At 44.3% G+C, this 142,643-nt stretch overlaps 7 protein-coding genes across 10 annotated transcripts in view; 6 read left to right on the top strand and 1 right to left on the bottom strand.

The window, feature by feature from the left end:
• Positions 1-5,926: 5,926 nt before the first annotated feature.
• polg2 (polymerase (DNA directed), gamma 2, accessory subunit) lies at positions 5,927-11,172 on the top strand. The gene is made up of 8 exons (XM_079731013.1): positions 5,927-6,658; positions 6,906-7,011; positions 7,311-7,416; positions 7,836-8,021; positions 8,631-8,771; positions 8,876-8,956; positions 9,075-9,172; positions 10,892-11,172. The coding sequence occupies exons 1-8, from the start codon at positions 6,169-6,171 to the stop codon at positions 11,055-11,057; spliced, it is 1,374 nt and encodes a 457-aa protein (XP_079587139.1). The 5' UTR covers positions 5,927-6,168; the 3' UTR covers positions 11,058-11,172.
• A 355-nt stretch (positions 11,173-11,527) lies between these two features.
• On the top strand, positions 11,528-27,365 carry srp68 (signal recognition particle 68). The gene is made up of 16 exons (XM_079730966.1): positions 11,528-11,652; positions 12,072-12,138; positions 12,397-12,510; positions 12,609-12,804; positions 13,144-13,226; positions 13,333-13,442; positions 15,299-15,378; positions 15,949-16,089; positions 23,085-23,180; positions 23,356-23,420; positions 23,567-23,720; positions 23,831-23,925; positions 24,223-24,346; positions 25,326-25,401; positions 25,543-25,595; positions 25,764-27,365. Exons 1-16 carry the CDS (start codon positions 11,565-11,567, stop codon positions 25,989-25,991), a joined length of 1,770 nt encoding a protein of 589 aa, XP_079587092.1. The 5' UTR covers positions 11,528-11,564; the 3' UTR covers positions 25,992-27,365.
• A 3,517-nt stretch (positions 27,366-30,882) lies between these two features.
• evpla (envoplakin a) lies at positions 30,883-50,842 on the top strand. Its single transcript, XM_079729971.1, has 22 exons — positions 30,883-31,175; positions 34,400-34,499; positions 35,002-35,156; positions 35,613-35,736; positions 37,850-37,981; positions 38,324-38,365; positions 38,590-38,751; positions 39,426-39,533; positions 39,789-39,884; positions 41,669-41,779; positions 42,670-42,816; positions 43,133-43,287; positions 43,532-43,629; positions 44,328-44,500; positions 44,672-44,847; positions 45,014-45,152; positions 45,324-45,517; positions 45,623-45,773; positions 45,885-45,968; positions 46,059-46,166; positions 46,269-46,361; positions 46,660-50,842. Exons 1-22 carry the CDS (start codon positions 31,126-31,128, stop codon positions 50,059-50,061), a joined length of 6,000 nt encoding a protein of 1,999 aa, XP_079586097.1. The 5' UTR covers positions 30,883-31,125; the 3' UTR covers positions 50,062-50,842.
• Positions 50,843-50,931: 89 nt separating this feature from the next.
• ten1 (TEN1 subunit of CST complex) lies at positions 50,932-52,217 on the bottom strand. Its single transcript, XM_079729972.1, has 3 exons — positions 52,052-52,217; positions 51,259-51,416; positions 50,932-51,076 (listed from the first exon to the last, which is right to left on the bottom strand). The coding sequence occupies exons 1-3, from the start codon at positions 52,138-52,140 to the stop codon at positions 50,955-50,957; spliced, it is 369 nt and encodes a 122-aa protein (XP_079586098.1). The 5' UTR covers positions 52,141-52,217; the 3' UTR covers positions 50,932-50,954.
• A 6,914-nt stretch (positions 52,218-59,131) lies between these two features.
• acox1 (acyl-CoA oxidase 1, palmitoyl) lies at positions 59,132-81,947 on the top strand. Of its 2 annotated transcripts, none has more exons than XM_079730631.1 (14): positions 59,132-59,535; positions 60,117-60,276; positions 64,327-64,487; positions 65,092-65,199; positions 65,371-65,490; positions 66,435-66,550; positions 67,905-68,074; positions 68,475-68,637; positions 69,015-69,205; positions 69,395-69,562; positions 70,651-70,756; positions 78,299-78,442; positions 80,158-80,364; positions 80,760-81,947. In XM_079730631.1, exons 1-14 carry the CDS (start codon positions 59,427-59,429, stop codon positions 80,808-80,810), a joined length of 1,974 nt encoding a protein of 657 aa, XP_079586757.1. In that variant the 5' UTR covers positions 59,132-59,426; the 3' UTR covers positions 80,811-81,947. The 2 variants fall into 2 exon arrangements, with proteins under 2 accessions (XP_079586757.1, XP_079586758.1); XM_079730632.1 differs by lacking the exon at positions 64,327-64,487 and adding an exon at positions 62,380-62,540.
• Positions 81,948-82,454: 507 nt separating this feature from the next.
• LOC307071250 (inactive rhomboid protein 2-like) lies at positions 82,455-112,743 on the top strand. 3 transcript variants are annotated; one of them, XM_079730219.1, is made up of 19 exons: positions 82,455-82,527; positions 86,621-86,777; positions 91,011-91,168; positions 92,033-92,181; positions 97,239-97,422; positions 98,003-98,224; positions 98,450-98,590; positions 99,349-99,458; positions 100,512-100,742; positions 101,549-101,660; positions 102,213-102,287; positions 104,095-104,256; positions 105,434-105,519; positions 105,740-105,803; positions 105,970-106,064; positions 106,440-106,515; positions 106,967-107,067; positions 107,814-107,967; positions 110,516-112,743. In XM_079730219.1, the coding sequence occupies exons 3-19, from the start codon at positions 91,022-91,024 to the stop codon at positions 110,945-110,947; spliced, it is 2,541 nt and encodes an 846-aa protein (XP_079586345.1). In that variant the 5' UTR covers positions 82,455-82,527; positions 86,621-86,777; positions 91,011-91,021; the 3' UTR covers positions 110,948-112,743. The 3 variants fall into 3 exon arrangements, with proteins under 3 accessions (XP_079586345.1, XP_079586346.1, XP_079586347.1); XM_079730220.1 differs by having other exon boundaries at positions 82,464-82,527; positions 86,673-86,777; XM_079730221.1 differs by lacking the exon at positions 86,621-86,777 and having other exon boundaries at positions 82,469-82,527.
• A 2,670-nt stretch (positions 112,744-115,413) lies between these two features.
• The window catches only part of ube2o (ubiquitin-conjugating enzyme E2O), a gene marked incomplete at its 5' end in the record, with an annotated part of 28,350 nt that continues 1,120 nt past the window's right edge, over positions 115,414-142,643 (top strand). Inside the window, 22 exons of the mRNA XM_079731044.1 lie at positions 115,414-115,830; positions 122,199-122,258; positions 123,097-123,207; positions 125,336-125,433; positions 125,545-125,608; positions 126,302-126,445; positions 126,654-126,763; positions 127,073-127,223; positions 127,612-127,669; positions 127,868-128,024; positions 128,247-128,402; positions 128,774-128,928; positions 129,232-129,344; positions 129,789-129,920; positions 133,444-133,533; positions 135,315-135,633; positions 136,202-136,590; positions 136,982-137,147; positions 137,257-137,393; positions 137,663-137,866; positions 138,783-138,840; positions 139,366-142,643. The exon at positions 139,366-142,643 is cut by the window's right edge and continues 1,120 nt beyond it. Coding sequence (XP_079587170.1) covers positions 115,414-115,830; positions 122,199-122,258; positions 123,097-123,207; positions 125,336-125,433; positions 125,545-125,608; positions 126,302-126,445; positions 126,654-126,763; positions 127,073-127,223; positions 127,612-127,669; positions 127,868-128,024; positions 128,247-128,402; positions 128,774-128,928; positions 129,232-129,344; positions 129,789-129,920; positions 133,444-133,533; positions 135,315-135,633; positions 136,202-136,590; positions 136,982-137,147; positions 137,257-137,393; positions 137,663-137,866; positions 138,783-138,840; positions 139,366-140,282 — 4,206 coding nt within the window. The 3' untranslated portion in view covers positions 140,283-142,643. The remainder of the gene's footprint in view (positions 115,831-122,198; positions 122,259-123,096; positions 123,208-125,335; positions 125,434-125,544; positions 125,609-126,301; positions 126,446-126,653; positions 126,764-127,072; positions 127,224-127,611; positions 127,670-127,867; positions 128,025-128,246; positions 128,403-128,773; positions 128,929-129,231; positions 129,345-129,788; positions 129,921-133,443; positions 133,534-135,314; positions 135,634-136,201; positions 136,591-136,981; positions 137,148-137,256; positions 137,394-137,662; positions 137,867-138,782; positions 138,841-139,365) is intronic.

Below are 142,643 nucleotides of genomic sequence, written 5' to 3'. Positions count from 1 at the left end.
GACAAGGCAGAGACAGCTTGCTGGGAGGGGCGTGCCTGGTTGTCAACCCACTGTCCCACCCTGACCAGTGTGGGGTCACTGTCCTGTGCTGCCTGCCACACAAAATTGTCTTTAATCAAATACAGAGCTATTTTTCTTAAAATGGTTTGAATACAGACCTGCAGCATGCATTCAGGGCGGGGTATTCAACATGTACAGCACTTACTTACGCAGACAACAGATGATTGCTTAATTGAAATTGACAACAAAAAACTGGTGGGATCTGTGTTGATAGATTTCAGTGCGGCATTTGATGTTATTGATCACGGACTAATGCTAGAAAAGCTTTCTTGCTACGGTTTATCATCTTCTGCGGTGACCTGGATTAAGAGCTATTTATCCAGAAAATCACAAAGAGTTTTCTTTAATGTTGGTCTTTCTAATACTTAACAAGTTCAGTCTGGAATACCACAAGGGAGCTGCCTTGGGCCGCTACTGTTCACAATCTTTACAAATGACTTACCATTGGTCTTGAACAGGGGCAATGTGTCCATGTATGCTGACAACATAACATTTTATATGTCAGCTACCACTGTGGAAGATTTGTCTGCAATTCTGAATAAAGAGTTGCAACTAGTATCAGACTTGGTCAAGAATAATAGAATGGTCTTAAACATCTCAAAGACAACATGCATCGTATTAGGCTCACAATATATGTTACAATTAAATCCAAAACTCAATTTATCAATGAACGGGATACAAATTGAGAAGGTGGAAGAAACAAAGCTGCTTGGTGTCACATTGGACAGTAATCTGTCATGGTCTACTCACATAAACAACATAACCAAGAACATGGGGAGGGGGCTCGATAATCAGGAGATGTGCAGGGTTATTAACGTCTACCTCTGTAGTCCAGGTTATCCAGGCACTGGTTCTGTCCCATCTTGACTACTGTCCTGCTGTGTGGTCGAGTGCAGCAAAAAAGGACTACAACTAGTCCAAAATAGAGCGGCGCGCCTGGCACTTAAGTGTAGAAATAGGTCTAATATTTTACGTATGCATAAATGCCTATCTGGGCTCATGGTAGAACAAAGACTGCTAGCTAGTCTCATTTTAATTTTTGGAGCATCTGTGTTAGCAAAAAACGTTAATTGTTTGTACAAATTGATTAAATACACCAGTAATAGACATAACTACTCTTCCAGGCAGGTGGTAATGGAACGTTTTACAGTGCCCAGGCCTAAATCTAATGCAATGAAAAAAAAAGTCATGTACAGAGCTAGGTCAATATGGAACGCTTTACCCCACACAATCATAGATTTGAATACACTTCAAAAAACAGCTCAAAATCCATTTTAATAATTCACAATAGTTTATTTAGACTTGTCAATATGCGTAATTGTGTGCAGATTATGTGATGTTATTGGATTAGTGCAATGAAACATCATACTTGCTACTTAACAATTTCACCTATGTATGATGTCTTTCTTTTCCCTCTCTATGATGTCGTACATTGTTTTTGTCTTTTTTGTTCTCTTTTCTTCTTTATCCTGTTTTCATGTATAGTTGATTTATTGTATGTTTGTCTTGTTAAATGTGGACCACAGGAAGAGTAGCTGTTGCCAAGTGCAATGGCTAATGGGGATCCTAATAAACTAAACTAAACTAAACTAAACTCCTGGTCTTCCATTGCAGTCAGCCAACCTTCATCTGGCCCGACCTGTCCTGTGGCAGCTACCTAGAGAGTAGCTCCATCTCGCTCCTCTTGGTGTTCACAATGTCTGCAGTCCTCACAGGGGTGTCGGTACAGGGCATCTGCATTGCTGTGCAGACGCCTAGCTCGGTGTTGGATCTCAAAATTGTAGTCCTACAGGGCCTCGATCCACCTGGCCGTCTGACCCTCAGGCTCCTTGAAGCCGAGCAACCAGGTCAGCGAAGCGTGGTCCGTCCGCAGGAGAAACTGCTGGCCGTAGAGGTAAGGGCGAAAGTGTCTGACCGCCTCAACCACTATCAGGAGCTCACGTCGGGTGATGCAGTTGTGCTCGGGAGGAGGCAGGGAGCGACTGTAGTAAGCCACCACCCTCTCACCCCCTGCTCCCTCCTGCGACAGGAGTGCCCCGTGTCCCACGTCACTGGCATCCGTATCCACTATGAAGCTGCGGCCAGGGTCAGGAAGGGCCAGGATGGGTTCAGTTGTCAGAGCAGCACAGAGCTGGGCAAAGGGGGCTGCACAGTCGTCCTCCCTGCTGAATTCCCTCCCCTTGTCCTTGAGACGGTGTAGAGGGATGGTAATTGATGCGTAGTCATGGACGAATGATGGTTCTCCAGTGCCAGCTCGAAGTCCTTGGCATGGACCAGAAGGTCATCAAGGTAGACCACGCACTGTTTTCTGTGAATGTGAGCCAGAACCCTCTCCATAAGTCTCTCGAACGCGGCGGAAGCATTGCACAGACCAAAGGGCACCACCCTGGACTGCCAGAGCCCTTTGCCGATAGTGAAAGCAGTCTTGGGTCTTGCATCTGGTGCCAGCTCCACCTGCCAGTAGCCACTCCGAAGGTCTAGTGAGCTGAACCACTGTGACCCTGTGACTTTGTCCAAAGCGTCATCTATGCGGGGCAAGGTCTAAGAGCCCTTTCCGGTAACATTGTTCAAGTGACGATAGTCCACACAGAACCTCCAGGTGTCGTCCTCCATCTTTTGACCAGGAGGGCAGGGGCAGCCCAGGGGCTGTTGGATGGCTCTATCACCCCCGCCTCATCAATCTCCCGGATCATCTGCTCTGCTGCTTCTTGTTTGGCAAACCCTAGTCGGCGGGTTCACAGTCTAATGGGAAGGGCCGTGCCAGTGTCAATTGAGTGCTGCACCATGTTAGTTTGGCTGCAGTCCTGATTTCGTGCAGCAAAAATGTCTGCAAACTGCTGGAGCAGGTCTCGCTTTGTTGGCTCTGCAGAGCATCGAGTCCTTCACTGCTCCGCTGGTATTGTTCCTGGATAGTGGTGTCAACATCTGACGATGGGGGCTGGGGAGTCGTAGCCTCCACGGAGGTCGCTGTTCGCTAGACGGACAAGGCAGCGCCGTTGTCACCTCAGGGGATGGCGGCAGTGGCTGCGGAGACGGAGGTGGTGCGGCGCCTGGTGGACACAGGTGGGCTTGTGTACACCTTACCTTCCTGCCTTGACGGCGCTCAAGGGTCAGCGTCTCCGTGCCGAGGTGAATGGCGTTCCTCTACACATCCACCCTAGCCCCCCAACAAGTCAGCAGCTCCAGCCCGATGATGCAGGGGTCTAGAATTTCGGTCAACCAAAAAAACTGTGGGTGATTTCGTTGTTCCCCACGTTCACTGGCAGCGGGAGTTTCGCCAGCATCCCAGTTAGTTCTCCGGTCACTTTTCGGATCTTACAGTCGGTTGGCATCCATCCTGTTTCTGGAAGCACCCCTCGGCGCACAATGGAAATGGTAGAACCCGTGTCCACGAGGGCCCAGCCGGGGTGTCCCTGGATGGAACAGAGGAGGTAGAGGCCGTGTGCGTTGCCCACTCTACCAATCTTGTCATTGTTCTCAATGGGGTCTATGGTTGGTTGGTCGGTGGGCAGTCTCCCCAGGGTGCCTACCCGCACTAGTTTTCCGACTGTGGGTCTCGGTGGTGTTTTGGCGCAGGGGCGGGGGCGGGGCAGTTCGGGGCCCAGTAGCCTGCTACTCCACAGCGCCAGCATGTGCGAGCATGTGCGAGCTCTCTGCGTCGTAGGTCAGCGGTGGCAGTCTCTCTGCGCTGGTCACTCGTCTTGCATGGCGGTGAGGAGCACTGGCACCCTTGGGTCGATCACTCATCTCCGCAGGCAGATCTTCGCCGAAACGCTGAAGAAGTTCTTCAATTTAAAAAGGTTTCTTTGCGATATAGGTTCTTGACATTACCATCTTCGTACAGGGTATTATTTTTATAAAATCCCACTTCTGACACCAATGTGGCGAATATCAAAAGCAGGACAACAGTGGTATAAAACAATACAACGAACATAGCCCTGGCGCTACAATATATATATAAACACACACATATGATACCCCTCCAGGTATAGGCTTGATATGTTCTGACCCTACTCATTTTGGTAGGGTTAACGGGAGTGCAGAATGGGCAGTGGATAAATGTACAACAGGTGGCACATTTTACCTGTGGACACCCCTCTGCTGGACTGTAACGTGTGGACTGAACTTGAGTAGAGTAGATTACAGTACAATGAGTAGCCTACAGTTGAGGAGGGGAGAGATAAGATTTGAAATTGATAAATGTGTTAATTAATCATCAACTGACCCGCAACCCGCAATGTTAAAGGAGACATATTATGGTGTTTTCCCAACAAGTAAACATAGTATTTGAGTTCCAGAAAACATGTTTTTGAAGCTGTTTGCTGGAAATAGCTTTTAAGAAAAAAAATCTCGCCTACCGCTATTCCCCTCTGTTTCAGTCCCTTCAGAATGCGCTGTTTCTGGTGTCTGCAGCTTTAATGCAAATGAGCTGCTGCCCATTGTCCAATGAGCTCTAAGACGGAACCACAGCATGTGGACTCCTGGAGCTCTATATCTATATCATATAATAATAATATTATATATGGTATTTATATAATATTATATCTAATATCATAGCCAAAAGCTATGTGCGCCTCGGATGATATTATGAATCATAAAGACTGCGTCTGACATCTCTGGCACTTCCACAACAAGTAAAGACTCGTAGTGGGGGATATCTCTGCCATGGTTGAGAAGAATTGGGGGATAAAACAAACTTTGGCCTTGACTCTCTGAAGTCCATGAACCGCGACATGGAGGAGAAAGGGATTGTACTCCGGGAGCTGAGTTGCCGGACTGCCGCTGAGCTCCCCGCGCCGGAGCGCCCCCAGACTGCCGCCGGACCTGCCAGCTTCGGCGGCAGTTCAGCTCCAGGAGTACACCGCCGGAGCTGCCGGACTGACGCTTCAACGGCGGCCAGACTGACACCGAAGCTTTGGCGGCTGTCCGGCGGGGGTAGCTCTGCGGCAGTCCGGCAGCTAATCCCCGGGGTACAATCCCTTTCTCTTCCATATCTCCTCCTCCGGACTGCCACCGAAGCTTCAGTCCGGCAATACGGCTGGGGGAGCTCGGCGGCAGTCCGGCAGAGAAAGGGATCGTACTCCCACAGCTGAGTTGCCGGGCTGCAGCCGAGTTCCCCCCGCCGGAGCTGCTCGTCCGCTGGTCCACAAAATCTTAGCTATGCTCTGATTGGAGGGGAGCGGGGAAGTGGGAGGTAATATTCTATTGGGCCCCTTCCTACGTAGGAGGGGGCGCCGAAACTGACTCGCTTGTTTGGTAACTGTAGGCGGGGTACTTTCAGAAATGCACATCTCACTCAAAAAATCATGTACAGACTTTTCTCAAAGTTTTATGCGTGTGGGAGCACCATAGACCCAAAACAACACCCCAAATCCCTGGAAAAGTGTTGTTTTCCTAATATGTCCCCTTTAAACAAGCCCCAGCCATAATTTACAATAATAATAACGTGGTCGATTATCATTGCACGAACATTGCGACATAAGCGTGTCTCGGTGGTGTAGCTACCTTGCAGGTTCCCTGAATATTATTATTTTGTATCAGAGAGCGTGGTCGAATATATAGCTCGTGAGTTTGAAAAAAACGTTAAGCAAGACGATAAATTAATAACATCACGTGTTATAGGCAATAGTAATATTCATGTATATTCAGCCTACTACTCAACTCGACTATTGTAATACGACGCAAACAAATTAAAAGCGAAGAATGCCTAATAGGAAGAGACGGGCTCTGCTAAAAGGTATTGTGGAATTTCGACGAATCTGCTGACGTGATCTCTGCATCTTCTGGGTAAATGTGCTCGTAACACGCCACATGCACGCGATCGGGGAACAGCATTGCTTGGGAACCATTAGCAGTGTGACACCGGTTTTGGGGTCTGATTCAAAGCACACATTCAGTGTTGACAAATGCCAATGGATAGTCGTTATAGTGTGAAATCACAAAGCTTTTGGTTAAGTGTTCCTTACCGACAAAGGTGAATCGGTAAGAATGTATTTCAACGTTAATGAGACTGAGATCAGCCACTCCTCGTTAACGTTCTCAATTTGTAAACAAACCTCTTCATTGAGAGCATTTTAACCGCTGAAGTAACTTACAGGACATTTCGATATGATATTTCATTGTATGAAGCGATTTCGGATATGCTGTGAAACCAGATCAATACGAGTACCATGCAGAGCCTTCGTCGGACAATACATCGCCAATCGTTACAAAACAACTGTTTGTCCAAATGACGAATCCGATCCAACCCGAATGTTACTGGAGCTCTGCGTAGACGGATACTATGTTGCACCTGGCCAGGTGCACACCGACTTATTTCAGCGGGGAATGTGCTGTAACTATGGACCACTGGGGGTGGAACTGAAGAAGAACCTACTCGAGCAGTGGTGGAGTTCTATTAAAATGTCAAGAACGCCAGTGTTTGGCATTAGCACTTTGACCAACGGGGACAATAAGTCTGGAGAGGGCAACCCTAGTTTGGACGTTGAACACCTTAACCAACTTCTTGATGCAGATGAGTTTAACAAAGCCCAACGGACTCAGATGATACTGATGCTTCTTCGGCAGTCAACATCTTTAAGAACGAACCTTCTTCAAGGTAGATCTCAACCAGCATCATGTAAAGCAATTCATTAAACAATTAGTAGAGAGTAGGCCTATGTACATAGCTGAATGGACTCCTGCATTGAACATGAAGGTATTTTTTTTTTTATCTGATATTGATTCAGGATATTACGAACTAGGAGGTACTTAAGTGCACCATCATTACACCTACTCAATACGTTTGTCTGTTAAAAAACATAATTTTGTAGTTGTCAGTTCTTAGTATACGTCCATGGTTCCAGGTGCATTGGAACAGTACAGCTCTTGGTTGGAGCTGGTGAATAGGAGGTTGCCGTTTGGCCTAGCTGAGACTGGCCTGAGTTTCCAACCATTGGATGGATCCGGTAGGTGAGAACTAATCTATTTCCATACTTCTTTTTATGCACTCCTAAACATGAGATTTATTTTAGTCATACAATTTTTCTTTATCAATGGTGTCAATTAAGTTTTGCCTACATGAACCTAAATATATCTTAATAGAATTTTGTATGTGATTAATGGTTTTAGTCAAATGCTTTTCAGTGTTGCCTCCAGTACCATGTGACTAGGCTGCAGCACCCGTAGGCCTATATTGAAATAAAGAATATGCATCCAACTCTGCACGTCTATGTCTTAAAATGACGTGGGACGTGTTGTCGTTCTGCCAGCCGAGCAGAAGCTACCTCCGCGTCCCTGGTGTGGTTCTGCTCTCCGCGGAGTACCTCGCAGTGGCTGGACCACTGGGCACGACTCAGGCTCCAGTGGTGGAGAAAGGTTGGTCTATGTCGATGCTGGAAGAATGTCTGTTATATAATAATTGGTTATTGCTGCTACTAATACTTCAAACACTGTGCGTAAGAAACGGTAATCTATAAGGACTTGGGTCAAAGTTGCTCTCGAAAGTAAGAAAACATTTAAATGCCTATACATTAAATTTATGTATCTGTTTTGGAATGTTGTTTGCTTACGTTCCGAAATGTACTTTGATACATTTAGAGGAAATCCAATTTGCAGTTCTTATAGTTGCATGTATTTACCCTGCTATGCAGGGTTGCTGTAGGAATATCCGTTTTATTATCTCAATTTGCTATGATTGTCCAGTGTAATATGGGACCGAAATGGCTCACAATAAGGGTTCCGCTTCTATTTTTGATATTGCTCGTCTTCTGGGTTTGTTTTTCCCGTCTGTTCAGTTTGCCCTGGCGCCATCAGAATTCAGCAGCCGGGACGCCCAAGTGGACGAGCTCCAGGAGGGGGCCTCTCGTGGCGTGAAGATCGTCTACTCGTTTCCGTGGGGACAGGAGACCCTGGAGAACCTCTGGAGCCTCGGGGACTCTGAATTATTGCAGACAAACGGTGGTGTCCGCGCCAAAATACAGGTCAGCCTGCCGTCCAATTTTTTGCAACCAACTCTCATGGACATGAGTGTAATGCAATTAATGCCTACCGTTTTTATTTTAACACTTGTAGTTACGTTACATTAGTCCTCTTAAGCAGTGCCTTGAAAGTGGAATCAGAAAAGAAGGATACAATTTATTTGTAATTATCAATGGTAATGCAACTGCATTATGGGAGCTGGTGCATGACAACAAAGAAATACATGTTGTAGTTCAAGTTCTAAAACAATTAAGTGCAGATTCTATAGATAGGTACCTCCTTGTTCCAGCTTTTGAGGTACCACACTTGCAGTACCCCAATAGAGGTAGAACGCACACACGCCCACATAGAGGTACCACACACGCCCACATAGAGGTACCACACACGCCTCCATAGAGGTACCACACACGCCTCTATAGAGGAACCACACACGCCTCCATAGGTACCACACACGCCTCCATAGAGGTCCCACACATGCCTCTATAGAGGTGTATTACAAAATGGTAATACACCATGCAAATATATTTCAGTAAAATTTATATGCAGATAAATGAATGGAGCCCAGAGAGGCTGGAATAACCACAACAATGTTTCTATTTTTCGAATGCTAGTGTTTTGATGGGCAGAAGTTGGTAGTACCTCACGTCATCTCGGTCGTGAGCAACATGGACCGCAGTATGATGGCCTACATGCACAACTCCCTGCAGCTAATGAAGAAACACGATGGCAAGCAGAAACTGTACCGGAGGAAGGTGAACATTAGAATGTGTTATGGGGGTAGTTCAGCTATAGGTCTCTGGGTTTTTCATTATTTTACGTCCTGCGCGTTCTGAGTGTTGATTTGTGTTGATGCTAGGTGTTGAAGTTGCATCCGGTGTTGGCCCCGGTCAAAGTGGCCTTGGACATGGGCAGGGGAGCTACGCTGGAGCAGAGACAGGTCACAGCTATTTGCTTTATTGAAATGGATCTTGTATTGTAAGCCAATCGCTGTAAATTGTTTGCTGTGGTCTTCCTGGGATCCTCCTAATTGTCTGTCTTAATTGTTTGATTTCTAGGTGTGTGACGGCTTGTTGCAGGAGTTCCTGGATGCTGGGATCTCTGCATGGCCAGGATCTATAGATATAACATCATCTGTGGAGAAGCTAAACACCAAGTAAGACTATAAAACAGTCAATGAATTGTTTTGCCAAATTACACACTACCAATGCCTAGCAATAGCCACATAATGACCTTGCCCAAATCAGCACAGCCTAATTGATTGTTTATCCATTTACGTATTTTTGTGTAAAATATTTTTAATTTGTGCAATAGAACACCTTTTTGTGTCTTTCCTATTCTAGAAAAATACTTTTCTAGATTACTACTACTATTATGTTGAAGTTACTCTTTTTCCCTTACTTTTGAGTGCTGAGCTAATAAACTTTTCCATCATGAAGTCCTGAACAATTCCCCAAAATAAATTCAACACTTGGGGGGGTATTCCATCAACCAAGCTTAAGGCAAAGCCGGGCTTATTTTGCTTAGCCTCGCTACTTTAAGCTAGAGTTGCGTTGCATCAACGTGAATTAAGGGAATCTCCGCTAAGTAACCATGGCAATTTATCCGACCAAATTAACCTGGTCGGCACCAGGCTAACTGTTAGGCTTACTTGAGCGGTGTTTCAGAGAAGTCCCTTCTGTCGGAAAGTGTAGGCTACCATCAGAAGGTTCCGCCAAGCCTAGTCCTCGCGATTTTGTCATAAATGTACATATATGAAGTACAAACAGCGTATATTTTCACTAAGGGTCTAAGATTAAATGATGCAAAGAAAATAATGAAAAGAATTGCTATCTATTGTTACCGTGGATATTTTCTAAACACATTTTCAGAGAAATGTATGTATTGTATCAAAATTGAGAACCAACAGGAGGGTGAGTAGGCTAGCATCTGCTCTATATTATGGGCGATCCGAGTTCGCGTCCTTGGCACGTCATTGAATTCTTGCCGTTGGCTTATTTTTGTAATTTCCTTTATATCAGAGAAATTAGGCCTAACAATTGACTTTTTATGTAATAAATATGTCTTACAATATCCCTAGAACCCAAATATAACTTGCAAAAACCTATGGCAAAGTTACTGTTAATATTAATGTTACTGATAAGCCTTTGTCGCAATGACAAAGACAATGCTGCATGGGAAATTTACGCCATTCAGGTAAGTTTCACGGCAGGCAGCCAAGACGACTTCTGTTGAGAAAAAAACTATGGTCACTCAATTTAGAATAGGCCTATTCAAAGAAATGGCATGAAAAGTTTTGATTTCTCCAGCAATCCTTCCTAAGTTATTAATTAGCTGGGGATTGAACCCCGGACGACCGGGTGCAAGTCCGACACGTTACCTCAAGACTGTCTCTCTGATCACTAATGTCAATATTACAATAAAATATGTTACGCTTAATACTACTTATTCATTCAAAAGATCTGCGATTTTATTGCCAGGCGCCCCCTCTGTTTTTATTAATGGTAACGGTGTTCCCTTTTTGAGTTATTATATGCTTGTACTCCTCGTAGACCTCCACAAGCAGCTTCTGTTCGCCGCTGGAAAAGATCCCGCTCGGTCCTTTTCGGACATTTGATCCATGATTCAACGTTCATGGTTCTGGGCTGGTTACATATCTCGTGAGCTCGCGATAATCCACGATAACGTAAGCCTGGCTTGAATTAACCTGAGCAAGGCGCGGCTGAACTGGGTTGATGGAACGGCTTTAGCCTCAAGTGGAAGTTGGCGTTAGTTCTAACCGGGCTTAACCAACTAAGCGCCGCTTACGTTAGCGACTTTGATGGAATACCCCCTGGGTCACTACCGTGTGTGTGTTTGTGTGTGTCTTCTTCAGGTATGATGAAATGGGCGTCCTCTTCACCATGGTGATCGATGAGAACACCCTGGAGAGTGGGCTGCTGCAGGTGCGAAGCAGAGACACCACCATCAGGGAGTCCAAACATATCTCGGAGGTCAAGGGGTTTCTGCTCCGCTACATGCGTGCCGCCCATAAAATGTGACCGACCAGACCCTACTGGCCAGAAAAGTTGAGACTAAACAGCAAGTTGGAGTGCCAGTGTGGTTTAGTGGCCTAGCAGTTATATTTTGTTGATGTTTGTCATTGAGGATGTTTTGTGTCAGCTCAGTTTTGCCAACGTTTACTTCAAACTGTATTTTCCATTAAAAAAAAAAAAAAAGTTTCCTAAGAAAATCGTTCGTATTGTTTGTTTACCAATCTGCACCACAAACAGTGAATCTTTTTTTAATTTTAATTTAATTTTAATGATTTACATTTTGTATTTGTATAATTATGAATTAAATCACAAATATAAGGAAAAACAATCAATATTATTAACGCATTTAATTAATAATCGTCTGGTGGCCTCATTATTGGTTTACTAATTAACCGTATAGTTTGCCAAGTCTCGTGAGCTTTGAGTTGTACGAGACGTCACTCCCTCTACCACGATTGGTTGGCCCGTCTTTACCAGTGCATGTGGGTGCTGCTTAGCTACTAACATTTGAGGATGGCGGAAGACAAGCAGAATGAGGCCAAAATTGCCTCAATGGATGAAAATAAAGAAAATGTATCCGACCCAGGAGTTGGATTGGAGAGTATCCTTTATACACTAAACGTCCCGCCATGTGTGGATTGTAATTGTCTTCATGATCATATTTGTCGCCTTGCCTCTATATAGGCTAGCTAGGTTGGAGATAAGCTAACTTGTGCTACGTGTCATTCTGAACCGCCTTGCTCATTGAATGGTAATCGTGTAAATCTACTAAAATTAGTCCAGTATGTTGTGTATTTCATGTTTAAAGGGCATATCACGACATAATTATTACGAATATACTGTCTCCTTTCTATGTAATTTACACAAAGCCCTTGCTATCTACTGTTTTAGAGCTACCAGCTGCATTCAGGTTGAGGACTACCAACTGTTGGATTTCTTAGTTGGGCATTTCTTGATGGCAAATCTTTCGGGTGTGTTACATTTATATGAACGTATGTTTGCCATAACTACAAATTGCAGTTTTGCAAATCATCAAGGATTCTCAGCAGCAGCACGGCCTCAGACATGGAGACTACCAGAGATACAGGTCTGTTACGTCTAAATGTGACCGGATTGTGTGTAATTTATTATGCGTTATATATTTGATCACAGATGGCTACATTTACTATGTGGCTTAAACATACTGTTATTTTTAAGTGTAGTTAAGAATGCTCACTCTTAAAATACTGTCATACATAAAGCATTGTTTATGTTATTGTCTTATCATACAGATACTAATGATTGTTATGGATGATAGCATTTATAATCTTGGTATAATTCTATTAGTTACATGTTCTGTGTCCAGGGGCTACTGTTCGCGGCGGCTGCGGCGGTTGCGCAAAACCCTGGGCTTTAAGATGGGAAACCGCCACAAGTACACTGGCAAGAAGATAACTGAGGAGATGCTCTCTGACAGCAGGTTTGGAAGCTGTCCATAGCAATGTGACATGTACAGCGTGGTTCTCGTTAGGTTTAGGGAATGTGACTCGGCGTCTCTCCCTTGTGGTGCTCTTCTAGGTATCTGCTGCTGGTTCTGATGGAGGCCGAGAGGTCCTGGAGCTACGCCATGCAACTAAAGCAGGAGGCCAACACGGAGCCCCGCAAGCGCTTCCACCTGATGTCGCGACTGCGCAAGGCAGCCAAACATGGCCAGAAGCTGGAGAAGCTGTGCGAGAGCCCCAGCATCGATGCAAAGACCAAGCTTGAGGCCCAGGTACACACATGGGTCCCTGTGCACCAGAGCCTCCGTGCCTCTAGAACTGGCTTGGGTTAGCTTGTTTCACCATTGAGATACCATAATAAAATACAGCCTGCACTGCTGAATGAGTTTTATGTAGTGGAGGAAGTGTACAGTGGATCTGATATAAAGTGATGATTTGTAACACATCATCGTTTAATGCCAAAGATTTCCAGTGATTTGTGTGGGTCGTTTTCGTTCATGAAAATTTGTATGGCCACATAAAAATCACATGCTTCTATGTCAGTTGTTGGCATATGCAATTTGTATGCAATTTGCGACCTTCCCTCAATCAATTGAGATTGTTTTTTGTAGGCCTACACAGCGTACCTGACTGGCATGGTAGAGTTTGAACTGCAGGAGTGGAAGCCAGCCATGGAGGCTTTCAACAAGTGCAAGTAAGAATTTTTCAGAATTAAAAAACGATATATATGGTGGAAGATAAATATGCAGGTAATTAGTGCATGAATGGAAAACATATCAATTAATGTCTGTGTTTGTTAGGACCATCTATGAGAAGCTAGCAAGTGCCTTCACTGAAGAGTTGGCAGTGCTGTATCACCAGCGTGTGGAAGAAATCTCACCCAACATCCGCTACTGTGCTTACAACATTGGTGAGTACACATTTGCTATAAATGACGCCTTTTTGCAAAATGGATATTGTGCTGTATGTGTAGAGTCCCGAATTGTGAGTCAGTGCTCTCTATCACAACAGACAACGCAGCGAATTAAATAATAAATGCCATTGAGAGGCAGCGTTAATTTAATATCATTTTCGTGGAAATAAATGTTTTTTTAGTATAATGCCTTCTAGTGGACAGAACGTTTAATATTGCCATAAGCCTGTCTATACAGAGTTAGGTATAAAAAAATTAAGAAAAAAATTTAAAAAAAGTACCATAATTCCATTAAACTAGGGTTTTTATTTACAAATGTACTTGTCATTTATAATAATCATTATCTTCAAATAAACAGCAAGTTATTTGCTAAATGTCACATCATTTAGTTGAATACGTCAGGTTAAACACATGAGGGCGCCATAGAGTCTTCAACAACTGTGATTACCAATGTAAGCTGTAGGTTTTATGCTTGTTTACATATAAAATGCAGTACCCCAAGCATGTTGTATTTTTTTATGTGGTTCATATTTTGTCACCTTATGTGGTAGCATACTTTAAAGGAGTCATATAATCACCCATTCCTCTTTATTAGTGTGAATGCTCTATCAGCATTCACACTCAAGATATTGCATTCTTTATTAGTGTGTCTTTTTTGGTCTTCTACTTCTGAATACTTTAAAGGAGACATATTATGGTGTTTTCCCAACAAGTAAACATAGTATGAGTTCCAGAAAAATAAGCTTTTTGCTGGAACTAGCTTTTAGGGAAAAAAACTTGCCTACCGCTATTCCCCTCTGTCCATTCAGGATGCGCTGTTTCTGGTGTCTGTAGCTTTAAAGCAAATTAAAAGCTTTGCTTTTTTTTTCTGCTGCCCATTGACCAATGAGCTGTCAGAGTGAACCACAGCATGGAGAAGTGATTGTTGCCATTTGCGGACTCCTGGAGCTTTATATCTAGATAATGATGATGTTGATGATGATAATAATGATGTATAGGTATTTAGATTATATCTAATATCACGGCCAAAAGCTATGTGTGCCTCGGATGATATTATGAATCATAAAGACTGCGTCTGACGTCTCTGGTACTTCCACAACAAGTAAAGACTAGTGGGGGATATCTCGGCCATGGTTGAGAAGAATTGGGGGGAAGGAACTTTGGCTTTGACTTTCTGAAGTCCATGAACCGCGACATGGAGGAGAAAGGGATTGTACTCCTGGAGCTGAGCTGCCAGACTGCCGCCAGAGCTTCGGCGGCAGTCCGGCAGCTCCGCCGGACTCCCAGCCAGGCAGTCACATGGCAAACTGACAAATAAGACATCTATTTTTGTATCGAATATCCCTGCTTCTGAAATGCGCGAACATCCTAGCCCAATAATCGTCTGCTGGTCCACTTACTTTCAGAAATGCCAATGTCATTCAAAAAATCATGTACAGACTTTTCTTCAAATTTTGTTTGCGTGTGGGAGCACCAGAGACCCCAAACTACACCCAAAATCCAAGAAAAAGTGTTGTTTCATAATATCTCCCCTTTAAGCTATAGAGACCATTCAACCATCAAAAAAAAAATGTCTTCGGTCCAATTCACTTTACATTTCTGCATTCTCAGCAATGGTTGCGCTTTTTATTCAGCTGTCGGCATTCACCCGCATTTTTTAATCGTAACACTTTCCTATCAATATATTTAACAAAAATGTAATAAAAGGTGTATGTTTTTAATGTGTATTTTAAGACTTCACAACAAAATTATAAGATCTCAATACATATGGTCAAGTCCTATCTTGATCTCATCTCTCATTGTCTCATTCAGATTAGCTCCCTAATGAAAGTGTAATGGCTTTTGATTGGCAGGTGACCAGAACGCTATTAACGACCTGATGCAGATGAGGCTGATCGGCGGTGGAGGGAACATGATGGCAGAGAAGCTCGAGGTCAGTCCTGTTCTTCTCAAATTGAACACATTCATGGCCAGAGGTGGCAGGAAAGGACATGCGTACATTTGTACCATTGATTCCATTGTTCCAAACTGCACAAATTGCAAACCAGTTTCATGAAACCAATACAACGGTGCCTCTTGGGTCGTGACGTCAGACTACCTCGGGAAAGGAAGTCTGACGTCACTAAAGAACGCCACCTGCGTTCAGTAGAGTGGACCGTTCCACGTAGGGTTTTGGGAATAATGGCAAAAACATAGGATTTTACCACTTTTTCCTCTAAATTTTAGTTATTTCGGTAACAGTGATATAATCGCATAAAATACTATGTTGATGATCATATAAGACGAATAACCATGTTTAAAACAAAAGAAAAGTGGTTTTGGGGTTACTCTTATCCATGTCCTCAATGGGCACCATTGTTGATGGTGGCTTACCCTGAGGAAAAAACATTTTGATGGGTCTCTAAGAGAGTTTGCCAGAGTTGGTAAGATGTCAGGAGGCGTTTTTGTACATGATCTTAACGAAAATGCCCACAGATATTTTACCAGACGAGTTGTTTTCTAGGCACTGATCACTCAGACCCGGGCCAAGCAGGCGGCCACCATGAGCGAGGTGGAGTGGAGAGGACGCACGCTGCCCGTCAAGATCGACAAAGCCCGCATCTTCCTCCTGGGGTTGGCCGACAACGAGGCCGCCATCGCTCAGGTCAGTCCGTCGCTGGAGTCCTGTAGAATTCATTGTTGTTTTTCAACCCTTGTGTCACCCTGTGGTTTCCTGTAGTCGTGTTATGTATACACCAGGATGAGCCCACAATCTGTTTTGTCAACATCATTTTCTGACGTAAACGTACAATAGTTTGCTTGGTAGCAATACGACCAATGTTAATTATCTTAAAGTGCACACAATGCACATTGAGACTCATTTATTTTTATTTAAAGGGCCCCGGTGTTATTGTTGACCGCCTTTTATTTTTTGTAAGATGGATAGATCAACCCAGCATATAGTACCAACTAGGCTTAGGCGTTCTTTAGGTCGATCCAGAGCACCAATCTTTTAATGTATGATCAGCCGATCCGATATGAGCACAGATTTTTTTAAATAATCAAATAGATAATAATTGTATGTTTCTTATGTAACTCACGCTCATCATAGTAAGTGTTTATATGAGAGTAATTGTTAATTTGTTGAGGCAACAGAAATGTCGGACTGAATGTTAACACAACTCACTATTAGTTTTAACTTATTGAGTATAGAGCAGCACGATTTTCTAGACATAAAGCATTGTTGAATAACCTAACATCGCTGACAAAAGAGCAGGAATCATCGAGATTTCTGTTAATTTGAATGAGTCAGGCCGACACACTCATTTGCGCACTAGGCAAAGGATAATACCATGGAGACTTGGAAAACACCCAACACCGATTTATTCCAACAAATCAAATGTAACACTATCATCTTTGCTACAATCTGCACGTATCAACATTAGGAGAAAAAAAATCTCGCCTACCGCTATTCCCTTCTGTTTCAGTCTCTTCAGAATGCGCTGTTTCTGGTGTCTGTAGATTTAATGCAAATGAGCTGCTGCCCATTGACCAATGAGCTGTCAGACTGAACCATAGCATGAAGGATAAGTGATTGTTGCCGTTTGCGGTCTCCTGGAGCTCTATATCTATATCAAATAACATAATAATAATAATAATATTTATAATATATAGGTATTTATATATTATATCTAATATCACGGCCAAAAGCTATGTGCGCCTCGGATGATATTATGATTCATAAAGACTGCGTCTAGTGCTTCGACAACAAGTAAACACTTGAAGTGGGGGATATCTCGGCCATGGTTGAGAAGAATTGGGGGAAGGAACTTTGGCCTTGACTCTCTGAAGTCCAGATTGAACCGCGCTGCCGCAGAGCTCCCCCCGCCGGACTGCCACCGAAGCCTGGGCGGCAGTCCGGCAGCTCAGCTCCGGGAGTACAATCCCTTTCTCCTCCATGTCTCCTCCTCCGGACGGCGGCAGCTCCGCCAGAGAACGGGATTGTACTTCCGGAGCTGAGCTGCCGGGCTGCCGCCGAGCTGCTCGTCCGCTGCTCTACAAAATCGTAGCTATGCTCTGATTGGAGGGGGGTGGGGAAGTGGGAGGCAATATTCAAATGTGCCCCCTTCCTACGTAGGAGGGGGCGCCGAAACTGACTCGCTCGTTTGGTAACTGTAGGAGGGGTACTTTCAGAAATGCATATCTCACTCAAAAAATCATGTACAGACTTCTTTCAACGTTTGTATGCGTTTGGGAGCACCGGAGACCCAAAACAACACCCCAAATACCAGGGAAAGCGTTGTTTTCATAATATGTCCCCTTTTAAGGTCGCTTTAAGGTTTAAATCAGGCACATAATGAATAGAGTACCAAAGAGAATTACTAAGGAGAGCATACTTTTTATAAACTAAGTTAAAATATTGTAGTGGTGGAGGGGTATTGGGATAAGCGGCTGTGCATTCCTTAATATATCCATGCTTCTGAGGCATTTGTTCTTAGGTTGTTTCCCTGTTCGGTAACTAAAGGAGGGTTTTCCTCTTTCGGGGGAAGTTTGTATCCAGAACCAGGCTGTTGAGATACAAGTTCACACTCATGTTCATGTTATTAAAGGACTGCTATCAAGATGAATGATCAATACAGATATTTCTAGAGTGAGGCTGGATGGCATACCTCTAATGCAAATCAATCTACAAGCGTTGTTGGGATTGGGTAGATCTTTTTTCCCGCATCACCATTCATATATATATATATATATATATATATATATATATATATAATATATATATATATATATATATATAAAAATAAATAACATTTCTTTGATGAAATAGGTACTAAAGCACAAAATTGTTCAGAATATTACTCTTAAAGTAAACCAGATTGATGCATTTAACTTAGAAAGTACAACATTTTCTTCCGGGGGAGCATGCCCCCAGACCCTTAGTGGGTCCGATGTCCAACCACCATTGTCTCACAAAATAATTTGGGAAAACACAGAGGGTACATTTTGTAATGGCTAATCAACCCTACATGTGGTGGTCGAATGATCGCCCATTCCTTGAGCTCCCCGACAGGTGGAGCTCAATCTCACTCCTCCCTGAGTCAAGGTCGCGGCGCTGCTTCCTCCTGCACCTGCTGAAGACCTTTCCTCACACCTTTCAATCACACCCATTGACAAGTCAGTGCTGTGGCATGCAGCGCCCTACATTGCTGTGCTGCATTCTGTGCATTCTGGCTCTCATGAACACAGTAGCTACACCCTGGTGCTCGCTGCTGTGGCTACATTACAATCGTCAGTTTCGGAGTCAGCCTTTTGTTTGGTACATGTTAAGCCTTTCAGCCCAGTGTTGGCCCATCTGTATTTTAATGTAGAACTGCTTTTAGATCCTATTTCAGTACAATTTAGGGTTTATATAGCAAATAAAAGACCTGTAGCAGCACCAGCTAGAATCATTGATTGTCCATATTTATTCGCTTGGAGCTTATTGTAAGGCCAGGACGTGTTGGGTGATGTCCAAGTACATCATAAATAAGAGCCACTAGAGATGACCGCAAGGGAAAGCAGTCTACCGCAACCGTACAATCATGGTATGAAGGTGAACGACATATTCCAGTAGCGGATGGCAAGCCTCTTGACAAGAGGGCAGAAAGACACTGGTCAATGTTTCCGTATCGTTCTCCACATCTAGATTGTGCAAACATGATGCAAACTGGCAATGAAACTGTCTGCATTCAGATCTCTGACAGCAGTAAGCATCAATATGTCGTATGAATTGACAACATTCGATTTATATGAGGCTTCCGGTGGCATCAACAAAATCCTCATCCGATTTGTGGGAGCATAGTTGTGACCGGGGGCGTAATCCTGTGTTTTCTCTATGCGCCGGTCCATCAGCAGTCCTACAGAGGTTTGACAGGTTGGGCTGGTTGTCCTGGGCGTTTCTCGGGTGTGGGACCATGACCAACACTCACTGGGCGGATGAGATTTTTGACGCACGATGAAACGTAACTTGAAACTTAACTAATGTTAATCACAGCGCGTACTAATATAAATTCCTGACGTGGTCTTGATGATGTATCGAATCACTGATTTTAAGACTGATTCATTTTAACTATGCAAAAGCCTTAAAGAAAGCCTGACACTACATAATTGTTGACTTCTTGTTTACTTTCAAGTATCAGGTCTACAACTCATAGAAACCAACTGGAATCTCAATCTTTTTTTAGAAAATGTATTAAATAATGATTATAAAAGATACCTTAAATCTTATTAAGCGCGTTTTTTATACCAACTGTGTCAACTTGTTTGCCTTCGGAATAGTTGAGTCATCATTTTGGGAGTATTTGTCGATGAGGATTGTAGTACTGTAAAATCCTAAATCAATGTAAATATACCGTAACCTAGGCTAATGGACATTTTGGTTTGCCGTGTATCACATCAAATACAACCATGTATTCCCATAATGACAAGATTAATAACTTAATGGACCAAAAAAAACATTTCTACTAACATTCCAATGCTCCTATTCTTTTAAAAATGGACGTCATTCCAATGTAATGTTACAATGTACAAGCCCCATAGCGTGCTTCTCTTTGCATCAGTTAATCTCTAACCAGTCTGTTCATTGACAAAATGCCCGTATCGGTTTGCCTGGTTGACTTCACCTCACGCGGCCATCTTTATATCGTTCTAAATTTTTGTGAAAAATCTTTTCTCTCTTTGAGATACGAAGATCTACCCTTGTTGCGCAATGGGAAAGTCAATGTTGTCTAATTATTTTGCGTCGCCGGATTTTGGTAATCACTAATCACAAAAATTGATGAAAAATCGGGGTGATTATGATTCATCTGTGATGCATAGAACATTCCAACCCATATGCCTGGAGTTTGTGTTTCATGACAAGGCAGGAGAGGTTGGTGCTTCTCGTGCAGTACAATTGTCCGATTCAGACAGACTTTAGGCCTGGAAAATCAAGTCTCTGTTGACTGATTGCCAAGTTCTATCTCCCTAGCTGATTGGGCAAAGAGATGGAAACACACACGCTCACCTCACACACACATTCCTTGCATACGTGTGTGACATACTTTTATCAATTAATCATTGTTGCGTTCCAAAAGAACAGTGACAACTGTTTAACATTCTAATGCAAGTCCAAACTTCAGTAGTAAATATGGGTTAGTTATACCATAGTATTGTCAGTTTTGCCCAAACCTTTAAAAATGATCACTAAGATGGGTGTGAGTTATAAGACTGTGATGTTGGTCTGAAATTATAGCGAAATGACAATACATTTGTATTGTAAAGGATTGTCTTTTAAGTCCCTCTATAGCAGAGGTCACTTATAGGCGGACCAAGACTTATAGCGGATAAATTACTGAGAATTATTACATTTTGACGGAGCGGTTCTAGTTTTACTGGAGCAGCTTTTCTCGACCAAATGGCACTGGTTTAGCCGCCCAGAAATCTGATTCAATTTGCATTCATTGTAGATAGGGGTGCAACGGATCATAAAACTCACGGTTTGGTTCGTGTCATGGCTTTTGAGTCACTGGTCGGATCATTTTCGGATCAACAGCAGCAAAAAAGATAACAAGACAAATGTGACTTTAAATAAAATCTTCAAATGTGTAACAAAATAAAGTGAAAAATTAGGTAATAATCCTGCTTCCTTTAAGCATGGTAAATATTAAAAAAAATTGCTTGTGTCCACATAAAATAAAAACTTATAAAAAATATTTAAACAAAATAAAGTGCAATTTGAGGAATTATTCCTTCTTATAACATGGATAGTAAATAAAATTAAAAAAAAAACTGTCCAAAGGAAGCACAGAGAATCGGGCGAAAAGACTACAACCAAACATAAACAGCCCATTTCCGATTCCGGTCAGGTTACCGTTTCAATGGGATTTACGAAACGCCAAACAAAACACGACAAACTGTATTTCTCTACGATACTTGATTAGGAACATCAACGAACACCACTTACCACTCGGTGAGTTGCGCATTTCTAAAAACGAACGTTTAGGGTTGTTTTAAGGACAGGTTTGTGAATGCCCAAAGCCAGCCATTCTGAAGCAGGCAGGGGCAAATCGAAATAAGCCAAATACCTGAGACAGGACCAATAGTCAACATTTCGGTGTGTCAACCACTATATTTCATCCTAGACAAACCAGAAAGGGGGCTCAATGTGCTAAATACCGGAATTGTCCTTTAAACATGCACTGATCACGTGAACGCACAACTTTTTTTCTTTTTTTTTATCAGCCGATCCGCGGATCACTTGCGTCCCGAACCGTGTGAGGGTTGATCCGTACGGATCACGGGTAACCCGTGAACCGTTGCTCCACTAATTGTAGATCATCTCACGTGATGCTACTCAGGCAATATAATCTGTGCATTCCCATAAGCATTTTGACACGAGTTAGTGAGTGAGATACAGAAACAAGCACGGGAGAGATGAAATGAAAAACATTGAATTAAACATGCAATTTAATAGAGTAGAGTATGGACAGACTCTTACAGGTTCCCTCTTCACACGGGTAGCTCAAAAGCTGTGTCATGTTCCGAGACCATGCCAATTGTACGTGTTGACCATGGGCGGCTCCCTCCAAAATAAACTCTTTACCGTTGCATTGTTGTTGCGCTGGAAATAGGTTTGTTCGCCAGCGATTAGTGGTGAACGGGTTTGTATTTACCGTCATATGCCATATTACCCCAGTGAAATGTCAAAAAGGTATGAATGTATGAAAAAAAGTATTGTTGATCAAATTGGTTGAGAATGTTAAGATGTGAAATGGAGTTGACAAAAAAAAACTTGGCCTTTTAACTTCATTAAGATAAAATGTTGTAATCTCTGGCAGTTATCCATTTTATTTTGAATGTTCTTATTTTACTGTCTTTAAGAATTGAACTATCGTCAATTGCTAATCCGCTCCAACTCACAACAAAAAGCCGCAACAATGTATGGTAATTTGTGTCACACAGGTCCCCAGGCAAGTAACAGTGGAGTGAAGAATGTTGCTTAGTTTTCTTAATTCAGAAAGTATCCAGCATACCTGGGAGGGGCTCAGTCTTACACAGTGCGACTTTAAGTCGTGAAGCACTTTGAGTCTGCTTCCTGTATGAAAAGTGCTATATAAATAAAGTTGCCTTACCGAAAACAGACCAAACGTCTCTGGTGTGAAAGCAGGCATCAAAACCATGCATACCTAAGATCTGATTTTCAAAGAAGCCATTGTCTTTGTGTTTCTGTATGAATATGTGTTCCTTCAACTGTAGACTGTACTGTGCTCTTCTGGTTTGGTTGGAATTTCACATTTCTGAACTTTGGATATTTCCGGCACATAGCCACAATCTAGTCCAACATTCCACTTTGTCAGACTAGGAGGTTGTATAGATTTTTTTTGTTAATCTGCCTAATCCTGGTCATTAGATTAGGAGGTAATACAACACAAAGGGGCACACTTGGTATCCATTACTCTAGCATTTGAATGTAAATTGTCTTTTTACATTGTTAATATTGCATTTCTCCAAGGTGCACATTTTTTATTCCCGAATTTGGGGAGTCAACGTTGTCGGATGAATACTGACGACTACTTGAGGAGCTGAAGTAAACGCCAGCCTTCACGACGGTGTGTTTGTCTGGTCCCTGGTGAGCAGGCATCCAATGAGGACACCAAGGAGCACCTGTACGAGACCCTGCTGTCCGAGTGCAGAGACACCATCCAGGCTGTGAGGGAGGAGCTCAAGGCTGAGGTGAGGACGGCCTCGCAGACCACGGCTCCAGGCTGGGCACGCAGTAGGCTAAAAAGACGAAATGGGAACTCGAGGAAAAACTCCCGATCTATGGCCAGTGAAGTGCCAATGAAGAACAATGCACATCTAGTGTTGTCCCGTTACTTTATGCTGGTCTTCCGTCATCCGTCCACAGAAGCAGAGAGAGCGGGGCCCTGATGCAGACACTGGAAAGGTGTCCAACCTGCAGTTCCTGCACAGGTAAAAAAAAAGAACAGTGTCCCCGACAACATAAGCTCTTGCTGCATTTCCATCCCCTGAAGTGCTAGGCTTCCGTACAGTTGAGTGTCTCTGTGCGGCTGTGCTGGGAGGTGAGGTTGAAGTTATTGATTTGGTCCCCGCTCTAGCTACCTGAGCTACATCAAGCTGTGCACGGTGGTGAAGAGGAACGAGAGCATGGCCCACACGCTGCAAGCCAAGCTGAAGGACCCGCACAACGACGAGAACAAGAGGGGGCCCAAGCCCCAGGACCTCATCCGCCTGTATGAGATCATCCTCCAGGTACACGCACTGAGCACACGCATCCTATAGGCTAGAACTGAGTGTGTATTGGGAGCACTTTCTCAATAGTTAGTATCGTCTCTCTGGCGTGCTCTCCTCTCCCCCCACAGAGTCTGGCAGAGTTGTCCACCCTACAGGGATTGGAGGAAGACCACACCTTCCAGAAGGAGATGGCCCTCAAGACTCTTGTCTACAAGGCCTACAGGTAACGCATTCACTCATTCTCATAAACACACAAACATAAAATGACCAGGTTGTATTCGTCACGTACAAAGTCACATATGTACAGCTAGCAGTGAGGTGCTTACTTCAGCGGGTGAGCTATAGGGGTTACCAATTCATAATAATGGGAATCCCTAGAATAACAATGGGTATCCAAAGATACTCTGTGAATACCTAATAATACAAGGAAAGGAAGAAGATAAAATAACCATTCACTTATTATGTTTACAGTTGGCCCATGTTGTCCAAACTAATGAGTGTCCATGGCTCCATCCCCCAGGTGCTTCTTCATCGCCCAGTCCTACGTGCTGGTGAAGAAGTGGAGCGAGGCCCTGGTTCTGTACGAGAGGGTGCTCAAGTACGCCAAGGAGGTCCAATCCAAGGCCAAGAGTATCAGTGACAAGGTCAGCCCAACAGATCTGCATTCTACCTAGGGCTGGGCGATATATCGATTATGCGATCGCATAATCGCGTTTTTCTGGAGGGACTGGCTTATCTCTCTCCCGCTCACTCACACACACGGCCCGGCCCCCATTCCATTCGCGTCACTTTTTTAAATCCCCTACGGCGCGAAACATGGAATCCGCTGGCAAACGCGGCGCAGAGGAGCTTGTATGTTATCAGAAGACAAATGGCTCCATAGTTTGGAAATGTTTTGGGTACAAGGTGTCTGACGAATGACAGAATCAGGTTTTTTGTAGAGAGTGCTTCAAATCTGTCGCAACTAAAGGGTAGAGTAGGCTATGACCAACCTCTTCCATCACTTGCAGCAGCAGTTAATATATGAATTAATTAATATAATATAACATTAATATATAATAAGATTCATAATATTCCGGAGGCGCACACAGCTTTTGGCCGTGATATTATATTGTAATTTTCTCAAATACGAGGCGGAGGCAGTGTCTAGTCCACGGTTTATTCAACCATCAAACTGTATTCATTTCCGAACGGTAGGAATAGTAACGGCAAATCCAAACGGTAGGTAGGTAGGCTATAGTAATAATGGTAGCTCCACGGTAACAAACCCCCCCCCCCCCCCCCCCCCATCAGCAAGGCAGGTTAACGAGCACAGCGACGCAGGTAGGATGGAAATGAGAGCACAGCGGCGCCCCGATGTAGAATGACGAGTTGGAGCGCGACAACGGCAACTATGTTATTGCGTCAACAAATATCGATATTCATCTTATATCGATATTCTGCTTGAAGATATCGAGATATGACTTTTGGTCCATATCGCCCAGCCCTAATTCTACCATTGCTATAGACACACACACGTCTGACTTACGCTTTCATAGGAAGCGTCTTAAACCCTACGTTTTTGTACCTGACTTCAGTCATTTGTGTACTAATTTTTCCTATTTTTGTTTCTGTAAAATGAAGGAACTGCCCGACGTCCAGGAGCTGATCGCTGAGGTGAACGCTGAGAAGTACTCCCTCCAGGCTGCTGCCATCCTAGGTAGGCTCCACCACAGGACGGGTCGCCATGGTGACCGCAGGATATTATGCGTTGTATTATTGTCACGCTGAAACATCTTTCATTTAAATGCATGTATTCCTTTGTTTTTGTTATAATCACCATTTCAATTGGTTGTTTCAGACACGGAGGAGGTGAACGAGTCTCCGGCCGAGCGCCCGGTGAAGGACAACACGGTGAGCCGCCTCTACAGGGACATCACCACCTCCATGGGGAAACCCTTTGGACGCTTTGATTTTGGCTTTTTAAATCAGTTGTATTTATCTTGTTCTCATTCTAATTTATAAGCCATGTATTTATTTATTTTCAATTTTCTGCCATCCATCCTTCACCATTTTCCGCAGCCTCTGTGCGACCGATTGGAGACCTTCCGGCTGGACCCGGCCCTGGTGGGCAAGCAGCCCAACCTGGTGCACTTCCCCCCGGGCTTCCAGCCCATCCCCTGCAAGCCCCTGTTCTTCGACCTGGCCCTCAACCACGTGGCGTTCCCGCCGCTCGACGACAAGGTGGAGCAGAAGGGCAAGGGCGGCCTGACCGGCTACATCAAGGGCATCTTCGGCTTCGGCAGCTAAACCATCTCCAGAGCCACCAGTCCTGCCATCCAATGGCAAGCGGCCAGGCCCCGCTGGCCAGCTGAAATGGTCTTTCCCCCCCTTCTTGTTTGGTTCTCACCTTTTCAGGGGACGTCTTATTCAGGGGTATCGATGGCCTTGAAACCATTTGAAATGAAGTGGCCTACATCGATCCAAGGCCTTCTGCCCCCTGATCCCCAAGGTGCCGGTGGTGATCCGGCTGCTTCTGCACTCACCGCTGGCACCATTAGCAGTATCTCTGTTCAGCCTAACTAAGCCCGTCTGGCAGATTTCATTCATTTAAATGTTTTATGAGGGGTTTTTCATTGAGACTCTCTGATAGTGTAAACCTGGGTACCAGTTCTGACGAGAATACATAATCATGCAAGAGAGAGCCAAGTAAATGGGAGGTGTACGTCCTGGTAGAGACTGTTCTTATCTGCTCTTGTTCTGCCTGCTCTCTCAGAGTAGGAGGATGAGAAGAATGAATGGCATCCTCATTCTCCGTAGTTATCATTCTGACAGTGGAGTGGCCTGCATGTTTTTCTTATAACTTTTTTCAGGCCACCCAACACCATTTTTTGCCAACTAGAAGGACAACTTATTCAACCTTAAAACGCTACAGTGAACACTTTGGTTTGATGTTGGACCAACCTACTTAACACACAGCCTCTGCATGCTGTCTTTGAAGTTTGCTTGGTGGTTATTTTTAAAGCCGCTCGTGCAGCTTAGCCGTCTAAAACTTGTAGTGTGAATATACAGTGTATCCTCAGGGTACACTATACAGTGTACCCTGCCATTATTTTGTGTTCATCATTTGCGTGTGCACTTCATCATTGGCGCTCTTTTCACCTGCGCCTCCAACCCCAGGCCAGCTCTCCTCTTGTAGACACCAAGAGGAGACCAAGTGTATCCTTGGGCGCTGGTTCTAGTGTCTGTAGACACGCAGCATTCTGTACGCCTCTCGCCCTGATCTCCATCTCATCAGTGAACCTCTCACTGTATGCGTTTTGCTTTAATATGGTTATTAGTTACTCTTTATTTTAATTAATGTATTTTATCTTCTTCAGTGGTCGGGCAGAAGTTTGCTAATTATTTGCATTGTACCTTCATAAGTGTGGGATCAGTATTTTTAATTGACTTTTGAGTTTTATTGGAAACTAAGTAGGTGTGTAATGCCCCAAAAAAACAATCAATGAAATGATTGCTAAGAATGTTTAAATTAATTTGATTTTGAAGGCCTCCAATTAAATAAATGGGACATTTGCTCCAAACATGTGTTTTCTGGTGCAGTTGATTGTCTTGATCATCAATTCGGGACAAAAATAGGACAGAGTCATCGGAAGTCATTTCGGATTGGGTTTGGATCCAACGTAATTATTATTTTTTTTTTGGGAATGTCTTGATGCCAACATTGTTGCATTTTGTATCGACTTCTGTTACGCTGGAAGGTCAGGCATTTAGCATATACATGTAGGAGGTACCGGATAACTCCTCAAACGAGGAAGTTGTTTTTGCGTGACTGGGGTGTGGAGGTATAACGGCATGGAATACCACAGCAGGGTGCGCACTGCATACTTAGCTGATAACCCATTTAGTTTAGGAGTAAATAACCCTGCACTTGTTATTGACAAAAGTAGTTAGTTGGTGGCACCCTATAAATAAAGTTTATAAACAATACTGATTTTTTTTTTTTTTAAACCATGATAAGGCACCAGTCCATTCAAGTTCAAGGCAAGCAAAATATCTACTGAACTTCAGTCTGCCTAGTTTCATTGATATATAATTTCTTAGATGCACCCAATAGGTTGGTAAATTACTAAAATATTCATACTAACATAACTTCCCATACTTGTATGAGTGAGTATGAGTCTAGCGGCCTTTTACTTTTCTTGGAAGAGGTAGACCTCTTTCCCCATGTCCATCATTAAGTGCCAAGGACATCATTTAGTTTCTACCCTCAGCCCTGCCGTTCCTTGCAGTAGCTAGCAAACTGCCACATAATAGTGACCAGGTGTTGTTCATATGACGTATTGTATATTCTGTTAACCAGACAAACCCAATTATTGTTTTTAGGTCATTATACTTGTGTCTGTCCCACCCTAGCCCATCATGTTCCTATCCCTTGCTTTGCTTTTCCTATCCACTGAAGACTCAAAACACAAGCAATAAATGCACATGGAGTTAATGAAGGAATTATATCGAATAATGTCAAATTGTATCAGCGTTATGGAAATGACTGACTGAATGGGGATGGGGGGGGGGGGGGGGCGGATGGCCGACACAAGGGGGGTCTGCTTTTGCAGCTGGTGCACTGCAGGTATGATCCTGAAAGAACAATGAATGGAAATACTATTAGCATACCTACAAACAGACGGGAAAACATGAACATATATGTTCCCGAGCAAAACATATTTCTTGAGCAGTTTGACCTTTGACCGTCAAGTGTAGCTGAGAGGACACACACTGGAAATTCAGTCCGACCACAAATTCCATCCGGACAAATATCCATGTGTGGCTCTGACTCCTAGCTCCTTGATTATGAAGGAGTAGTCTGGCCACTTCTAATGCCCAAGGTGTTTGTTTCCACCATTGAAAACAATGTCAATGTTTCAGTTGGCTCTTCATCTGCAACTTTTTAACATTCAACCTACACTCCTCTTTAAAAGTGGCCTTGTGACCGCTGAAGGAAATATAGTTTCAATTGGGGAAGGAGAGGTGGCATATTCTACAGTGAGCTACAGAATGATCAAATATAATCCAAGAATGTAGTATACATATTTGTTCTAATAATTGTTCCTACTCTTAAGAGGACACTGGAATATTACCACAACAAACAACATAAAAATGCTTTTACCCTCTGCACCTGCACAAAAAGACCCATGGATCAGATTCGAACACAACCAAGAATCATTCTGAACTAGCAGCACAATAGGGAACATGGCAATATTTATTTTGCTAGAGCTAGTGCTGTTGCTATGAAAGCTGCCAAACAACATTCCACTCCCTGATCCTCCATTGTTGACGTATCACAGAGACGCCCTCACACTGAGTGACCTGCATGCTCCAGTACCACACTGAGCCATAATACTGTATGGAGCTTATTACAAAATGACTGGACCACATGTATGGTGTCCTGAACCTCTTTGTATTTCATCAATCAAACTAATCTTCTGCATGGCCTAGAAATGTTGATTTGGGAAGTTGTCTTAGGATGAATCTAAATTGACTTATTTGTATGTAATGAAGATTCAGGTGAATGGGGGGTAAGGCTTGCTCACAGCTATGTTGGGAATCCAACAGAAAGTCTCTCAGTATGAGCATTTTTGCTCAATGGACAGCGTAAAAAGTAGCAGTGCATTAGTAAACAATATATAAATCATGTAATTGATTTTATATTTTTACTTCATTTACATTTCATTTAAACCAGTCCCAGATACTATATTCTGATTGAATTGGGCATTGTATCAAAATAAGTATATAGAGTCACTTTCAGGGTTTTGATGCTATGTCATAATGTTAATGCCTTTGGTCTAGGCTGGATTTAAACTGCATAGCTACATTGCAGACTCCAAGATCGACATCTGTGTTTCTCTTCATGTCCATTTTTAAGTATTTCTTAATGAAACCACCAAAGGTTACAGAGTCCTGTCTTTCAGATGAGAAATTGAAACCGAGGTCCTGACTTGAGGTCCATAAAGATCCCGTGACACTCGTCATTAGCATAGGGTGGCTGTCGCCGGTGTCCTGACCACATCCCTGACCTGACTCTATACCAGCATGGCCCCTTAATCACCCCCTGGTCCTAAATCTGATAGAATCATTCCAAACATACCAACATGGCCTCATAATCACCCGCTGGTCTTACATTTGATAGAATCAATCCTAACCTCTCCATTGTGAGCCAGTGTGTGTGGTGGGGTTCCTGGTGTATATTTGCAGCCATGCATCGTCCAGGAAGGCCATCAACTCACCTAGCAAAGTGCTTTTGGTGTCTTGACAAGCGCTAAATGTCAATGCAATGGATTACTGTTCTTATTACCTAACCAGCAGACCACCTAAACCCTGGTTCAAGCATGGCCCCCTATGCCAACAACTGTTGCTGTCACTCAAACGTTTAGTTGACCCCCCCCTGCCGTCCATACTAGCAAAGGGGTTTCACCCTTTTTATGCCGCAAGCTGAAAAGGTTCTTTGTCCCTATCAACTTTAAACGTAACTATTTTTCAACAGCCCCCTCAATGACCCCAAAAATGCCCCTTAGTCCTATTATAGGCAATCATTTGCTACTCGAATGTTCACCTGTCTGACCAACACAACGTCTGATCAAATGATGGCTTCCAAATCCTACTTGAATAAATAAATAAATAAATATAAGGTTGATTCAGTATTAAGCAGTATTAAAAGTGAAATGTTAAAACATTCCTGTTTTTTTTATGGCTGCAGGTAAGGCGTATTGGCCCTGCTCGACTAAGCTTTTTCACATCTTTCTAAAATGAACTCTCAACCAAATGAACAAACCTTTACCCAATCCTTTTCTTTTGTGAGCTGCTGCATGAGTTACAGGACTGTGTGCTGAGCACTTCACACACACACACACACACACACACACACACCTGTATGCAGACGGCGGTATGTCAGTCTCAATGGTGGTGGGTGTGGTGGGCTAGGGCGGGGCTGAGGGAGCAGCCTGCGGCGAGGTGGCCCCGTGGTGAAATGAGAGACTGGGGGCAAGCCACAAACAGGAACGTTTCAGATGGTGGGTTGGATTGTGCGGGGAGAGGCTGAGGAGAACGGGTTATTCCGGTCCTGACCAAACCAGGTAGGTGGCTGGGAGCTCTCCCGTCACCCTGGGCGTGGCAGGTGGAGCCAGATGAGCACGGTGCCCTCCTTTAACTCAGTACTGGCAAGAGCCTACACACGCGCACACCTTAAATACCCCGAGATAAGGTACAAGGAGCAGGGCGTCCTGCGAGTTGTGTTTAGAGTCTCCGAGGCAGCGAGGAGAGGTGAAGGAAGAGAAACAAGACCAGAGGACTCCAACGGAGGAAGAGAAGGAACCACTCAGAGACAAAGGGAAAGGGAGAGAGAGATTGTGTTGGTGGTTCACCAGGGACCTAACCTAGGACCCTCAGGATGTTGAAGAAAAAGGGGAACACAGTGAAGGTCGCCGGGAAGATCAGCAAGTGAGTTCAATCTGTCCACCGTGTGTGTTTATTCCATGGTCATGTTCGTCCCTTACTCCTCACTTCTGTCCCAGACTTAGAGCTGTGTCACTCATGTGGAGTACCTAGATGTGAAAGTCACTGCTGCAGCCATCCCTGTGCACCTATTACTGTATTCTCCATCCTTCCCTGTCATGCATGTATCAGTGGGCAAAGACTCATTTAGGTGTAAGATGTTAACAGAGTGATAGAGTGTCACGTTCTTGTATCTATTTGAGGTGAAAAAATATAAATATCTGAGGAAGAGGGTCCTTTATTGCTCTTCCCATCTCCTGAAACAAGGTTAGACACGTCTATTGTTTGATAATAGCTATTAGCATAGGAGAATAGGCTATTAGTAGGGTTCATTTTGATGAACGATAATCTTTAAATTGCTGTGTAGCTGGGATAAATTCCAGTCATTGAGCACATTTATTTTGGACATGATTATATTTATTACATATATTAAGATTGTGGGTTTGGTGAAGCACTTTGTAAGTGTGTTTTGTATACAGAGTTTATTATGGCGACCTACTGCTGTTACTGCTGTCTGAAGCCCTGCAGGTATTGAGCTATTAAGGTGTGATTATATTTGGCAGCTTTTAAACCAACAATCATATAAAGGAGTGGAGGACCTCATTGTTATATCCATTCTTGTTACAACTGTCAGAATCGTATGGGACGGCAGCCTCTGACAGGACTCATTAGTCATCTCAGAGAGGGACAGGAACATCAGGTATCTTGCACCTTAACTGCTACTGCCATTGTACTGATAGCTTCCGACAGTTTTTTAGAGGAAGTACATTGACAGTGATATGAACGAGGTGGAGAAATGTACGAGGTAGAGGAGTTCAGGGCAACGCAGAAAAGGGTGGTTGAGCTGCTTTCGTTGTGTGTGTGTGTGTGTGTGTGTGTGTGTGTGTGTGTGTGTGAGTGACTCCTCGTTGATACTAGTATTGCGTGTGTAATGGCATCGAATTACCTTATGTTGCTAATGGGTTTATTATAGCAATCTTGTTTTGCGTCATTTCTGACGACACATCAAAGCCTGTTGCCATGGGAATTTAAAAAAGATGAGTCAGACGTCACAAAAGAGATTGGGAAGACAGTAGAACAATGCAGCCTGACCTATTGAATAGGAACAAAACGGATGGCCTAGTGTTCCTTATCCCATATTAATTGAAAGAATGAATCCTAAACTATTTCCATACAACAAATGCCACCAAACAGCATCTGCTCCATCAACATGTAAAGTGACATTTTTGTTAACTTTCCAATGAGAGGATACAGTGTGACAGAAACACACACACACAGAATGTTAGAATGTAGGTTCCAGGGATAAACTAACCTGTCTGACCAGACAGGCTGTAGATAGGGGCTATCTTTAATCTTCCTAACTTCGAGTAGCCAAGGCAAACCCACAGTAGCCCCAGGTTGGACTGAGCCCTGGGGGAATGGGTCATCATTTCACTTACTTCAGCAATAAAAAATAAACAAGCTATCAAAAAAACGCTTTTGGTGTTTAGATGGATTCATTGAGACTTGAATGTATGAATGGAACAAAGTACTTGGGGAAAAAAAGTACTAGGAGTACTTTGATCAAAGTAATGCATAGACCAAAGTATTAACATGAGGGGATCAATGTGTTAAAACATACACTTCTTGGTGCATGAACATATTCGTTGAGCTCAAACTTTTGCTGATCCTGCTTTGGTTTTAGTTTTCAGCACAATGTTGATCTATAGTCTATCATTTTTAAGTAACAGTTGTGTGTTACTATGTTACAATGTGAGTAAATGAGAACAGGTAGTACTATGAAACTTGCTTTTCTATTCTGTCCTGAGCGGTGTTGCTACACACCATACATATTGCTTCCTCTTCTACAAAGGTAAAATGAGGGTGTTGGTATAAATCTCCCTTTCAACATCGTTAACTTTCTCTGACTCCCCTCCTTGGTATGCAGTTAAGCGAGCTTGCTAGGTCCCTCATCGTTGACCTCTTGCTCTGGTGTGTGGTGCACTTAACTCTAAGAAGGCCTTCTTTAAGGTTGTAAGATATTGTAAAGTACCTTTATTTATCTTTAACTATTTATTTAAGAATAGCAGTTTTTCATGTTGCAGGTTTGATAATTGCTTGGTTGGTTTTTCTGGTCAATCAAGAGTAAAGCTGTACTTACCCTAAAAAAAAACATATTACCTTTTATGTTTACAAGAAAAGAAATCAAGGAAAAAGAGAGAAGGCACCAACACTCTGGTCATTATTACAAATAAATGTTTACAAAATGCATGGAAAGTTTCTGAGTTCTAAGTTCCCAAGGTGAGGCCAGAGTGAACACCCAACACTTTGGGTGGGGATGGCTTGTATAGAACTGTAAATAATGCTGTTTTTTTGTTTTGTGGGCAAAACCACAATGTGACGTTGGTATCAGCCACCTTGTTATATTTGCCATATTTTTCAGTTATTATGCTTTTGTGCAAGGAAGAAATTTACAGTTAGCAATGATCATGTTGGAGGTAAGGAATAAGCATTTCAGAAGGACTTTTAGGTTTGATAAGTAGGGTTTGATACCCAATGTGTTGCAGACATTGGGGATTGAACTCAGTTAGCTCAATATGAGCTTAATCAGCACTATGTGGCAGAGTGGTGTTGAGTCTAGTGGTTGGAGATTAATTAATACTGAGGATGGCTCGGTCATCGCTTCTTTGGAGCATCTTTGGAGCACTTTGGGCTGAGAAGGCATTCAGAAATACATGTTATGTTGGCAGTTCTTGCAGAGCATGTTAAGGGTGCTTAGGGGGTTATAAGGGATCACTGTGGAGCATTTGATTGGGCTTTTTTTCTGAATAGGATTTACTTATGATGCATTATAAAGTAAAGATCCTGCCATGCTCCGTCCACCCAGAGACCGGTCTCCGGGTTAACCACTACTTGGCAAATCCTGAAGGGTTGCCACAATATTGGAGACAAATGTTAAATCCTGAACATGGACGTTCCATTACACATGCTTCGTATTATCAGCACTTTTCAACAGCTGGATTGACCAGTCCCACTCAGAAAGAAATATATAAACGATAACTTTTGGAAAAATCCACCGTGTCAGCAGGTTTGTGGGGGTTTGTGGTATTTTGGAAGCAATGCACAACCCCCATCGGCCATGCGATGGGTGGGTCAGTGTTTGACATATGGTCTCTGGTTGTGTCCCGCAGGACCCAGGCCACCCACCTGGCAACGCTGATCTCCCGCATGCAGCAGAGTGCTGACAAAGTAGAGCAAGAAATACTCAGAGCAGAGGAGCTCCTGGCTGTGGTGAGAAGAGACACACGCACACACACACACACACACACACACACACACACAAAGACATACGCACACATGCACGAAACACATCCCGTGTTAACTATGCCTTATGCATACACGTTATGTAGAGTTGTGTGCCATCTTCTTCTTTGTCTCTTTTTTTGGTTTATTGAACGTCTTTGTCTAAGAGTGTCTTTGCAAGTTGTTTGAGGGTTTTAGTCTAACAACCAGCAGTAACAAACACTTACATCTACACAATTACATCTGTGTAATAATACCAGGCCCTTTTATATGAAGGGACTACACACAGTAGCTGTAAAGCTTCTGCACAACACATGCTATTAGTCACACACACACACACACACACACACACACACATACAAATAGACACACCCAAACAGATACCCACTTATACAATTATAACCACACATGTACAACCACACAAATGCACTTTCACATATAAACAAACCCATCATGCACACCTGTGTGACTCGGAGTGTCTCGCCCGCAGGATGCTGAGAACGAGAAGAAGGAGCTGCCTTTCAAGCACCAGCATGAGATCTCAGAGAACATGGGCGAGGTGGAGGGGCTTCTCCAGGTCCTCTTCCTGGACGTGGACAAGGCCAAGAAGATGCAGCATCCCCAGGCCAACGAGATCTCCAACGAGTGAGTGCTCAGGGCCAGCACCCACCAAAGGGAAGGCGTTGAATGCGCCAACAGACTCTGTCTGCCCCTTTGACGCCTTCACTCTGGGGGATTTACAATGTCAAACCATCGGCTTATATCTCAGTCCTGTGATGACCACACTCATGACAGTGGAAACTGTTTTCCAATATTGTTCCAAATGGATCAAACGTAAACAACATTGTTGCTTGAACAAATGTATTGTTTTGTGAGGATATTGTGTATATATATCCATTATCCAACGGTTCTGGAAAAAGGGATCTGCTAAATGACAGTGAGCAGTAGAGTGAGTACTGCTCTTGCTGATGCTCGTATTACAGTGGGTTGTGTGTATCCTCTGTTGGTATTGATGGCTGTGTGTGTGTGTGTGTGTGTGTGTGTGTGTGTGTGTGTGTGTGTGTGTGTGTGTGTGTGTGTTTCTTTGCTGTGGTACTGCAGTGTGAGTCGGCTGCACGAGCGCTGGCTGAAGGACTTTGCGTTCTACCGGGACGTCTATGAGCCGGTCAACGACGTGTCTCTGACCCCCCGTATCGACTGGGGCCCCGTGCTCAACCAGAAGCAGGTACTGGGACCACGCTGCCTTAACATCCAGCAGACTGGGAAGGGTTTTCAGAACCATAAGTTGTTATACAAATATATATATATATATATATATATATATATATATATATATATATATATATATATATATATATATATATATACAGGGTGCGATATGTGAAAAAACCAGAGGGGGGGATAATTTTGAGAAACATTTTAAAATGTTTCAAAATGAAGACGGACCCTGTGTATTTTGGTTGTTAATTATTACGATGTAATGGTGAAAATACTTTGGGTGGGGGGGATAATTTTTATCCCCACCGAGGATAAAAATAATTCAGCAGAGGGTAGGACGTGTAAACCAGAGGGGGGGATAATCCCCACCATCCCCACCGGCAAATCGCACCCTGTATATATATATATACAGTGGGGCAAAAAAGTATTTAGTCAGCCACCAATTGTGCAAGTTCTCCCACTTAAAAAGACGAGAGAGGCCTGTAATTTTCATCATAGGTTAACCTCAGCTATGAGAGACAAAATGAAAAAGAAATTCCAGAAAATCACATTGTCTGATTTTTTAAGAATTTATTTGCAAATTATAGTGGAAAATAAGTATTTGGTGACCTACAAACCAGCAAGATTTCTGGCTGTCACAGACCTGTAACTTCTTCTTTAAGAGGCTCCTCTGTCCTCCACTCGTTACCTGTATTAATGGCACCTATTTGAAGTCCTTATCAGTATAAAAGACACCTGTCCACAACCTCAAACAGTCACACTCCAAACTCCACTATGGCCAAGACCAAAGAGCTGTCAAAGGACACCAGAAACACAATTGTAGACCTGCACCAGGCTGGGAAGTCTGAATCTGCAATAGGTAAGCAGCTTGGTGTGAAGAAATCAACTGTGGGAGCAATTATTAGGAAATGGAATACATACAAGACCACTGATAATCTCCCTCGATCTGGGGCTCCACGCAAGATCTCACCCTGTGGGGTCAAAATGATCACAAGAACAGTGAACAAAAATCCCAGAACCACACGGGGGGACCTAGTGAATGACCTCCAGAGAGCTGGGACCAAAGTAACAAAGGCTACCATCACTAACACACTACGCCGCCAGGGACTCAAATCCTGCAGTGCCAGACGTGTCCCCCTGCTAAAGCCAGTGCATGTCCAGGCCCGTTTGAAGTTTGCTAGAGAGCACTTGGATGATCCAGAACAGGATTGGGAGAATGTCATATGGTCAGATGAAACCAAAATATAACTTTTTGGTAAAAACTCAACTCGTCGTGTTTGGAGGAGAAAGAATGCTGAGTTGCATCCAAAGAACACCATACCTACAGTGAAGCATGGGGGTGGAAACATCATGCTTTGGGGCTGTTTTTCTGCCAAGGGACCAGGACGTCTGATCCGTGTGACGGAAAGAATAAATGGGGCCATGTATCGTGAGATTTTGAGTGAAAACCTCCTTCCATCAGCAAGGGCACTGAAGATGAAACGTGGCTGGGTCTTTCAGCATGACAATGACCCCAAACACACCACCCGGGCAACGAAGGAGTGGCTTCGTAAGAAGCATTTCAAGGTCCTGGAGTGGCCTAGCCAGTCTCCAGATCTCAACCCCATAGAAAATCTTTGGAGGGAGTTGAAAGTCTGTGTTGCCCAGCGAAGGCCCAAAAACATCACTGCTCTAGAGGAGATCTGCATGGAGGGATGGGCCAAAATACCAGCAGCAGTGTGTGAAAACCTTGTAAAGACTTACAGAAAACATTTGACCTCTGTCATTGCCAACAAAGGGCATGTAACAAAGTATTGAGATGACCTTTTGTTATTGACCAAATACTTATTTTCCACCATAATTTGCAAATAAATTCTTTAAAAATCAGACAATGTGATTTTCTAGATTTTTTTTTTCATTTTGTCTCTCATAGCTGAGGTATACCTATGATGAAAATTACAGGCCTCTCTCATCTTTTTAAGTGGGAGAACTTGCGCAATTGGTGGCTGACTAAATACTTTTTTGCCCCACTGTATATATACTGTATATATATATATATATACTGTATATATATGTATGTGTATATTTGGTATATATTTGATTTTATACTAAGTATACACACTGTGGTTTGGGGTTTGCAGAAAGAGGTGAATGTGGAGGCGTTCGGGCCGACCATGGCTGACCTGGAGAAGCAGATGGCCTCCCACAACATCCTCCACAAGGAGCTGGAGGCCTACAGCCCTCAGCTCTCCCTAGGCTCTGTGGGCAACAAGGTCGGTTTCATTGTTTGTTTAAGGAGTTCCTTGATGGCCCTTAAAGTCTGACAGCCAATTATATAGTGTAGAAAAAATTAACTGGAACAAAACAGGGAGACTGAATAAGCAAAAATGTTGAGCTCATCAGCCATCACAAGTGAAATGAATCAACAATAGTTAGTGTCAACAGTGGTACATCCTTCTCCGACCAATGTTTAATTATCTAAATGAGTCATCTAGCAGTAGTCCTGTGAATGTTCAATACTCAATTATACATTTTTGAGTGTCTTTAAAAGAGTTTCATAAATACATTGAATTGTGTTATTGTTAATGTTATTAATAATGGTTGTGGTCTTTCAGGAGCAATACACAGCCATCAAGAAACAATACAACAATCTTTTGGTAAGTGTCCCCAAGAAATGGGTAGTATTTCCCAACTATAATCACTTATTCCATTGCAGTTTTTCTATCTTTAATTCTCCAGAAATCTGTGTCTGGCTTATCCAGATGCATTGGAACTATAAATACATTACCGGGGCATATTGATTTAGCCAAAACTGTTGTTTCGGTACAAAGTGTTTTGGTGTGATCCCTGCTTAATCGTGGATGTTACATTGTCTTCACAGGACAACTCCAAATGGCGTCAACACTACCTGCACAGCCTGCATGAGTATATGCAGGGTTGCACCAAAGAGTCGGCCTTCCTGGAAGATGAGCAGGACAAGATCAAAAGGCAGGACTGGAGTGACCGCATGGTGGACCCGCCCGATGTCCGCAGGCAGTACGAGGTGAGGAATGCTTTGGTCATGTAGATGGGATTCCCACCATCTTAAGGATGCTTTTTGAACAGACTGAAGAGCCTGAAGAGACACTGGCGAAACCCTGAGGAGATCATTTGGATGGTTCCACTTACAGTTTAAAGCTAGACTACCTTGGATTCAACCACTGGGTGTTGTACTTAGAATGTTTTAAAAAAATGTTTTTTGTACCCTTGCATTGATAAGGAACCACATTGGCATTTATTTTGTTCCTTTAGTGATGAACTAAGGGTTGTCTGTCAAAAAGCGCTGGCGCAAATTTGGATAATGTCCATCAAAAAGACAAGGCTAAATCCATGAGAAAATATCCAAAGATATTCTAGATGTGATGCCTAGTAGGTATTAGGGTAGGTATTAGTGGGTAGATATTAGTAAGCTGTTAGTAGGTAGGTGGTAGGTAGGTATTAGGTAGCAATTAGTAGGTAGGTAGTCGGTAAGTATTAGATTGTAGGCAGGTATTAGGAAGTAAGTAGTAGGTATTAAGTATGTAGTAATGGGTAGTAGGTATGTAATAGATAGAAAGTAAGTATTTAGTTGGCAAAAGTTATATGCATTGACCTTGACCCAGAATGAAATCTTTAACACGTCATCGAGATGGTGAAAAATATGTAAAAATAATGCAGCTTTGATTGGACCTCCCTCAGATCTTCAAGAGCAACAGCCTGCTGTCCCACGAGTCGGATGTGAACAAGATGCAGGACGATGGGGACCGTCTGGTGGAGCTCAAGCACCCTGCAAGCGCCACTATCGAGGTATTAATGTGACTTCACCTCTAAGTTAGCCATAGCTACCTTTCAATAAACTAACCACAGCTACCTTTAATTGAACTAACCACAGCTACCTTTCATTTAACTAACCACAGCTAACTTTCATTTAACTAATCATAGCGACATTTCATTAAGCTAACCATCAAAATAAGAAAACTTTTCCAGAGTTCTACTATTGAGAGATGAAGTCTGTTTGAGCAGAAATTTATGTTTAGTTTTTGTGTGATCATAATGTTTTAGATGCAGAAAGATGCGGTGAGGAATGATTGGCAGAAATACCTCAATCTGTGCATCTGTCAGGAGGCCCATCTGGACAATGTAGAGGAGTTCAAGAAGGTAAACTATGCACAAATAGTACTATAGTTAATCATTTAAGATAATACTATTTTCATAAATTACAGAGGTAGTTTAACATGAACTTAAATGTACATTTTGTAATTGCAATTTTTTGACAAAGGATACATTTATCTTACTACTATAATAGCAGGCCTGTCGCACCAGTTACTCAAGTTACTCATGTGCGCATGTGCCAAGCAGCCTGCAGCTCACACACAGCACACGCAAACGCATAAATACATCGCAAGCACGCACATACACACCGCATACACACAACGCACACACACGCACGAACATACATGGAAACGCACACACACACAAGAACACACACACGCACGCGCACACACTGCATGTCAAGGCAAAGGCAGCGACACATGCACGGAAGCGCAAACACACTCACGCACACACGCGCACACACCGTACGTCAAGGTAAAGGCAGCGACACACTCGCCGAGCTAAGACCTTATGCTTTTAAACATAATGGCTCTGCCATCGACACACAAGCAGGCTCGAACACCCACGCACGTGAACACACCGCAGCGACACTTGCCCAGGTAACACTTTATGTTTTTAAACATAACGGCTCCGCCATCCACACACGCACCCAGGTAAGAACACACACGCACGCACCGCAGCGACACACTCGCCCAGGTAAGACGTTATGTTTTTAAACATAACGGCTCCGCCGTCGACAAACTCTTCCAGGTAACATGTTCTGTCTATAGGCAGTAGAAATTGCGATAAAATAAGGGAAGGGACAACTTCTCACCTCGACAAGCAACGGCGGGTCGTTCAATTTGTCATATAAAAACCATTAAATTCAAACATCGCACCGACCGGCATATCAACACAGAAGTCACGTGATTCTTAAAGAGACAGTGTCCCTATAACACAGAACAAAAACATGTCAATAACACAGTATGGTGAATTATGTCTATGGAGTCCAACACAAGACTACACTTTGTTGTTCAAATGTAATATTTCTCTCCTCCTTGAGCCTCCCGAAATGTCTTTACACTTTGTTGCTCAAACTTAATATTACTCTCTTACTTGACCCCCCTACCCCTTAAGGACTGTTATAGTTGTTTTATTTTTCTTATGTTTTGTGTGTATGCTATGTGTGACTGTAGGCTGCTGCTGCTGCCTGTCTTGGCCAGGACACTGGAAGAGATGTTTAATCTCAAAGATGATTATTATTTTCAACTAACCAATAGTAGTTGCCTTGCATTTTAAAATGTCAATGCACTTTTCAGCCTGAATAACAGTAAAAGCTATTTCATAATTGATTTGCATGCGTAGTATACTACACTTTCCATTGAACAATTACTCCTGTTACCATAAATTGACTAATTTTATAATGTAATCAAATGCTCACACACTAGCTGCTTTCAGACACATGTGTAAGTCCTGATATTCACCGGATGGGTCGTATGCATGAACAATATATCCTGACATTTGTACCCTGAAAATCTCCTGAATAATACTACCCCTGAGGTAGTAATTTCTCTGTAGGGAATGTAAATGACTTTATTATTATGTGAATGAGGAGTAGAAAGTCTGTATTTCTCACACCACTTCAGTGGGCGTGTATATAACGCTTCTGCATGTCATTGAGTGGCCCCCTAAATGATAATCAGCCTGTTGCCTTTTGTTTGCTGAAGGGTTACATTTTTTTTAAATGTTGCCACTGCTTTTTAATTTGTGGTGAATGAATGTTATACGTTGCAAAATTATAGGCAAAATGTTATTTTATTATGCGCTCAGAAATTCTATTATAATTCTAGTACCAACTGGACACTGAGCAGCTGGCGGAGACACTGACCAGACTCAACAGCACCCTGGACCCCAAAAAAGTCAGCAAGCAGAGCAACTCCCAGACCCTGCTACAGCTTGAGGTACAAAAAGGGGTGGGGAAGATACACGCCTGCAACTACAACAATTAATACTTAAAAAAAAATCTCATGGTTACTTTTACCAGTGGTTCCCAACCTGCCTTGAGGCATAACTAGGGGTGCTGTGATATTCTGCATCATTTAATACAATCATTATTTGCATTATTATTGATTACTCTTGAAATACATATGACCGTTTCAGATTTTGAAACAGGTCAACTGCCCTGTCCATATTGTCTCCCTTCCTCTGCAGGTCCTCAATTGCCTGCTGAAATGAAAGTATAAATTACAAGAAAGAAATTATAATATGTATATAATTGGGTAAATCCCCAAGATGGTCAGATTTGAACCTGTCTCCACGTGATGCTATGTTGACAGTTGTCTGTGTATGAAAAATAAATTGCATATGACCTAGTATACTGTATATACTATCCTGGTAATGATGTGTGACACTTTTCATAATCATTACACCGCAACTTTAAGTTGGTGTGCCTTAAATGTCTGCTTGGGATTGTGTTGGGCCTCAGCCCCAGAACGCTTTGGAACCATAACCACTGACTCAAACTGTCGGTTTGCCCTCCTGCCAATGAAAATAATGCTCTCATTTTATTTCTCCAGATATGAATACCGAAAATGTATCTATTGTATGCATAGGCCTTTGTGTGAGAGGATACAAAGCGGTGTGGCTCATAAAGTACACAACGAGTCTGTAGGCCTGCCAGGGCCCATAAATAACATCCTGAGATGCTCCTTTGTTCAGCCCTCCAAAGGAGGATCTCAACTGGCCTTCATCACACCTCTGTGATAAAGGCCCTTTGTTGATAACAGAACCTGATATAGGCAGTGAGGTTCAAGGACCTCGATGACAATGTGTGTCTGTGTGTCTGTCCCAGACGGAGGAGAAGGCTGTCCAGCGTGCCGCTGCGTTGCTGGCTGACCTGAGGAGGCGCAGCACCTCCATCGCGCCCCTGAAGCTCCGCCGCACTGCGCCCACACGAGCCATCACCGTGGAGTCCCTCTGCGACTGGGAGACGGACAAGGTACAGCCCGACCTTTCACCTTTCAGTCTCAAAGTTTGAACTAACAGAGATGCTCTCGATATTGGGAAGAACGTGTGATTATTTTCAAATGAAGAAATAAAAACAAACTGCAAAATGTATGAATACATTCAAGTATTTGTAAAGGGAAAGCAAAGGGAACCCAATATACATTACCGTGACCCTTTATAATAATACAATTAAACTGGCTTCATTGGCTCCATTCAATTTCAAATTTTCTTTTAAAGCTTATGTTAACAAAACGTACAAAAGAAAATCTCTGATTCATAATGTATCATTCCTTTTTGCATCTGTGTAGGACACTCTGTCCAGAGAGGAGAGGTTCACCCTGAAGTCCAACTCGGACATAGAGAACTGGATCGTTGTGTCCCCCGACGGAACGACCAAGACCTTCCCAGGAGTCTGCTTCACCATCCCCCCACCTGATCCCGAAGCCATCGACAACGTGGACATGTAAGAACCTTCTGAAACCGGCATTCCTCTGCTTTTCACATGACGGACTAGCTATAGACCGTCATTCTGTGGCAGGAAATAGTTTGACAATCTCCATCCTACCCTGACCGTTACCTCATTTTTTTTTTTCTTCTACTGATAATGATTACTGCATTACTTTGCATCCAACAATTTTCCTCTCTCTCTCTCTTCTCTCTCTCTCTCTCTCTCTCACTCTTTCTCTCTCTATCCCTTCTCACTCTAGGCTGGGTGGAGAGCTCGCTGACATAAAGAAGAGAAGAGCTGCTTTGGTGGCGTCTTTAAAGAGCCAAAACACACAGACTGCCAGGTTACAGCAAGCAGGTGCGGATCCATCACACATAGTGGCGCACTAATGATGTCACCTTCACTTCATTACCACTAGACCCGTTTCAGAGGTGTCATTGTAACTAATGATGGGTCTGTTCCGTTATTGTACCTGTACCTGTAGCTGGTAGTAGAGTAAACTAGTGAAGATAAGGCTACTAGCGGTACCCTGGTACATAAAGTGTCAGGGTGTGTTATGTGGGACACCTGTCTGTCTTACGTTGACACCTCTGTGAAAGGGTTTATTGAACAGAAGGAGTAGTCACATTAAAGAAAAAACAAACCCTAAAACAACTTATTTGAGAAAAAAAGGGATGTAGTGGGTATCGGGATATGGATGGATGTTGCGAAAACGTACGATAAGATGTAAATATGGACTCAAATTGCTTTCTATGGGTTGAACACATGCTATTATGGTTAATGAGGCCGTCCTGGGTTACCAGGTAACATAATTTAAACATACTGGCTACACCCCCTCCAACACATCTCATCGTAGTGAGTCGAAATAGCGAAAGCCTATGTTACAGAATGATATTTCCCAACCCCTAAATGAAAAAGTCTTGTGATGTGGCCTACGCATTCATTTTTTTAATGTTGATAGTGGGTGGGTAATGGAGCTCTAATTGAGGGTGTTTGGTTGTCCATGATAAATATCTAGTTTATAAGTATATGACGTCCTCCATCCTATCCTTCAGCCCCAGTGTCTGCGGCTCCCATGGACCCTAAAGCAGTGGCTCTGGCCGACCAGCTGGACAAGCTGGACAGCGACCTGGCCCAGACTGAGCAGGACACCCTGAGCCGGCTGCGAGCCCCCCTGGAGCGTGGCAACACGGCGGCCGATCTGGCCAAGCGGCTGAAGGAACAAGAGGTCAGAGAGCTGGAGGAATGACCAACAAATCAACATATCTTTAATATTTTTAAAAATCGGCTAATATTCTCGTTTTCCCCTGTCATTTTGGTTTCGTAGGTGTAACATGATGGATGATATCATAACTCATTCTTTAATCCAGTCCTTTGTTTTGTGACTCCTTTTATATAGAAAGCCTCAAAGGCCCTGAAGGCCCTGGAGCAGCAGAACATTGCCGCCCAGGCCGACCTGCAGTCCCTGTTGGCCAAAGACGCCAGCCTCTCCTCGTCAGCTCTCCCACTCAAACTCACAGAGGCCAACAACAAGAAGGACAGTATTGCCGGCTTGGCCGACCTCTACACCAAAAAGTAAGTCAGGCTGTCTGCCTGTCGCAGATCGAGTGTAGCCTGGGTATTCATCAACATGCACTGTGTTGTTTAATAGGGTTCAGTCTTCTGAAATATTTGTCTAGAAAAACAGTTGGTGCGCGAATAAAAGGTTGATGCAGTAATTTCTTTCATGTTTTCTCTGTAGAGCTAATGCGTCTCTGAACCTGGAGAACCAGATCAAAAAGGTGGATGGCATCGTCTCTGGCTTCGAAAAGAGCCTCTGTGAGGATGGTCCGATCCCTGACAGCCCAAATGTCCTCCAGAACCGTACTCAAGAGATCCAAGTAAGACATGCGTAAAAACTGTGATCCTCTGCTGAAGGCAGCCAGCAGGTCATAAAAAACAACAAAGATTGAGAGATGAAAAGCAACAACAACAAAGTTCCTCTAGATTTAAATCTTAACCCTAACCAACAAAAAGTCTAAAAACTGTCTGCTCTCCACTTCCCGGCGCAGAGCTTGCGCACGGCCGTGTCAGCGAGCCAGGACGAGATCAAGAAGCTAGGTCAGGACCTGGAGCAGACAGAGCAGCTGTGCAGCTCGCTGCAGCAGGGCTACCAGGAGTACTGCCCCGACATCAGGCGCCAGGGCACCCAGGTCCAGCAGCTGCAGAACCGCTACACCAACATCAGCAACCAGCTGAAGGAGAGGTGAGCAAATCAATGGATTGATTCATTTCTAACGGTGTATCGTGACATATGGTGGATGGCGTTTGGAGGAAAGATTTTTATAATATACAATCCTCGTCCCATCAGAGAAAACCTCTTGCAAGAGGTTTCGACCAAGAACCAGGAGTTCCAAGCGACAAGCAAGTCTCTGAATTCCTTCCTGGACAACATGCCTGTGGACCAGCTCAACCCCACTGACGACCAAGCCCAGCTTAATGCCAAGGAGGCCTCCCAGAAGGTAACCAACCTTTAGGTGTTTCTCCTCAAAATGTCATTTGAATCTTCCTGCAAGAATTTGACCAAAATGCATATTATAGTTTCTTTATTATAATTGATGCTTTCATTTCAGCGAGCAATGGAGGACCTGCAGAGGAAGGGAGATGATATGGACCGGGCGGTTGACCTGTCTCAGGACCTGCAGAGTCTGCTAAGTGTACGTCTAACATAAGGCTCCAACATAATAGTGTCAATATTTGTTTTAGATATGAAACATATTCATATTTCCTCTGTTCATATCGTGCAGGTGTATGAGTTGAATGCCGACAAATATAACAGTAATGTAGAGGATGCCGGAGCCACGTTTGCAAAGAGGCCATATGTACCTACACTTGCTGATGCAGTGCAGCAGCAGGTAACATTGACAACCTTTCAGATTACAATATATTACAATCCATTCTCCACGTTCACATTTTTCTTGCGGAACATTGCATGACAATTTTATTGTGCTTTTCAGGAAAAGGCTTTGGTAAACCGTTATGCTGAAACTTCTGCTGAGAACACCCAACGTCTCAACCAAATGAGCTTGTCTAAGGCTCTAACTGCACAGGTGAAAGAACGATAGATAAGAAGATAAGATAGTAAGATAAGATAAGATAGTATTTCATTGTACCCAAATAGGAAATTAAGGTGGGGTTTAGTCATTTCCACTAGATTATGATCTCAACACAGGGTTAAAGGTTTCTTAAAGATGTTCATTAAAGTTTTGTTCAAGTGACGAAACCAACCGTTTTGCCCACCTTGAACGAGTGAAATACATTCATAAAAATTAGTGTGAAGATTGGAATAGGTTATTTGCAGTTGTATTTATTCATTTATCGTTCTTTTCTGTGCTTCTAATCTTCTAGAAGGAAGAGAAAGTACAAATGGTGGAGCAAAGGTGTCAACTGGAGAGCCAACAGAGGAGTAGCTCTGAGGCAGACGCACTGCAGAAAGAGCTGGATGAGGAGAAGGAGAGGCTCACTTATACCGAGACAGAACTGAGGAACTTCAAGGACAGGATGATGTCCCTGAAGAGTCGCCGGGGAGTGGAGCGTGTTGAGGAGAGGGAGGTGCTGCATTACTACCGCGACCCAAAACTGGAGACAGATCTGGTGGATTTAGAAAAAAAGTTGCATGAGGAGTCCCTGAAGCGAAGCACAACCCAGGGTGAGATTGAGTTGATCACCAGGAAAATCACCATCACGGAAGAAACCCTAAAAAACTCCACTCCAAAATTGGTGACCAGAGAGGTGACCGAGTTTGAGAAGGACCCTCAGATGGACATCGAGGCGGCCAAGCTGAAATCTGAGATTGAGAGGATGAGGGATGAAATGAGGGTGAGGGAAGGGGAAACCATTCAGATGAAGACAGAGGTCACCATTCTGCAGGCGAAGAAGCCCAACATCAAAGAGCGGGTGGTGAAAAAAGAAGTGGTCAAAGTTGAACAGGATCCGACCATGCTGAGGGCTGTCCGCGACTTCGAGGTGGAGATCTCAGACGAAGGCAACAAGAGCAAGCTGATCAACGATGACATCTTCCAGACAAGGAGCCAGATCAATTCAATGGAGAGAATCATTCAAACCATCCAGCCAAAGGTTATCATTAAGGAGGTGGTAAAGATCGAACAAGACCCTGGGCTCATCATTGAATCAGAGAAAATGCAGTCTGACATTGAGGAGGGGAAGATTGAAAACAACAAATTATTAACAGAGATAACAGAGCTTCAAAGCAGATATCGTGAAGTGGAAGGCTGGAAGCCACGAATTGAGGTCAACGAAATTGTCAATGAGATTTACCGCATCGATCCCAACACAGAGATGGAGATAATGCGCATAAAGAAAGAGATACAAGAGACAAGTAGGCAATGCTCGGAACTGGAGAGGCAGACCACCCTCGTCTCCTCTGATCTGAATGTCGTCCGTTTGGAGAAGCCCCGGGTAGAGCTGAAGGAGGTCCTCCAAGAGGTAGTTAAAGAGGAGAGGAGCCCAGAAAACTACAAGGAGATCACGAGGCTCAACGACCAAGTAAACCAAATACACAACTCCTACAACTCCATCTTGGACAAGCTGAGAATCCTCAGGCAGGAGAGGGACGAATGGAAGTTGGAGAAGTCCAAGGTGGAGACTAAGCTCCTCACCAGAGAGGTTGTCAAGTACGAGAACGATCCGCTGCTCGAGAAAGAGGCAGACCGCCTGAGGAAGGAGGTGCGTGACGAGACACAGATACGCCGCGCCACTGAAGAGATGGTGTTTGACCTGCAGAACAAGTACATAATTCTGGAGCGACAGAAGCCTCAGGAGAAAGTGGTCGTCCAGGAGGTGGTGCGCCTACAGAAGGATCCAAGGTTGATGATGGAGCATGACAAGCTTGGCAGGAAACTCGACGATGAGGTCAACTCCCGGCGCCAGAAAGACCTGGAGCTACAGCAGCTGAGGACCAAAGTGGAGGACACGGAGAGGATTGTGAGAGAGAGTGACGAGCGCCAGAGGAAGATCCAGACTGAGTCTGAACTCAGAGAAATCAGACTTCGCATTAAGCAGCTTGAAAATGCCCCACCACCTGTCGAGGAGAGCATTGTCGTTGAAGAGGTGCTGAAGGTTGAGAGAGACCCAACCTTGGAGAGGATGACCAGTGGGTTGCGGTCCGACATGGACAAGGAGACCAGCGAAATGATTCGTATCCAGAGGGAAGTCCGCAATAAAACTCTCAAGCTTGACATCCTACAGCGGGAAAAGTCAGGCGAGAAGACAGTGTACAAGGAAGTCGTCCGCATTGAGAAGGATCAGGTGGTAGAGGCCGAAAGAGACCGCCTCAGGGAACAAGTATCCTGTGAACGGTTTAACAGGCAGGATGTGGAGAATGAAATCAGACGCCTCACTGAAAAAACCAACTCGCTCCTTTCCTCCAAGTCTAGTTATTCACGAGAGTCCGCGACCCTTGTTGCAAGCCAAGATGCACTACAGAGAGAAAGGGATGACTTGGCCCGGGAGCTAAGAACCCTTGAATCAAGTAAACATGACATCGGCCTGTCGTTCCAGCAGCAGACGAGGCTGATGAGTGAAAGAACCAACATTAATAAGCAGAAAAGCATCAAGATGGATTCCGATGTCCATCGCTTGGAGAGGGAGATCCTGGGCGAGAAAGACAAAATCCACTTTAGTGACAACACCATACGAGAGCTTCTTCTCCAACTGCAGAAAGAGGAACATGCGGAGACCAGAACCAAAGAGAGTCACGTCTCCACTAAGATCACCATTTTGGATCCAGACACAGGCATGGACCTGTCCCCCTATGACGCCTACACGCAGGGCCTCATCGACCGTAAACAGTACATCCACCTGCAGGAGCTTGAGTGTGACTGGGAGGAGATGACTTCGAAGGGCCCGGATGGTGAATCATCTGTACTCCAGGACCGTAAGAGTGGCAAGCAGTACTCTATCAAAGATGCCCTTAAAAAAGGTTGGCTGACACAGAACGATCTGCAGAAATACAAAGATGGCAAGATGCCCATCTCAGAGTTTGCCTTACTCGTAGCTGGAGACAACGGCAAAAAAGCACCAAAAATCAGCTCAATCATCCCCAGCTCCATCACCTCTGCACAATCCACCCCTTCCAAATCCATCAGTGCTTCCACTGAAATATACCCAATCGCTGGGGTAATTGACACAAACACTGGCACCTGCTTCACAATACGCAGTGCCAGCATGCGTAAGATGATAGACAGCGTCACAGCCCAACGACTTCTGGAAGCTCAGGCAGCCACGGGTGGCATCATTGACGTCAACACCAAAGAGAGACACCCGGTCCACAGGGCGAGTGACAAGGGCCTCATCGAGACAAGTCAACTCCAGCGGCTGCTCAACGCCCAGAAGGCCTTCACAGGCATCGAAGACCCCAGGACCAGGGAGCTCTTGGCTGTTGGGGAGGCTGTTCAAAAAGGCTGGATGCCCAAAGAAACAGCCATTCGCTACATGGAAGTACAGCACCTGACTGGTGGGCTGGTCGACCCGAAAACCGGCCGACGGGTCAGCATCCTGGGCGCCATCGGAGCCAAGCTGCTTGACAGTGGCATGCTAAGAGAGCTGCAGTCAGAGTCCTGCTACGCCAAGGAGATCACAGACCCGGTCACCAAGGAGAAGATCAACTACAAGCAGGCCATGGATCGTGCAAAGATAGACCCGGTTTCAGGCCTACCGATGCTTCCCGCATCGTCTAAAGATTCAAGTTACACACCTGTGTACAATGCCAATAAATACTCCAGATACTAGAAATGTTTACAATATATGAGGAGGAATCTAGTCTAGTGGCTGATTGACTACATTGTGCTTAGCAAAGTAAAGATGAATGAGACACTGTACAATGTTAATTTAATACATAGGTTATTTTTAAGAGTAGACAACCATTTTGTTTGCAACCATATAAAGTAACATACATGCCTAAAATTTAAAAGCATGCTAAAGCTACTCTTTCTACTCAAACATATTTTTAAATATAACTTGAATCTACACTGAAAAATAATATAATAAATATATATAAGAAAAAGTCATGATTTATTTTTCATTCATTAAACTGTCAGCTAGTAACAGCCACAGGAGCATCAAACTATTTTCGAGTAGAAATGCTTCCTTGATCTTAACCTTTAGAATGCAGTCAACTTGGTCATATTGAGGTTTGAAGGGGCTCAAATATAATTGTTCAGAATCTTAACTCCACTGTAAGGCCTACTTTCATTAAACATGCTGCTTATGAACTACTTCTGTTTACTTGTCGAAACTCTAAGGTGGGAAAAATCGTATTTAAAAAAAATTATAATCAGGTCTGTATTGCTCATTTTTCATTTTTTTTATTGTGGAAGAAGGGACATGGTGCAATGTTAACCAAGATTTGTGTATTACTCCTCCAGTCTTGTTATAAACCTGATGAAGAAACTAATATGAGTAAGTTTAAATTATACAATGTACATCTGTACAACCAGTTATCGCAAACAAAATAAACCATAGTTGTATTTTGCTTTCTGTGGAAAAAAAAATAAAGAAATATCAACAACAACACCTGAGTCAATACCTGTATATGTCCTGAAAGGGTTATAGAACTCCTTGACATAAACAAATAGCTGTGGGACTGACGATGAGACCAGACCCTTTTGTATAAACGGCAGACCCTAGTCAGGTGGCATCGCTTCTCGGAAAAAGCTCCTCTGTTGATTGACCGCTTTCTGAAAGAGGGCAATGTTCACACCATCAACACAGTTCAGCACACGGGCCCGGACCACCACCATGCCACCTGCCAGGGAAAACAATAAAGAACAGCGAGGGAGAGTGTATGACGTATTAATACAGAGCACAGGCAACACAACTATGAGCAATGCAACCTGGTTTAATGGGCCTCCAATGGAACACTACCATGCAATGTATTTATGTCCTATGTAGGCTGTGTAAATATTGGGTGCTCTTCAGAGTCCTTACCCTCAGAGTTTTCAATTTCCCCCAGAACCATGTACTGGGCTCCTATGATGGCATTAAATGGCTCCACAAACAAGGTGTGAACGATCACTTCGTGCTGTGCTGATGCATGCCGTGTAGTCAGTGTAGCTTTTGACTCCTCGGGTTGATAGGACATTAATCTGAAAAGTGGATGGAACAAGGAGCGTCTAGAAGCGTTGCTGATTCCTGATATTCCTGGATACGTTTTTTATGAATCAAACTAGTTTAAAACAAGCATTTTCATTTGTATTACCTTTTATTAAATCTTGACATGCATGTCGAATATTTAGAATATTTCCATGTAGACAAATGGCTGTTGAGTCATTATCTGTCCCAGAATGAGGTAACGCTTAACACAATGGTGATTGAGTCTATAAATAAGCACAATGATGAAAGTTTCCATATAGAGATGTAAGTGTAGTGGCATATAGAATGACCAAGGAGATTGAGATAGTGAGATGGATGCCAAAAGAAATGGTTAATCTAAGACTATATCGACTTTTATATAGGATTTTCGTGAGACTTTCTAATAGCTCTGTTCGACCAAAATATTTTCTTAAATTGTGTTGCTCCCGACAGCCATCCGTAGTCCATCACCCGGGACCAATAGTCTAGTTTAAATTATACTCCACGGAGGGAAATTATAGTTCTACCTAACTACTTTGAAAGTGATAACTCTGTGGCACAGTTACTGTTTTGAATGGGATAACTTCTGTGGAACGCACATGGATAAGGGCACAGTTGACAGCTAACATCCTTCATTACGAACACTTGCCTTCCAAATGTTCTTACGGATTCTCCTTCCTGCAGGGAACCAGAGTTTATCTCCCAGGGGAAAAAGGCAACAGCTGCTGCGGGAAGCATGATTTAATCCATTATTTAAGGAGAGACTTCTTTTTCAGCACATATATTTGGCATATTTGTTTTCTTCTTCTTTGGTTTAGGCATAATTTACGTAGCTATGGCGTATTGCTGCCCCCCACTGTTTGTTATTTCCCTCTAAATCCTTTTATATATTCCAGTGTTGTGAAGGTAATTCAACAATTTCTTTGCTTTAACCAATGAATCCAGATTCGGAAGAGTGCGCATATTAAAAACTAATTCCCCAAATGATCCAAGTTTCCGGAAAAGAGGCCTCCTTTGACTGGAATAGAGCTTGCACTGGAGGAGTACATGTTTCAGTTTCTCTATCTCCACACTCACACTCGCAATATAGGCGTTTGCCAATCAGAGCCAGCCCACTCCTCAGCCCACAGTGTCCAAGCCTCAGTCTTGAGATTACTACAGCATATTTTCTTATACACCTAAAAGTGCACCTATCTTTGTTTACATTTTCCTGAACTGAAAAGTACGCCCTTTCCTTCTCCCGATTTTTGCCACCTTCCTTTTAGAGCCCTGTTTATTTTTTCCATGTACTCAGGTGCCCCATATTGCAAATGAATTTGCACTGTTTCCTCCTTCACCGCCTTCTTTGCCTCCTCATCCGCCTCCACATTCCCTTTCACACCCAAATGTACCGGCTCCCAGAGAAACCCCACCTCTCTCCCTGCTTTGTAAATTCTAAACAAAGACTGAAGTATTTTCACAATTAAATCTGGCCTGGACTTTGATTTTCCTTCTTTTACTGAATTTAAAGCTGCAGCTGAATCACTACATAATGTAGCGTCACAGGGTTTGGGAGGAAGGGGCGGGCCTTCTGAGAGGGGGGTCCCGGGGGTTTCCGGTTGTTGAGTGTTCCGGTGGAGCTGCGCCTGTCTGACCTTTTGAGGAATCTAATAAAGCTCCTATGGACTTTCTTCGCTCACTACCTCGCCCGTGGTCATTAGATTGGTGTCAGAAGTGAACAAACGACGGGAGTGGGTGGAGAGTTGTGCGTCCAAGCGGAGGGCTACTTTGGATTTACGTCGCGGTCGGGCTACAGCGTTAGTTTCAGTGTGTCGGTCAGTTCGCGTCGGTCATGTCTTTTCCGAAAGTGAAAGAGGAGGAGGTGGAGCAGGAGACTGGTGCGTTCGGATGGACAGAGGACGCATATGGGGAGTTTCGCAGAGCTTCCCAAGAGGCCAGAGAGGGGTTGAGAGAAGCTGCAAGGAAGCTGGCGGCCGACGCAGGGTTGTCTTCTCTTCCCGCGCGCCCGGAGCGGGAGCACGCGGCTCGGGAGGTAAACAGACATGGCGGCGCCCATGTTCCAGTTGCCGCCCCCCATGTCCCAGTTGCCGCCGTTTCGGTTAAGACGCCTAAGTACTCCGGTAGATCTGACTGGGAGGCGTTTCATGCTCAATTTGAACTGCTGGCTGACGCTGGGGGATGGACAGTAGAGGCTAAAGCATTGCAGCTGGCTTTGTGCCTCACAGACGACGCGTTGTCGTGCCTGCTGCTGCTTTCACCGGGGGAGAGACGGGATTACGGAGCCTTAGTGGGGGCCTTGGAGAGGCGGTTTGGACAATGTGTGAAGCCGGAGCTCCTTCGTAATGAGCTTGGTAACCGCTGCAGGAAGCCGGGGGAGTCGCTGAGGGTGTTGGCTAATGACATTGAGAGCCTGACACGTAGGGCATATGCACACATGCCCCCCAGCGTGCAGAGCGAGTTGGCACGGGACCAGTTCATCAGAGCCCCTTCCTCTGGAGCTGCGGGTTCAAGTGCAATTACAGCACCCAATTTCTCTTCAGTCGGCTTTGGAGATGGCCGTGGAGAGGGAAATCGTGTGGGGCGCGGTCACTGAGGGGGGCCCGAGAGGGAGTTATCCGGCAGGGGGAGCAGCCCGGGGCCCGGTGGCGGAGGAAAAGCCGGCGTGGGCGACAGAAATTACGGAACTGATAAGGGCCGTATCACTGCAGCCGTCACGCATTCGACAGCGTCCCGACCAAAGAGCCTGTTGGGGCTGTGGCCAACCCGGACATTTGGTCAGAGATTGCCCCACACGCGCGGGTCCGGGAAACGCCACAGGGCCCGCACAGGGGGGGGATGTGCGGACCGTAAACAGTTCTTCCCCCGCTCCCCCCGCCCCAGCTGTTCCAGAAACGGAGGGGCCACGTCAGCAAAGGCGGGGGAGCCAAGACCCACTTCCCCCAGAAGCAGACGTCATCGACGCTTCAAGGACGGCGATGGTGGTGGGTCGACTCGGTGACGGGGATTCATGCTATGTTCCTGTGGCCGTGGAGGGGGTGCCGTGTTCGGTCCTGGTGGATACCGGTTCATCAGTGACGGTGCTCAGACCAGACGTGTGCCCGGAGTGGATTCGGTTGGAGCCCACTGACGTGCAGCTGCGCACGGCCACAGGGGGGCTGGCCCCAATGAAAGGTACGGGGTTACTTACATTAACTGTGGGGGGAAAGGACGTACGTCACCCAGTGTGGGTAGCAGCGGTGCAGGACCCATGTATTCTGGGCTGTGACTTTTTGAAGGCCACAGGTTGCCAACTCGATCTGGACGGGGGCACGGTGAGCTTCCGAGGGGGGCCTGTGATCGCTTTGTTGCCCACTGGCTCAGGTTCGGGGCCACCCGTGGGTTCCATCTCGGCGGCAGTGTGTGCAGTAGAGCCCGAAGTCAGCGATCCCCTACCCGTGGTGTCCGTAACCTTTCCCAGGACTTATGTGCCCCAAGCAGCCCAGGCCCAGTCACGACGACTGAAGGGGGGGGCGTCGCCGCCGACCGTGAGGGAGATATGGCTAAAGAACCGGGAGGGTGCTGGACGACCAGCAGCAGGAGCGGTTGTGGCAGTTGCTGCTGGAGTTCCAGGACAGTTTTGCTATGGGGGAGGATGACTTGGGCCGGACTCCCTTGGTGCTACACGAGATCGACACTGGGGAGGCCAGGCCTATCAAGTGTCGGCCGCGTCGTCTCCCTTTGGCACGTCAGGAGGCGTGTGACCAAGCGGTGGAGGACATGCTGCAGGCAGGCGTAATTGAGCCTTGTGACAGTCCTTGGGCGTCCGCTGTCGTCATGGTCCCCAAAAAGAACGGCACCTGGCGGCTCTGCCCGGACTACAGGCCGGTGAATGGGGTGACCAAAAAAGATTCGTACCCGCTGCCGCCCATCGACGAGTCCCTGGATTTAGTCTCGGGATCGTCCTGGTTCTCTGCCTTGGACCTTCGCAGTGGGTACTACCAGGTGCCCCTCTCCCCAGAAGCAAGACCCAAGACAGCGTTCTGCACAGGCCGGGGTTTGTGGCAGTTCCAAGTCCTTAGTTTTGGACTGTGTAACGCTCCAGCCACCTTCGCCCGCCTGATGGACCGGGTTTTGTCAGGCATCCCCCGCCAACAGTGCCTGGTATACCTGGACGATATCTTGGCGCATGGCAGTGCCTTTGACTCCGCCCTCGAGTCCCTGCGCCGGGTGCTGGAACGGATCCGTGCAGCGGGCCTGAAGCTGCATCCAGATAAGTGTCACTTCATGCGCAGAGAGGTACAGTTCTTGGGGCACACAGTGGGGGGGGAGGGCATCCGCACAATGGAAGCGAAAGTGCAGGCGGTTGCAGACTGGCCCCCCCCGGCTAATCAGAGGCAGCTCAAGAGCTTCCTGGGCCTGGCTTCCTATTACCGGAAGTTTGTGCGGGGTTTTTCATGCTTGGCTGCTCCTCTTTACAGGCTGCTACAAAAGGACAGTGTTTTCCTGTGGACTGAGCAGTGCCAGGGGGCGTTCACCAGCCTTCAGCGTGCCCTGAGCGAGTCCCCCGTGCTGGCCCCAGCTGACCCCTCGCTGCCGTTCATGCTGGACACCGATGCTAGTGGCGTCGGGGTGGGAGGGGTGCTCTCCCAAGTGGGGCCCGATGGTGAGAGAGTGGTGGCGTACTTTAGCCGGGCCTTTAACAAGGCGGAGCGGCGTTACTGCGTTACCCGCAGAGAGCTCTTGGCCGTAGTGCTCTCCATCCGTCACTTCAGGTACTACCTCTGCGGCCTGCCTTTTACAGTGAGGACTGACCACTCTGCTCTCCAGTGGCTCATGACCTTCAAAGAGCCGGAAGGGCAGGTGGCCAGGTGGTTGGAGGAACTCCAGGCCTACGTCTTCCGAGTGGAACACCGGGCTGGACCCCGACACACCAACGCCGACGCACTCTCTCGGCGGCCCTGCGCTGCCGAGGGGTGTCGCTGCTGCGAGAGGAAGGAGGCGAGAGAGAGCTGCGGGCAGAGGAGGAGGGATGCGCCGCGGTGCAGCAGTTGGAGGTCATCTGCCGAGGGTTGGAGACCATAGGTGGAGGCGATTGGAGAAAGCAGCAGGAGCAGGATACCGACCTTCAGCCGGTGTTGCAGTGGGTGGAGGTGCAGCGAAAACCACCGTGGGAGGAGGTGGCCGCCCTCTCCAGAGATGTCATGGGACTGTGGACCAAGTTCGGGGCTCTGCGCCTCTGCCGGGGCGTGCTGCAGCAGGCCTGGAAGGAGCCGGCCACGGGCGAAGAAAGGTGGCAGGTTGTGGTTCCCAAGGGCCTACAGGGGGCTGTGCTCGAGGCCATGCATGGAGCCGCAGGGTCGGGGCACTTTGGGGTTGCTAAGACACTCCGACGCCTACGCCAGGGTTTTTACTGGGGCCGGTCCCGGAGGGATGTCGAGGACTTTTGCCGTCTGTGTGACCCCTGCACCGCACGGAAGGGCCCCACCGGGCGCTCAATGCTCCCCTTCAGCAGTTTCTGGTGGGCGCGCCTATGGAGAGGGTGGCGGTGGATGTGGTGGGGCCGCTGCCCCGCTCGGACCGTGGCAACCGCTTCGTTCTCACTGCCATCGACTACTTCTCCAAGTGGCCCGAAGCCTATGCCATCCCCGATCAAGAAGCTGAGACCGTGGCCGACGCCCTGTTGGAAGGCATGTTCAGCCGTTTTGGGGTGCCAGAGACATTGCATAGCGACCAGGGGAGAAATTTTGAGTCCCGGGTGTTCTCCGCTATGTGTGAGCGCCTGGGCATCCATAAGACCCGCACCACTCCCCAGAGGCCGCAGAGTGATGGACTGGTGGAGCGCTTCCACCGCACCATGGGCCAACAGCTGGCCATCCTCACCTCCCAGCACCAGAGAGACTGGGATAACCACCTTCCTCTGGTTCTCATGGCTTGCCGCACCGCCGTGCAGGAGTCTACGTCATGCACGCCTTCCCTTCTCATGCTGGGAAGGGAGCTTCGTACCCCGGCGGAGTTGGCATTTGGTCGTCCGCCGGATGCCCCAGACTGTTCCCCTGGCCCTGAGTATGCCAGGAGACTCCAAGATCGCCTGGAGTCGGCCCATCTATTTGCCCAGGAGCAACAGCAGAGGGCAGGGGTGAGGCAGAAAAGGAATTACGACATAAAAAGCAAAGGCCGGCATTTCCAGGCGGGAGAGCTAGTTTGGGTGTTCAATCCCCAAAGGAAGAAGGGGAGATGCCCTAAACTGGACAGTCCTTGGGTGGGCCCCTGTCGAGTTCTGGAGAGGCTGGGTGAAGTGGTGTACCGGTTGCACCTACCACCTAAAGGAAGAAGGGTGGCACTACACAGAGACAGACTGGCTCCGTACCAAGGGGGTGCCTCCCCATTGGCCCAGGGGGGTCCCGTTGCCCCTCGCTGCCGCCCTGCCGCCTCAAAGCCCACCCCCCCGGCGACACCGGCGGGGCCTCGGTCGGACGCCTTTACCCCAGCTGGCGGGGATAACCGGCCCTCCCCTGTATCCGACACCCTTTGCCCCCCGCCCCCCCGCCCCCTCCCAGGTGCTGAAGACCCCGTTCCCTTTGTACCCGAGGCCCGGGGAGAGGGTTCTCGACGGCCCAGGGGGCCACCAGGGCACTTAAAAGACTTTGTTTGCTATCTGTAGGATGAGTTTAGTAATTTTGTTCAGCGTTGTGCCTGTTGTTCTGTGGGGGGGGGGGGGGTTGAAGCACGTCATGTTAAAGGGAAGTTACGTTTATTCTGGGGGCTGTTTTTTCTGTGATTCCTCGGGGCGAGGAACTTTGTGAAGGGGGGGTAATGTAGCGTCACAGGGTTTGGGAGGAAGGGGCGGGCCTTCTGAGAGGGGGGTCCCGGGGGTTTCCGGTTGTTGAGTGTTCCGTTGGAGCTGCGCCTGTCTGACCTTTTGAGGAATCTAATAAAGCTCCTATGGACTTTCTTCGCTCACTACCTCGCCTGTGGTCATTGCAATATTATTGAATACCCCTGTTTATTATCCTCCACCCATCGTAATGCCCATAGAACTGCCACCATCTCTGCTGTGAATACTGACATGTGATCTGAGATTCTACATCCTTTTTTGTACCCGATTTCACGAATGCTAATACCCACTGCTACTTTACCATTCTCATGCTCCTTTGACCCATCAGTGTAAATGAGTAGATGGTCTCCCCACACTTGTTGCTGCCAGACTTCTATCTCTTTTACTACACCCTCTGACATCCTTGATTTGCTTATACTCAAAAACTTTAGGTCAACACTGGGATCTGGGATCAGCCATAACATTCATAATATTATTCTTCTTCTTCCTCTTCTTCTTCTCATTATCGGAAGTCATATGAACTGAGGCTAGAACCAAGAGTGCCCTCTGTCATTAGTTTCTTGGAGGTGCGCAAAGGACGTTTTTTTCAGTGTTAAACATTAGATAATGAAATGATATTCTGGCCAGATTTATTTTCTTGAGCAATAATGCGCCGTCAGTCAATACCTTTGAAACAATAAAACTACATGGAATCAGTGACAGACCACCATAAAAACGTTTTGACTGTATTTGGAAGCTCGAGATATCCGTAGTGTGTAACTTGCTGTGACCTCGTTCCCAGGCGTTGTCATTACGCGACGGAAAGCCTGGAATGAGATGCACCAAATAAGGGTTATTAGCGAGGGAGAGGGCGGGAGAAAGGGACTTTTAATAGAGTGACATCCGTTTCCGTTGATGTTTCGTATATTGCTTTGAAGGAACATTCGTAAGAACTCCACATTTATTCTCGTTGCCGTTGTTGATATTTTTATGTTCGTATTAATTCTCACTCCGGGGACTTGTTAAATGGCGTACACAGCTCATGGAAAGTAAAAGACCGGAAATTGCGTTGCAACCAGGATAAAGCTACAATACAGGATCCCCTTCAACCGCGTCTACAACTAAAGACGACAGCCAAGAGCCCACCCTTGTCCGGGAGCAGAAGTTATACAATATCTATGCCTCGTACTGATTATTGACTGGCTAGTGTTCTACAGGACAATATACAATAATGAATCCTGATATACTTAGAGAGCGACAAAATGCAACATTTGACATCGAAAAACTCACAAACATCCTCGATGGCGGTGTTGAAAGGACGAATAGGAGGCGAGAAATACGTGAGTTGGTTGATTCATGTAAGGGGTAATTGACAAACATACTTCAGTGAGGACACAGCAGCTGTAATTCACAACAATAACATCGGTGATGTATAAAATACATCGGGTTAACCTAGTGATAGTGAAATGTATTAGCTGAAAAGCTATCCTGACAGCACAAAGTGATATAATAGTTACCGGGTCACATATGAACCCACTTGACAGTTCAAGTGGGTCATCTGTATTGAAGTCATCCCACTTTGAATCCGGAGTCCTCTTCACTATTTAAATTACACCACTTCCCTGGAAACAGTGGGTGAGGCATATTTAAACATTGAAAACATTACTATTTTCTTCAGATAAAAACGTTTGTAAACACGTTCGTGTTAAAATAAGATGGAAGAATCAGGGTCATTATTGATAATGAACATTCGATGCCAGAAAAAAGGTAAACATCACATTTGCAACCACTTCACTGCTTTCAACGGGATCCCCAAATGACCAATATTAAGTATTGTTATCATTTGTGCATGTCGACTGTCAACATCAGGTTTATAATCATATCTGACTGAATGCGTACCTGTATCCCTTCTCTACTGTAGAGTCCTTGGTCCTCAATGACCCTGACTTTGATTATGGGAACCCCAACTTCCTGTCTCGCAGCGAACGTTATGACCAGGCAGTGAAAAAGAGTGCCCACATGATCCTAAAGCTCCGGGAGTACGGCATTTCAGACCCTGTTGAGATCAACTGGTATAAGAGGTACAGAGTCCATCATGAAGGGCATATAGACACTACACTACAATGGCCAATATCTTCACAACACCTGGGTTAAGTAGTACAGTACAGCTGCAGAAAAGTCACATCAAGCTGTACATATTTTTTTGCATACTCCACTAAAACGCTTGTTATTTAGCTGTTGGTAAGTACTAGTGGTGTAACTATTTTGTTACTGCTAGGTTGCAATCACAAATTGTGTATTTTAAAAGGTTAGAAGAAACCACACTATTATTAATTATCTATTAGAGCGAGGTACCGCCTGGCCAGCTCTTTCTATTTTTGGAATATGTCAGTTATAAGATTGGATTTTTTAAATTCGATCAGCATTGACTACATATGCCCAGATTATTTTTATCTACATGACGGTTGAATGTTTAACATTGCGACTTTAATATATTTTATTTTATTTGAGGGTTAACCTACCCTCACCGGTAGAATACATATATATACTTGGAAATCGCACATTACTCTTTTTAAACTGGTGCCATTACTTGCATCCATTGTTTTTATTTTATGCTAACCAATGAATTACTGCTTGGTAATCATTCCTTTAATCTTGCCCAAAACCTCCCTCACTCCTCGATGAAATGAGTTGACATCCATGCTAATGTACCTGGCTACCAGCTGCTTTGTAGTGTTTTTCGTTTTTGCTTGCATTTGTTTTTGTTAGCGAAGACACTTCAATTGGACCCATTTGCAATGAGTCACACATTAAACCATTAACTAGGCCAGGGGTCAGGATTATTTTCATTCGGAAGAGCCATTACATTTTTTAAATTTCTTGAAAGTTCTTTGGAGATCCAAAATTTGGGTTACATTATTACCATAAAAGGTTTTTAGAGAATATACAGTATCTTTTCATTGCATCTGACAAATAGGCTAGGACAAATGATACGTTGTATTCCCGGCCTTTCATAATCTTTTCAGGGTTGGTCTACCTTGATAAATAAGGGAGTATTCTCTTTACTGTAACTTTGATTAAGGGCAATACAAATAAAATGGACATGAACATGACAATTTAGCTTTGTATCCCATCAAGACATTCATGGAAATATCTCTTATCTATAATTTTAATTTTGAAAATCAAATCTATTTCTGTCTTGTTTGTCACCCATATGTTATCAGTCAGTGGCAAGAGTCACGCAGGCTGCAGAGACATAGGCTCCTGACCCCTGAACTAGGCAAACAAAGTTGTATCATTTGTGGTTGACTTCGGTGTTAGATGGTGAGTTGTGGAAATGTTGTGTATCAGCCTAGAACTGTCATTCATTGCACACCTCTCGTTAGTTCCAACTTATGTAACTAGCCTGTATCCTAGTCCATTTGCCATAAGTGTACACCACCATGAGCTGCGGTAGGGCAGAGGTAAAGTAATGTGCAAAGGTTGGAAAAGTGAGTAAGATGTAATGAAAGCAATGCTTCAGTGCTGTGTGCAAACATGGATTGGATGGCTGTGATATGGACACAGGGTCGAAATGGTGATTTGTGTCAGTGATTGATACCTAGACTGGTAGTCCCTTGTAAAGTTGTGTCAAATGGGGCCAACCGGGATCTCTGATGACATGATGTCATTGACTGTCTCAGACGTAGCTAGATCGCTGAATTGAATCAGCACTGTGCTTATTGAAGACATGATCACTTTATTCCCTGCAACTGTTTTTGTACTTTGTGCTTTACGTATCTGAGTTGCATAAATGTAAGTTAATTTATGGTGTCACTCTTAATTTGAATTAAGTCAAACTGGGGCCAACTGGGATCTCTGATGACAGTCATTGACTGTCTCAGACTCTCAATTTGAATTAAGAGTGACACCAAAGGTATCTGGCCACTTAAGAGTGTGTGGAGGAAGGGGAAAGGGGTTAAGGAGACAGTAGAAAGACACTAGCCGTCTGGAAGTGCCCTAGCCTTGGCCCTGACACGGCTTTTTCCATAGAGGGCACTAGTGCACTAGTGGGTTGTGTAACCAAGCATTTAATGAATGACCGGGGTAAAGACTGCCACGATGCATGTAGCTACATGCATAAACGGCAGAACATTCCTCGAGCTAAGCGTGGATTTAGTGTCTCTTGCCTTCCCTTCATCCAGTATGTACTGGGGCACCGGACGGGAGGCGTTGGGTCTACATTACGTCATGTTTCTCCCAACCCTGTACACCCAGTGTGACTCTGAGCAGTTCAACAAATGGGTCCCTCTCGCTCAATCCTGCACCGTGCTGGGCACCTACGCGCAAACTGAGATGGGACACGGTCAGTTGTCCGGCTCACTTCAAGTTCTTACAACAACTCATTACACATTCCCAGTTAATTTTCCCCCCCAAATAATGGTGCTGTAGATAAGATTTTGGAGGGTCCCTTTTTCACCACCATGTGAGTGTGAATAGCTATTGCAAGCAGTTTCAAAATCCGCCGTAGATGTATGATGGATGCATCAGTCTACCAGCCTACCCAACAGTTAGGCTTCGCAATCCATTTAAAGATGTAGGTGGACACTCCCACACGATGTCACCAAGTCAAAGGGCAGGAGAGATTTAGAAATGTTTCTTAACAGCTAATCACATTCTCAGCTGGTCGTTAAATATGGGCCCTATAAGAGCTATTTGATTGTTGTTTGAGGAATGACATGTTGTCATTCCAATAAAAATGATTTTATTGTTTAGTGTTGAATGGCTCTTAGAAAATGTTTTTTTGGGTCAACTTTGTCTGCCTCTGTATGAGCTAACTTGGATAAGACCTCCCTGAACATCAGGGCATCTCTTCTGTGATCAGTTCAGAATCATCTTATCATCTTTGAAAGTGCGTACACTTTTCAATAGAGACTCTTTTTTGGGCTGTGACATTTTTTCAAGTACTTTCTTCTTCACTTTACAATATCTTACCTACAGCACCTGTGTTATTTTTACTGGATATAAATTCAAATGCATAAAAACCTAGGTTAAGTGGTGTTGCATTGCTGATAGCTTTGTGAACTTGTGTCAAAGTAACACTCTGCTGAGAATCTTGGTGATTTTCTTTGAGCTCGGAGCACAGTTGCAGACACGACCCAAAGCTCACAGTGGACCGGAAATTGACTGAAAGCAAAGGCTGATGTGTTGGAAAGACTATCAATTTAATGTAAATCCATATTTGAATTCATATCCATTAAAACTCAAATGGGAACAATCTATATATTTTTTTTAATGTTTTTTTATCTGTTCAAAATTAGATGTAGTACATTCATGTATTATCTTTAATGCATTATATTAGTAAAGAGCATTTTGACTTATTTTTCTTGATGGTAAAGAAAATAAAAAATACAATTGGTATTTGACAGATCTCAACAACATTCAAATAAAAAGGTTTCCTTATATGTGTATAATTGGATATTGACTAAAAAATCTGAATTGTGTGGCTTCTCAAAATCCCATCTTTGGTAAGTCAATAATTGGGAGTTAATATAAACCAAGATTGTTAAGGAAGTATTGAGAGGGGCATCAATCACATGGTAATGTTACCATGTTGTATTATTTGGGAAAACAATGTACTTGACACTCCAAGTCACACTTTTTTGGGGGGGTTGGCAACCTAGGTAGTCCTCTTAATGCAAAGGGCTTGAAGTTCTCTGCTGTTCAGGCCAGCTATCCTCTGCTGCATGATATGTCCCTCCCAGGGATTTGTAAGGTTGCATCTTATCCGTGTCTCCCTGAACATGGATCACCTTCAGGCAATTAGCGGTAGTACTCTTCAATGATGCTCAGGCTTCCTATTAACTGCTTTGCCGTGCTTTTCAATTTGGCCGAAACCTTGGCGCATTAGCATGGATGATGTTCTCATACTGATTATGTTGTGTTCTCTTTTAATTGCTGCCTTGTGCTGAATTTTGTAAAGAGCTATATCAAATGAATCTAAACAATTGTTCAACTCTGAATGATCCCACTGATTCTAATCTGAGGAATCTTTCCCCTCATCTCGTTTTTATTTATTTTTTATTATTTACCTCACCCTCATCTAATTCATTTCTCGAATCCTTCACTGCTTGCTGCTGCCTTCGCGACAGCTTTGTACACCGCTTCAGAGGAAACCCGCTGGAAATCCATCTGGCCATGTTCCTGCCCACCCTTCTCAACCAGGCCACCCCAGAGCAAATGGACCGCTTCTTCTCACCCTCCTGGGACCTGGAGATCATCGGCACATATGCTCAGACGGAAATGGGCCATGGTAAAGCAGTACACCTGGAACTGACCATGTAGCACGGGCCAGTGGGCCCAGGGTGACTGCATCTTCCTCTGGACAGGTGGCTTGGGTCAAGTTGGCGGTCAGAAAGCTGATAGATTGGTGGTCAGCCACGTCTTTGCACATATGAGCCGTTTTGTGTCAAATGGTACCGTCATTTATGGGTGTAGAGCATAGCTGTGGAAATGTCTCTTTATTTGCATTTGCTGAGATTTGTCAAAAACCGACATGCATTCTATTTGCCTCATTAGACCACCCTGATCTCATTGGGTTAAATTTCAGTTTCACGCTGTGGATCAGTCTGGGCTCGCTCCCGTAGGAACACTTGGGGATAGATCTATCAGCGGATCATCCGTGGAAATCAATAAATGTCTGTCCACTTTTGGGGTTTTGAAATCTAGTTTTAACTGGCTCAAGGCCAGAATTATATTCATCAAGAAACTGAAACATGACTTCATAAGATCAATATGGCCTTATGAGAAATTCCAAACAAAAATGTCATGCAAATGTGAATTTGACTTTATTATTGAAATGGTTATAACATGTGTGTTTGTGTGTGTGTGTGTGTGTGTGGGGGGCATTTTATTAGGCACACACCTCCGAGGTCTGGAGACCACCGCCACGTTCGACCCAGCTACTCAGGAGTTTGTAATGCACAGCCCGACCGTCACCTCCATCAAGTGGTGGCCAGGGGGACGTAAGCACTCACTCAGCCCTCGCTTCAGGCACTGGGATACCTCTACAGCTGGCTTAGAAGTGAAGAGATGTCTTTCTCCCAGCGTTAAATTGAATAAACCCTTGAATGAAAGTCTCTTTCCTGTCCCTCCCCCCCCCCCCCCCCCCCCCCCCCCCCCGGATCTCTATGCAGTTGGAAAGACCTCCAACCATGCCATCGTGTTGGCTCAGCTGTACACACAGGGCAAGTGCCATGGTCTGAACGCCTTCATTGTGCCTCTCCGTAGCATGGGCACCCACATGCCACTGCCAGGTAATCACGCCGCTCTGCAGAACCTCTGCTCCCTGTAGAAGTCTGACAGTCACCAGTGTCTTCTTTGGTCTGTAGCTGTTCTTTGCCTCTCTCTGGCATCGGCATGCCCAATTTTTTCTCTTTATTGCTCTTTTTTTGAATTGATGGATAACGGGATCTAAAAAAGTTAAATATCAAAATCCCTTGCCCACCAAATATCTTGTCTAGAAAATGCACAAAGGCAAATGTAGTAGTAAACCCTGCCACATAGGCGGTTCTACTGGGCTCCTCTTCCGTACAGGATTCAGATAGATATGGTGGAAGCCATTTATTAGCACAATGCTGCAGGAAGCTGAGGTGTTGCCTCCCCACGTGTCCGAGATCTCTTGAGTGTTTGTGTGATGATGGCTGGTTTTACCTGTGTTGTCCAAGGCCCAACAGGTGTGCAGCCTCACCAAGCCCCAAAGACTAATAAACTCCCGTCTTAGAGACTCAGGATTGTAGGGGTGTGGTCTAAAGCCCTTCTTTGAAGCCCCTCCCCCTTGCTGTATACGTAGTTTGTATTTCTTCAAAGTCCAAAACGCCATAGCTTTTTTGCCGTTATTTGTGTTTCAGTAATGAATCATCTGCATCGATCGTTGGCCAGTAGGATGAATAGATTGGGATGTTGCAATGGATGTGATTGAACATCATTTTCTGATGCTTAATGCACACCTTGATAAGCCTAAATCACAGCATTAGAAGCACATGACAAATTTCTGTTTTCCATCACATTATTTGTATGATTTAATTTGCATTTCTGTTATTAAATTCCCCTTGTCCCCCCCCATCAGCTCCCTGTCTCTATATGAATTTCTCATCTCTCTAGCCCTCTGTTTTTGCCTATCATCTTTCTTTCTATCCCTCTCTTTCTGTATCTCTCTTTGACTTATTTCTTTCTGGCTTTGCCCTTCCCACTTGCTCAGGTATTGTGATCGGGGACATTGGACCAAAGTTTGGATTTGATGCGGTCGACAATGGTTACCTTAAACTGGAGCATGTGCGAATCCCGCGAGAGAACATGCTGATGAAATATGCACAGGTGAGACTGTATTTTAAGGAAAGAAGTAAAGGTCACACTGGTTAGCATTTCAACTAGCTTTTAAAATAACCTGGGCGTCTGTAGTCAGTGCTGAGTGATAGTGATTTCAATAAAGTCATCAATAAAACCACATCCTATAACGTGGGATTTAATGATGTATTCTACATGCTACAAATGCTCTCCAGCCTGTTCCTACCTGTTTTAGTGACAAGAGGAAGTGGATACTCCTAAAACTATCCCACTCACGCTACCCAGTTCCTGACACAGGGTTGCACATCCAGTTAGAGCAGACAGAACACTGTAATTGAAGTTGTTTTTAATCTGAAAGTCCCTCGCCAACTCATTGGGAGGGGGCGAATCTAACACATTGCAACTTCCTTAGTAGTAATTAAATCACTTTAATTACTACCGTACTGATAAGTTCCACATTTTTACTACACATAATTCACAACAACAACCTTTCTCTATTTGGTTTCACAATACCTTGTTTCAGAGTGGTTTATGGGGAGTTTGGATCTGACGTAGTCCTCTCCTGGCTGGTCCGCGAAATGTAGAAGTTGGGATTGGCAGGGTGCAGTTTCCAAGTCTCTTTCTTCCAAATAGACCTTGGAGTCAATACTTCTCTTTCAGTGCTTCGGGTCTCACACAGGACACTGAAAACCACCACCACAGTTCTTTATTGATTCTCTTTCATGTGTGTTAATTTTCGGGTCGATTCAAATTCGGGGCGATTTGATGCTAATACCAACCCCTCAGTTGCTCAATTGATCAATTCCTTTAAAAACAACAGGTGCTTAGGCAGGTTTGGCAGGGTGGAGGATGAGCTATATTTCATAATAACAAGACTGATGTGCCCTCAGCTGCCAATCAATGACGGTTCTGTTAATATGGATTGGTTATGTTTAGTTTACTATTTTCTGGCAGACTTATACAACTCAGTAGTAGGATAAGTGTAGTGAAAGTAATTTAACTTACTAGCTTTTTAAATATCAGCTTGGGAACTAAACGCAATTTGATCTACATTACGTTTTCTTGGCCACAAAGTACAATATGGAATATTAATGAAATATGACAGCTGAGAATCCTTCGGCACCATCGATAACATAAAACGAACCTCCCTAGACTGTGAAAAGCAAAAATGGCTGCGATAGTGTCTGATGTTCCTGATGCAAACAATCCATTTACGATCAAGATAAAACCATAAACTAATCCTTAGTCTACTCCTGCCTTCTTTGATTGACAGCTCAGGGCTCACCAGTGAAATAAAATGCAGTGCGAAACATGTTTCAAATGTATGTATGTAACTCACATGCACCCGGTTCAGTAGCAAACGTTGCTCCTTTGACTCCCCAAGGTGAAACCAGACGGCAGCTATGTGAAGCCGCTGAGCTCCAAGCTAACCTACGGCACCATGGTGTTCATCCGCTCTTTGATCGTGGGGAACGCAGGCATCGTGCTCTCCCAATGCTGCACAATCGCCATCCGCTACAGTGCTGTGCGACATCAATCAGAGATCCGCGCAGGGTGAGTCCTTCTCCCACTGCCACCCCACTCCAGACAATATTTTTTTCTTCCAGTATTGAAAACATGCACCAAACGCACTCACTGAGACGAAATGAATTAAACTACGACCGTTATTACGCCTTGTAAACTACATTTTTCACCAGCCGCTCCTGTGTGGAGCCAGAGGTCACGGTCAATATTCATGTCATCCAATTAAACAACACTTTTGTAATTGACTAATACATTTATTATTTAAATAATTTATTTAAGAAAACCTTCTTTTTTTTTTTCGGGATCAACATCCAGTATTGCTTTGGGGCCATTTCAATAATATTAGTTTCTCATAAATCTTGATATTCATTTAATAATGTCTAAATTATTGCAGATCAACCTTGATTATCCTTTTGTTTTTCTCTCACAGAGAAGCTGAGCCCCAGATCCTGGACTACCAAACCCAGCAGCACAAGCTGTTCCCGCTGCTGGCCACAGCCTACGCCTTCCTGTTTGCTGGCCAGTACATGATTGATACCTACAACCGCATCTCTGGAGACATCAACCAGGGCGACCTCAGTGAAATGCCAGAGGTACGGACGGACTTCAGTTCGGCAGTCATCCCCCAGGCATTACTAATGGCAGAATCGGCATCATGCCCTAACCTTGTCTGTCTTTTCTGTTGTTGTGTTGATCTGATCAACCCTAACCATCGTGCTTCTACAATGCGACTCAACTCTTCACACTCATAGCTCTTTAGCGTGTTTCTTTCTTCTCCTCTCATTTACATCGACATTTTCTAACCAGCATGGCCTTTGATTGCATTGTACATTTTAAACTGCAAGGGAAGTTCATTAAATGTGTACACACACACACACACACACACACACACACACACACACACACACACACACACACACACACACACAGAGACTGAGACTCGCTCATGCCCTCCCTGTCTGTGCGCCAGCTCCACGCGCTGTCCGCTGGTCTCAAGGCCTTCACCACGTGGACGGCCAACACGGGCATCGAGGTGTGTCGCATGTCCTGTGGCGGCCACGGCTACTCCCGCAGCAGCGCCCTGCCGGACATCTACGTGGAATTCACCCCTTCCTGCACCTACGAGGGCGAGAACACAGTGATGATGCTGCAGACAGCCAGGTGGGTGTCGACCCCACTCTCCCACATCCCACCCCTCCCTACTCCATGCTTCCCGGGGCCCCCGACGCCTACGCTTGTTGGTGAAGTGAAAGATGCGCGGGAGAGGTTCCAGACAAATAGCAGTCCGCAATTTGTCTGGCGATCCCGGGTTAATTAAGGCTGCTTCTGATTGGTTGTGTCCCCCTGCAGGTTCCTGATGAAAAGCTATCGGCAGGTGCAGGCCGGACAGCAGCTCTCTGGTGCCGTGTCCTACCTGAACAAAGTGCACCATAGGGTGATGGCGCCGCAGGCCGTCTCCTCCCAGCTGAACCTCAACCTCAACACCCTGGTGGATCTCTATGAGATCCGCGCTGCCATGTAGGATGCCAAGGAGTGTGTGTGCGTGTGCGGTTATGTGCGTGCGTGCGTGTGCGTTTGGGACCGGAAGTATTAGGATTGCAAGAAACACCGCAAAAAACATTAACTGAATATGTGGTCTAAATCTCAACAAGCACTTGAATGCTCATTTTGGAGGTGCCTTTTGTACTAGTTTTGTATTTGTTTTCTAGGCACCTTTTGTACTCGTTTTGTAGGCACCTTTTTTGGTGTGAAAACAGCCTGCTATTGCTTCCACCAAATTAATCAAAATGAAAGTCAGTTTAATCAGTCTTATATAGAGTTTATGTGCGTAAGACCAAAACTAGCGTTCCATTGGCCAAGCAATTATTTACCTGCTTTTTACTGTTGAAAAGCTAGTGGGATACACTTCTATAAGAGAGTTCGATACATTTGGAAATATGAGACATCTCTAGTTTAATTGAAAAAGAAAAGAAAAAAAGGCTATTTTTTATTTTTCTAATTTTCTTTTGATTAAGACACCCATAGTGGCAGAAATAAGACAATTAACCGTAAACATGTTTGTACTGCCTTTACATTTTTGGCCTTTTGTTTGATTTGGGGATGTGGAAGTATTGTTGAAAGTGAGATGGGAGTTAAATTCCATGTCACGGGTTGGTGTTATTCTGTTTAATACCACTAGAGGGCACCAATACTTCTTGTCCGACCTTTCAAAGTAGACATTTTAAGCATTAAAAAAGCATTACAAATCTAAACATTACCTGCATGGGGTCATTTGGGACTTGGAACAAGGATCGTAGACCTTGCAAAGTCTCTATCAGTATTTTCCCATCTCAAGTCCTAGTGACATTTACGAACACAAATGTTCGCAAAGGTCATTGAAATACATAGCATATTCAACTACCGTACAAAAAATAGCATATGTTAAATCTTTGGGATTGAATTAGTGTGGTTGCAAGCCAGGCTATTTGCATTCGTTTTTTTAATATGGTTGCAAAGGAATCCACACTATTTATTTTTTCTCACTCTTCCGCCTTATTTTGCATAATTATCTACTGCTACAGTTTTGGAGGTATAAAAAGTGTGTGTGTGTGTATGTGTGTGTGTAGGCTGGTTGAGCTGGCGGCTCAGAGCATTCAGCAGGAGTCTGCACGTGGGAAGAGCCAGGAGGACTCTTGGAACCACAGCACCATTGACCTGGTCAGAGCATCAGACGTAAGTTCATCAATGTTCTTTGTAGATCTCCGCTTGCAAGGCCTGACAAAAGTTAGGGAAATAAATGCATATTTTTATTGAACAGAAGCTTTAGTCCCAAACAACGTTTGAGGACATTATCAAAGTATACAATCCATATTGGAGGGACTATCATTATTTTTTATCCGATTTTATCCAAACTAGGTCAATAATATTTGTATTGTTGTCTAGCATGCATGGTCGAAATGTTATCAAATATGTATGAATGAGTAGAAAATCTACATACACTCAAATTTATTCCTCCCATGATCCATAGGAAAATTGTATTTCATTATTATTGTGCTACCAAAGGCTGACTAATCACAAGATGATTTTTTTACTTTAAATCCTCAGTTGAATGCTAGATTGAATTCACAGTTTTTTCATTCCCCAAAACAAGGCCTACCTTTTTGGCTTCCTGGCTGATATATGTGCAAAGTTTACGCTATAAAATTGGAGGATAGAGAGGTACAGTGCTGGTGAATTTCTTTTTTACTCAACAACCTTAAGGAAAGTGTTATGATGAGCGTGAATGAGTAGGATAACATACGTTACTTTTAACAAGATACAATTAATAACTTGTAGTTATTAATCATATTCAAATAAATCAGTACATCTAGGAAGTGAAAATTCAATGTATAGCTAAATTAGACTGACGTGCATACATAAAGCTCTATGATGGTAGGGGCGGCATTAGCTCAGGAAGTAGAGTGGGTTGGACTTGTAACTGGAGGGTTTCTAGTTTTTATCACATTGATGCACCCAAATTAAAGTTTTAGGGGTTTTACCTACATTGCCGAAATAGCTACATTCCCTTCCCGTTTTTTATGACCTAGATCAACTGGAGGATGGAGACAACTCAATTAACCTCACCTCACGCAACACTGCCCCCATGTGCAACTTTCCCTAAATTATGTCACTACTAGCCTATTTTAAAGGTCCCATGGCATGCTACTTTATGGATGCTTATATATAGGTGTTAGTGGGCCCTTAGTATTTGAAAATGTTCAAGAAATTCAGCCTTGGTGCAGAATTACAGGCAATACGAGCCAGTCCCACAATGAGCTTTCCACAAACGTGCCGTTATTTAGAGGCGGGTCAAGGTGGAGGGTGGGGGTGTGGCCCTGAGCAGCTTGCGGCCACTGTACCATGGGCTTGTGTTTACAGTGGATGTATCGCAATGGCGAGGTGTACCCATCTTTTGGACGTGTTCTGTAAATATTCTAGAACACACCGGGTGCTCCGGCGGGAGTCCTGGAGCTCTTTATCTAAATAATATCATAATATACATCAGTGGAGGCTTCTCAAGTGAGGAGAGGGAGGAAGATCCTCCTTAACATTGTTGAGAAGAAAAAATGTAGATTGCCCAGACTACTAATGAATTAATGCCCTTAAATATGACTACTTTAATGCCTTTTGTATATGTAATGTTCGCTTCCCTCTGTAAAGGGACATTAGCACCCCCTATCAAATTCGCCTGACAAAACTCGCACAGCGACAGTTTATGATTTGTCGCGCGACAAAACTTGGTGTGAACGCACTTTAATAGTGCAAGCAGGCCAATGGCAACCAAGCACGCAGTCCTTCCTCCCTCACTTTAAAAACCGCCAGCCGCCACTGTTATACATAGATATCTATATCATATAATATATATTATCAAGGCCAAAGCTATGTGCGCCTCCAGACGATATTATGAATCTCAAACGATTGCGTCGGGTTCTCCGACGTCTCTGGTTCTTCCACGTCCACATCAATCTGAAGTAGACTAATCCACGACATGGAGGAGAAAGGGATTGTTGCCCGGAAAATAATAATATTTTCCTTTTAATTTAGTAATAATGATATTAAATAATTTAGACATTTGACCTCAGTGCTTACAGTGGTAATAGAGTTTAATTGATTGGGGGGGCGCTAGTGAACACCGCATGGAGTAGTCGTGTCTTCGAGTAGCTCCTCCACACTCTCGTTAAATACCTGCTAAAAATAAACACTTACTCAAAAATGAGCGGTTCCAACAAAAACAAAGCTAAGGAGAAACCTACGCATCCAAACTCAAACCCGAAGAAAAGCGGAAAGACAGTTCCTGCCATGAATACGGTCAGGGCCGTTAGCCCCGAGCTAAGCCCGCCTAGCAGCCCAGGTACCGCCACTGCTAGCGCCACTGCTAGCGCCAATAGACCTTCAACTTCTCAGCCCACGCTGGCTAGCGTCATGGCTGCCATTGGGAAACTGGACGAAGACATGAACACCAGATTTAACACGCTCGACTGCACACTCCACCAAGTCCAGACTTCCCTGGCAGACCACACATCACGCATCTCCGACCTGGAGGGCTTTGCAGCCGACCACGAGTCCCGCATCACAGATCTGGAGAAACAATGCACGGAGCTACTGGAAATCAACAAGTCAACTAAACGTAAGCTAATAGATCTCGAGAACCGATCTGGACGCTGCAATATTAAAATCACTGGCCTACCAGAAAAAGTTGAGAAAGGCAACCCAACACAGTTTGTCACTGAGCTCCTGCCGCAGCTCCTCGGAGCCAACAACTTCACCAGCGGACTCAAAGTTGACCGGGCGCACCGTATCGGTCCACCCGCAGCTGGACGTCAACGCACCATTATCGCCAGAATTCATCACCCTCCAGAGAAGGAGAAAATCCTGAAACTCGCTCGGCTGCATGCTCCGCTGACCTACAACGGTGCCAGGATCAGCGTGTACCCGGACTTCTCACCTGAAGTCACCGAACAACGCTGCGCCTTTGATGGAGTAAAAAAGAAACTGAGGGACGCCGGGGTCAAACACGGCCTCCTCTTTCCAGCCAGACTGACCTTCAACTACGGTACGGAGCAGAAAATATTTCAGGATGCCAAGGATGCTGGATATTCCCCGGCCGGGGAATATCCAGCCTGCTGCCGCTCCCATTCACCTGTGTAAGACACTTTAGTGGTACTCTAATGTTTCTCAGTCTCATCAAGAATTGAGTTTTATTTAACCGCTAAATACGTAAGTGTTTGTTTTTGTTTTTGTTTTCACACGAGTGTGGAGATAGTTATGTTCTCTGCTTTAGTCAGGAGTAGTATTCTAGCTCGACGGTTTCTTGCAGTGTCTAGCTGTTTCTCAGTGTTCATGTTTTTTTCGTCCCACCTCGTTTGGGGAGGGGGACAGGGGGAGGGATTTAATCTGTATGTTTTCCTGTTTTTTCTTTTTTACCTGCTCTTCTTAATATGTACCCCGCTAATTATGCTTTGGATATGTTACGTGGTCATATACTTATCATCCTTTTATGGTTGCTAATGACCCTCTCACCCCACCACACGGTGGCAGCTTAACATTACTCAGCTGGAATGTCAGAGGTTTAAGGACTAATTTAAAAAGGGGCAAGGTTTTTTCCCATTTAAAGTCACTATCTGGAGATATAATTTTTATGCAGGAAACGCATATCAAACATAATGAGCAATGGAGGTTGAGATGTGCTTGGATATCTCAGATATACCCGTCAACTTTTTCTTCTAAGGCTAGAGGTGTAGCCATATTAATCAGAAAGAATGTTCCATTTGAACATATTTCAACTATTTCTGATCCTAACGGCCGCTATTTGATCGTGTCAGGTCGCATTCTGTCACGACATGTAACCTTTTTGAATATTTATGCGCCCAACTTCGATGACCCTGGTTTTTTTAGGAAAGTCTTCAATCTTATCCCGGATTTATCATCTACTCACTTAATTGCAGGTGGAGATTTTAACATAATTCTGGACTGCTTTCTTGACAGACTCTCCACCCGCCCCACCAGTCCCTCTAACGCCAGTATTGCTCTTAATAATATAATTAAGTCAATGAACCTGGTTGACATCTGGAGTCTGCAACACCCAAATGATAAGGACTTTTCCTTCTTCTCTAACGTTCATAAATCATATACAAGAATTGACTACTTTTTGACTGACGCCATTTTGACCTCGGATGTAATCTCCTCCAAATATCATGATATTGTAATTTCCGACCACGGCCCTGTTGAACTAAAAATCAATATTGGTAGAACTAAAGCTGCGTTCAACTGGCGGTTCAATCCTTTACTACTTAACAACATCCAATTCCGCCAGCAAACAGCCAACAAAATATCAGAATACTTTGATCAAAATGACACATCTGAGGTAAATGACTCCACCCTGTGGGAGGCCTTTAAAGCTGTTACACGAGGAAATATTATAGCCCACCAGTCTAAAATAAAAAAGGATAAGGAGAAAGAATTTGCAGATATCACAGCCCAACTCAAACCACTAGAAAAAGACTACAGGGCGACCGCCTCTCCAACCAAGCTTAATGAAATAATCAAATTAAAGTCGAAATATAATGCTGTTCTTTCTGACCGTGTCAGCTTAATGCTGCTAAAAGTAAAACAAAAGCATTTTGAATTAGCTGACAAGCCAGATAAACTACTGGCTCGCCAGCTCAAGAACATCCAGGCCAGCAGAACAAGTCACAAAATTAAGATCAAAACGGGAACTACTATCACAGATCCTGAGAAAACTAACGAATGCTTTCGTGAATTCTATGAAGATCTTTATACTTCAAAGTCCACCACTGCTACATCACATAGCTCTGAATTCCTTCGTACTCTCCACCTGCCTAAATTGAGTCCCTCAGCACAAACAGACTTAAATACAGACATAACATTAGAGGAAGTTAAACAGGCAATTCGCTCCTTTCCTAATGGAAAGGCGGCCGGACCAGATGGATTTGGCATTGAGTTTTACAAAGCATACTTAGACATTATAGCTCCTTTTATGTTAAGAATATTTAACCATTCTATTTCAGTTGATCTGCTTCCAGAAACGCTTTACTCTGCCAACATCTCTTTGATCCTGAAAAAAGGGAAGAACCAGACAGACCCTTCTTCATACCGGCCCATTGCGCTCCTTGGCTGTGATCTTAAGGTGTTTACTAAAATCCTCGCAAACAGACTTAATAAATGTATTGCAGATATTATCCATGAAGACCAAACTGGATTTATTCCAGGTAGATTTTTGTTTTTTAATGTTAGGCGTCTACTGAATATTATGTACACTAAATTTAGCAAAGATTCTTAAATTGCCGTTCTCGTCCTTGACGCTCAAAAGGCGTTTGATCAAGTTGAGTGGTCATACCTTTTATCTGCAATTAAGGAGTTTGGTTTGGGGGAGAATTTCGCCTCCTGGGTCAAAATGTTATACGCTCGCCCCACTGCCTCGGTCATCACCAACAACAACAGGTCTCCTGCCTTCACTTTGCAACGATCCTGCCGACAGGGCTGCCCCCTCAGCCCTTTGTTATTTGCTGTTGCTATGGAACCCCTGGCTATCAGTATCAGGAATCACCCTTCTATTGCCCCTTTAATTTTGGGAGGAGTAGACCATCGCTTCTCGCTGTACGCGGATGATGTTGTTCTGTTTCTGTCTCGCCCAGAAGTCTCTCTCCCCCCCTTATTAGGACTCATTGAAAAATTTGGTTACACTGTAAATTGGGGTAAAAGTGAATTCTTGCCGCTCACAGGTGATCTTGACCCACATTTTCTTAAAAACTTGTCATTTAAAATTGTCTATGATAAAATCAAGTACTTAGGAGTTACAATTCCTAAAGACCCCAAGCTAATTTATAAATTGAATTTCCTCGACATGATTGATAAGTTAAAATTGAATATTGAATCCTGGAGACTGCTACCATTTTCTCTTATAGGTCGGGTCACCGCAATTAAAATGGTTACTTTTCCCAGATTCCTCTAACTGTTCCAGAACCTACCTATTTTCTTACCCAAATCCTTTTTCAAATTAATAGATTCACTCATTTTACCTTTTGTGTGGGGTTTCAAGGCGCATCGTATCTCTGAAAAGCATTTAACCAAACCCAAATCAGCTGGTGGCCTCAGTTTACCAAACTTCTGCCACTACTATTGGGCTGCGAACTGTAGAGTATTAATGTACTGGCAAAATCCACGACAAGGTAATGTTAATGCCTCCATCCCGTCATGGCTTGCAATTGAACAGAGTCTCCCTGTCAGTTCTTTGCCTGCCCTCCTCTTCTCCTCAGCTCAGCCCCCTAAATCCAATCCTGGAAATAATTTCGTAGTTACAAGTTCTTTAAAAATATGGTACCAAATAAGGAAATCGTTTAACCTGCCTGAAATCTCCACCTCCACCCCTCTATACCGAAACAACAGTTTCCCACCCTCACTGTCGGACAACGTTTTTCTGCTCTGGGTTAATAAGGGTATCACTACCATTGAGGACCTTTATCTCAATAAGACTTTTGCTACCTTTACTCAGCTGAAAGAGAAATTCACATTGTCAGATGCGCATTTCTTCCGCTATCTACAGGTTAGAGATTTTGTCCGTAAAAACATTTCTCACTTTCAGTCATTACCAGCTCCCATTGATCTGTATACTGTTCTGAATCGTTCTCCCGACTCTAAGAGACTTACTTCACGATTCGTCGACCTTTTTAACTTACTTAACCCGACTTCATCCCACCATTTGAAAGAGGCTTGGGAAAAAGACTTAGCTCTGTCAATAAGTGACAATGACTGGGAAACTTACCTTGGTGACATTCGCAGCTGCTCAATTAATTCGAGACACCAACTTATTCAGTTTAAAGTTATCCACAGGCTACACTACTCTTGTGTTAAACTTCACTCCTTCTACCCTTCTATATCCCCAATATGCTCAAAATGTAAATCAGCGGAGGGAACTCTGGGCCATCTATTTTGGTTTTGTCCCAAATTAAATCAATACTGGTCGGATATTTTCAAATGTTTTTCTGAGGTATATAACTGTAATATTTCTCCAGATCCTCTCACCTCAATTCTAGGTGGCTCTCGACACCTTTCTATGCTCACCAATTTGCACCGTAAAACTATACAGTATGGAATGGTCATTGCAAAAAGGAACATCTTATCTCATTGGAAAAGTGATGAGGCACCTTCTTTTAAGGCCTGGCTTTCGGAAATTACTAATTTGTTGCATATGGAAAGGATTCGACACAATGTATCCCTCAGCTCTGCAACCTTTGATAGGATGTGGCAACCATTTCTTCTACATTTGTCAAGACTGACTTAAAAGTAACACTTAACTCTCATACATCTTTGTCAACATAACCCCATGTTTTTGATTTTTATATAATACCTGGTATGTTCTATATGTCAATGTATACTATTTCTGAGCAGGGCCCTTTTATTCTTCTTTTTTTATTTATTTATTTATTTTTTCTCTCTGTCTACTTGTCTATGTTTATTTTCTTTTGAGCTAGTGATGTGCTTTTTTATAATGTCACAGTTCGTTTGTTGTCCTGTTTATTATATTGAAAATCCATAAATAAAATATTAAAAAAAAAAAAAGTTTAATTGATTAACCTTTCATGTGATATATATCGAAAAAAGTACACTTATGCGGTGGTTGGATTGGCTTGAGTTATGAAAGTAAAATAATGGTCCAATAGTCCAAACTTCAATGCATGTATATACACATGTTTTTCCTGTGCCGTGGATGTGCAGGCCCACTGCCACTACATGGTGCTGAAGATGTTCAGAGATAAGGTGGACCAGATAGAGGACCCAGGCGTCCACTCGGTGATGTCCACCCTGGCCCACCTCTACGCCATCCACGGTATCGGGAACTTCACCGGAGACTTCCTCCAGGTACGCCTCCTTTCCTTACTAGGCTTACTGCTGGGGGCCAATTAGGGGTGGGAATCTCTTGCTACCTTACGATGCGATTCCGATTCAGAAGTCAACAATTCGATTCTAAAACGATTATTGATGCATCTCGAAGCAATTTATTTTTTAATGTACTTTTCCATGCGGGATTTTCAAAAAATATATATACATCTAAATTTGCTACTCAGAGTTTGCTAATCACTTCCTACTTTTGTGATGATCATTAAAGACATCAACAGATTAATTACCTTATCTAATATTTTATTAGAGAAAAAGCTTTTGTCACAAATATGACTTTCCATGAAAAATGCAATAATCAATGCAGCTTGCATTACAACACAGTATATTTTTTAGTTTTTCTTATCTGAATCGAGACGGAATCGTTCTACACAGAATCGCGATGCATCGAAGAATCGATTATTTTTCCCACCCCTAATTACAACACACTGGAAGTAGGTAAAAAATAAACAGATTTAGTTTTATTTTCTTTCCAATCATTCTTTTCTATGTCATTAAAGAAAAAGCTGCTCTTAGTCAATTATAAGAATAAGAACTTGTTTGTGTTCTTGTGTCTGGCTGTGAGTTTGCGTGCATGCCATGCGTAGGCTGAATCGCAATCCCGTCCAGACAAATCAGATTGGCCAATACACATTGGCCAATGTGGCCAGATTGGCCAATTAAATAATTTTAAAACTACTCAAGTTATCCCTTTCTGTCGAACTGAATTTTGCAGGGAGGAACAAATAAAAAAAAAATATATATTTTTATTCAGATTATTAATTTATCTGAATCGAGACGGAATCGTTCTACACAGAATCGCGATGCATCGAAGAATCAATTATTTTTCCCACCCCTAGAGCCAATACAGATATTCCCGTCTGCATTTCTGGGTGGCAACTGATTTCCAAATATGAGCATGGCCTTGTGTTGTTCAAAAAACTCCAGCCAATCAGAGTGATGCTTGTGCCCTTTTCGCTCTTGCCAAATCTGGTTGGAGGTAAACCAAAAACATAATCTTATCAGAGATACCTTCTGTGTTTATTTCTGTTTTGGATAACAGTTGTGATTGCTACACTCCCCCCATTGATTTATAATTTGAAAGAATTCACACTCCCATTCCCCCTGAGTTCTGATTCGACCTAGCATTTTAACATTTTCGTAAAAGGCTTTGAACGACTTTTAAACTGCTGTTTACTGGCAACAATGTGTTTCTCCAAGTGAAAATAAAGCCAGCAAAGACGGTGCTCGAAGCAGGATCATAATTGTACAAGCCTACAACTGTTGTAGGCTGTTGGCTGCCAATCTGTTGGCTGCAAAACTCCTTCTTCTTATCGATGACCTGCCAGTTGAAAACATCTGAAGGGACTTTATCACCTGTGTGTGTGTGTGGGTGGGGGGATGGGGGTGTGGGTGGGGGTGTGTGTGTGTGTGTGTGTGTGGGTGTGGGGGTGTGTGTGTGGGGTTGTTGAATACTCTATTCTGATATGGCATTCATGGCATTCAGCGGTCTATTATTTTTTTTATATCAGACCGCTGCTAGGAATAAAAGAGCATTACTATGAAACCATTAAAATAGTATTTTTGCAAAAGCCAAACAAACAAGTTTCAGACCAATTCAACAATCGTATTTCGCGACACTGACCGATGGAAGCTCAGCGTACGTCATCCCTTCCCTGTGTTCCTCCTCTCCCTGCCAGGCCGGTGTGCTGACCGGGGCCCAGGTCCCGTCGGTCTCCAAGTGCCTCAAGGAGCTCCTGGCCGAGGTGAGGCCGAGCGCCGTGCTGCTGGTGGACGCCTTCGACCACCACGACAAGATGCTCAACTCGGCCCTCGGACGCCACGACGGCAATGTCTACGAGGCCATGTTCGAGTGGGCACGCAGCTCACCCCTCAACCGCACTGAGGTGGGTTTTCATTGCAGGAAAAAATATTTATTGAATCAATCATTTTTTTTTACATGTATGGTAAAGTTTAGTGATGGATCCGTTCTTGACTGAGAAATTATTTTTACTATCACACCTAATCATTCAAAGTCCAAATAAACTAATAAAGATTGAAGATGTATATGCTCATTTTATTATTGGGGAATAGGTCAAGCAAAAAGGTGTGAAGAACCTTTTTTTACAATGACATGGTATAACCGTTTTCTTCATTAAACGAGGAATGAAAATGTTGCCTGTCGGCAACTCCATTGATTGCATTCATTGTTTACCTGGGTACTAGGTCATTTTTATTTTGGTGTTTGTTTGTTTGTGTATGCGTGTTAAACATGTTGCTTTCCTACTCCCTTTTCTGCCAGGTTCACGAGTCTTTTCACAAGCATCTGAAACCACTACAAGCCAAGCTTTAATCCTTATCCTTTGATCCTGGGTTGCAAGACAGCTACAGTATATGGGTAGGAAATATCTTGACAATACTAATCTCACCTTGGATCATTAAGTCCTTGGTGTCTGCCAATAGTCCATTCACAAGAGCCTTATATCGCTATATATATAACTATTGTTTTTGGTTGGCAACATCAGACTGCTCTATTTTGTAAAGCAATCATGAAGCAAATGTTGAAAATGAAAAATCGACGTCTGAAAAATCTTTATCTGTGTATAATTATCAGTGTACACGGTTATATTGTAATGGCTTGATACACTGGGCGTTTATGGGCACATTCCATCAATTGTAGAAATCTTGATCTATGGCTAGGATTCATGAACAATGGTACAGTTCCAAACAGCCCTAGCGTTATTCTTTTTGGTTGCAATTTAGTATGGAAAGTGGGGACCTGTAAAACAATGCATCCCTGTTAATTGCTGTGTTTTAAGCATGTGCCTGGGAACCAGACAAATCTCACAGGCTCATGGTTAATTTGCACTGCCGAGTTTTAGCTCACCTCTAATACAATAAAGATTTCTTCCCGGTACCATATTGACCGACCAATCACAACCGTTTTGATTAATATGAGTCGGGATAAATACGATGACGGGACAGAGGAACTCCCTTGAGGCATTATCAACAACAACCAATATGGCTGTCTGCTAATTAAGAGCGGTCGAGCTATCGAGACAGTATTACACAAAATGGACGAATACTTTCAGTGATGCCTTTTTTGAGTCGCTCAGCGCTGTCACCCGTTCCATTGCTATGATTGGTGGTAGGCCTATCCAGAGGCATTTTGGTCTGTGCCTGTTAGTGACGCCCCTTGGAAATAAAAAACATAACTAATGACTTATTGCAGCTGGGAATTCGTCCTGCGATGCCAGGCTAGGGGAAACTGTGTTTTCTGAATAATTTCACATCTTGGGGATGGCAATTTTTAAAGAATCTGATTTAAATGACATGTTCTAATGTAGGATTGTCGTCCAACTTTGTAGTTAAATCTGTGTTTTATCATCTTTGTATTATGATATCATACATTCTCAATGATGGATAATCATGTTTTAAATTAGGTTTATTTAATTGATATTAAATAAAGGATCTGATTGATTGATGTTAACGTGTTTTGTTATCTGTGAGTGCCAGAAATGATGAGTTATTCGCTTATTTTAGTTATTTTAAGCCCAAAAATATCAATGCTTGTTCACAATTCTCTCTGAATGCTACCATGTCGATCACAGAGCATGCCCAGAGCAAACAACATATACATTTTAGATCTTAATATCTGAAATAAATTAAATCATAGTTTGAAAGAAGAGACATCATGCTGTCACAGGGCTAGGGCTAGGGCTGCCCTTGGACTATTTAAATAGATTCGGTACAAAAATAGAGGTACTGAGCTGAGGAAGAGACATATGGGTTGATGGGTGCCACTTGATGTTATGTGTCCGTTCCTTATATTATAATACAAATTTAGGAGGAACCAGTATACGCTGTTACACTATTGCTATATGACTATAAACTAAATGGATTTGTGGAACATTTCGATTACCCGAGCATGTGTTGAACGCAACACTGGTTTCAATCGCTCCGCCTCCTGCTCCTTGGAAGACCTCCAACCGAAGAGGCTACTGGGAAAGGGATGCCTCCGCCGAGAGGGCACGTTGGCGAGCCCCTGATACTAGTGCATCTGTTTTGAGGTGAGTGATAGACGGCTTTATTAGTCTCATTATGTATAAATTATCCATTTTATCTTCAAACGTACGCCACTATACAAATTTTAGTTGTAATAATTTCGAAAATATAATACACAACGGCGAAGGCGTGCTGATGTTGACGCGCCGAGCAGATCATAGCTTCAACCGAGATACAAAGACATGCCCCTGGGAAGGAAGCATAAGGAAGTCTTCGCAAATCCGTTGATTTTGTATCTTACGAGAAAGCTCTAAACATTAAAATGTAGGACGGGTCTATCTAAATGCTTTGTATGAACTTTATTCTGTTAGCCTGCCGTTTTGCCTATACAGGGATTGTGACAGCAGCCCTCCCTCTGCTAAGTTACTGTGCGAGTTGACGTGACTTGTTTGGTATTTCATTTATTTCCCTTAATGGGTTCCCGAAAGATAACACTTCAAGGTTACAGGTTTTGGTGTAATATTTAGTGGCTTGCCATTTCTAATGAACTAAACATACTATGAACTAATTACACTCGAAAATAAATCGCCCTTTTCCCTCTGTTGTCATTGGTTCACAATGAAATAGGGCGTTTGAGTGTCTGTGTGAGTGGGTGGGGTTTTATTATATCTAATATTAGTTTTTTTATTCCCTGTACATACCCATGTTTTTTGGACATTACATCTGTACATACTACGGTTAACAAATTAAAGAAAAAAACTATGTCCCCAAATTAACTCTAATATCCTTACCTCCTCTGTTGCTGCCCGACACACCTTCCCATACCTTCCCACCCAACATCTGCTTCTCCGACACCTTCCACACTTTCAAATCGTTACCCAAGACTCCCCGTTACGCCTCGCGTTCTTGCTGCACCGCACAGCTCACTGGCCAAGAGTTTAACTCCCTGCCTACTGTCTTTGTTGAACTGCCCTTTTTTTGTTGCATATTGAACGTTTTATTGTGTTTTCATTTATAACATTTATTTTTCTCTTTCATGCCTAAAAGTACAGATATTGGAGTCTGAGAAAGGTGCAAAGAAGGATCAGTGACTCATTTTCGTTGAAACAACTAATATCCCTAAATTAGGCATTCAGTTAACCTTCAGTAGGCATACACGGCCCACAAAACTAGGTATTGCATGTGAACAACCATGATGAGGAACTGAAAGTATGCTTATAATTGATAGTATTCTTATGGCCAAACTGATGCCTTGTAGTTTCCATGTTTACTGCTATCTGATTAAATGTCTGCCTTTCAATGCAGTCCTTCCTATCTTATCAAAAGGTATTCCATCCTATATTTGTCTAAAGCGCCCCGGTTAGCGCTGCTGGTTTACAAAGGCTGTTAGTTTGAGTGGTAATGAGTGTTGCGTAACTATTGCAGGTTTTTTCGCAATCAGGTGAGGCATTTTTTCAATTTTCAAAAACGTTGGCTACATTCACATAAGAACATGTTGCATCCTGTGTGAGTCCATCTGGTCTGTTTGTTTGTGCTCGGTCACTCTTCTAAATGAAGTTGTGGTTTGTTGTGTACTGCTGTTGTTAAAGACTACACTGAGTAAGCTGCTGTACCGGCATTTAGGTTTTATTGCTTCTAACATCGAGCTCTACACTGCACCACTTTGTTATACAACATGAATTCAGTTACACCACAATGCACCTGTTTCTCAGTTCAGCAGCTGTTAAGTTAACTGTGGCCTAACCCATATTGAGCAAATTGTATCAAATGCATTTAACCTACCCAGGTCAGACGAAGACCATCTCAACTTATCAAAAATAAAAATCAATCGATATATAATTTTGTTCTATATGTAGAGTCCACCTATCTATATTGTTATATTAAAATGAATCAACTGGATATACATTTAGGTTTTGGTAGTCTACTGTGCAGTCCCATGACTTCTGGCAGCCTCTTTGTCTCTGTTAGAGTTTGGAGGTTCAACAGTGCGGCCCAGGGTGCTATAGTAGGCCAATTGTGTGTCAGGCCACGTCACTACTCCCACCACCGCAGTCCGAGTGCATCCCTGTAGCAGGGTATGGATCTCACGAGCTACACTGTTTGGCATTCTTTCCTAGTATGCCAACCCACGTTTTCCACTCACAGCTGCATACCAGAGCTTTTTATTTTGGTTGCCCAGGAAGTGCTTTAAATGCTAAGTCCTCATAAAACCTTAAATGGTGTTGCATCCATTTAGATATTGTAGTTCTTTCCATTTGGCATGTTTCTGTTTGGGTACTGACCAATTTCTACTTGGATGGTTTATCTTCTGTTGTGTTTGCCTGTAGAGATGACATGGGCACCACCTATCCTGGTCCATGGTGGTTTTGTACCCACATAATGCGTGGTGCAGTGTCACTGACTCACTAGACTAAATAACTAGCAGGTCTTCCAAACAATGACCCCACTCATCATGGCTCATTATTGGTGATCTATCGCTCATGGTCTCATAACCAAAGTGTTTGAATCTAATAACATTAAGCAGTCCTAGCAACCACCGTGCACGACCAGACACGTTCACAGTAAAAAGATGGCTGACAGGCTTTGTATTTGAGCAGAGGAAGATCTAGGAGCTGTCGAATAACTCTTTCCACCATGCCCTTACCTCCCACCATGCATTCAAGACGCTAAATCAAAGATGTAAGTTCCTCTGGCTTGAGCGCAGATTTGGGATCTGTACCAAAAAGATCTACTAAAAATAATCTATTCTGAGAAGTAGGCTATTGTATCATGGGAATATCCACCAAAGTCTTTATAGGTGCATCCATCTGCTTAGAAGCTTCCACAGTTCCTTCCTGTATTTGAACTCATGGCCGTGTGACTACACATCCAACACTTCGGTCAAGTCATCTCTTTGATGTCGAATAGTCCATTCTTTTAGTGTTTTGAGTACGCCTGCATACGTCAGGCATTTGCCGCAGAATTCTCTTGCCTTGCGTATCCAGACATGCATGGAGAAGGGGGCGTGCGGGCTGGTTCTGCTATGTATTATCATAACCCTTTAAGTTCATGGGAATCTTGGGGTATTTTGCCTCGAAGGGATGTGGATGACAGAAGCCGTTTTTGTCAGTGTATCAAACAAGAGCCTTTTTACTTGTTTGATTTTGCATGCTTTAGGGATGGCAGTTGCTTGTGGTGTTCTAAGCAGTTTATTTTTAGATTGAGAATTTGAGCCACTGAGGTGTAAATGGCTTGTTTGGTTTTAGTCTGTCCCACAATACCAATGTGTTTTATTCAGATAAACGATCAGTCAGCCATGAACATTTTTACTGAACTAACTTTAAAAACAGGTTTCAAACCGGTATCTTGTATTGAATTTCAAATCACACAATGCAACATTGAATGAATTTCTAAATGTGGGACAGTTAAGCTCTTTGAAACCTCAACTATGATAAATTGAAATATGCAAGACTTAAATATCCAAACTTTCCTTAAAATTAAAGTTGTTTATCTATGGAGGCTGATTGCTGGGCTGTACAACTTCCGCCTTTTAGAAAAAAGGAGGAAGTTGGTTAAATTGACAGTCAACCATGAACATTTAAAACATTGAATTGACGACCAAGCAAAGTAAATGTTATGCTTAGTCATGCACACTTTACTGGATTGACGCAAAATAATGGTAGCTGGAAAGTAACAGAAACACGATGTCTTGATGAAGCTACCTGGACATTAAAAATCCTTGTTCTAGCTGTCTCCACATTCTTGGAGTGTTCCAGAACGGCCGAATTGTTTTTGAAAAGTCTCCTTCATGGAACACCTGTATCCCAGCTGCACTTGACCTACCTTCCTATGAGCCGACATGGTTTCCATTGAATCCCCAATAATCGATCCATACTAATGTTAATAATTTATCAATGCACAATATATTAACGTTGATTGGTGTACTTGTTGCTGTTTCCATAAACACTCTACCACTAGTATTTGCATTACAATGCTGTTCTCTATTTGCTTGTCTGAAGTGTTCATCTACATGTTTACTTTGTACCTTCTGTACAGCTTACCTTCTTGAAAGTTAATCATTGACAACTATTGAAAACAATGTATGGTTTTAGCGAAGCCAAACCATACATTTTTTGTTGTAGAGGAAACGCTCACTAAAACTGAAGCCTTTTTTTCCAGGAGCACCAGAGACTATTTATGAACACAAAATGAAAAACTCTCCTGTGCGAAGGTGACACGGTCTTCCTATGGACTCAGCCTGCTCTGGAATGAGGACCTTTATCTTCTGCAGCTCGACAGCACCAGCGAAGACTGCTTCTTCTGTCAGCACATAATAGTAAGAGCCTTAAGCATTTACTGACAAAAACAGATTGGGGAGGACACTGCACTGATTAATTTCATCGGGAGATCGATGGATTACAATTTAACGAGGGGAAATTTGGTCATAACAGCAGCTTACCATGAAGCTGTTATCACTATTTAAAGGCAATACAGGTTATAAAGTATGAATATATTGCCCATGGGTGTTAATAGGCATGTGAATGGAAGGAGAGGCTTTGAGATGGGTTACGATAGGCTCCTCCCTCACACATCCACCCCAATGATAGGCTTCTCCCCAATACATCTGCAACTGGGATAGGCTCCTCACCCACACATGCCCCATGTATAGGCTCCTCTCCTATACATTTCCCCCTTGGATAGGCCCCTCCCCATTCATGTGCCCCTGGGATTGGCTCCAGCACCGAGTGGCCTCGCCTCCCGCCCTAACCTGACATTGAGATAACCAGGAGGAAACAAGCAGAATGAATTCATGATATCCTGAAATACAGTCCCACCCGACTGTTGTCAACCATATTGTCCGTACATCCTGACTCTTTGTTGTTGTTATTCATAGCTTAAGGATCTAGATTTGGGGGATTTTTGCTGTCTCAAATACTTCACTGGCTCTTCCGATCACTGGGAAGAGCATGTATTAAAATCCTCTGAATATTTTGCAACCTGTGGGTGATATGGTAGAGTAAAGCTTCTAGCAGTTAGAGATAATTACAACTGGGCCTTCTTTTGGCCCGTCCACAGCCTTTTTAAAGCCATTCGAAGAGAGTCAGTGGGTTCAACATAATGGCTCTTTTTCTGCTATTATAATTATGCCTCAAACACACTCTGATGACACACTGTCTGGGAGGTAAAAACATCAAAACACTAACACTCTCACACACAAATGGAAAAAAGTAAATAAGACGGAGAACAGTTTCCTATGTCTCATTATGAAATGACCAAATATTATGCAATGTGTTCGTCACTCTTCACTTCCTAGACTTGAGCGTGAGTTAGTGCTGTGATCTTATCAGTTGAGGGAGAGGATCACCATCTCACACTGCTTCCTGGCTCAGTTAGACGTGAGCGGCGTAACTGCCCCCTAATGGCTTTGGTTCCAATGCAGTAACATGGCTCACAGACCCAGCTAGTGGCCTAGCACCCCTTTGCTCTACTGCAGCATGGCCTGTTAGCACTTCTGCACATGTTGGCAGGCTTTTAGCTATTACAGGAATACTAGTGGCAAATAGTTTTTTGCTGTGGTGAACTGCATCAATACTGAATATTGAACAGCAAGTGTAAAATGCTAGCCTAACAATGTACTGGTTCTTGAATTGTAGGCTACAATAGTAGTTCTGATGGAGTATACTGAATATACCATTAGATTGTACATTTGTACGTATTTATTTAGCTTTTTTATGTTTTGAATTGGAGAATTTGCACATTTTTTTTTTCATAATAATGTCTGTCCGTGTATTGCTGAGAACGTTAAATGATTAGAAATGTTCATTGTGTACCAAGCAAACATGCCCTCATGTACCTGCCTGCTGCGCTGCTGTAGAGAGCTTTACTGCTGTCGGTCAACACAGGGAGAAAATCAAGTCCAAACTGATAACACTGACGGTGGATGATAATAAAGGTGGAGAGGATGATCATCTTTTGTCATCCGGAGTGCAGACGCCAAGTGATGATGTCATAGATGTAATCATATCCCCTGTCAGGTAGAACAGAGTCTTGCTCTCGCTCACTCGTGAGTGTTTCTTAGTGTTGTGTGGTCTGCAGGTCTGCCCACCATCTAAGCAGCACACTGTGTCCATTAGCTAAACCACTGCCTATTTCATTATCTAAGTGGCTGGGCGTGGTGTGTACAGCAGCAGTCCCATGGGGCACTTGCCCAAGGCCTCCCTTCCTCCCCTCCCCCTCTGTTGTCCTTCACTCTGTTAGCCTCCAGCATGCTTGATGACTATCCCCCCCCCCCCCCCCCATCCTCCCTTGGGTGTACAAAAAAAAAAGTTTTTTTAGTTTTATTGTGTTTTGACCTTTTGACCAATTATGAAAGCACAGGCTTCTGAAGATCAACAGTTTTTTAAAAGCCAGTCCTCTGACACAATAGTAATGTGTGTGTGCGTGCGCAGAGGTGCTGTACGGTAATCGTTTCTTGCCGCGGAAACGAGGCTGCGCTGGGTGTCAGATTTCCCCCCCAGCCCCCCACTCCTGCCGATATAACACAGCCTCCACTGTTGAACTGATCTATAAACCTTCGCAAATCGCCTCCCTCCACCTGCCTGGGACCCCGCTGCAACCTAGACATGTAATGGACCGGCCCCGGATTGTCTTCACTGGGCCCAGGCTGGTCTTCACTGGGCCCAGGCTGGTCTTCACTGAGCCCAGGCTGGTCTTCACTGGGCCCAGGGTGGTCTTCACTGGGCCCAGGCTGGTCTTCACTGGGCCCAGGCTGTTCATCACTGGGCCCAGGCTGGTCTTCACTGGGCCCAGGCTGTTCATCACTGGGCCCAGGCTGGTCTTCACTGGGCCCAGGGTGGTCTTCACTGGGCCCAGGCTGTTCATCACTGGGCCCAGGGTGGTCTTCACTGGGCCCAGGCTGGTCTTCACTGGGCCCAGGCTGTTCATCACTGGGCCCAGGCTGGTCTTCACTGGGCCCAGGCTGTTCATCACTGGGCCCAAGGTGGTCTTCACTGGGCCCAGGGTGGTCTTCACTGGGCCCAGGGTGGTCTTCACTGGGCCCAGGGTGGTCTTCACTGGGCCCAGGCGGTTCATCACTGGGCCCAGGGTGGTCTTCACTGAGCCCCTTCCCTGGTAGAGGTGTTTCAGATTGGCATAACTAGTGGGATCATGGCTTCGGTCTCAGAGAAAGGGATGGCTAGGAAGGACTTAAAATGCGACTATTGTTGAGATGGACTGTGTTGTGATTGTTTAAATGAATGCTGGTGGGGATATGTGATTATGCTGCTATGATGAATCAAAGTACAGTCCTATTGGTCGTGGAAGTGAACTACAAGTTCAGCTATACAACAAAACTAATGTGAACGGCAGTGTCTTTGTATGCGCTGTGCAGTTGGTTTGTTTGTTCAGCGTAGAGGGGCCTTTCTCAATCTATGTTCTTGTCTATTCTTGCATGTGAAACGTCATCAAGTATCAAGTTCTGTCCAACAAGCTCACATTTTTTGAAGAACGTTTAAAATTCCCGGAAGGGTTCTCGACGCGCCGATTTTTACCAAGGACGCATCAGTTGGTAACTTGTGTAAACATAGAGGCATAGATATCCCAGCATTTAAGCAGCAGAGCAGATCAGGAAGGGACATTTCGGTAACATTTTGTATATACACACATGGTTGCGGTTCAAGAGGATTGTGTTGTTTTTGTTGTTGGAGTTGTTGGACTTGAGGGGCCCAGTGCCCTGGATATGACCGCAGAGGTCTGCCACGCTATGCCTTTTGGAGTCTTGGTTGATTATGTTTGAGGCTGTTATGTTATGACGTACGTTAATGCACACTTGACTTTTAGAATAGTGATGTACTCTTGTTGGCAGGATGGAGAGAGACAGAGGGAAACTATTTATTCATGACCAGAATATAATCGTTTATCAAACCCTGGCCATCAGGATGTTGTTGCTTATCGTTGGCCATTTTGTAACAGCTATTTTTATGAAGTAAAGATAGACGCTTCAGCCGATGTTTCAATGCATTTCAACACATGGAACAATTAGTCATGAGCAACAGAAACTTTATGTATGCTTATGATTAAACTGTATTTGTGTTATTTGACCTGATATTGGTACCTATTTTAACAATGGTCAGTTGTTTTGGAAATGACCAGAAATATGGCACCCATAAAAGTTGTCTTTGTACAGGGATTCATGGAAACTAAAAGCCAGGTGGAATATACATTGATACCAAGGCATGGGTAATCAATGTCCTGAGCTCTGAATAGTTTTGCAAGGTTGCTGTCTTAAAGTGTGTGTGTGTGTGTGTGTGTGTGTGTGTGTGTAGCTGCATGCTAATTAGCTTTTACCAACCACCAGAACAATTATGTCCTAACTCTGACCCTATAATAAGTGACAAACAAAATGTAACAGACATGCTAAAATACAGATATCACATAAGTGTCCAATGTAATGTTCGGCTAATCTGGTCAGAAAACTAAAACGTCTTGTAACAACTTATTGCTCGAACCCTGTTGCAGCAAAAAAAACGAACCATCCCACCAGGGCTCTTAACAGCTCTTCTCCTTTCAGGAACCCACGCCATGTCGTCACAGGAGGGGGAGGAGCCACCTCCATACAGCAGCCAACCAGACAGCCGTCTTAAGAGCAAGAAGCCACCCAGCCTGGTCATTGCCATCCCTCCAGAAGCAGACCAGCCAGAGGTCCGTGTCGACGACGCCTATAGACAGGTAGCTTGGCCCCCTGTTGACTTTTGGCCTTCTTCTTACTCGGCAGTGACAATATGAGTTCAGGGGCACAACTCACCATATGCAAAGGACAATGTAAAACAAATGGGGACACATATAGTGTGATTGTCCAGTTCTCTCAAACAATAACTGACCCCCTCTTGTTTCTATACACATGACTGTGCTGGGCCCCTCTGGAATCTAGGGCTGCTGAATAGCGGTCCAGTTTGTGGGCACAAGGCCCATTAACGTCTCCATACACCCAGAATACCACTCCCTTCATCCCAGGGAGTGCACGGCCCTCGGCCATATCTTACCTTCGGGTAATCGGGTCCCCGCCTGGCACCGTAATGGGCCCATAGCCTATAATAAAACTATGCCTGCTAGTGGTACAGTCACCTCAGGCCTGCAAGAGACATCCAAGCAGGGCAATAGAGTCTTCCTGTTGAATGGATACGCACCATTAGCGACAGAAGGCAATACCTGGAATTCTGCCCCAATTAATTGCTCATTAGTAATAAGGAAGGAAGTTAGGGAAGCAAGTATATTGCTTATGAAATAGATGTACGATGAAAGATGATCCTTTCTGCTGTGTTTGTGTGTTTGTGTGTGTGTGTGTGTGTGTATGTGTGTGTGTGTGTGTGTGTGTGTGTCAGCAGCTTTAATTCCCCTGCAGTATCATTTCTCACTCCGTTCAGATAAGGAACTATGTAAAGACCTTCACGCCATGGTTCTACCAAAGTGGTTGAACTTAGTTTTCGAAGGTCAAATAATTGCAGCTTTAAATGATCTGTCAGGCATTATCAAAGTTTCCCTGGTGTGAAAAAAAAGCTCCTGTCTTCTCCCCGCCTCCCTGATGCCTCCCAGCCCCTTCAACCCTCTCTGAAGAAGGACGTGAGCCAGGGGGCCAGCTCTAGAACAGGCAGTGCCAGCGGCCCTGGGGATGGGGACCCGTCTGGTCGTGAGAGGAGGCCCACCCTCAATAGACAAACCTCCCTCTCAAAGAGCATCAGCAGGTGAGCATAGCGTGTACCACAGCATGCTTGGTAGATGGAGGTTAAATTCAGCTTTTCAATGTTCAAGAGATTTTATTTGGTATTGGTATTTGGTGTTTCCACAATGAGACTCGTCTTGGGGGTTATCTCAGCCATGGTTGAGAAGGTCATCGGGGGGGGGAAAGGAACTTTGGCTTGGACTCCCTGAAGTACAAGAACCGCGACAAGGAGGTGAAGGGATTGTTGCCCGGGATTGTCTCCCGCCGGAGCCCCGCTGCCCACTGCCGCCAGGCACCACCGCCGTGAGGCACGCTGCCCGCTGCCTGCTTCCGAGGCGTTGGTGTCTCGTCAGCGGGCAGCGGGGCTCCGGCGGGAGACAATCGCTTTCTCCTTCATGTCTCGTCCACTTCAGATTGATGTGGAAGTGGAAGAACCAGAGACGTCTGAGAACCCCACGCAGTCGTTTGAGATTCATAATATCTTCTGGAGGCACACACAGCTTTTGGCCGTGATAATATATATTATATGATATAGATATCTATGTATAATGTATTATTTAGATATAGAGCTCCAGGACTCCCGCCAGAGCACCCGGAGTGTTCTAGAGTATTTACAGAATAAGGCCAAAGGCTGTGTGTGCCTCGCCATTGCGAAACATCCACTGTAAACAGAGCGCATGGTACCTTGGCCAAAAGCTGCTCAGGGCCACACCCCCAGCCCCTTCCTTGACCCGCCTCTCTCCTTCTCATTTGCATTAAAGCTACAGACACCGAAACGGTGCGTTTGGGGAAAGCTCAATGTGCGACTGGCTCGTAGTGGTTGTAATTCTGTACCACGGCTGAATTTCGGGAACGCCTTCAAATACTGTGGTAGGGGCCCACTAATACCTACATTAAAGCATCCATTTCTTAAAGGGACCTTTAAGAAAATGTTAATAGTTGGAAACAAATAAAGTGACAGCTGAATGAAAAGCGCAAAGCATTGCTAAAAATGCAGAAATCTAAAATAAATTGAACTGAAGAATCTGAAAGGTCAAATGTATTGCAGTGCACAGTGCACCTGGAAGCTGAAGTGGAAAACTGACTGACGCTGAATTACATTAACTCAAGAAGCAAAGTGCTGAAATACATTGTTACAAAAGCTTGAAGCTAAACTGTTATACTGTCAAAGCTGGAAGATAGTAGTAGTAGTAGTAGAAGTAGCTGAAGTAGAAGTAGTAGTAGTAGCTGAAGTAATAGTGGTACTAGCTGCACAAACGATATGCCTTATGAAAGGTATGGTATGGATTGATGTTTGTACGTCATAAAAAGTAATCCAATTGAGTGAGAAAAACTGCCCAATCTGGCAACACTGCCTGCACGTCCTCGTGCTCTAACCTCAGCAAATCAATGAGACCAACTGAAAACAAGTCGACATGGAACAAATATAAAGGTAATCGAAATTCTCTTTTCAGATTATTGAAGATACATGTGTGTTGATTTGTTAAACCTTTGAACGAAGGTTATCGATACAATGTTGACCAAGTTACGAAGTCTGAAGTAGTAAGTGTCAGAGAATGGGCAGACTGCTCACAGACTGTTTTTTAGGGTCAGGGCCTAAAAATACCTCTCCTCAGCCTCTCGCTCTATGGTTTGTTACAGTGCAGGTGCTTGCCTGATCGAAGCCACACCAACAGTTCATTGCCTCGGTTGTGGTTGACCTTTACTTTCCTACCAGCTCTGCTTCCACACCTCCTATTGTGTACGCACTGCAGGGTGGGGAGCGGTACCCGTAGTGCACTGAGCCGATCGCACAGTCCTCTACAGGGCTGTCCTGTCCTGAGAGGAGCCATTACCTTACCGGGTGGTTCAGCTCTCCGTCAGGAATGCTCTGTGCTGCAGCAAAGGACATAACAGAACTTCCTGTTAGAATGTCTTTAGATGTCCAGGCGGATACCGCTATCTTGTCTTGGCTGTCACGATGTCATTATGTGTAGTCCCTTTCCTTGGTTATATGCACACCAAGGTACTTAAAGCTGCTCACCGTCTCCACTGAAGCCCTGCCAATTTCCAGCATGGTGTAAGACGCATCCTGGCACAGGCCACAATCAGGTCCTTTGTTTTGCCGGCTTTAAGGGAGAGGTTGCTGACTCGGTGCCACTGTGTCAAGCCCGCCTCCCCCTTCAAATGGCCGCCTCGTCTTCATTCGAGATCCGGCCCACAGCGACTTTGATGTCAAAGTTTTACCCAAACATCTAGCTAAACATTTACCCAACACACAGAAGCCTCTGAGACCTCTCTCTAACATGTTCTTAGGTGGTTATAAACTCCACCCCTGTTCTTAAACTCCACCCACCAAGGCTGAATTACTACTTTAAGCCTAAAGACAGACGGGTTCATGAAACCAACCATCCAAAGATATCCCAAGATACTACTTGACCTGCAGCCCTATCACACTTACACTGTAAACCGGACATTCTCCTGATTATACCCGGAGTGTGTGATAAAAAAATTACAGAATCCGACACAACAAGTTGGGCGTGTTGATGACCTCTTGCGAATGTTTGGATCCAGCGACTGGTGCGTGTAGCAGTGTCGTACACTTTCTCTTCTCACCTGTATTTTGTAATCCAACTTCTTTCTACTTTCCAATCTTCTGTTGACATTGCGGATACGTCTAAATAAATGCAGTATTCAGTGAGTCCCTCCCTAAATGTAGGTATTTTAGTTCTTTGTCATGAATGGATCGAGGAAAAGGCTTAGGTGATCATCGCCACTTTTAATATAGTAAATATATATATACAGTGGGGCAAAAAAGTATTTAGTCAGCCACCAATTGTGCAAGTTCTCCCACTTAAAAAGATGAGAGAGGCCTGTAATTTTCATCATAGGTATACCTCAGCTATGAGAGACAAATGAAAAAAAAAAATCTAGAAAATCACTGTCTGATTTTTAAAGAATTTATTTGCAAATTATGGTGGAAAATAAGTATTTGGTCAATAACAAAAGGTCATCTCAATACTTTGTTACATGCCCTTTGTTGGCAATGACAGAGGTCAAACGTTTTCTGTAAGTCTTTACAAGGTTTTCACACACTGCTGCTGGTATTTTGGCCCATTCCTCCATGCAGATCTCCTCTAGAGCAGTGATGTTTTTGGGCCTTCGCTGGGCAACACGGACTTTCAACTCCCTCCAAAGATTTTCTATGGGGTTGAGATCTGGAGACTGGCTAGGCCACTCCAGGACCTTGAAATGCTTCTTACGAAGCCACTCCTTCGTTGCCCGGCCGGTGTGTTTGGGGTCATTGTCATGCTGAAAGACCCAGCCACGTTTCATCTTCAGTGCCCTTGCTGATGGAAGGAGGTTTTCACTCAAAATCTCACGATACATGGCCCCATTCATTCTTTCCGTCACACGGATCAGACGTCCTGGTCCCTTGGCAGAAAAACAGCCCCAAAGCATGATGTTTCCACCCCCATGCTTCACTGTAGGTATGGTGTTCTTTGGATGCAACTCAGCATTCTTTCTCCTCCAAACACAACGAGTTGAGTTTTTACCAAAAAGTTATATTTTGGTTTAATCTGACCATATGACATTCTCCCAATCCTGTTCTGGATCATCCAAATGCTCTCTAGCAAACTTCAAACGGGCCCGGACATGAACTGGCTATAGCAGGGGGACACGTCTGGCACTGCAGGATTTGAGTCCCTGGCGGCGTAGTGTGTTAGTGATGGTAGCCTTTGTAACTTTGGTCCTAGCTCTCTGGAGGTCATTCACTAGGTCCCCCCGTGTGGTTCTGGGATTTTTGTTCACCGTTCTTGTGATCATTTTGACCCCACAGGGTGAGATCTTGCGTGGAGCCCCAGATCGAGGGAGATTATCAGTGGTCTTGTATGTATTCCATTTCCTAATAATTGCTCCCACAGTTGATTTCTTCACACCAAGCTGCTTACCTATTGCAGATTCAGACTTCCCAGCCTGGTGCAGGTCTACAATTGTGCTTCTGGTGTCCTTTGACAGCTCTTTGGTCTTGGCCATAGTGGAGTTTGGAGTGTGACTGTTTGAGGTTGTGGACAGGTGTCTTTTATACTGATAAGGAGTTCAAACAGGTGCCATTAATACAGGTAACAAGTGGAGGACAGAGGAGCCTCTTAAAGAAGAAGTTACAGGTCTGTGACAGCCAGAAATGTTGCTGGTTTGTAGGTGACCAAATACTTATTTTCCACCATAATTTGCAAATAAATTCTTAAAAAATCAGACAATGTGATTTTCTGGATTTTTTTTTTTCATTTTGTGGTGGCTGACTAAATACTTTTTTGCCCCACTGTGTGTGTGTATGTGTATGTATATATATATATATATATATATATATATATATATATATATATATATATATATATATATATATATATATATATATATATATATATATATATATATATATATATATATATATATATAAAAAGCAATATAGGCCAACATATTGGATGTAGGGATACGTGATCCATACTTTCTATATGTAGGCCTATATAACATTTATATTGTTTACATGGACATGAGTGTGTTACATGGTGTGCCTGCCCCGGGGGTTCTCCTGCATCATCGTGACACTACATTTTAGCGATGAAGAACACCTCTATGAACGTCCAAATTGCTGTTGTATTTTGTAGATCGGTTGGACAATCAAACGCCAGTTTCTTTGCTTCTTAAACTCAGTACATCGTTGAAGAGAGAGCATAGTTTGAGGTACTCAAGAACAAGAAAGCACCGCAGTTAAAAATAACTACAAGCGAATGAGGGCTTATTAATCTGCTAGCAGGTAGGCTGGGGAATAAGTAAGGAGGGATAAGGTGAACTTAATTGTTTGAGTCCATTTATTAGGTTTTGTATTAGGCATTGTGTACTGATGAGTTTTAGGCTATCGGGAACAGGTTCAAAGCAGTTTAATAATTGGACCCCTGCTATACAGGCACTGACCAGAGTGCCGCCACAAGCAAGAGTTTTGGTGCGTTAATTAAATTGTCGTAGAACCGGCTGTAATGTCATCATTTAATTATTGTTATAACTCTCTCTCTTCCTCTCTCCCGCGTCTGTGCACAGGGGCACGGCCCAGTGGTTTGGCGTGGGCGATGACTGTGAGACAAAGCAGCAGACGTGGCATAGGAAGAGCATGCGCCACTGCAGCCAGCGCTATGGCAAGCTGAAGGCCCAGTACCGGGAGCCGGACCACACGGCCAGCATGGACCAGGGCCTGGACTCCCCCCAGACACACAAGATGCCAAAGGTCCGCTCTGTTCCCTCCTTACACATCCATCAGGATTCAAACCGAAATCTAACTTCAGCTGAACCCGGAGGCTATGGTCACCTGGCAACGCATTACACCGTCCAATGACATTCATCTAATACGGGGTCGGCGTCGGCCCAAGTGGCCGATGGGTTAGTTGCCACCACACCTTTTTTTTGACATGACATTTTTATATTTCAACCAGACACAGAATACTAAACACCTTCAAACTTGTGGATCCATCGGACATGGATCCACAAGTATTACTGCGGCCACCGCAAGGGGAGGTCGGCGGGGCCGAACCTGAACAACTAACTCACTCTAAGCTAACGTTTTTAAACCAAATCAGACCGGAAAGGAAAGAAGAAGACTAAGGCGCTTATAGCCTTTGCTGTCATAATCAGAGTTGAAGACGTAGGGTTTAAATACATGGTGAAAGTAAATAAAAAGTTAATAACAATTAAAGTTTTAAAGTAAAACTATACAATAGTAGCCTATAAAATAAGTACCAAATATACTGTTATAAACCGATCGGGAAATCCTTTCGATACCGAGGTAAAACATCTCTCCGTCCTTCCAGATCGTGGATCCTCTGGCCCGGGGGCGGGCCTTCCGATACCCAGAGGAGGTGGAGGGGCGGGGACCCCGGACCCCTCACGGCCCCCAGGGAGGGCCGGTCACCCCGGGGGTCACCTCCCTGTCCTCCTTCACCAGCCAGCGCTCGGGCTACGGCCGGCCGCCCCGCCGCAAGAGGGAGTCGGTGGCTCGGCTGAGCATCCGGGTCGCGTCCAACGTGCTGCGGGTAGGTCACACACACACCCCCCCCCACAGAACCAACAACCCTGAGATTAGTAGATGGGTCTGCATCAGATGGCTCCCTCTCTCTGTTAAACACATCATGCCATGCTTATTTTCTTCAGATAAAGCATTGTTGCCACACACCTGGCCTCCCCTTGTTGAAACTGTATTCAATTGGCGCCAGCAGCCCCTGAATGAGAGAAATCTGAAATCCGTTTATGTGTTTCAGGGTCGTAATGGTCTGGCTGGCTCCCACTCTGGACGGAGTTACCCCAGGAGGAGTTTCGTGAGGACCAGCTGGGTGGATGAGGACATGGTGGACTCACATGCACACAGTGCAGACACCTCAGAGTCCCTCTTCTTCAGCAAGGTCAGTCCCTCACCCTTTCAGTCCCTTTCCCCTCTCATTCCCTCACCCTCTCATCTGTCAGTCTCTCACCCTCTCACTGTTATCATGGGTTTCATTCATGGAAGCATTCAAAGATCGTTTACCATCTATTCGCCAGCAATCCTTAGTATTACAGATGGCAAGGAATTTTTTTCTGACTTATTGTTTGAAATATTTCACACTCCCTCCTGCCTCGGTCTCTCCCTCCTGTCTCGGTTTCTCCCTCCTGCCTCGGTCTCTCCCTCCTGCTCGGTCTCTCCCTCTTGCTCGGTCTCTCCCTCCTGCCTCGGTCTCTCCCTCCTGCCTCGGTCTCTCCCTCCTGCCTCGGTCTCTCCCTCCTGCTCGGTCTCTCCCTCCTGCTCGGTCTCTCCCTCCTGCCTCGCTCTCTCCCTCCTGCCTCGGTCTCTCCCTCCTGCCTCGGTCTCTCCCTCCTGCTCGGTCTCTCCCTGCTGCCTCGGTCTCTCCCTCCTGCTTGGTCTCTCCCGGCTGCCTCGGTCTCTCCCTCCTGCTCGGTCTCTCCCTCCTGCTCGGTCTCTCCCTGCTGCCTCGGTCTCTCCCTCCTGCTTGGTCTCTCCCTCCTGCTCGGTCTCTCCCTGCTGCCTCGGTCTCTCCCTCCTGCTTGGTCTCTCCCTGCTGCCTCGGTCTCTCCCTCCTGCTCGGTCTCTCCCTCCTGCTCGGTCTCTCCCTCCTGCTCGGTCTCTCCCTCCTGCTCGGTCTCTCGCTCCTGTCTCTCCCTCCAGCACGACGCCCACGAGGAGCAGTACTCCATGGCGGACGACGTGTTTGAGTCGCCCCCCATGTCCGCCCACGGCCACGACGAGCAGCCCGACTACCTCCTCAGACACAGCCTGTGAGTAGGACGGCAGAGGGTACACTCGCATGCTTTCTCTTCTTGAGCTCCTGGAAAGCTCTTAGAAAGACCATTTAGAAATACCCGTTTCAATAGACCATCAAGTTTCCCCGCTGAAGATCAGGCTGACTCTGCTCCTGTTGAAACCCACTTTTAAAGGTCCCATGGCCTACCTTATGGATGCTTTAATGGTGCATGGTGTTGGGGCCTCGCGGCAGCGTGCAGCGGGACTCCGGCGGGAGACAATCGCGGGCAACAATCCCTTTCTCCTCCTTGTCGCGTGTCATGTACTTCAGGGAGTCAAAGCCAAAGTTCCTTTCCCCCCAATTCCTTCTCAACCATGGCTGAGATAACCCCCACTACGAGTCTTGTTCTAGAAATACCATAGACGTCAGAGAACCTGACATGTTATGCGCCATAACACCAACAGCAGAATGGTCATCCAAATAACAAAGAAGTGTACAACATTCGTAGCTCATTGTCTAATTGGCGGGCCAAATTCTCTGGGCGGGCAAAGCAGAGAGGGGGAGGTAATATTTCCCCGTGCAACGACATATGGGGAAATTTCCAAAACAGCCTGTCTGAGCTTTGTTTTTTCAAAGGCAGAGCAGGATACCTTGTGCTCGTTTCACACCCAACGCCATTTCTAGCTACTGGGGGACCATAGTCGGCTAAGGGAACTCATATTAATGTTAAAAAACCTCATAAAGTGAAATTTTGGATGGAAAAAAAAGAGTGGATGGACCAACCAGTGCTAGGTGGCAGGAGTTGTAGTTTATAATGACGCGAGTCAAAAACAATGGCAAGGCCTGAAGAAGGTGTAGCAATCAAAGGATTTGAAATGGAACAAATATCAATGTTAAAATATGTGTTTGCCAACTCTAACTATGACGTTTTTGTTTTCATTTATCATTGCAGACGGTGTCATTATGCCATTTCATTGGTTATTCTTCCTCACGTGTTTTAAGAACATTCATCAGCCCATCTTTCTGGTTCCCTCACTCTGATCTCTATTTTTTTTTCTCTGCCTCTCTCTCCCACCTTCCTGCCCAGCAAGGACATATCGAAGATATCCCGGACGCCCCGGACACCCCGGACTCCGGTGACTGATAAAAGCCATCCGCGGCGCGGGCGGCGCATCGCCTCCCAGGTCAAACACTTTGCCTTTGACAAGCAGAAGCGGCAGTTCGGCATGGGCGTGGTCGGCAAGTGGCTGAACCGCAACTACCGCCGCAGCATCAGCAGCAACGTGCAGAAGCAGCTGGACGACTTCCACAGCCACAGGTCAGAGGGACACACTGCATGCACGTCATGTGGCAGCCCGTTTCCCCAAGTGTCAGGTGCCCGGTAAGAATAGCGCGGAAAGCAAGGGTGAAAGCCGTGGTCGGCGTTTATTCAAAGCAGTTCAACAAAACAAGAACGGTAATAGCGAGCTAGGGTCTCCGCGAGCCTCGTAGTCTCTGGGGCCTCCGTGAGCGCCTCCGTGTCGTTCTTATCCCTGCTCTCCTCGAGTCAGTCCTCCGCTCCCTTTTTAGAGGTCTGCCCCCACGTGTCCTCCCTCCGGCCAGGTGTCCCTCATCCGGCTGATGGGGGTGAGGGGTGTGTTGCTCTCTGCCGCCGGCTGGTGGATGGCGGCGGTACACGCCCTCCACCACAAGCCCCCGGACCCTCCCGGTGGGGGCCGGGATGCCACAGTCCACATGCTACCCAGCACAATGACACATGCCTCCACATGCTAGACAGCACAATAACACATGCTTCACCTTCCACATGCTACCCAGCCCAATGAGGCATGCCTCCACTTCCACATGCCAGCCAGCCCAATAATACATGCATGCACGTCCAAATGACAGCCTAGCCCAGTGACGCATGCACAAAACACACGCCTCCACTTCCATATGCTAGCCAGCACAATAACACGCTCCAACGCGCGAACATGCACACATTTGATCTCCCACCTTTGACCTTTTTTCATATCTTTAATTTTGGGAGACAAATGTGAATCTTAAATCCTCTGGACATGCACTAACAGTTAATTAACTCCAGATTGATGAAATCAAGCATAACCCTGTGATGCTTGGACCCCCCAGGCCTTACTTCACCTACTGGATCACGTTTGTCCATGTAGTGATCACACTGCTGGCCTGCTGTACATACGGCTTTGCCCCCATCGGCTTTGCACAGCACTCGACTACTGACCTGGTGAGTTTCTATTAGAGTTCTGGTCGAGGGTTTCGATGTTAGCTCGCTCTCACTCTCTCTTATTTGCTCCCTCTCTATGTAGCTCTCTCTCTCTTTATATTTCTCAATATCTTTACTCTCTCTGTCTTTGTCTCTCTGTCTCTGTCTCTCTGTATGCATGCCTTCCATCTAACTTAGTTATCAGCAGTCTTAATTCTATTAAGATCCACTTACATACCAGAACCACTCTGGCTCTCTGCTAAGGAGTAAAGCCAATAAAGTCAATAAAGTCAAGTACATTTTATTTGTATACTCCTTTTATTAAGTGAGTCTCAAAGGGAATGCAGGACATATATTTATGACATCCCTTAAGTCAATACCTCCAAAGGGCAAGAAAAAACAACCTCAATTAACAAGGAAGAAACCTTGAGAAGGAATGAAAAGTGGCATACATCCCTGCTTCCAGGGATGGTTAGGAAATTCTAAAGTTATAAAAAGAGTGTAGAAGTGATGATAAAGTGAGCCAGTGTGCATACTGTTTTTAATTCGAATGGTGTTTGTCGCCCCCTGCAGGTGCTCAAGAACAAGGGCATCTACGAGAGTGTGAAGTATGTCCAACAGGAGAACTTCTGGATCGGACCTGGTTCTGTGAGTGTTATGTTTAGCACATTTTTATTTCATACACATAGTGGTTCTATATTGCTTCTGAACCTACAACAAAAAACAATCCCATTCTCTGTCTGTGTTTGTTCATCCTTCTGATTAAAAATAGTTTTTTCTTACTGAAGAATACATGTAGACAGTGGGAATTCATTGTTTGAGGTTTAGTTAAAATGTGTGTATCTTTGCAAGCGGATAATGGGTTTCAATTCTTTGGCTGCAGAAATGTTTTTATTATGTGAGCCCTGAATCTGTGTTCTCACTTACTAACTCTCACTGTGCGTTCACACCAAAAGCTGTAAAGCGTTTTGAGCGATAAACGCCCATTCCCTATCTATTAGACATGAGCGATAAAGCGATAGGAGCGATGAAACGCTTGAGTGATAGCTTTAAAGCTGTAAAGCTGTAAATGAGAGTTGAAAACAGCTCAACTCTATGCAAAGGAGCTAGTAGTGTTTCGGCTGTAAATGACCGCCAGCCAATCGAAATGTAGATGTCTCTCGCCGGCGTGGGTCCCAGCAAACATATGCGAGAAGTACTTCAGTTCCTAGTTCCTACCACACATTTGTTCCTTCATCATGGTGCGTGAGAGAATAATTGCGGCTATTGCAGGGCATCGTATTTGTCCGCGATTGCATAGCCAACGTGGTCTTATTATAGCCCGATCATTAACTAAAAAACACATAGAAAGAATAAAGCATCCAGCATATGATTTCAACAATGTATGAGGGCATACGCAGTCCGCATTAATAAACAGGGATGGTCGCACAGTGGAATGCTGATGGAAACCATCGGACGAGTGGTGGGTGGAGATGTGCGCGCACTTCAGAAGCAGGGAGATACCGCACAAAAATCTATTTCTAAATTGTCAGTTTGCCGTGTGTCTGCCTGGTACAAATGCTCCTGTTGAGCGGATCTTTTCCATAATAAACAATACTATGCACGCACGGACGATGGTGATCAACTCAGCTATAATCTAGCCAAACAATTGCTCAATTAATTAGTTATTGAGTGTTTCATGTATTTATGCTTATTACTCTTTTTCTATTGACCAAACTTACGACTATCTTGTGTTTTTGTGGCTCGGCATCAGCAGCAGCACTTGCCTCAACTACGAGTGTGCACGCAAAAAGTGCGGCTCCTTTGAATTGAAAAGCAAAATCGCAAGAGCGATATGAGCTGTAAATATTTTGGACAGCGTTGCGTTTAGAGCTATTCTGCGATTTTGCATCTTTTACAACTTACAGTCAGCCCTTTTAACGCTGTTTAAAGTGTTAAGGCCCTGTTACATTGAACGCAATTGTTTGTTGCAATCTCTTTCCCATGTAATCTAAATACAAAAAAATGGAGCTCAATGAAACTGTACACATGACGCATTTCAGTATTCTGCAAAAACACAACATTCCTTTTGATCACATCAATGTTGATTTTTGACGGCTCTAGCCTGTGAATAAATGAGTTTTACCAATCACATTCAGGTGTCTTCATCATGGACACTGTACATGTCCCACAGTCCTTAAAATGCATTCATAGTGGTAAACTAAATTCATAGACATTTTAAATGCACAAAGACACAAACCTATGACATGTTGGGGAAAGGACAGAGGGAGTTGGCCTTCATAGGCTGTGCGAGGCTGAGGCTTGAATCCATCTATTTTTCTCCCCATTCTTAATGGACACAATTCTTAATGGACAAAGCTGCACATTTGCATCGTGTATGGTATCCATTTATCATCCAGGAAAAGTTTCCCAGTTTTCCATTCCATAACCAGCTGTTTTTTTTGCTGCATTACAGGATGACCTGATCCACCTGGGGGCCAAGTTCGCACCGTGTATCCGCCAGGACAAGCAGATCGTGGCGCTGATCCAGAGGGCCAAGGACCTGGAGAGGAAGTCTGGCTGCTGCGTGCAGAACGACAACTCTGGCTGTGTGCAGACGGGCCGCGGCGCCTGCTCGGTGAGTCTAATGGGACCGTCTGATAGGACCGTCTGATAGGACATCGTCTGATGGGACCATCTGATAGGACATCGTCTGATGGGATTGTCTGATTGGACCGTTTGATAGAACCGTCTGATAGAACCGTCTGATAGGACCGTCTGATGGGACCGTCTGTTTGGACCGTCTGTTTGGATCGTCTGTTTGGGCGTCTGATTGGACCGTCTGATGGGACCGTCTGATGGGACCGTCTGTTGGGACCGTCTGTTGGGACCGTCTGTTGGGACCGTCTGTTTGATGGGACTGTATGATGGGACCGTCTGTTGGGACCGTCTGTTGGGACCGTCTGTTTGGACCGTCTGTTTGGACCGTCTGATGGGACCGTCTGATTGGACCGTCTAATTGGACCGTCTGATTCGAAAGTCTGACGGGACCGACTGACGGGACCGTCTGGCGGGACTGTCCCATAGGGCAGTCTGGGAGACTTGAGGCTGAAGGCTCGGTGGTTAGCGCTGCTTCCCAGAAGGATGGTACTGGGTTCAATAATCTGTTTTGTGTTGAGTTCGCACGTTCGTCCCCCGTGTGCATACAGGTCTACTTTCCTCCTGCCTCCATAGAAATGTGGGCTACCTGGCAACACTTAGCAGTCCAATAAATATTTATTCATATGAGCTGGTAAGCTTCTCGATGGTGTTAACCAGGCCGAATGTTATAAAGACTTGCGGTTGGTCTCCTATGCTTTTTCCTAAGGGAAAACCATATTGGGGATCGTAGATTTGGGGATTGTCTATTTGATGGTAGAGGGGTGTAATTTCATTGTAATTTTATTGATGTCTTGAATAGTGCCCTGACGGACAATAATACGATCGTACAGGTATTTCTGTTGTTTATGCATAATACATATGAAAAGGCTGGTCACAAATACTACGGCCTATTAATGCTACAGCAGAAGGGAAATCCCTACTGCTGAAAGACCAATGGGATTTGAATAAGCACCTTGAGTGCCTGGTTTCATTGGGCCTCTCAATATTGATGTAACATCATATACGGATGCCTTTTTGTTTCAGAGATTCATCCAAACGTTTCACTCAAATAGATCTACATACAAAAGTTATTGCTGTCCGCTTGTACTAATGGTGTGTGTGTGTGTGTGTGTGTGTGTGTGTGTGTGTGTGTGTGTGTGTGTGTGTGTGTGTAGGAGACACTAGCCACCTTTGTGAAATGGAAGAATCAGAGTGTGGACACCATCCGCTCATCAGGATCTGTGTGTCATCAGGACCCCAGGTACCTCAACCAGAACCACTGCTTCAGCTGGAACCTGCCAGTCCACTGCATCCTGTTAAAATCTCTAAATGTTTATGTTAGCAGCTCTGACTGAGGCATCGAACCAGATGTTTGAAATGTCCTATGCAGGATGGATCTGCTAATGGGAATTTGTAGAAGCTCTGTGCGGAGGTGTCTGACCATTATATCATTGTTTTTGGTTTTGTTTTTCTGTGTACAGAGTATGTGAGGAGCCCGCCTCTGCAGAGCCGCACATCTGGCCTGACGACATCACTAAGTGGCCGGTGACAAAAGCTTTGATAATTTTTAATAAATGCACGAGAACACACAGACGCGCATAAGAGACGTATAAGCCGAGTATTGATATTGTGAGCGGCGTTTAGTTATCCCGATCGTCCGCCCAGCATGTGGTGGTTCCAGGCTGACCAGCGTACTTTTCCCCTGTTCCAGGTGTGCACCTTCCCTCAGAAGTGGAGCCAAACAGGCTACAGGCACATGGACTGTAACATAAAGGGACGGCCGTGCTGCATAGGAACCAAGGGCGGGTGGGTGTGTGTGTGTGTGTGTGTGTGTGTGTGTGTGTGTGTGTGTGTGTGTGTGTGTGTGTGTGTGTGTGTGTGTGTGTGTGTGTGTGTGTGTGTGTGTGTGTGTGTGTGTGTGTGTGTGTGTGGGGTCGGCAGTAGCTCAGGAGGTGGAGTGGGTTGACTGGTAACCGGAAGGTCGCTAGTTCGATCCCTGGCTCCTCCTGACGCTTCACCCTAACTGCTCCTGACGAGCTGGCTGTCACCCTGGGTGGTTGACACCGCCGTCGGTGTGTGAATGAAATGGTTCTAAGTCGCTCTGGATAAAAACATCAGCAAAATTCCCAAAATATAAAGTGTTTGTGTTGATTGCCTATAATGTCCTGCTTTTACCTGTAGGTGTGAGATCACCACCCGGGAGTACTGCAGCTTCATGCACGGCTACTTCCATGAAGAGGCCACCCTCTGCTCCCAGGTCTGTGTGTGGGTTGGCATTTCACTGCCAAGCCGGTTCAGTTGCGGCCTGGCACGCCCAGCAATTTCACTGTCTTATCTGTGTGAAACCGACGGGGTAAAATCCCCCGTTCGTCGCAGCGCCGGCTTTCTTGGTTCACCCGCATTCAAGAATGAGTTCACTTCTGAGTGTAGGCTACAAACTCAATTAAGTTTGTAGCCTTCACAAGTAAAAAAACCCCAACATATTCTTTGTTTTCAAGCATATTACCTCGGGCAGTGTAAACGCCCGGACCATGCTGGGAAAAAGGCGTGCATAATACGGGCATATTTGGCAGTGTAAAAACGTCTATTGTCATTGGCAAAAATTCCTCAGGTAATTTTTTTCACAAAGTGAATACTGTAACTGTAAATGGGAATTATTGGTTGAACTATTCAGCCAGAGGTCTGATGAAGGTCGTGTGTGTGTGCAGGTTGACTGTCTGGATGATGTGTGTGGCCTGCTTCCCTTCCTCAACCCCGACGTGCCGGACCAGTTCTATCGCCTCTGGCTCTCCCTCTTCCTCCACGCTGGGTATACAACCGAAAATAACACACACACACACACACACACACACACACACACACACACATACACACACACACTTCTATGTTATGACTATTATGGGTTAATACAATAGCTTCTCATTGTCAGTATGCAATACAGCTTTGGCTTGTGCAATCCTACATACATCTTTTCTGTGTGGCACTGTTTGACAAGTACTTTTTTGAGTGCCATCATGATTTTCTGCCAGAACAGGGGGTCTTACAGTTGTGCTATGTGCTGACCTTTTTCTTATCCCCGTGCGTGTGTTTTAAATTGCATAAATATATTTTAAGTTTAAACTTCATATCAATGATGTTACTCCTCACGATTCAGTTTTGTAACTTAGACTTGTCTGCCACAAATGAGCCAGAAGAAGAAAACTATGAAAACTTTTTAATCCTATTAGTGCAAGAGATGAAATTTGATAAGCACCTCGATGATTACCGCAATAGCTTGCCGCGTCTTTAATTATCTTTTAATTAATTATATAATAATACTAGCTTTAAAACATGGGAAAATACCTTTTACTTAAGGCTTGCTTTCACATGAGCCGGGTGCTCGGTTTTAATACGGGAAGAGGTGAAGGCCCACCATAAGGTCACCATGTGTTGGTTTGGGTCTCTATTGGCTTTAGGTCTTGCAGAGGTTATGAGAGAAGAACTGTGTAAAGGTTGTGCTATCTCATTGCTAATGTCCTCTTTTGTGTGTGCGGATGCGTGCTTGTGTTTGCGTAGGCTGTTGCACTGTCTGGTGTCTGTGGTTTTCCAGATGACCATCCTGAGGGACGTGGAGAAGCTGGCTGGCTGGGTCAGAATCTCCATCATCTACATATTCAGTGGAATCACTGGAAATCTGGCCTCCGCACTGTTCCTGCCCTACAGAGCGGAGGTACAGCACGCACACATGAGAAGTTTTCAAAGCACACACAGCGACTCATGCACAGATCTCTGCAGTGCTGGGCTGGTCTCTATTGCGGTCAACGCATGATGAGCATCCAATTTACGTTCTCTGGACAATAGTTTGGCCATTATATATATAGCCAGCCTACAGACAACAGTTCAGCACTTTGAACTCCACCATGGAAACATATATTTATGTTTAGAAATGGAAAAGGCTGTTCTGCTACACTGTAAAGTCTCAATGTTGAAGTAAAGTCATAATCCGATTGATGTGCTTTGAGAGGTCAGCGTCAGTTTAAATTGTGTGATCTTTAAGCGCAGCCTCAAGGTGAAAGATCTGAGCTGTCTGCTGCGCCCAGGGTAGTATCAAAGCTATGTAGGGTTCAACTTCTTCTACGCGAACACGAAATTTAATACTTCAGAGTTCTTCAGATGCCAGCACTAAATCTTCTGAGAATGGGCTTGTTTTTCACTTTAAAAAAGAATAACAAAAAAGGCCTCTTTGGAGGGATGAGCACATTGGGCCATAACTGGTGACATCACTGGCTTTTCCCATCAACGTAGAAAAAGGTTTTGTTTTTCTAGATGTGTTCCACATTAATTCCATATTCAAATATTTTCAGTTTGTGTCTCAAACATGTGATAACAGATCTTTGACTGTTTAACCAGTTAAGATAAGCCTTAAATGACAAAGTCATGTAAATAGACAGATCTTTCATTAATCATTCTAAATAGTCCTATTTGAATTGGCAACAAGGTGGAAGCCATTGTCTTGGTTAATTTTTGTAGCCTGTGCCCCTTCCTGGGTTGCGTGTCCCATCTCTGCTCAGCTTATTGTTTTCCAGAAGGAGTGCGCTACTAATTTTACGTTGTTTATCAAAGAATTTGACATAAATGATCTTGTGTCAATGTGTGAGGGGTGCTCCTTGCACAAGAAGGAGGACACTTAAGGAAATAAGTGTCCTTGCACATCATTACATGTGTCAAACAATTGACAGGAAATAACATTGAGCAGCTGCCATCCTTGTTGGCTGACATGCGTAGTGAGAGCATGGAGTTGTGCAGATTGGAAGTCCCGGAGTCACTGGGAGGAAGTGGGGGCTTGTTTGGAAGCCCTACTGCTATGGGGAAGAAACAGTTAGAGAGCCAAACCTTGCGACACCGTGTGTCGCAAGGTTGACTGGTGACCGGTAGCTTTTGTGGATGGAAGTTCTTGAAAGAGGTTGTGACGGGAAGCACATCCCTGCTCCACTCCTGATCCTGGAGGGGTCAAGGTCTAGGAGAGAGTGCAGGTTAGAGCCGAATACTTTTTTGGCTGACCGAGCTATCCACTGTAGTCTGCCTTTGTGCTTGGCAGTGGAGTAAGCGAACCAGACAGTGATAGATGAGCTAAGAATGGAATCAATGATGGTCGTGTAGAACATGCTCTGCTGGGCGTGGATGGTGGAGCTGATGTTCCCCACCCACCTTAAGCCCGGTCAGGTTATTATCCCCAGGAATCTGAATGCCTCCACACGTTTTACTGAGGATTCATGCGTGATAAGGGGAGGGCTCCGCTTGGAAGTTTGTCCTGGATGAGAGTTGGGGCGATGGTGTTGAATGTGGAGCTAAAGGCCCCCAAACGGGGTAATCGCGGAGGTGTCTAGGGACTTGAGAATGAAGTGGAGTCCTATGTTGACTGTGTCGTCTACAGACCTGTTGCCTCTGTAGGCGGCCTGAAGTGGGTGGAGGACGGGGGTTGGATTTGAATGACCATACAGAAGGTTGTGTGTATACAACATATGTTGTTGAGATGGAAACAAACTTTTAGTAAAACTTGAATTACACAAAAAGAGTCTGAAACAGTGGGAGTGAGATAGGTGTGTGGGAGCCACAGAGCCCCGTCTTTTCAGTCAGACTCAACCCCTGTTATCATTGTCCTTGTGCCGTGACCCAATGTACCGCCAGCTTGGCCCTCTGCCGCACGCCTAGTGCCTCCAATAGGCTCGACATTGTGCTAATTTCACACCTTAAGTATCTGAAGCAAGGCTAACGTTAGACATCCCCATGCGACAAGTGTTCCTGGTTCAAGGACATTTCGTCAAGGGAAGGCTTTAAAAAACCCCCCGTAAGCCCCACGTTTTGGCAGGCATCCTTGAAACAATAAGTGCTTTCTTTACAAGGAAATTAATGAGAAAAATATTAATGTTTACACCTCCATATAAAAACATGTCTTTGAATGAACCCCATGTGGAAGATTGCTCACTGAGAGTGGAACATGAGACTCACTTGTAGTGAACCTGAACATGATTTCAAGGTTACGTAGCTGCAGCGGCCCTAATGCTGAACGTTTTTGTGGGTGAATGGTGGGGCTGAGTGATTGATTTGTAGACCTGTATTACACACATCAATGTGCTGTATATTGAATTTCATGAAAAATGAAAAAGCTCTATACTCTATATTTTACATGTAGATGATGAAGCTAATCATTTATAAAGTAATATCAGTTCAAGGTCTGATTGATAACAAAAGTCTCAATTCTCCCTCTGTTCCTCAAGGTGGGTCCGGCAGGGTCTCAGTTTGGCCTCCTGGCTTGCCTCTTTGTTGAGCTTTTCCAGGGCTGGCAGATGCTGGAGAAGCCGTGGAAGGCCTTCCTCAAGCTGCTAGGCATCGTCTTGTTCCTCTTCTTCTGTGGCCTGCTGCCGTGGATCGACAACATCGCCCACATCTTCGGCTTCATCAGCGGACTCCTTCTGTCCTTCGCCTTCCTTCCCTACGTAACCTTTGGCACATTCGACAAGTACCGAAAGCGTATTTTGATCGCTCTGTCGCTGGTGGTCTACTTAGGCCTCTTCTCGTCGCTCATTGTCTGGTTCTATATCTACCCCATTAACTGGCACTGGCTGGAGCACCTCACGTGCCTGCCCTTCACCAACACGTTCTGTGAGAAGTATGACATAGACCACGATATAGAGCACGTGGTGACCTAGAGGCACGTCCGGCCGGGAGATGGTCCTCAAGTACTGGTGGAAAGCTAGCGCTTAAATCCTGATAGGGCAAATGATTCCCAAGTGGATGGTGCTCGAGTGTGGATGAGCATTTCAGCTGTATTTGTGCATCGCCTTCGGACCTTCAGAAAACATGGATACGGTACATGGATGGGGGATAATTGAATCATGCCATGGTGTCTGTCTTCCCAGACCTCAATTCTCAGCCCTCTCTCCACCCTTGTAAAACCTCAACTTGCGTCAACCCCAACCTGCTTTTCCATATATATTCACAAACTGGTCATCAAAGCTAATGCTATCATCAGAGGTTTGCTGGAAGTTTGAAGAACACGAGAGATGTTAAGTAAGAAGACATGGCTATATTTTTGTTATTTTTGCTATTTACTTTATGAGTAAGGGTCCGTACCACTGGATTTTTGGCATTATTTCAGTAGATGCGATGCGTTAAGCATTTGTAATTGGTTGCATCAAGAATCAAATCAAATCCCTTGGAAGAAGCTCAATGCAATGTTGATATTGAAATGTATTCTCATTTGAAATGTTTGGAAAGTCAAGAAGTTCCGATAAAAAAATGCCTCAAAATCTACATAGGATGTACAGATTACAAATTATGCGGTCTGCGTTTTTCTACAACTTGCCATCTTTGAAACTGTATAACGTCTCATTATCTGCAGAATTTAATTTATTGATACATAACCAATTTCAAAAGTGCACTAAACCTTGGTGATAAGTTATAAGTAGTAGCAACCTCTGCAGGAATTCTATCAAAACCACTTGCTGCCTTACAATAACAATTACCTTTTACAAAGAGAAGGATTGCAGCCATCTCTTCACAGATCACATCCATATGTTTTGAGGCATCTGAGCAGTTTAACCCACTGTTCTTGTGCATGTTCTTGCTTTACCGGTTCCATCTTTTAAATCTCATTCATTGTGTTTCACTTGTCTGTACGCTAGCGTTTACAGCACCACTACTGGCATTTTGTTTGTTAAAATGTCATTCTTACATTCTTGTCTAAACCACAATTTAGTCATGTATTCAGATTATTTCACCAAAGTGTTTTTTCAGGAATACCACAAAAGATCTCTACTTTTATTCGGGGGTAACTATTATCAATGTGCCTGGTTAGATGAAGGGTGCAATGGGTTTTTCCTGAGCCTTCTCTACTTGTAACATACTTTTACTTTGAATCTTTAGCTCTGTTTGCTGAGGCAAAGAAAAAAAAAACTAGTTACACTTCTACTCTATATGCCTTTACCCTTCTTTCTCCCATGTCTGTTGGCCAAATTATGCATTAACTAAAAGGGATTATTTATTATTTACATTTCCTGTAACTTTTGGAGGTAATATTCTTTAAAACTTGGAAAGCCAACAGGAAATAATAACTTATTTGGTTATAGTCAGCAATGACATCTGAAGAGGGATAAACAAAAGATGAAGACTGTTTGGATAAGTTGTGTCATGTAATTTTAAGAATGGATTCAAAAATCAATTGGTAATCAGACATTTTGTTGGGAAAAAAAAGACTTTCACAGCCCAGTGCCTTTCTACAAAGTGGAAGTCTTGACCAATGTCTTTTCCTCTTTTTCATGCAATTTTTTTATGCACCAATGTCCAGGGCACCGTTATATTATGAGTTTCTCTTTTAAATGAAATACTGTAAAACAAAATAAATAAAAGAAAGCTGTTCAAAATCTATTTTATAGGCAAACATATTTGTGTAAAAGGTGTACAGAAGGAAAATGTTTCAGCAGTATTAAAAAAATAAATAATCGGATGTAGATATTTATTTTATTTCCTCAACATTTTGTCAGTTTAAGACTTGAGGCAAAAATGTGATTGTCCACAATGGACATTTAAGAGAAGTACTACGAAAATACATTTGCTAATATGGTAGTCGTACATTTTCAAATGTACCACTAAGGACCTCTATTTTATATAGGGAGAGCCTGGTTGATTGAAACATGGGACGATTGAAACACGGCGATTTCCAATAGTATCCGTCTGCGTCCTGCAAGACGGAGGCGTGACTTGTAGTAGGCGTAACTTGTAGTAGGAGGCGTGTCTTGTACTTTTCTTAATCACGGAAGTAGGACGCGTGTCTAGTACTTTTCTAAATCGCGGAAGTGATCAGTATGTAGCAGTGGTGTGCGGGTACGTTATTGACCGCAGCTCGGACCTCAAATATTAGGCCTTATATAAAGATAATGCACCCAACCCGCTCATTTAAAATATACTCTTGATTAGCTTAATCATAGCCTTACTGGCTTACTGAAACTGACATCCCTGAGTCATATGGATTTAAGAAAATAATTCACAGATTTACAAGATTTTTTTACCGCGAAAAGAGGAAGATCTCGCGTGGACCGCGATATAGAAAAGTACAAGACACGCCTCCTCCTACAAGTTACGCCACCGTCTTGCAGGACGCAGATAGACCCTACTCGCGATTTCCTCGAAAACCACGCAAGTCTTTCACGTCAAATTTTGTCACTACGTTCAGCACGCAAGACTGACCCACCCCGGGAAATATTGTGTAATGACGTCATACCATTCAAATGTTATCCCCGCGAAGGCGCAAACCTGTTTTTGAGTGCGGTAAGAAATCTTTCGTGCGGTAGTTTTTTTTTTTGTAATAAACAGTTGTGTTTTTTGTTTCATGCCACAATAATATGACAATACAACAGATGAATTAGCACTTAAACTTGTCCTGAAGTGTGCAATTTCAGAGTTTTGAAATTAAGAGGCAAAAAAGGTTTAAGTGCCAGTAGTCGCTGTCGGGACGATTAAAACACTTGTTTCAAACGTCCCGCACGTCACCATTTTGTTTAAAATAAATAACAGGATGTTCAACTGTGTATCCTTAAACATGAATTAGGACAGGGAAATAAGTAAATTAAATGAAAATGTAGTCGTCCAACAGGTATAAAAGAAGAAAGGTGAGTTTTAATCGAAATGTGCATCTTAACAATTACGAACAGGACAAAAATATTTTTTGACCTATTTAGATTATGAGAAATTATATGAATTTTTTTAGCAATGATGAGTACACTAGTATGTTGCATAAAAACAAGAGTAAGGTCAATAGTTTGTTTAAAATATGCTGTTTCATTCGTCTCGCATGTGTTTCAAATGTCCCGACTAGGCGGGGCGTTTGAAGCAAATTTCAATTTATGTTCAAAGTTAAAAAAAAAAAAAAGAAACACCGCGGTCATCCAACATGTGTATTAAATAACACTTGTAACTAAGAGAATACACATGAGTTGTTGATCACATGATGAAATTATTTGTGTACGTAACGTCATCTTTGAAAAAGACGTTTAACTGAAAAGTGTTTCAATCGACCCGGTTCTCCCCATACAGCGATTATATTCGTTTTTTCAGAAGGTGAGATCAACAGTAGCCATTTGCTTCATGTACTTCTTCGTGTATTTCTGTACTACCTGAAGAGCTGTTAAAAAAGGATTAACATGTTTTAGATAATCTGGAGGTGTTTTAAATGGTGAAAAAGCAGCCATCGGGATTAACCGGAAATCTTGGAACAATTCCGATATTTTCCTGGAAATTTCATGAAAAACATTATTCAAACCTCAAATTTGTAAAGCTGCATTATCATTATCTCCAAGACACGAGGGCAGAGTCCATCCCACCTGTGTCCTCTTTTTATCATTTATTTTATTTTCTTTGCATTCTTTTTCGAACAGCTGTTTTTTTGCTTAGTAAATTTCCTTTCCTAAGCAACTTAGTTTTCTGTTTATGTTTCTTGTTTATGTACTCTACTTCGAAATTCTCCGGAACTCTACCTTGAGTTCTTTATTTCTTTGACGAATTCGTATTATTATGGCTAGTTTTTTTCTGTCCCAGTATTTTCTTTTCTTCCTACTGGGTCATGTTTACAGCCAGGCAAGGTGGTCGAAATGCAGCCGACATCGATTTTTGGACGACAAAAATACCTACCCACTTTATACTACTTATGCTATACTTAGATCACTGAAATAGTTTTTTTTCGGATAACTATTCTATTTCGTGAGCTTTGCCCTACTCTTATTTCCAGACATGGATACATTGATAAATACATTTGATAGTCTCTTATTGCTGAATAACCCATATATAGGCTCCTCCATTAATATTCTGTTCTATACTACCCAATATTTAGATGCCTTTAAAGTAACTCGAATACATTTTGAGTTGCCTTACTTTCATCCGATAGTTTAAAATAGGAAATTAATGCGTTCAAAGTATGCTATATATATATGCGCCACATAAACACTGACACCAAGCGGCGAGTTCACCAGCCACCTGGAATTCAATTGTGGCAAGTGATGCACTGCGCTAGTTACGTTGCGACGCAAACACGTGCACTTCCCCGGTTACAAGTTTCTCTTTTTTCAGTCCCATCATCCACCCCTCTGGAGCTCCAGCTGCATCATTCCTTGAAAACACAGTGATGGCGGACCCCACAGCATCAGATGCCGAGGTAACGGACGAAGAAGCAGCCTCCCCGACCCTCTCTCCCGCAGCGAGTCCGGGCTCAGAAGCAGCGTCCATGGCGCTCTCTCCCACCGCGGACGGTTCGCAGCGGCTGCTCTTCTCCCACGATCTGGTCTCGGGGCGGCACCGCGGCTCGGTTCGGCTGGGCCTAGTGCGGATGATTCACGGAGAAGAGGAGTTGATTTCAGATTCGGACATCGACGACGACGGCGGAGGGAAAGGTGGTGGTGGGGGTGGCGGCGGGGGCGGACGTGTCCCGTGTAGCTCGGACACCGAGAGCGCCGCGGACGCCAGGAGTCGGCCTCTCGGACGGGGATTCGTGCGAGTGGAGTGGTACCCCGACGGAGGAAAGCAAGACATCCGGGAGACAAAGGTATCTAGCTGTGGTGCTAACTGTTTACACTCCAATGAATCACCTTGTGGGTTACGAGGGGATTGTGTTTGGGTGTTGTCAGCTGGCTCATGTCTCAGAGATGACTGTTGCCCCTTATTGGAATATATTCAACTAATTTACTCAATAAGCCAAATGTGCTAGTTGACTTACGGAACAAGGCAGACATGTGTGCTAGCTAGCTGCTTAGCTTTCTGCTACAGTACACCTCTTATCGGCTGGTGCAAGCGAGCTACATTGGCTAACTCCTCCACCTGCCCCCCTCCATATCTCATCATCCCAGCTGTAAATTCACACAAAATGCCATAAAGGATAACAGGCATTCGAGGCTATCCTAGATTTGCGTACAATCTGTTGTCCTGTTTTAAGCACTCCATATTTGATTATAATCTTAACAATTCAAATCTCAACTGGGTGTGACTTGGCCTTTGGCGCATGGTCGAGATGTTTATTTGAGGTTAGGGAATTGCCAATTATTCAAGCTGAACTCGTGTAGTGATGCGTCTTCAGGACAGTGTAAACTAGACGCACCCAAACTAAACAGGTGGGGCAATAACTGCAGCAAACCATTGTCAGGCTAAATAAAACATTTCATCCATATTGCCTGATGCTTTAATACCTTTTTTATATCTAAATCCAAAATGGTGCCAACTGTTCTTAGTTGTCCAGACATCTAATCAAGACATCCAGGCCAATGTATTTACTGTCAGTACGTATGATGATCACATTTAAGATTTATTTCTAGGAGGTTCAGTACACTAGAATCATGCTCTAATCTCTTATCTTCAGCAGGTAGCTATCATAAAACTGCCTGTAAGCTGGTGATGTTATTTCAAAAACCAGTCAACAGTACAGAAACATAAATTGTGCTTTGCTGGGAAAAATGAATCTCTAGGGACTGAATATATGATCCTAGAGAACAAAATCCTTTTATTTATCATACGCATAGATTGGACTAGAAACTAATTTCAAGAGCTGTTTCCAGCCGGCATTGTCAATCGGGCAAAATATGTTCTGGCCAGATATGTTGTTTATGGATAAGAACAAAGGTTAAATGAAGCTGACGTCTGACAATGACACACAGGTCAACATGCCAGAAAACCTTTTGTTCTGTGTCAATACAAGTAGTGAAGTGGCAAGCCCCTAAAGGCTTGACGGTGTATTTGTGTCATCAAATTTGCACTTATAGTGGCTTTTTAAATATGCCATTGGCCTGTCGATATACGATAAGCCATCAAAAAATGGGTCAAATAGATTTCTCTATGAAATCAGTTTTATTTTTTATTATTTAGTTCAAATCCCAAAATGTCGTTCATAACATTGAACCACTTAACCAGTCAGTAATATTTTTAAACCTTTCTTAATATTATGGAATAGTTTTTCACAATGCTATTTTGAAAATTGTACATCAGGATACTTAACCTTTGTAATGGCAGAGCCTTTTCTGCAACAAATGTGAATGATTGTCAATGCTATCCACTCTGACTAGGAAGCCCTTTTCTTGCTTGGTCTTAAAACGGACACTGTGTCCTTCAGCTACTCTGTTCTAATGTAAATAGCAGTGATCCTCTAGGGGAAGTAAATTCTGAATACATTTGACACCAACCGGTGCTGTGCTGAGGTCAATGTGAGACAATAATAAAAAAGTATTGTAAATCTGGGAGTCATTAAAGACAAGTTTCAAGCATGTGTATAAAAAAAACAACACTTTCTGCTCACTTCATGAGTATATTGTGAGTTTGTTTATGGTAGATTACAGTTTCAAGCAGATAACTTTGGGGGGGTGGGGGGGGGATTGGAATTTATATGTACAACATCGTGTTGAAAGGAGATTCATTCAGTTGCTCCTTACTGCAAAATCGTTTCCCACATGTATACCATTACATCTTGATGCATTTCTGAGTCCATACTCTGCCCTCACTACCATAAGTATAATTCTGCACTGAATTCAGGGACAACCTAATTATTTCTAAACGGTCGCTTTCAAAGAGCATGAGTTTTGTGTCAGATTTAAAGTAAACTGAAACACAAACTAGGCTGCCACCCTCTCCCAGTGATGGAAGCTGCCACGCTTTATGACAAGTATTTTCTTTGTTGACACCACCCACTCCATTTGGCTGGAATAATTGCTTCAGAGCATCAGCAAGGGGATGGCTCTTTATTAGTGCTGTTGGGAAACTATATTTCCAAGGGTTTAATCTTCCGAAACGTCTAATGTTGTACATTTTCGTTATTTGTGATAGTATATAAGGATGGCATAGCTCCAGTGTGACATTCTCCTACTCTCGCTCCCATGTCTCTTCATCAGCAGGCAACATTCTGTAAATTGTAATGAATGAAATACCAATATTTATTTATAACAGGCTTTATTTTACATTTTGAAAGCTAGCTAGTTAGCTAGACATTAATTCAACATGTGCGATCAACTTTAGACTGTCCATCGGCCGCGGGATTAAGGAGCTGGTGACTAAGCTGGTAGAGCTAGACAAGGCTAACCTTAGCTGTACTGTAGTTATTTATTGTTAGATTTATTTAATGCTCACCGGAATTCCTCTGTGTAAATGCATTCCCACTTCCTTGACCCTCTGCCCCACCTTCCGAGCCATTGCATCTTTATTAGTCATGGCTGTCTGCTGGTGATGTATGGGTGATTGGAAGAATCCATTCCAGACAGTGGGGGTTGATCGGCAGAAGGGTGGGGTTTCTCCATCCATTAGCTTGGTCCTGCTGCATCCATTCCCGTAAAGACCCCGGTTCATCACCTCCCCCGCTGGTGCCTGAGCAGAGTACAAGAAAAGCCTCTCTCAAATGAGAGAGGGAGAAGAAAGCACATTTGACAGCCTCTTGCTACCCAGCCCCGTTTTGCCATTAAAGAGAGGCAACCGGACTGGTCTTCTTTGAGTCTGGGTGTTCCTGAAGCTGTTAAAACAGGGATATATTGATAAACCTCTGAAAATAGAACCCCTTATCGTGGCAAGGATTTTAAATGAGTAATGACAGTGATTATGCATTGGGATTATGATTTTAGGGTACAGGCTGTGTTGAGTTTCAAACTGGCTCATGGCAGGCTAAAAGGAGGACTTTGTATATCTATTTGAACTTGAATTAACTGACAAGGTGCCTAATCTGATGGGCTGTTGCCTCTGTTTGCAATAAGGAGCCATTGCAACCCCAACCAACCATTTTTGCCTGTTAAGTATTGACAAGTTATCTCCCTGTTGATGTCTTGCTCCGTTTAACTCATTTTGAGAGGTGGTTAATTGATCAAACTCCAATCCAACTGGTCTAGTTTGATGTTGATTTCCCTCATAAATATGTGATACTGACATCCTTCTCCGTAACCAAAAGCGTTAGATATAAGCAGGATGATTGCAGCCATAGTACTTGCATGTCAACGTAGTTCCTACAATGTGATGATGCAAGGCTTTCTTGAAACCTAGACTGAACTGTGCGGTTTGCTGAAGCTGGACCCTGGTCTGAGCTTGTGAGAGAAGCCGTAGACGGCACGGCTTTCGTAGGCACTGGTGTCGCAAGAGGAACAGTCAGTGTGTTACGTGAATACAGTATACGCTTCCATTGCATACTGGTTATTTATGTTTAATATTTAATTGTTTTGACTAAATGTATACGTCCCAATGATATATTTTGTATGATCATACATAGTCTGATATTATCCGTTAGTTGTTTTCCTTAGTGTGCGAGTGAGCTTATGTTGGCCTGACTATTTCCAATAAATGGCAATCCTATTGATTTCTTCTCCCGTTAGTGTTAGTTAATTTTATAGAAACGGTCAGAAAACTGAGCGGGGTCACTTTTAATTAGTCCAAACTCAACTCTGTAATGCTATATGTTTACATGCCGTTGTCTTTTCTCAAAGGAACACATTGGATCAGTTGGATCAACTAATTGACAAGAACTCTCATAACGCTAATTAAGGACCCTTACAATACAACGGCGCACAATGAATTTCATAAGAAAAATCCTATTAATATATATTTTTCACAGATCGGGCGATAACGCATTAAAAAGATTGGTGATTGTTATCTGCTTAAAAATAACCAGATTGGTGCATCCCTTAATAGCTGCTAAATTGGTTTGCCTGTTACCCTAGATTTTCGGATTACTATTGGTGAAAATGACTAGGCATGAATCGGGTCAGATTCATACTACATCTTAAACTATTCTTGTTGGGAATAAGAAATATAATGTTGCAAGATCCCAAAGTGACCTCCATTAACAGGCCCTTTTTTTTAAAATGTATATTTGTTTCCAGATATTGAATCATTTATATAAATATTAATTGTTGCCTAATTTTAGCCAATATTGGCTCAAATGGCATTCCATACTCGTCAGCCTGTTTCGTTATTATTCATTCATTTCTTTAATCATACAAGCCTTATTAAAAAAGGTAATTTAGGTTTAGATGGAAGCGCACCATGTGATAGTTGGACTATCACTTGTAAAACAAAATAGCTGAAATAGGACAATTATTTTCGATTAGTCTTGGTCTAAACAATGGACATTGGAAGATATTCACATTATTTGAGGTGTGTGTGTGTGTGTGTGTGTTTCTACTGAATTCCAGAATTCTACTGGCTAGGGTTACAGCTTTGTTTATACATATGTTGTTTGTGGATTTAAATGATAATTTTTCATGGCAAGAGTTTGAAGAGTGGACAAGACCGACAATCTCCCCATCGGCATAACTAAAACGCTCCTCCACATGCCCCGACTTCTAATAGTTTTCACCTCTTTCAATGCTTTTATCCTCCCCTTGGAAAAAAGCGGTGAAGTGGAGCAGAGGGATCTCCATGTCTGTACCGGAGTACCAAGTGCGGGTGGTGATGTATATCATTCGCGTCGAGAGCAGCGTGGATTTAAATTATCATTTAAATCCACAAACAACATATGTGTAATCCAGGGAATATAAAGACTGGGACCAGAAAATGATTACTTTCTCTCCATTGAAACCCATTCATATTTTACGATCTCATAGGTCCCATGGGGTCTACCAGAAGGGGTGTGACTTCGACACTCTATTGGCAGCACCCGCACTGTTTGCGTACATTTGTTGAATGTACTTGTATTTGTTGAATACTGACTTTCTGGTTAATATTATGTGGAAAGCGACTGAGGATTTTCTCAGATGGAAAACATGTTACACTTGGTCATGCTGGTACGGTGTCACTGATTAACTAAAACAAAATATGGAACCAAACGACAACAGGAAAATACTCTGACGGCAACAAACCAAAAATATAAAATGGCTCCTTCTCATTATCCTGAATTGGTGCCAGTAAGCGCTTCCACCTGGCCTGCAGACCTCTACTTGCTCCATCTTAATGGTTTCCATATTCCATCTCTGGGCACTCCCGAACACAGACATCTGTGGCTGCCGCATGCGTCGTAACAGCCCATCTTCAAATGTTACAGGGTGGCGCAGCGCAACTATTACTTATTTTGGGGGAACTGTCAGACATCCTATATGCCCAATCCAATCAATTTACTATATACCGTTTAAACTGCTTGGCTGAATTTATATCGTAGGGCAAATTCATACCAGTGTAATTTTTATACCGATTATACTTAACTGTACCAAAATTGTAATCTAACTGGGTTTATTGGATTGCGTAAACCCAATCAGCCGGACTGGGTCCAAAGAGGTGTGGATGGATTAGGTCAAGCTCCACACACTCGGTGTGTCTACGGCTTCGCATTGATTTTAGTTGTACCACTAAATTGTCATCGAGACCTTGTGGACCGCCTTCAATGGAAACAGTTAAAAATAGATAAATACACATGCAGTGGCTGGGTAGAGGAGGCAAACACACCTTACACACAATTATTACTGCAAAAAGTGCATGGTCAGTGGCAAGTAAAAGTCAGCAATGCTGCTTATGCAGTGTTATTTAGCAAACAGAATTAAGCAAAACATAAATGGAAAACATATGATGGAATGCAGAAAGCAACACTTAATTTGAAATAATAACAAGCTGTTTGACTTTATTTACAGTTTAGTCTATTTCAAGATTAAAATCCCATGTAGCACCAGTGGAAAGTGTACCACAGGTTTAGGTTAGCGGTTCAGCTCTGAAGGGTTCTCTGGTCTCTCCACTGTTTAATGAGGACCGCGCTGAGCCCTCTTGGCAAGCTCAGGGCCACTTGCATCAAGGATGTTGAGCTCTAATGCGCCAGCGGTCAATAAGCATCTTCTAGTCTTTGATAAAAAGACTGTCCCTGTGATGGAAAACCAGAGGGCGTACTCTTCTGGAGGGGCTGCAGACACGATGACTGGACTTTATTTTAAAAAACGATTTTGTTGACCGGTATCCCTTTTCTTTGTCTTGCAGCTGAAACTTGAAGACCGCTCCATCGTCATTCGAGACTTTGTTCGGCGGATGAATTCTAATGTAAGTGGAAAAAGGACACACACTGACTGACTGACGCCAGGAAAGTGTTGTATTTTAAAAACGTGTACATCTGAATTGTACAAATTGATAAACAATTTTTTCATTTGGTCCATTTTCATTTGTTCTCATGACGGTTATTCTAGATCACAAATACCAGATCCAAATGGCAGTGTGAGGAGGGCATCGGGGACTTGCATCAATATCTTTAAAGTTGTCCGTGTATAAACATTTTATAAATTTAAAATGTCCAAAACATTAGATGCCTATTATATCCATGACGCTAACTATTGTGGAGAACAGTGTTTTGGTGAGCAGGCATATGGAGAACATAGATGCGGGGTGTCGGATCCAGCAATTTTCTTTCTGCATGTGCTAAAGAAGGGTGACCATCTTTGATCAAGTTTCCCTCAGCGCTTTATTAAAAACCAAAATACGACCACCCTTCACACTTACACCATCCAGAAGGCTGAACATTTTCCAGAACGCTCTCTATGCCTTTCGCTATGTTTCTCTTGACTCCAAACAAACCCACGTTGCATCTGTGAGACTGTTGCTGACTTGGTTGATGTTTGACATAACATTGACCATGACTTTTTCAGAGCATGGTAATCAAACAATGTTTCACGATAATTAAAATGGAAACAATCATACTAGCAATCTGAATTTTGATGTGATTTATTGTAAAACCATAAAATATTGATCGCCTAGAAAGTGATTAATGTTGGGTATATCTGTGTCAAACCATAACTCTGGACACTCTTCCGGCCCCATGCTTGTTGAATGACTTTATTCCATATCATTATGGAATAGATGATGTGATATAATTTTCTTTTCCCAGGACAACCAGTCCGGTGTCGTGACCAACATAGACATATCGTGTGCGGTGAAACTGGTCGGGACTAACTGCGTTTTGTATCCGGTGAACAGTAAGGACCTCCAGCACATCTGGGTAAGAAGGGCTATTCCTAGCTTGGTTTTATTCCTGGGCGGCCCTTTTAACAGAAGCATCATCGTAGGACAAACCCATGCATCACTCATAACTCTATTAGTGTGAATGCTGTAACATTCACACTCTAGATATTGAAATTAGGACTGCAACAACGAATCGATAAAAAACGATTGCTAAATGTGTTGGCAACGAATTTGGTCATTAATTTGTTGAGTCGTGCGATTGATACGTCACTCGTAGGCACTGTTTACAGCCAGCCGCCGACAGGTTGGTTCATGGTTCATGCAGCGAGCTTTAGTGTGAGCGACCACAGCTTGTATTTTGGTCATATCGTAACACTGGACTGTAGGCCTATATAAAAGTGTTGTACCTTCACTGTCTTCGGGTTAAAAAAACTCCTTCAACTCAGTATCCGTCTTCTAGTCCAACCAAAAACTCTGTCAGCTGCTGGTGCAGACGGTGTGCAGACGGGCTCGGTGTCGGCACCGCGTGCATCAACAGTCATTCAAAGCAGCGGTAGTAATCACACAACTGGACGATGTAGAAAGTCCCGTCAGTTAAAAATAGTAATCCAGTTTTTAAATCCATTTTAAAATCGGCCGGATATAGAGCTAGTTATCTTAAAAAAAGTAGCAAACTGTGTCAAATGTGATGTGTTCAGGTCGGCTCAGTTATATGATTGATGTGTTGAAATGCAACACAAAAAAGAAGAAATTTGGAATTGGCGAAAACTTGTTTTCCCAGCAATATAAAATGGATAGTAAAGATGGAATTATGAACTGTTCAACGTCCTATCTTGAGCTATGATCATCTTATCAGCAATTAAAGCAATAATACAAGTTTTATTTCAACAAAATAATAGAAAAGTATCAATAGTGGTATCAATAAAGACTTCATCATTAAGGATCATTAAGGAGTCTCAAATGGTATCGATATCAATAAAATTAACGACCTCCTGTCATCTGTCATATACTTGAGGGCCTACTTGGTAGGGTTTTTGTCAGTTTATTTTTTGTCAACATCAACAAATTAAAGTTTATATCGTCATCTACTGCTCTCAGTTGCATGTAACGTGAGCAGGGGGTTGAGTCGCACACACGTGAACCCTGTTTCTGATTCCGACACTCTGATTGGTTAGATTGTGAACCATTTAGGAAAACCCTGTCTTTTTTTTTCTTTTATCTCAGCCTGTGTGATTTGAAAATCTCTGTTACGCGCTGACCTACCGTGCACGTTATTCCTCCGGGTCAGCCCGTAACCTAAGTCTGTCCCTGCGTGGTGCGTTGAACTTGTATGTTCCTAAGCTTTCCCTGGGTGTGTGCAATCTTTCCTATTTAGGGGTTAAGTGAGAGCAAGCACCCCAGGTCCACAACCACCGCACGCAAAAGCGCTCTCTCGCTGACACTCTGCACCGGCCCCTCGTCCCGGTGGGGTGAACTGTCAGTCCCGTTAACCAGCCCGCGCCTTAAGTTCAGTCTTTTCATTCCACCGTGTACATATAAATCCAAAAGGTTCTCTCAATGAAGTGTCTTGACAGCTAAACATGTGTCCTTCGGGTTAGGTCCTATATCCGAGTCCCGTCTACAGAGAGCCAGCTCCAGAGACTCTCACCTCCGTCTAACAACCTGAGACTCACCCCAACACTAATGAGCACCTCAACACCGCCCCTCTGTGTGATGTCAACACCGACCCTAAGCATAAGCACACTAACGCTATCCCTATTCCTCATATTGTAACAATCTCGTTCCATTACATTGCGTTTGAGGGATACACTTAGATTAATCGTTTAGGCCTAACGGGTAGTAGACTTATCTTCACTGATTTAGACCTCTACCCGTATCCTGGTGCATGCAAGGAGCAGACCGATTATTAGATTTATGAGCAACACCTCTGTTTATCCTAAATTACTGTCTCCTGTATAAAGGGTCTAATTAATCCATGGCTATCCTCGGATCAACTGGATACAATCTGATGATGCCTTGCATATATTATTTCACTTTCTTATGACAAATGTAATTCGCTTTGGATAAAAGGGTTAGTCTGCTGAATGCCCTGAAGGTGAATGATGGTCAATCTTGCACAATATAGTAGAGTTTCATACGTGGACTAATCCTGCTCCCCCTTCCAGTCCTTTATGTATGGGGACTACATCGCCTATGACTTTTGGCTGGGGAAGGTTTACGACCTGACCAACCTCATCATCCTCAAACTGTCCAATGGAGCCAGGTAGAGTACATTTACATCAAAGATGCATGTATGTCAAGTGTGTCCAATAATACCCAAATTGTTGGTATAAATCAACCCAGCTTCTTTGTCTCCGGCTCTGACTTTCTGTAGGTGCTCCATGAGTGTGGACGACGGTGCCAAGCTTTACGATGTCTGTCCGCATGTCAGTGACTCTGTACGTATCTCACGCCCTATACAGAAGAGGCTCTACAACCAGGCTTCTACTTCGCCTGGTTGTAGGGATGCACTGATACGATACCAGTACTCTGTTTATTGCCCGATACTGTGCTCAAGTACTCCTACTCTACCCTACGACGTACTCCTATTCTACCCTAGGCAAGGTGACGTCACGTTGAACAGTCAACGGTGAACCTGCGTTTATTTATTTTATTTCAAGAAATTAAACATGGTAATAACACAACAACGCTCATAACACAACAACGGTACTAAAAAATATATCACAAAGTTGCCGTGGTTCATAACCATGGCGATAACACGCCCCCCTCTTTCCAAGCAGTCTGAGCCAGACACGTATTTTTTAATCTCATTGTTACATTTCCCGTTGAAACAGTTTAAAGTTGGCTCTTTAAACTGTAACAGTATTATTAAGGACTCGTATCTGTACTCTGTATCAGCAACTACCCAAATGAAAGTACTTGTATTTTGTCTGAGAAAAAGTGTAATCTTTACTCCCTACCTCCTATTCCCCTCCTTCTAATTCTCTCTTGGCCCTTTGCTCCCTGTCCTAGTGCTCTCCTCACTCCTCTCCTGTTCACTATAGACGCACGTCCATTGGCAGCTCTGAATGATGTCCATATTGATGTTAATTTGTTCATTTTTTCATTTCTCTACTTGCTTTCATTGTTAGGGAGTTTTTTACGACGAGGCCTATGGCTTCTACCCCGGCCAGGTTCTGATTGGCCCAGCCAAGGTATTCTCCAACGTCCAGTGGTTGTCCGGGATCAAGCCTGTTATCTGCAAGAAGTGCAAGTTCAGGGTTGTAGTCGAGGAGGTGAGACGATGGCCTGATTCGATTGATTTCGTGTTTTGCTTTTTTAAAGGGTCGAGTAGCTTCATAACTTCAAGACTAGGAAGTGGTTGGCTGTTTGATCCAATTGGATTTTATTCCCCCATGACATGAGCCCGTTGGTGTGTAGTCTGTCGCCTTCGCTCCTGTTTGACCTGCATCCCATTGATCCAAGTGTGGGTTTGGTGTTCAGGTGAAGGTGGTGGAGCTGAAGGTGACCTGGATCACCAAGAGCTACTCCCCCAAGGGCTCGGACAGCGTCTTCCCGCCCGCCTCCACCATTACGCAGGAAAACCTCAACAGGTAACCCCCCCCCCCCCCCCCCCCCCTTATCTGATATTTTCTAGTTTGGACAGGTGTTTTTCTTTTTCAACAATCACTTAATCTAGTTGAGTTCAATAGATGCAATACTTAATTGGACATCAAAGATGATGAGGAAAAGAATAGCCATTCCTTAAACCGTCAGCAGCAATGTCCTATGCTGCGTTGGTTGTCCTTGTGTTCTACTGAACCGTCCTATTGACTTTGACTGTACTTTATGGTGTGAATCAATAAAAGCAAAGTGAACTTGATGGTGTGAATCAATAAAAGCACAGTGAACTTGTAACCTAGGGTGCGGCGTCTGGGCTACTTTGACCACACCCAGAGACAGCTGGGACAGCGTGCGCTCTATGTGTTCCCGGCTAAAGGCGATGCCACGCGCATCACCTGCGAAGGGCCCGAGGGGGCCACTCTGGCCACGGAGGACCCCGTCGCCAGAAGGGTTTGTGTCTGTTGTTTGAAGGTCCCATGACATGCCACCAGGTGTGGTGTGATTATCCGTTACAAGCCGTTTTGGACATCAGCCCCTTATGACATCACAGGTGGTCGTGTCCACTAGATGTGTGCTGGATAGATCAGTCTACCAGCCTACCCAGTGGACTGTAGCAAACGTTGCTCATCTATCCGTCACACATCTAGGTGGACACGCCCACCTGTGATGTCATAAGGGGCAGATTTCCAAAACGGTTTGTAACGGCTAATCACACAACACCTGGTGGCATGTCATGGGACCTTTTAATAAATGTCCTCCTACTGCATGTTACAACACCAGGCTTTTCCACTTGTGTAAACTCATAATGTCCTAAATGTGTGTGTTTCTTTGTGTGCAGCTTAAACGAATGTACAAAAAGGATGCTGGAAAGAAGACGGAAAAAGCCGACGCACAAGGTGACAAAGAACAACTATGTGCACATGCACTTACACAAACAACATGGAAATGACTTGTCGTAGTGTAAAACGGGGCAAAATCTGAAATGTGTTTACATTCTCCTTCAAAGCTTATATTTTACCCCTGAGAAGCTCTTACCCTACAACTGGGATTTGAAAGCTTTTGAACCTTTAAATTGAACCTAGTGCTTCCTACAGATACCGTGCAGAAATCAGACGAGCCAGACCCGGTGAAGCCTAACAACAATGGACCCGCAGACGCCCAGCCAGACACCCAGACACTCACAGGCAGCTGGGAAGAACCTGCTGAGCAGGACGCAGATGATGAGGCGGCCGAAGACACGGATGACAGCAGGTTGGTACATTGGTCCGGTCCAGCAGGTTATGATGGTCCGGTCAAGCAGGTTATGATGGTCCGGTTCAGCAGGTTATGATGGTCTGGATCAGCAGGTTATGATGGTCTGGGTCAGCAGGTTATGATGGTCTGGGTCAGCAGGTTATGATGGTCCGGTCCAGCCGGTTATGATGGTAAGGTCCAGCCGGTTATTAAGGTTTGTAATGGAGTGTTTCTCCTCAGCTCACTGACCTCCTCCGCCAGCTCCACGGCTTCCTCCCAGAGCGGTGGTCTGGCGGCCAGCCGTAAGAAGAGCATCCCACTCTCCATCCGCAACCTCAAGAGGAAACACAAGAAGAAGAAGACCAAGTTCTCCCGGGAATTTAAGCCCGGTGACAGGTGGGTCTACAGTAGGGCTGAACGATGAATCGAATTCAAACAGACATCGCAATGTACTAGAAAGCCATATGTTAATCACAAAGGCTGCGATTTAAAAAAATAAAGCATATCAGTAAGATTTGTATTTATTTTTCTTTTACAATTCAATAGTTAAAGATTTTATAATATCAATTCATCTCAACACATAGGCCTGGCCTAAAGGAAAGGGCAGTTTCTATGTTGACTGCTTCCAATGTTGTGTTGGTCATACTACAGAATGTTTCATTGCTTGTTTTAGTGAATAAAACAGAACATAAAAAAAAAGAAAAAATAATCACATACTAAATCGCAATATTGGTCAAAATAGTGTGTGTGTGTCCGTGTGCGTGTAGGGTTGCAGTGGAGGTGATCTCCACCAAGACCAGGGCGGATGTGATGTGGAAGGATGGGAGTGTGGAGCTGGGGATCCGAGCAAACAACATCATTCCCATTCAGCACCTCGACAGTCATGAGTTCTGCACCGGGGACTTTGTAGTCGACACGAGACGTAAGCGGATTCAAACCCATTTGGTTTTAGATGTTTTTTTTCGAATTTGTCCTCTGAAGGAATGTTATTTAATGTAGTTATTTAGCATGAGGCCTTATATGGGTTATGCCTTGGATAATGAGGATGTAAGCTATTGAGTCGGTAGTTATCCAGGCTATTAGCTGAAATTATGATTATGAAATGGCTCCATAAATGATTTGTTTTAAGTTAAACTGTTGATCCGAACTGCCTCTCAGGTGGTTGGGCTTTGTTAGGGACTGTAGCTGCTATACGTAACCTAGGGGTGTGTGTGTCTGCATGCAGCTCAAGCACTGCAGGACCCAGGGGTGTATGGTGTCATCCAGTCTGGGGATCACAAGGGAAGGACATGCGCAATCAAATGGATCAAACTCAACTCTTCTAGCACCGATGTTGAGGTTGGTCGTGTGTGTGCATGTGTGTGTGATGTCTAAAGTCATTTACCTTTGGGGACAATGGGCATTATCCCTGGGATTCCGGTGAAGCCTCATAGCGGAAATCCTAGCCAAGAGTTCATCTTGCCTGCGCAGGTGATTTATATTATTTGTAGGCGTTTCAAGTCCAGACAACATTTCAGCTCATCTCTGAAAAGCGAATGAAAAGGTTGATCATCTGCATGCAACTCATGCCCCCTTAAAGGTGAATTCTACCTGGAATACAAGCGGAAACCAGAATGCTTCCGTTACCAAAATCTTGTTGCCTGCAGATATATTTTATATGGAGACTGGTATTGGATAGATGGACAGACTGCTACAGAAGCTATGTTTCCACGTCACCTGATTGGTTGTATCCCGGTAACGGGTACGAAACGGTAACCTAGCTAACCATCTTGTGTACTGCAGGTGATTGGGGAGGAGGAAGACGTCAGTGTGTATGACATTGCCGAACACCCAGACTTCCACTTCCGCACCACAGACATCGTCATCAGGATATGGAACTCTGAGAACGGTCCCACCACGGACTGTGAGAACGAGGTGAGGCCCTCACTGTTTGCTCACGTCCTTATTACTGCACTTTCGGCTGGCTCACGGTCACTGTAGATATTACTGTACTCACTGGGGTTCCTGGTCACTGTAGATATTACTGTACTCTCGGCTGGCTCCTGGTCACTATACATATTACTGTACTCTCAGGGGGTTCCTGGTCACTGTAGATATTACTGTACTCTCGGCTGGCTCCTGGTCACTATACATATTACTGTACTCTCAAGGGGTTCCTGGTCACTGTAGATATTACTGTACTCTCGGCTGGCTCCTGGTCACTATACATATTACTGTACTCTCAGGGGGTTCCCGGTCACTGTAGATCAGGGCTGCCCAATTTGGGGCCCGCGGGCCAAACCTGGCCCACGACCGATTTTATTCGGCCCGCGCCTTACCCACTGTATATATTATTGTTTTCCGCCATCAGCGCTCGGAATCTGCCCTCGCTCCCATTGAATATTATTTATTTGTGCACTTCCATTCCTGAACCTAGAATAACATTGTGATACATTGATGGTAGGGTGGCGCTGTTGAGCTCCTATCCTGTTCAGCCGCCCCCACATATTTGACTAAATATACTGAAAAATTTAAATTTTGGCCCACGAGCCTCCCCACGATTACATTTTGGCCCTCCACTGGGAAGAATTTGGGCCCCCCTGCTGTAGATATTACTGGACTCTCTGATGGTTCCCGGTGACTGTAGATATTACTACTTTTTTTTAATCAAATTTTTATTAGTTTATAACATACAAACAACATCAAAGACATGAGACAGACCTACACCCCCCCCCTCCCCCCACCACTCCCATCCACAGGACTTGCAGAAAAATAATACGTTTAAAGTAATAGTTTAACACTTTCTGCGGCATCAGCTAAAATATCCAAGTTCTTTGGTTTTGCACCATGTGTTCTTCCAACTGAGTGTTCCATATTGAGAATGTCCAAAAAAAAAAGCAATGTAATGCAACAATTTCTTTTGCTGCCGTTAGACCGGCCAGCCACAACCGCCTTTGTTGAAAAGAAAACCTTAGAAGAGAATCATCATTCAAAAGGAGAACCAATGGAGAGAAAGGTACAATACATTCAATGATTACTGAAAGACAAGAAGATACACATTTCCAAAATTTGAAGACCTCTGGACATTCCCAAATCATATGAATAAAAGTGCCCGGAATACCCTGGGTGCAAAGTGTGCAATTCGGCGGTTGTCTGGCTTTCATCAGGAATAATTTCCGGGTCGTACAATATGATCTCCAGACAAAATTATAATGTATTTTCTGATGATTAGGGTTTCTTGAAGAGATTAAAATATTGGACCAGACTCTAGGCCAATTTATAACAGAAGGAAGTCTTTTCTCCATATATTGTCAATTGGCATAGGTTTGAATGTTGCCTTTATCAACAAGAAATATAATTTCGAGACCAGACCTTGCATACCAATACAAGAATATATACAATGTATTGAATGCAGTGGTAGTTCTTGCCCCCAGGGGATTCTTAAGGCATTTAAAGCAGAACGCAACTGCAAATAGAAGAAAAAGGACGACGTTGGTAAATTGAACTACTGCTGAATGTCCTGAAATGAGCGAAGACTGAAATCTTTTGTAATATCAGAATTTATATGGATCCATCTATCAGACCAGTAAGGAAATGAGACAGGCCGACCTCCCAGTAGTAAGTCATAGTTATGAAATAAAGGAAAATGCTGAGGAATTGTTATGTTGCTCTTGGTTTGCTTGCTCACCAGGCACCAGACTGAAATTAAATGTGATATTATTGGCCCAAATTTAAGGTTACAGAGTTTGAGAGAAATATTACAATATACAACATCTTGCAGTCTATGTTGGAACACTAATTTCTCCTCTATCAGCGCCAGGAGACAGAAATATCACTTTTCAACCTAGAGTGCAGGGGGCACTCTAGGTTGAAGGGTAAAAGCCCAAAAATAAAATTTGAAACTAGAGAGTTTTTGGCCACCCCCTTTGTAAAGTGGAACATTTAATTCGAGAGCGTTTGCGTTTCCAAATGAATTTAATTAACAGTGAATTCAGCCTATCCCAATATCCCGCTGGAGGTGGCAGAGGAATCATAGAACTGAAGAAGTTTATCCGGGGGAGAACATTCATTTTAATTATAGAAAATCTTGACTGAATAGAGGTTGGTATTTTAATCCATTTCTTCAAATCTGATTCCACAGCTCTAAAAATAGAATTAAAATTGTTAGAACATATTAACTGAAGAATGTATTTGAATACCTAAATAACGGAATTATTTCACAAAGGTGATCCCAGAAATCTCTTTGGAATTGCACATAGCTTCATTCGATGGAAGCAGGGCTGATTTGGACCAATTTATTTTATATCCAGAATGACTGCTCAAGTCTTTGAAAATCTGAAGAAGATGCAGTACAGATTGAGGGGCATTACCAAGATAAATTAAAATGTCGTCGGCATACAACGATTTATGGTGGTCTGTATTATGCACAGTTATGGGAACTTGGTGCTCCGATAAACGTATAGCCTGTGCGGTTCTAAGGATAAATCAAACAAAAGGGAGAGAACACAACCCTGCCAACTGCCCCTTGCAACTGCGAGGAGCAGATTTTCCCCGCTAGTACCATAGCTGTGGGATTGGAATAAAGAACCTGAATCAGAGAAATAAAGTGTTCCCCAAAGCCCATATGTCTTAGGACCTACAGACCCACAGATATCCCCACTCCAGCTGGTCAAAAGCCTTCTATGCATCTAAAGACAAGACAGCCGACGGAGTGGGAACATTCTGGGAGGCCCCCTTTGATATGCAGTAAACAATGTATGTTGTCCGCAGCTAGGCGGGTTTTAATAAAACCTGTTTGAAAAACCTGATATTACTGTACTCTTGGGTGGTTCCCGGTGACTGTAGATATTACTGTACTTTGGTGGTTCCCGGTGACCCTAGATTTTACTGTACTCTGGTGGTTCCCGGTGACTCTAGATTTTATTGTTCTCTCTGGTGGTTCCCGGTGTCTCTAGATATTACTGTACTCTGGTGGTTCACTGTCACTCTAGATATTACTGTACTCTTTGGTTGTTGCCCAGTTAAAGGGCAATCTCTTCCCTTCACAAGAAAGTGAAGGGAAGAGATTGAAAACCCAACCGAAACCGTTTCTTTTTTTTTTAATCTTATCCTGTTGAATAAAGTTTTAAACTTCATAAGCTTTTGTTCAGGTTAAACCAGTGCCAGATTTTACACTCAAGGGGCCCCCATGATTAAATTTTATGGACATATTTTTGGGCTACATTTTCTATGATTTTAAGATGAAGGTAGAGGTGTTCTTTTAACTTTCCTGTTCCTAGAACTGCATCCTTTCATAATGACGAATATTTCATTCCCATCATTGTTATACTGCGTCTGGCAACCAGCCATCTGGCAACAGTGGCAAACTAGCATTCTAACTGATTTGTACAGGGGCCTCAAAAGGTATTGGCAAATGTCAGTCTTATCCATACATGTTGTTATATCCCTGCCCTTTCAGACGTCGGTAGGCCAGGTCTCCAGGGTGGATGTGAGCAGCAAGGTGGAGGTGGTGTGGGCCGACAACTCGAGGACCATTGTCCTACCACAGGTAACCTCTCCCGTTTGGTCTGCCGCCTCAATGAGGGAAACGATGGGATCATGGTGCTTTCATTTCTCGAATTTAACTGGTCTATGGAGTACGTTAGCGGTTTTATAGTTTCTTTTTGTAAGACTTTAAATAAATGACATTTGCACCAGCATGTGATGGCAACGCTGAACACAATTTTAATTATAACCAACTGTTTAACACCTAAAATGTAATTCAGCCAAATCCCCTACCCACATGGGCTTTATTATAAACAGAGGTCCCCAAAACAGTTTAAAGAGCCAGTGACCCCCCCCCCCCCCCCCCATATAATATATTAAAAAAAAAAGTGTTTTGGTCTGAGAGTTCCAGGAAAGAGAGGGACCCATCGGCAACTTGAACTTTTTTTAGTGCAGTCGTTGTATATCTGTGTTATAATTAGTAGGGATCCACTGATCAGGTTTATTTTAAGCCGATTACGATCAGCATTCTTTCTAATGCGTGATCAGCCGATCCGATTGGTGAAATATATATTAATGGGCTGTTTCCTACTAAAATCATTGTATAAGGGTTCTTGGTTGGCTAAACTAATTAACAATAACTTTTATAATGCTAACTTAGTTTGGACTAATTAAGAGTAGCACGTTGGAATTGAATTAATCGACGCTCAGACGCGATTCACCATCCATACACGGTAGTAGTGGTGCAACGGTTCACGGGTTACCCGTGATCTGTACGGATCAACCCTCACGGTTCGGGACGCAAGTGATCCGCGGATCGGCTGATGAAAAAAAAAAAAGTTGTGCGTTCACGTGATCAGCGCATGTTTAAAGGAAAATTCTGGTATTTACAACATCAAGTATCGTAGCGAAATACAGTTTCTGTCGTGTTTTTATTTGGCGTTCCGTAAATCTCATTGAAACGGGAACCGGAAGCGTAAATGTTTGTTTGGTTGTAGTCTTTTTGCTCTGTTCTCCGTATCAACAGTAGGGCTAGAACCGAGCGAAAAGACTACAACCAGCCCCCCTTGCAATGAGCAATGAGTCTTCCAACAGAAATCAATGGATTTAAAAAATGCCAAATAAAACACGACAAACTGTATTTTGCTACCATACTTGATGAAAAAAAAGATGAGGATGTCTGCATTGCCTTGGGAGAGTGTAGATTCTAATCTCTCCCCAGGCAATGCCGACATCCTGAATTTAACGTTGTAAATCCAGGGTTAGGGATTATTTACTATCCATGTTAAAAAGAAGGAATAATGCCTCAAATTGCATTTTTTTTTAATATTGACTATACTTAAAGGAAGCAGGATTATTACCTAATTTTTCACTTTATTTTGTTTTTACACATTTGAAGATGTTATTTAAAGTCACATTTGTCTTGTAATCTTTTTTGTTGTTGTTGACCCGAAAATGATCCGACCTGTGACTCAAAAACCGTGACACGATCCGAACCGTGAGTTTTGTGGTCCGTTGCACCCCTACACGATAGCGTTATACAAGTTTCTGAAAAAACATTCTCTCGGACTCCACTGCCTAGGCCGAGCGCCACACGTCTATACAAACCGCGACACCGGTGCCCCTTTTTCCTCTATATCAGGGACTTGTTACAGTAAATGTGATAAATTTGCATTATCGTTGAGGACAAATCGTTGAGGACAAATCCATGTTTAAAATAAAAATGATTTGGGTTCACTGGCTCCTGAACGTTGTGTAAAGTGGTATCCGGTGGTTGTATCAGAGTCCATGAGCCAACAGGGTTGTCTGTGCTGACGGCTAGTGTCTCTATGCGTGTCCCGGCAGCACCTGTACAACGTGGAGTCTGAGATCGATGAGACGGACTACGACTCCGTGGAGGAGACAAGCAGCGGGCTATCCACGGGGGAGTGGGAGGACGAGACGGACAGCTGGGAGACGGACAACGGCCTAGCCTGCGAGGACGACTCCCACGCCAACGCCCCCGCCGAGGGCGTGGCCTCGCCCACCGCCATGCCCATGGGGTCCATCGTCACCCCCGAGGTCGCGGAAGGGGAGGGGTTGTTGGGTAAAGCCCTGGGCGCCACAAGTCCCAGCGGTGCCCCGCCCCCTGGCCCGGAGGAGGAAGGAGCTGCTACTGCAGGAGGTGGGACTGAGGAGAAACGCATCTGAATGTATGGGGGGGGGGGGTGGGATTGGTTCAAAGGCCTAACTGCAGATGAAACATCTTTCATCAAATGATTTGGGTCATTTGTAATTATTTGGAAACTATATAACCATCCTGTAAAGAGAGAAATGCTTGTTGAGAAAGAAATTGGTTCTAGTTGACAATTTCTAAGACCTCTCTGAGCTCCCCGGTCAATTCAGAGCGATCAGGGCATCTCCTCTGTGATTGATCTGGGGAATCCATGTTGGCTACCATCACATGAGTGTTTTCCTGGTTAACAAAGGCAACACTTTTTGGGGATACGTACGTAGGGAGGAAGAAAGCGAAAAGGGATGGGCTGTTTTTTGGGGTCTAGTCATCATTTATGATGTCTTTGCACCTCTGAAATGTGGCGTACAGCAGCTCCAATAAAGGAGGGGATCTTGCACATAAAACATCAAACGCACGAAACAGTACGACTCTAATTATTGGTTGATCGCCCTGCAATTAAGAAACGTGCTCCGTGTGCTTTGTGCTCAACATGGCGCTCGTTCATTGCTCCATCCAGGCACCACTCTGGGACAAGCCGCCGCCGCCGCCGACGGAACGTCCGACAAGCCCAGCAGGGAGGGCCCCCCGCGGGGCTTCAGGGAGCTGCGCGAGGCCCTGAAGATCCTGCAGAGCCTGAAGAACATGACCGTTGAGCAGCTGTGGACGGGGGGCTCGCCCACCTCCCCCACCTCGGTTGAGTCTGCCGCCGCCAGTCTGACTGCCGGAGGGGGCTCCGCCCCCGCGGGCCCCGAGAAGCCCACCAAGGAGCAGCGCTTCCTGGATGACATCAAGAAGCTGCAGGAGACCCTGAAGAAGACCCTGGACAACGTGGCCATCGTGGAGGAGGAGAAGATGGAGGCGGTGGTGGAGGCAGGGGGAAGTGTCGGAGGGGCCGGTGCGGCGGAGGTCAGTGTGCGACGGCTCTGTCCGTTGGCCACTCTCACTGTTCATCCATCCATTCATTCATTCATTCATTGCTCCGAAAGTCATCCCACTCCCTTTTCTTTTACACTACCGAATGGATCTGTTTGGATGGGAAGAGTTTTTTTATACTTTCACTCTTTCAGGTTGTACTCTTTCAGGTTCCCCTTAGTTGATGGTCAATATTTTTGAATAAACTTAACTTGTGTCCTACATATTTTTTTGCAAAGATTTTTTACTGCACCTTAGGGGATATGCAAATTAGTAATTTGAACCTAAGAAAGAAGGGCAGTTGGGTGTGTCAAACTGTATGATGACTTCAGTTGATCCCCTCCCCTGATCTCTCGCACTACGTCTGGTGGTGTGGCGTCCAAAGGCAGAGCGAGGGGAAGACCGGGTTCTGTCTGACCCTCAGTCACCCGTGGGTGCTCCTGATTGGCCCAGCGACACGCCCGTCCTCTGCCAGCAGAGTGGAGGGAAGCCCGGGGTCACCTTCACCAGCGCCAAGGGAGAGGTGTTCTCTGTCCTTGAGGAGGCCCCAGGTCAGTCACTGAGCCCCAGGTCATGTGGTACACTTTGTACATTCAAATAATGAATATAAACATTTCTTGCAACCTAAGGTACATGTGCTAAACGTTTTCTATCCTGCAGACACGCACACGTTCAAGAAGATGGAGTTCCAGCCGGCTGAGGCCAAGAGGTTCTTCTGCACCGTGAGGAAGGAAATGGTTCTGCTGGCCACCTCGCTGCCAGACGGCATTATGGTCAAGACCTTCGAGGACCGCATGGTCAGTTCAGCTTTAAGCTTTAACTCACTTGATACCCGGTCGGCACCACCTGTAGGCTCGTTAGCTTGAGCCTACAGGGTTTTGTTCTGCAAAGAATCAAAGGAGACCCTCATTGTGTGTAGCTACAAAAAGAAGAAAGAAAGAGGTGATACAAAAATTGGTAATGGTTGAACAAACTTGGACTGTTCTTTAGCCAACTCGTCAACATCATCTATTGATGACATGAACATATCAAGGGTAACCATGCTGGTCCCCCCCCCCCTTGCCAGGACCTGCTCTCAGCTCTGATCAAGGGTCCGACGCGGACCCCGTACGAGGACGGCCTCTTCCTCTTTGACATCCAGCTGCCCAACATCTACCCGGCCGTGCCACCGCTCTTCAGCTACCTGTCCCAGGTCTCCGGGCGCCTCAACCCAAACCTCTACGACAACGGCAAGGTCTGCGTCAGCCTGCTGGGCACCTGGATCGGAAAGGTACGCAGAGCCTATGTGTGTGTCCGTGTGTCCACTCCAAAGACTAACGAAAGGCTGGGCTGTTATCCGACCAAGGCTTGTTAGAGTCGTCAAATTTTTGGTTATGATGAGCACATGTTTTTGTTTTTATTATAGTCTCCCAAAGTTTCTTGAAAGTTTCTTCCAAACTAGAATTTTCTTCACCAACGTTAAGTTGCTGTCCTGGTAGGTGGAATTACTGTGGGTTAGATGTATAAACTTTTTAAATGTCCTGTTCAAAACGTTGTAACACCTTTTCTGTTTTCAAAATAACCAATTAAAAATTATAGCCAGAGATATGCAGGCCATAAGCGTAGTCGAGGGGAAGGGGTTCCGCGATCTGATCGCATTTCTCAAGCCAGATGACACCATGCCATGTCGTCAAACTATGACTGTACGGCTGGAGAAAATGTACAGCGTAGCAGCAGCCTCGCTCCGTGAGAACCTGTCCTTAGCGGAGAAAGATGCCATCACCACCAATGCTTGATTCTTGACTCCGACATTTAGACTCACAAAATAATGAGTCGTTAACGTCCCTAGTTAATAGACTTTCAATGTGTGAAATTTAGTTCTTATCTAGTTTTCTTTTTTTGGGGCATGATCGAATAATGGCTAGAATTAAATGAAGAGACAAAATATATTAATGGTCAAGATTTATTAAATGTTTAATTTAGGGCTATAGTGAACTATGTAACACTTTTTTTTTAAATATAATTTGACTAAATGGTAATGTGTAACAAATGTATACATTTGCGACTTGGATTCCACGGTCGGTGCTTCATTGAATTTGCTCACACAATGACAAAAATCCAATGCACAACCCTCCTCTGAGCAGTTCTGTGTTTAATCCCTTGGATGTTGTGGGTGTTTTCTGATTATTTGATGCTGTGGTCCACAGGGTAATGAGAGATGGACCAGCAAGTCCAGCCTGCTGCAGGTCCTTATTTCTATACAAGGTGACGAAACACACAACCCCCCCATAACATGAACAAATGGAATGCCTATTCACAGACGCTGACGCCTTGCGTGTGAGCATGCTGCCATCATCTATTTGGAGAGAATATAGGATGTTTACTGGCAGGTATATCAGGCGATGAGATAGTATACATTTATTATACAGGGGTCGAAGTTCAGTATGTAAGGGATTATGACGTGCTTTGTACCTTTTCATGTAAACCTTAATATTTAATGAAAGTTAATGTTCAAAAATAACTATAAACAAATCAATATGAAAAAGCGGTTATGTTTTTGAGATTTAAAACGGATAATTATTGGAGATATTATTGGAGATATGATTCAATGTCGAGGGAGAAAAGAGGGGTCCTTCCCAAATGCTGAGCTTTGATCATTAATGTTTAGCGCCTCTGAACCCCTCGAGACCCCATGCTGTCCCAATGGGAAGCATACACGGCATCCCCTGGGACGGGTTGGACCTGGGCGAACCGCCCTGGTGTTGACCCTGAGCCCTCCCTCCCCTCCAGGTCTCATCCTGGTCAACGAGCCGTACTACAACGAGGCGGGCTTCGACAGCGACCGGGGGCTCCAGGAGGGCTATGAGAACAGCCGCTGCTACAACGAGATGTGCCTGATCAAGATGGTGCAGTCCATGACCATGCTGCTGCAGCACCCCGTGGAGGTGTTCAGCCAGGAGATCCAGGAGCACTTTGCCTCCAGCGGCTGGAGGCTGGTGCACCGCCTGGAGGCCTGGCTGGAGCTCCACGACGGCGTGGAGCGAGCGCCCCCCTCCAGGGCCTCGACGCGGGCCGCTCCGCACTCCAGGGACAGGCCTGCCGCCGCCGCCGCCGCCGCCGCCGCCCAGCCCCTGGACGAGCAGCTGGTAGCCCTGGCCCACAGCAGCCCCAGCCAGAGTGTGGTGGAGGAGGAGGAGGAGGAGGAGGAGGAGGAAGAGGAGGAGGAGGAGGGCTGCTGCTGCATCGTTAAGAAGGAGCTGGAGGACTCTGGGCTGAGCCCCTCCACCACAGCCATCTCCCAGCCGGAGCTGAGCCTAAACTCTGACAGCGATGTCACGCTTCCCGTCCACCTCCCAACGGCACCTGTGCCTCAGGCCGGTTCCGGCACTATCGCCACGACGACATTAACGACGGCGACCTCGATCTCGTCGGCGGTAGTGGTGAGTGAAGCGGCGGCGTCGGGTTCTGCCCCGACGGCTGCAGCAGCGGTGGGTTCGACCGCGCCTCAGAGCCAGCCGGCCGTGCGTCCAAAGAAGCGCAGGAAGAGCTACCGCAGCTTCCTGCCAGAGCGGAGTGGCTACCCAGACATCGGCTTCCCGCTGTTCCCGCTCTCCAAGGGGTTTGTGAAGAGCGTGCGGGTGGTGATGCAGCAGTACCGGGCCGCCCTGGCCGCAGCCGGCATCCCCCAGCACGCGGAGGACAAGTAAAGTGCCTGCCCATCACCCCCAGTAACTCCCATTTTGCACCTCCCCACTCCCACTTCCTTGTCAAGCTGTTCTTCAGTACGTGCCCTCGAATACGGTTCGGGAGTAGGAGGGTCCACCTCATCCGCATCCGCCCATCGAACCCAATCCTCACCCCACAGCACCCCCCGCCCTCTGCCTCGCTCATCCTGAGGTCTGCTGTTAAACTCTGCTCCCTCTCATCTCCCACTTCCAGTTCTCCGTGAGGAGCCCCGGTAGGCTGGGAGGCAGGCCTCATCGGAGAGCCTTCAGGCGCTTGCTCGGTCCTGGGACGGTTATGCTGGGAACGACCATTGGCGATCCGACCCTTTCTTATGCACACATATGCATTTAGCCCCAAGCCACTTGGAACCGCTTGTCAGAGTGGGGAACCCGCATACTTTGCTGCCCATCGGGTTGAGCACGTGGACTGGCCATGCTACATGCGCGTGCGGGTCAGTCATTACATCAACAACATTCTGATGACCACTGATGTTAAAGATGTGGATTTGTAACATACTGGCCTCACGCTTTCCCCCCTATCCACCCCTAAGGCGACACGGCACTACTGCTTGAGATGAAGCTGCATCATACTGCACTGAGATGTACGATCGTGTTGGGCAGACGGTCTGGCCGCTCCACAGACTTGACCGGGAGCAATCCTTTTCAGAGGTCACCTTATTGTACACATTCTGCCAAGCTATAATGGTCTCTTCAACAAATAACTGAATGTTCTTAAACTGCCCACCACCACCTCCACAATATCTACTTCACAATATTTATGTTCCCACCTCCTCCCTGTGGCTTCATGATTCATTTTGTTTTGGGCTTTGATCCGTTTTGTTTCACCGCACTGACCAATCTCACAACACCTCCAGACATAAGGGAACGTGAAGGGACTCATGTTTACATGCTAATCATCTTTAAGTCAGAACCACTACCATTATTTTGGCTGCTCTAAAAGAGCTTCAACCTCACCACCACTACGCACCACGTTGTCTAGCTAGTGTCCTCAACAACCGCTACACAACACCTTGTCTAGCTAGTGTCCTCACCGATCACTACGCACTAGGTTGTCTAGCTAGTGTCTTCACCAATCACTACGTTGTCTAGCTAGAGTCCTCACCAATCACTACCCACTACGTTGTCTAGCAAGTGTCCTCAACAATCACTCCACACTACGTTGTCCAGCTAGTGTTCTCAACGACCACTACACAACACTTGTCCAGCTGGTGTCCTCACCGACCACTACACAACACGTTGTCCAGCTAGAGTCCAAAACAACTACTCCGCACCATGTTGTCTAGCTACCATCATTAGCCACCACTGCACTCTACGTTGTCTAGCTAGCATCCTCATTCCTCAACAACCACTACATGTTGCCTAGCTACCGTCCTCACAACCCCCTATGCACCACCTTGTGTAGCAAGTGTCCATCCTTTCTCTGTGTGACATATCAGTGTTTCACAGGAGAGAAAGAAGATGGAAAGTCGCTCTCCATAGCGCTTTGTAATTGGCTTGAATTGTGTTAAAATAAGAAAGGGGGGAGGGGTGCTGTAGAGGTACGGTTCAGTTCTCCTAAGCTTTTCCATAATCCATCACTTCTCCTCATATCACTGCAAATGACACGATTTTGTAACTGGAGGGGAAGAAGGAAAAAAATGCTTCCATTCCATCATTCATCTCAAAATGTTGCCTTACTTGAATAGTTGATGTAAAACCATTGTGTACAGGGCGTTTTGCACCATTGAGTCATTAAACCTCACTCGGTGAGGTTTCAGTGTTTGTTTGGATTCTTTTGTTTTGCCTTTGAGGAATTGGCAAGTCATTCATTGGCATTCCCCCACATTGATAACTAATGCGACACACAGTGACAGAAATGTTCAACTGCTTCCCTGCTCTCTATTAAAACAAAAAAAGCCTACCAACTGCCGTACGATAGTGAGGTTTGAGAGATCTGCTGTATGCTGATGATCTATTCCATTAAGATGCTTAAGGTTTTAATATCAAAGTAATGTTTGGGTTGATGGTTATTGTGCTTTCGCTGTGATTTTTGTGTTATTTTAATTTTGCCACAATTCAAGCACAAATGGTTTATGACTGCCTTATCCCAAGATGGAGCTCTACAGACTTTCTCAGCTAGGAGCTAACGGCACCTAAGACCTCCTAGTATTGTTTCTTTATTCTTTCTTCAACTATTCTTTAAAAGAGTAAACCAGATGAGTGGAGCCATGTGTGTGTATAGGGGAGAAGGGAGGTGTTGGAAGGTGTTTTTCAGGTTCAGGTGGGCTGTTAATTACTGTGAAGAAAAAGTGCTGCGAGCCAATCTTAAAAACTTCCCTACAG

The sequence above is a fragment of the Pollachius pollachius genome (genome assembly GCF_949987615.1).
Source record: "Pollachius pollachius genome assembly, chromosome: 2".
Taxonomy (NCBI): domain Eukaryota; kingdom Metazoa; phylum Chordata; class Actinopteri; order Gadiformes; family Gadidae; genus Pollachius; species Pollachius pollachius.
Note: the sequence above shows the minus strand (reverse complement) of the source record. Positions and strands in the feature narration are given on the sequence as shown.

Bases quoted from the DNA above. Each gene is read 5' to 3' on its own strand.
- srp68 (XM_079730966.1), top strand. From the start codon at position 11,565: ATGGCGGAAGACAAGCAGAATGAGGCCAAAATTGCCTCAATGGATGAA. The intron at 12,805-13,143 runs GTACACACATGG...TGTTTTTTGTAG, and splicing joins AGACCAAGCTTGAGGCCCAG to GCCTACACAGCGTACCTGAC. The intron at 25,596-25,763 runs GTGAGCCGCCTC...CATTTTCCGCAG, and splicing joins GCCCGGTGAAGGACAACACG to CCTCTGTGCGACCGATTGGA.
- ten1 (XM_079729972.1), bottom strand. From the start codon at position 52,140: ATGCTTCCCGCAGCAGCTGTTGCCTTTTTCCCCTGGGAGATAAACTCT. The intron at 51,417-52,051 runs GCAAGTGTTCGT...TCCACTTTTCAG, and splicing joins TCCGTAAGAACATTTGGAAG to ATTAATGTCCTATCAACCCG. The intron at 51,077-51,258 runs GTAAGGACTCTG...TTTCCCTGGCAG, and splicing joins GGAAATTGAAAACTCTGAGG to GTGGCATGGTGGTGGTCCGG.
- acox1 (XM_079730631.1), top strand. From the start codon at position 59,427: ATGAATCCTGATATACTTAGAGAGCGACAAAATGCAACATTTGACATC. The intron at 68,638-69,014 runs GTACGGACGGAC...TCTGTGCGCCAG, and splicing joins ACCTCAGTGAAATGCCAGAG to CTCCACGCGCTGTCCGCTGG. The intron at 78,443-80,157 runs GTACGCCTCCTT...TCTCCCTGCCAG, and splicing joins TCACCGGAGACTTCCTCCAG to GCCGGTGTGCTGACCGGGGC.
- LOC307071250 (XM_079730219.1), top strand. From the start codon at position 91,022: ATGTCGTCACAGGAGGGGGAGGAGCCACCTCCATACAGCAGCCAACCA. The intron at 91,169-92,032 runs GTAGCTTGGCCC...GATGCCTCCCAG, and splicing joins TCGACGACGCCTATAGACAG to CCCCTTCAACCCTCTCTGAA. The intron at 105,804-105,969 runs GTGACAAAAGCT...CCCCTGTTCCAG, and splicing joins ACGACATCACTAAGTGGCCG to GTGTGCACCTTCCCTCAGAA.
- polg2 (XM_079731013.1), top strand. From the start codon at position 6,169: ATGATATTTCATTGTATGAAGCGATTTCGGATATGCTGTGAAACCAGA. The intron at 6,659-6,905 runs GTAGATCTCAAC...CCATGGTTCCAG, and splicing joins AAGAACGAACCTTCTTCAAG to GTGCATTGGAACAGTACAGC. The intron at 8,022-8,630 runs GTCAGCCTGCCG...TTCGAATGCTAG, and splicing joins GTGTCCGCGCCAAAATACAG to TGTTTTGATGGGCAGAAGTT.
- evpla (XM_079729971.1), top strand. From the start codon at position 31,126: ATGTTGAAGAAAAAGGGGAACACAGTGAAGGTCGCCGGGAAGATCAGC. The intron at 38,752-39,425 runs GTGAGGAATGCT...GACCTCCCTCAG, and splicing joins ATGTCCGCAGGCAGTACGAG to ATCTTCAAGAGCAACAGCCT. The intron at 46,362-46,659 runs GTGAAAGAACGA...CTAATCTTCTAG, and splicing joins CTAAGGCTCTAACTGCACAG to AAGGAAGAGAAAGTACAAAT.